The 144,179-nt window shown below is 36.8% G+C and overlaps 7 protein-coding genes and 1 long non-coding RNA gene across 13 annotated transcripts; 5 read left to right on the top strand and 3 right to left on the bottom strand.

The window, feature by feature from the left end:
* Nucleotides 1–18,639: 18,639 nt before the first annotated feature.
* LOC117324303 lies at nt 18,640–20,907 on the bottom strand. Its single transcript, XM_033880090.1, has 2 exons — nt 20,655–20,907; nt 18,640–20,079 (listed from the first exon to the last, which is right to left on the bottom strand). The coding sequence occupies exon 2, from the start codon at nt 19,969–19,971 to the stop codon at nt 18,859–18,861; it is 1,113 nt and encodes a 370-aa protein (XP_033735981.1). The 5' UTR covers nt 19,972–20,079; nt 20,655–20,907; the 3' UTR covers nt 18,640–18,858.
* A 4,413-nt stretch (nt 20,908–25,320) lies between these two features.
* Nucleotides 25,321–29,580, bottom strand: LOC117324302. Its single transcript, XM_033880089.1, has 2 exons — nt 29,496–29,580; nt 25,321–26,806 (listed from the first exon to the last, which is right to left on the bottom strand). Exon 2 carries the CDS (start codon nt 26,729–26,731, stop codon nt 25,592–25,594), a length of 1,140 nt encoding a protein of 379 aa, XP_033735980.1. The 5' UTR covers nt 26,732–26,806; nt 29,496–29,580; the 3' UTR covers nt 25,321–25,591.
* Nucleotides 29,581–41,664: 12,084 nt separating this feature from the next.
* On the top strand, nt 41,665–44,397 carry LOC117324301. Its single transcript, XM_033880088.1, has 3 exons — nt 41,665–41,895; nt 42,495–42,864; nt 43,662–44,397. Exons 1-3 carry the CDS (start codon nt 41,707–41,709, stop codon nt 44,225–44,227), a joined length of 1,125 nt encoding a protein of 374 aa, XP_033735979.1. The 5' UTR covers nt 41,665–41,706; the 3' UTR covers nt 44,228–44,397.
* A 10,137-nt stretch (nt 44,398–54,534) lies between these two features.
* On the bottom strand, nt 54,535–68,341 carry LOC117324300. The gene is made up of 2 exons (XR_004531956.1): nt 68,062–68,341; nt 54,535–55,086 (listed from the first exon to the last, which is right to left on the bottom strand). It is a non-coding gene; the product is annotated as an uncharacterized LOC117324300 (long non-coding RNA).
* On the top strand, nt 57,732–67,456 carry LOC117324296 (interferon alpha-inducible protein 27-like protein 2). 2 transcript variants are annotated; one of them, XM_033880080.1, is made up of 4 exons: nt 57,767–57,850; nt 63,755–63,794; nt 65,080–65,443; nt 67,132–67,456. In XM_033880080.1, the coding sequence occupies exons 3-4, from the start codon at nt 65,119–65,121 to the stop codon at nt 67,329–67,331; spliced, it is 525 nt and encodes a 174-aa protein (XP_033735971.1). In that variant the 5' UTR covers nt 57,767–57,850; nt 63,755–63,794; nt 65,080–65,118; the 3' UTR covers nt 67,332–67,456. The 2 variants fall into 2 exon arrangements, with proteins under 2 accessions (XP_033735970.1, XP_033735971.1); XM_033880079.1 differs by lacking the exon at nt 63,755–63,794 and having other exon boundaries at nt 57,732–57,850.
* On the top strand, nt 68,335–132,467 carry LOC117324298 (interferon alpha-inducible protein 27-like protein 2A). 4 transcript variants are annotated; one of them, XM_033880085.1, is made up of 3 exons: nt 68,335–68,352; nt 130,196–130,495; nt 131,214–132,467. In XM_033880085.1, the coding sequence occupies exons 2-3, from the start codon at nt 130,240–130,242 to the stop codon at nt 131,411–131,413; spliced, it is 456 nt and encodes a 151-aa protein (XP_033735976.1). In that variant the 5' UTR covers nt 68,335–68,352; nt 130,196–130,239; the 3' UTR covers nt 131,414–132,467. The 4 variants fall into 4 exon arrangements, with proteins under 4 accessions (XP_033735976.1, XP_033735974.1, XP_033735973.1 ...); XM_033880083.1 differs by lacking the exon at nt 68,335–68,352 and adding an exon at nt 125,608–126,036; XM_033880082.1 differs by lacking the exon at nt 68,335–68,352 and adding an exon at nt 127,504–127,933.
* LOC117324299 (interferon alpha-inducible protein 27-like protein 2) lies at nt 95,640–100,831 on the top strand. 2 transcript variants are annotated; one of them, XM_033880087.1, is made up of 3 exons: nt 95,640–95,929; nt 100,199–100,431; nt 100,489–100,831. In XM_033880087.1, exons 1-2 carry the CDS (start codon nt 95,797–95,799, stop codon nt 100,390–100,392), a joined length of 327 nt encoding a protein of 108 aa, XP_033735978.1. In that variant the 5' UTR covers nt 95,640–95,796; the 3' UTR covers nt 100,393–100,431; nt 100,489–100,831. The 2 variants fall into 2 exon arrangements, with proteins under 2 accessions (XP_033735978.1, XP_033735977.1); XM_033880086.1 differs by having other exon boundaries at nt 100,199–100,831.
* A 1,332-nt stretch (nt 132,468–133,799) lies between the features above and the next one.
* On the top strand, nt 133,800–135,588 carry LOC117324295 (cholecystokinin receptor type A-like). The gene has a single exon (XM_033880078.1). It carries the CDS (start codon nt 134,259–134,261, stop codon nt 135,342–135,344), a length of 1,086 nt encoding a protein of 361 aa, XP_033735969.1. The 5' UTR covers nt 133,800–134,258; the 3' UTR covers nt 135,345–135,588.
* Nucleotides 135,589–144,179: the final 8,591 nt, after the last annotated feature.

Below are 144,179 nucleotides of genomic sequence, written 5' to 3'. Positions count from 1 at the left end.
TACCTCTACTTGTGATAGAAATCATTATACGTACATGGACCTCTACGTGTGATAGATATCATTATACATCAATATACCTCTAGTTGTGATAGATATCATTATACGTACATGGACCTCTACTTGTGATAGATATCATTATACGTAAATGGACCTCTACTTGTGATAGATATCATTATACGTAAATGGACCTCTACTTGTGATAGATATCATTATACGTAAATGAACCTCTACTTGTGATAGATATCATTATACGTAAATGAACCTCTACTTGTGATAGATATCATTATACGTAAATAGACATCTACGTGTGATCTATATCATTATACGTAAATAGACATCTACGTGTGATCTATATCATTATACGTAAATGAACCTCTACTTGTGATCGATATCATTATACGTAATTATACCTCTACGTGTGATCTATATCATTATACGTAAATAGACCTCTACTGGTGATATATATCATTATACGTACATGGACCTCTACTTGTGATATATATCATTATACGTAAATGTATATACCTCTACTTGTGATAGATATCATTATACGTAAATAGACCTCTACTTGTGATATATATCATTATACGTAAATGAACCTCTACTTGTGATAGATATCATTATACGTAAATGGACCTCTACTTGTGATAGATATCATTCTACGTAAATGGACCTCTACTTGTGATAGATATCATTATACGTAAATGGACCTCTACTTGTGATAGATATCATTATACGTAAATGGACCTCTACTTGTGATAAATATCATTATACGTAAATATACCTCTACTTGTGATAGAAATCATTATACGTACATGGACCTCTACTTGTGATAGATATCATTATACGTAAATGAACCTCTACTTGTGATAGATATCATTATACGTAAATGGACCTCTACTTGTGATAGATATCATTATACCTAAATATACCTCTACTTGTGATAGATATCATTATACCTAAATATACCTCTACTTGTGATAGATATCATTATACCTAAATATACCTCTACTTGTGATAGATATCATTATACGTACATGGACCTCTACTTGTGATATATATCATTATACGTAAATAGACCTCTTCTTGTGATAGATATCATTATACGTAAATGGACCTCTACTTGTGATAGATATCATTATACGTAAATATACCTCTACTTGTGATAGATATCATTATACGTAAATAGACCTCTACTTGTGATAGATATCATTATACGTAAATATACCTCTACTTGTGATAGATATCATTATACGTAAATAGACCTCTACTTGTGATAGATATCATTATACGTAAATATACCTCTACTTGTGATAGATATCATTATACGTAAATGGACCTCTACTTGTGATATATATCATTATACGTACATGGACCTCTACTTGCTGTGATAATTATCAGATTGTCAACATAATTTACGTCGATTTGACTACACCAGGGTATCACCTAAACATATGAATATTTAAATGTGTTAACGCGTTATTTTCACGATATAACGTGTTAACGTAATAATGCATTAGTTTCGCTTATTATTTTCTCTTTCGAAAATGACCCAACCGACTTTGGTTTAAACAGTATGTATTTGTTAAAAAAGATGTTAAGACAATACATAAACAGAGAATAACAGAAAATTCGGAAAGAAGTACTTACGTACTGATATTAATTCGTCTTCTCTTTTTGTGACGGTACAAAATAAAAGACAGTACAGAATAAAAGACAAGTACATTTGTTGCAGACTGTCAACTCTAAATTTCAATGTTCTAAAAGTGTCAAAGCGTAAATAATAATGTCAATATGTTTCCAATCAGCGTTGTTAGAGATAATAACACCTAGGTGTTGGTGAGAATTAACTTCAGAAATGGGGATGTTATTTAGAAGGAGAACCGGATGAGAAGGTTTGTTAACTTTTTTACCTACTACGAGACTCTCCATTTCATTAGGGTTAAAATCTAACAACCATTTAGAAGACCACTCTTGTACCAACAACAGATCGTTTTGTAAAATGTGAGAAGTATTAAAAGGTGTATCTACAATAATATATAAAGTAGTGTCGTTAACAAATAACTTCATTGTTGCTTGAATATTTTCAACAATATCATTTATATGAATAAGGAAAAGAAGAGGCCCAATAATGGATACTTGAGAAACCCCTGCATTTAAATTAAGCCAACTAGAAGAACTTCCATTTAAGACCACTCTCTGTTTCCAATTTGAAAGATAGTTTTCAAACCAAACTAATAGATTTCCACGAATTCCCACAGAAAAAAGTTTACATACAAGACCACGATGCCACACAATGTCGGATGCCTTGCTTACATCACAAAAAACTGCTCTTACTTCTTTACCGTTGTCAATGGCTTTACCGATGTCATGAGATATACCTAACAACTGATTTACAGTAGAGTCACCTGCTACAAAACCAGATTGGTGATTGTAATGATATTATGAATATATAAGAAAATGATAATCATGTTTATAAACATATATTTCCATCATTTTTCCAATTATACTTAATAATGATATAGGGCGGTAATTCTTGATACTACTATGATCGGATTTTCTGTGAATAAGACTAACATTCGCTTTTTTTCCACACATCCGGAAAAGAGTTAGTAGACAAAGATTTGTTAAATAAGATTGACAGGGGGATAACAAAGGATATGTGAAGCTTCTTTGTGTAGGCGCGGACACATGAGAACAGGGCCAACTACCTTGGAGATGTCCTAACAAGATATCGCATCTTTGATACCGTCTTCAGATATAGTAGGATTATTTAAAGTGATGTCGGGTAGATTGTGGAGGACTGGAGTAGGAATTCCTGAGTCGATCACATATAGACTGAGAAGAAAAAAAGCACTGAAGGCCTCAGCCTTGTTGGCATCGTTGAGATACTGACGCCCTTCATGATTAATACTAGGAATAGAGGACTTGGTGGAATTAGCGTCCAAAAGAGATTGGGCTATTGCAACCAATCCCTTTTGATCGTGAGCATTATAAAGTTAATTAGAAAGCTTGTTGTAAAACCTCGACTTTACTTGACGCACACACTTGACACATTTATTACGGATATTCTTAAAATTGTTCCAAGCCTAATAGTTACATATCTGTTTGGAATGCATTCCCGGACAATAATGAATATAACGTTATTACATGCATCAACTGGTTCATCTAAGTTTGGCTTGTTTAGAGTTACCACCCAATGACATTTCTTAATTTATCGCGAAATTTATTATAATCACCACGGTCGAAGAGCCATATATGACGTTTGAATGAAGGAGGGTGTGATTTGGGAGATTACAAGACACAATAAGTAGGGCAGTGGTATCTGAGAGGTTGGTCTAGGACATTTGCACCTATTATAACCTCTTTTATAATATCTACATTATTAACTAGAACCAGATATATTAATGAATTAGATGTATTGGTAAAGTGAGTGGATTCTGTGATCTTCTGCACAAGGTTATAATTTGTTATGATATTGGCCAAGTAGCGAGTATGGGAATTTTGTTCAGTGTAGTCGCAAGTGATAATGATATTATTACAGGTCGTGTTAAAAGCAAGATCTATCAAGTGTTCAGTGTTTTGCCAGAGCGATATTGGAGAGTCAGGACGTCTGTAATAGGCTCCAAGTAACAAAATCGTACCAGAGACATGCGATTCGACCCATACTGATTCAACGGAAGCGATCTCGAGATCTTGTCTTCGTTTAACATGAACGTCGTCCCTTACATAGAGAGAGACTTTACATCTAAGTCTATCTGGTCTACATTGGTGAAGTGGAGTGTGAAAGCCTGGAAAGCCAAGCTCTTGCGTAAGATCAGTGTTCTTTAGCTAAGTTTCGGCAAAGACAAGAACAGAGTGATGAAGTAATTCAAACTGAAGAGTCAATTTGTGGTAAGAGACTTTGGATCTTAAAGTTGACGAAGGAAAAGTATGGCTTAGCAAGCAAGGAAATGTCGTCAGTGGAGTAAGCAGATGAGAGGATGCTGGAGTCGTTAGAGGACAGAGATGACAACGACACTCGACCGGGATTAGGCTCTATTTCACCTGATAATAATATCAAATATAGTGTAACGGCATATAAAACACAAAGACTGACGGTATTGGTAGTAGCTATACTGCAAAGTACAATTGGTAAAAATACGAATATGCTATAATATGACGGTTTGAAACGCACAATGTAATACGATTCATTTGACTGTTTGGAAATAGTGGCGTCAAGCAACCGATAGCACGTTTGCACTTTTAAAACATGTAGCAACACAATAAAAAATATGGCTGCGCGACCGAACCAGAAAAGGAGATTTACAGCTAGATAAATTCTCGTTGCATCAAAATCATCAAGTTCAGACACAATGTATATTTGAAGTAATAATCTCTGAACATTATAGCGGAGCAATGTCGAATAATACCTGTTTTCTAAAGACTTGTTAGTACAATAGGATGCTATAAAATCAGAGTCACACACTGATGGACCAGGATTCATTTTATCATATCCACAGAGATACAACAAGTATACGAACCACAACATAATTATGTAAATATATTATTGAACAAGTGAAGAAAAACAAAATAAGATATAATATAATGGTTGTTAACTTCATGAACCAGAACAGGAAGAATAATGTAATTTTGTTTTTGTTTTGTTTTGTTTTTGTTTTTGATTTTGTTTCTTGTTTGTTTTTCGGCATAGCCGTCTAATTTTGTTTTGGCCCCGGATGTGACGCGACAGGTGGCGTTCTGGTCAAGATGAAGTATGTGATTGGTCAATGTAGCGGTCAATGCAAAATGCAGATATACAGTTAAAAACGAAACAAAGTTAAAGGGACCTCACGGTAAACCGATATTTATTTTGTATTTTTTATCATATTATTGGGTATATCTTTTAAAAAAATAACCTTCTGAACAATAACCATTCGAACTCGATGATGTAGGCCTATGTACATAAAAACATCAATTATCAATCATTAAAAGGTTATCAAACAATCTGAATATGCAAAAATTTTGTGACATATGCGATAAACGCATGCGCACAACAAACTAAAACGCATGGAAACAAAAATGGCTTCCAATATGAATCGACTGCGGTTGAAAACGATAACAGCTTCCGCAATGAAGAGAATAATAGGAAAATGGGTCAAACACAATCCTAGAATTAAACTTGGGAAGCAGTACAATAGACTGTAACAGTTCAAACATGAAAACAGCAGTAATACGGACGCCGCTCGTATTCTGCTTGATTGTTTGATAGTAGGTCATGACAATCTCGGTAATATTTACACAAAAGTGATATACTGCAGAAAGAACTATGTACAAACCTTGTTTTGTGGAAATAACCAACAGCGATATAGCATAATACTCCAAGTATTTACATACATACACATGACAAATTGACACATTTATGCATAAACATGGCATAGCATGAGTATGCGCACTAGTAAAGTAAAAAACAAAAACAAACAACCAAACAAACAAACTATGTAGATTAATATAATCGTTCATGGGTCTGTTCCGTGAACAGGTATATCTCAACCCGAGTGCAAGAGTTTGGCCAGTCAGCACGAGACTTGCCGAGTGCTGGCCAGCCAAACTCTTACACGAGGGTTGAGATATCATTGTTCGCGGAACAGACCCATGATTGATTATGTAAGTTTTTATTAAAGTTTTTTATCGCGCCGTCTTCAATGCTCCTTAGAATGTGCGTCAAAATTGATGACGTCATCATTTACGACTTGAGCAGCGTCATATCCTAGCGCGTGCCGTCTGTCTTTACCAACCCTGTGTAAGATCGATTTATCTTTTCCCTAGCAACCACCGGATAACCCTGTGAAGTATGTGAGAATATATTAACCATGACATAGTATGAGTGTACTATGAGTGTACTATGGGTTTACATACTACATAATACAGTAATGTACTCCGTTATGATATGGACTGCTAAACACGCCAGAGACTGGAAAACTTACTAGAGACCGGTAAACTTACTAGTGGTAAGGTGGTGATATGAGATTTGATGACTATATTAACATGAACCCCTATCCTTCTTACAGTCCTTTGGCTAACTTCGACAGACCGTCTTGTGCCGAATAGCATAAACAATCGAGGTTATCATAACCTGTTTCTTTCTAGCATAAAGTATGAAGTACGTTTCCACCTAATCTAAAAATATATATCAGAACATCACCTGACAAAATGACCTTGGCAGCAATATTACAGAAATACACACCTTCCCGTGTAAACAGTGTATACAAAATAAAATAATCTCGACAAGTAGAAATTATTTTTACACATTTCTTGGCTCGGCTTTTAACGAAAACAAACATGGCAGACTAGCCTGATTTCAATGTGTAATACTGTATCACTCAGCACCACAGGTGATTTACCTTAACTTGCATCCCCCCTCAGGATTTGTATATTATTTTCAAGCTTTATGATTTGCTTTAAGTATCAAGACACGAAGGGACCGATTACATCAGTCTGACCAACCAAGCAAATATGATATCAGAAATGAAAAGTATAGTGTTTACCACTATTTTCTTTTTTATTATGTTATTGGCAGTATATGGAGAAGAAATTTCCGAATTCATTGTGGAAAAGAAACAGATGTCAGATGAACTTGCAGGCTACGCAGCGTCGATCACTGACCTGACAGATGATCGCGTCGACACCCCGGGGTATGTCATTAGTACCCAGGTCATACTAGGTACTCTTAATGCCCTGGACACGTTAGTTGAAGGAGAATTGTCATATTATCAAAGCCTTTTGGAGAACTTGACCACCGCATCAATTTACGATTTGAATCTCCGCCACTCAACATTACAACAGATTGATGAAGTAGCAGACGTGTCCCTAGAGGAAGGTCGAGGTCCGCAACATAGCACGTCATGCGTTTCTCAACAGTCATTTGGAAGAAATGAAGTTACGAATTATACACAATGGCAGGAACCTGAAATCGTCGGAGGCAAAAGACAAGGTAGGATATGTGTTGTAAAATTCAAAAACAGTTCACGAGAAAGTAAATCAGGAGACGATGTTACAGTGGAAAAGAAGTGTTCAAAGCTTGGTATATATTTTACAAACATTAAAGCGAAATCACTTGCAAAGTTAAGGTAAAACAATGTAAGAAAGACAAATATTGCCCTGTACCCTGAACACAGCAACGCCCTATTATAAACATGATTTTTTCGTTTTGAAGTATAGTTCGTTATAGTTTCATTGGTATCTGTATATGTAAATATATAAATTAAAAGAATAAACTTAACGAAAACCGAGAGAAATTAAAAAAACAGAAAATGGTCCAAACGAAGAAGGATAACATTACCGCTTCTTTTAATACCAAAAGTCCAGTGTATATTATTTACAATATCTTAGATGTAATGCGTATATAATGTGTAAAATGGATATGTTCTTCCTCTTTGTTATACAAAAAGCACATCATGGTGACAAAAGCGTGAAGATATATCAATCTCAATCTTATCTCTTACAAAGTCATAAATGAATAAAAGATACTATTTGTCAAATGCTTGTTTTCGATAAATCATTTCAGATTCCTGGGCACAAGGTGTATACAGATACAATTATTTCAATCCATGTCCAAACCTTTCCCATTGCTTCCTCATACAAATGGTAGTTCTTCCAGACGGCTCTATTGCAGTTTCCGATCCAGAGAACTATGAAATACGTCTGTTTAGTATGCAGGGTGTTTTACTGAGGAAGATCAGTACTTTACCATTGAAACCAAGATACATGGCCCACTATCAGGGATTTAAAATACTCGTACGCATGAAAAATCTTGATGGAAATTATATCATTGCGGAAGTGGACTTATGGCAAATGACAATGAAGACGGTTATAGAATTTTTTGAAAACTTTAATTATTGGGATTTCGCGTGCTGCAGCCCCTTCACAGTTGTGAACAATGTAATATTTGTCGGTTGTACGCCCTATTTGTTCATGTATGACGTAAACGGCACACGTCTTAGTAACTTTTCAACGTATGAGCTAGAGCGAATTGTTGTGTTCCATTCAGAGGAAGGTTCGGAAAGAATTCTCCTGGACACTCCAGCAATGACGGGTATGATTCCAAATCGAACGACGGTAATAGATTTTTGGAATGGACCTCACTGCTCACCACACAATTTCTCCAGACCAACAACAGGAGCAATGAGCGCTAATAACACGTTTTATGCTGTTAGTGAAAACGAGAGGTTTCGAGTAAACAAGTATGGACCGAATTGTGAACTCGAAGGTACCGTTATAGAAATTAACAACAGGCATCGTTTCGTCACGTTAGCAGTATTTGGGGACCTTCTCGTTGCTCAAGTTCAGAGAAGGTGGTTGTCGCGCTTTAAAGAAAAACCCTATAGGATTCAAGTGTATAAAATGGGAGGGTGACCATCTGCACAGGATAGGAAAGTGAACGTGTATATATTAACGCAATTGTTTATTAAAAGACCGTGAAAACGACTGTTGAAAAAAAAAAACGTTTTTTCTGTCCTCTACCTACATAACTGCACACTTGGATTCCACGATGCTGGATAAATGCTTTCGCGTTCGTACGCGAAATAACAAGGTACTTGGTAAAAAGCTAGAAAAGGATGAAATCAAATTTTCCTTAGCTTCTGTGTATTCCTTATCTGCTTCAAATCGATTATTTACATTATATTCCTCAATCACGTAAATGATATGCCCCGAAGTGTTTTTCACTGCCTGTGACATTCAGAGAAGGATTGTGACGTTATAATATGGACAATAAGGTTATCTCATCAATTGTTAATAGCGAAACAAAATGTCTGCTTCCGTGTGATTTTGGCCTCCACATTTTGACTTTAAAACCTATAAAAATGTAAGTTTTCTGAGATGTATATGTATGGTAGAAATTAACATATATTTGTTTTCGTTTCAAATGAGATTTTATAAAAAAAATTATGAAAGAAAGATTATTTAAGATGCTATATTTGTAATGGAACGTGCATAAATAATTATTTACAGAATGTAATTAAGAGTAGAACGAATTGTATTTGATCATTATCGACCTTTTTATTCGCAAATACGCCAACTTTATCGAATATGAATCTGTATGCTGATACAAATTCTATGCAATATCATAACTCATGTTTTAATAGTTTAAAATATAATAAGATATATTTGGTTTGTACAGGAAACTGAGCTAATTGGCTGCTACCGAAAAACTTCAATTTACGACAGTTGCTCGTGTTTTTTTTCTTTCTTATTTGTATTCGATATATTTTTCTATTGCAACTAACTTTTAAACCATATGACAATAGAACATACGCATTTGTTGTTGAGCGTTTATTTCATATATTGAATACAAGGGGAGACAGCAGTGTGTAAATTTGACTTTAATTGAAAAACGCCTCGTACATATGTCATTACACAATAATGATAATAATAAAGAACAGTTAGAACAGTACAACAGTTAAAGCTGAATACATTCATGTTTACTAAATGCATGCATATACTGTGTTCATTGATCTTTATCTTATATCACGTTTTTTTTAAAACATATATGTGATTTGAATATTGTTATTATGCCATGCTCTTCATTTTTGGGGAAATAAAGGCAATAATAATCAACTTTAGTGAGTGTCTCTTCACCAAAGATGGTCAAATACAAAACATTTGCCGATACCCCAGAGCATGGGAGTGCCACAGTCCCATACAGTCTATTTGGATTTCTCTAAACATAGCATTTTCTGATCTTACCTTAAAAAAACCCTCTATTCATCACTAAAAATCACCTGTAACTAGTTACCCTAAACATTCTATGTCAGCTTTGCTCTATACCACTAGATTTTCCCCGATTCATTTTAGAAATGGTATTGGTTACTGAACATTTCCTATCCGATAATCGCCGTCTAACTGACCTCCTTGACAATTGCTGAGGAATCATTAAATGAATCAGAAGAATCCACCAAAGACTGCCGTGTGTTCTTCCTCACAAGCCGGCAAAGTACTCGGTCACTTTGACCTTTCGTTGAGATTCAACTTCGAGGTTATTTTTCCACTGAACTTCTGTCACGATAACGTTTAAGTATATTTTGCACAGTATTTTGAGCTTATTCCAACAATTGTTTCAATGTCCCTTGATGAAAATTAATTTTCTCTTTTATCGATGTTCGTCTGCTTCTGTTCGGCTATCAAATCACTTCCTCGAGGCGTCTTCTGTGATGGTGTCAGATTAAGGTTTAAATAGTAACACTGAAACCCCCAACTCGTCTGAACTTCAACTGGTACATGAGCAAACCATGCATAACATTTTATTGGATGTGGTAAACACGTTTTAGAGAAATACATTTTATATTGAAGAGTTGTGTTTATTTCATTTTTTACAAAGAGTATTTTGCGTACTGTAATACGGCCAGGAACTGAAGCTCTCCATTTCGAAACCAAAGCGACGGTATCGGCATACCGTATTGCTCGAAAAAAATACTGATTTTTTTTATTTCATTCTTTTACGAAATTTTTAATTGCGTTAACTGCATGTATCCCAAGACATCGGGATGCGTTTTTACGTGTGTAAACAGAGGAAGCGTCAATATTCCGGGAAATTCGCTTACGCATATGAAAAGTTATAATTGTTTTTGCTTTTCTAATGGCAACAATCGATTGACAAGTGTTGGCCTCGATTATAAACACCTTAACTCAGCAATGTCTTCATGTGTTAGTATGGAAAATTATCATACATATCAGATTACTTTAATTATCTATTTTTCTAAGATCCATTGTGAATCAGTTTAAACTGAAGGTTATTGTTATTAAAATACATTTATTGTTGACCCTGAAGGTTTTAATATTTACATGTATAATAAAGGCCTATAGTTTCCACCTAGTAATATCTATAGTAGAGTCTGATAACAGAATATGTAGCTGTAATGGATTAAGGTAAACTTGCCTTAGAGCTCCCTCGTCAATCGCTACTTCTTGCTTATAGGCAAACATGTCTTCGCTGAATGTACAAAAAATGAAAAAAATTCTTGGAGATCATTTGGCTTTAAAAATAGTATCTTCCTTTTTGATAAGATTTAACAATCAATACCATTGATTTCGTTATCCTTAACTTCAGTTCATACATGTATGCTAATAAAGTCCGCCCAATCTCGGATATTAAAGACTGGTTCGACAACATTTCCATCTGATGTGAAACTATCTCAATACCACCTGCAGAATGACCTTGATACAAATATTATAGAAACTACATGTCTATTAATATGAGGATAGTACATATAAACACACCGTAGTAATTATGTCAAGTAGAAATTAGTTGTCGACTGTATTTACATATGCCTTGCCTTTGTTTATAGCAAAAACAAACAATCGGCTATGCGAATTCCTGCGTGTAACACTGTTTCGTCATGACAGCTGATTTACCTTAACCTTCACTTAACTCTCTATTCGTGTATATTTTTCCAATGTTTATATATATATGTTTTTGTTATAAAGAGGCTATAGAGAGAACATCACCGATTATATCAGTCATATACAACAGGCGAATAGGATGTCCAAAATGAAATACATATTGATAAGTATGATTTTATGTAATTTTGGTATGTTAGTGGAAATATATGCACAGGATAGTTCAGAATTTGTTCTGGCAAAGAAACATATGTTAGATGAACTTGCAGACTGTACAGTGTCGATCACTGACCTGGCTGACGGTCGTGTCGATGCAACAGGGCCTGTCATCAGTATGCAAGACATACTAGGTACTTTGAATACCCTGGACGAGTTAGTTGGAGATGAATTAACATATTACCAACGGATTTTGGAGAATTTGACCGCCGCATCAACTTATGATATGAATCTCCGTGATACAACGTTACAACAGATTGATGAACTAGCAGACGACACTCTGCGGGAAGGTCAAAATTCGGAAGATACCTCGTCATGTGTCTCACAACAGCTAATCGGAGAGCATGTAACTGCCAATTATACACAATGGCGGGAACCGGAAATGGTCGGAGGTTACAGAAGAGGTAATTATTCATTTATCTTGGTAGTTCCGTAGTTGAATATTTTATACACTTAAAACACACAGAAACTTTGAGAATACATGTAATCGTATTAACCCGTGCTGGATTCTTCTTTTCGCTAGAATAAAATCAGACATTAGTGAAAATCACGTACAGCAGGTATATCGTTAATTTGTTATGCCGTTCTTAGTTAAAGCTGTATTTAAAGGAATTATTCTACTAAGTATTATTATATCAACTGTATCATCTCATGAGCAACGACAGTTGGTTTTCCTTGGAACATGTATATAAAGGTCTTAATTAATGATTATCCCGCTGTTAATGAACAGTCTTTATATATTAAAGCTTACGTCGTATATGTTAATGCATGAGCACACCATACTACATTACTTCTAAACAAAAGTATCTTCATTGTTAATGGGCAACGACTGAAAATGTTACAGCGTCAGACATAAAGCGAAGGGTGGCCAAACGAACTAAAAAAATCCACAGAATTTCTCTAAGGAAACAATAAGGCTATTAACGGTAATTGTTCAATTAAAACTGTTGCAGCAATAATGACGGTGCACATTTACTAAGCTTCACTGATCCGCGACGACATGGATCAGGATTTCGAGTTATGTGTATCCTGTTTTGTTTATTTGTCACTTTTATTTGATTAAGTTAACAAAAATATCTTCTACACACACAACAAAATCTAACATTTGCTTACTGTACTACAACTGTCCATGTGAGTTGTCTTTGCCACAGTGTTCGTATTAACAAAAGAAATGTATTGTTGTTTTGATGGCAAAAATGTCATATTGACGTACATGAGGTAAGCTAAGTGATATATTTAATTAGAAAAAGCAAAATGTTCACAACATTTAAAATGTATTCAACATTATCAACGTGAATTAGTACAGTACTGTATAGTTAAAATTGTAACCATGGTCTATATTTTATTTTATCTTTTTTTAACTTTCCATATATATAATTTCTATAGAATCAATTCGAAGAAAAATTTAAAACATATAAATTACTTTGTTAGCATGTAAATTATCATGAAGGATTTATTATTAGTTATTTTTTTTAAATACCGATATTTTTTTTCATTATCATTTATTACAAAACAGCTGCATTAACATATACATGAGTTTACGTAATATACAGCAGTAATAACTCACAATATGCATTCTGCAGAACGATATATCCTCTCATGAAATAATTAGGTTGAAATGATGTTCATATACACGTACATATATATTGCTAAGTTATATATCTATCTATATATTTCTATTAATGTATTGCCTTGAAGGGAATCAAGTTACTACTCGCTATTTATGATTTGTATTGAATGATGATATATCGTCATATTTCTGATATTGTCAGTTTTGCATATTGATTAGAGGTAATTCACTACAGGTAATATCCTTACGCTCGTACTGATACTTTAATAGATCTGTATACTGTGGTAGAATAGGTCACATGACGTAGTGGTTGATGTAAATGGTATAACTTTCATTCTCGTTAGTTAGCTATTCCTTCAAAGGTTAAATAACTATCACTCGTTGTACGACCTCTAATATAATCTAAAACGAAATATGACCAAAACGTCTTACAATAAACTTATTCTACAAACTTATGAATCATCAATCAAAAGGACGGATTTGTGTACAGCAATATGAACTTCCCCAGCGTATTTTTAGAAATATTAACATCATTATATCTGTACATGGATTACATTTAGTGGTAAAACTATTTTCATCAACGTAAACACAGCATTCCTTTCCCTAACAGTAACACACCAAAGTGTTCTTCCGAATGTATTTTTAAAACTGAATTACTGTGAATTGAATTTAAATGTATGAGGATGTTCTAGAAAAAAAATCAACAGCTATTTTCTATGAAAAAAACAGAAAATAAAAAAAAAATAAATAAATTAAGCATTCGATCTCAGAAAATGGCGTTGTTAATGATAATGTCACAGTCCAGAAACTGGAGTCTCGTCCAGGACAAGCTTTCACATTTTTACCTGAACCAATCATGTTATATACTGGTGTAACGTCGCCTCACTTTCGTCGCACTCTCAAATATAGCCTAAACACGGGGCTATTTATAGCGATCAACCAACAAGTTGTTTTCCATAGACTTTAGTGTTAATGTTTTAGAGTATATAATTAAGATTATTGAATTCAATCTAGCAATTGTGATTTGTAACAAAAGTTTAGGGTCTCATATAACATTTAATAAAAAAGAAGTTGTGTCTTTCAGTTAAGAATGTTTGCAAGGTAGCCAGGCTATTTTGAAATCGGAAGAATTTTGCAGTAAAAATTCTAAGAATTCTGACATTTTCACCTATTAAATATTATAACACGAACTTTTGAGAAAAAAAACTCAATTTGACTTACCTTATGACTATCAACATTAACTATAAATAGTTACCTATCAGGCTACATAATTATTTTTCTAACTTCATACCACACTAGTCAATCAGTGACTACCAAACTTTCTATCCCTTTCTCAACTCTGTATACACAGGCTGAACGTTTCCTAAGTCTATTTTCAATGGGTTAGTTGTTCCCTTATAGGAAGTATTGCCCTGGTCAAGCTGGATACCAGACTATCCATTTAAGTCAATGAACGATGGAATAAACATATAGACGTAATTATATTTTGGTATGAAAAAAAAACCCCAGTTTTCACGATATTTGTTGTTCTGTGTGTAAAATTTTTAATTAAGGAATCTCTTGTCAATTAAAGAAATTCTATGAAGCTGGGTCAGATTGGTCACCAATACATTGTAGAATGATTTATTCATTCTAACGTCCAAGTTTAGTTCCCTATCCTGAATTACTATAATGTAATATTCATGTAACGCTAATTTAAATTGTGAAAACAAATACCTTTCCGATTTGGAGTTGATTTCGGCCAAATGAAGCGATCTTTGTATCGTCGAAACATTCCTTTTTACTAACAATATCGATACAGTGAATATTCTAGATTAGATCCACTCTTGGTATGAGTTTGCATGTTTACATGATGTTTGCTTCATTGTGTTTACTGGTTTGAATATCAATATCATTAATGGAATAGTTCGAATCAATTCATGATGTATATGCTACATTATCTTACATTCCGTGCATACATTGCGATAATTGGAGAAGATAATGAAGACAAAGGGGCGAGGGCATCATATCCGTTTAGGAGAGCAGATGCTATTCAATTAACTGATCAATTTTGATAGAATGTCTCAACTATTTCGTTAATAAATGCTTTTCTTCTGATACCAATATAATCATTTCAGATTCCTGGGCACGTGGTGTATACAGATACAGTAAATTCAACGCATGCCCCGACGACTTCCGGTGCTCACTCGTACACATGGTAGTTCTCCCAGACGGCTCCATCGCAGTTTCAGACGCAGAGAACTATGAAATTCGAGTGTTTAGTATGCAAGGTTTTTTACTGAGGAAATTCGATGTTTTACCGTTAGATCCAAGATATATGGCGCACTACCAGGGATTTAAGATATTCGTACGTATGAAAAATCTTGATCGGGAATTATATCATTGCGGAAGTGGACTTATGGAAAATGACAATTAAGACGGTTATAGAATTTTTTGAAGACTTTACATGGGAATTCGCGTGCGCTAGTCCCTTTACAGTCGTTAATAATGTAATATTCGTTGGCTGCACACCATATCTATTTATGTATGATGTGAATGGGACACAACTACACAACTTCACTACTTCAGATCGACAGCGGATCTTTGTGTTCCACTCGGAAGAAGGCTCAGAACGGATTTTTCTTGACGCTCCACCCATACCTGATATGATTTCGAATCGACCCACGGTAATAAATTTTGCGTCCCCGACGGAACCTTTCTGCTCCCTACAGCATGTCACCTGGGCGCTGGCAGGAGCTGTGGGTGCTAGTAATACGGTTTACGCTGTCGAGGAACGCGAGCGATACAGAGTAAAGAAATACGGACCAAATTGTGAACCTGAAGGTACAGTAGTAGAAATCAACAGAAGTCATGAATTCGTCACGTTGGTGGTATTTGGGGACTTACTCGTGGCACAAGTTGAGGGGAAATGGAGAAGGCGCAGTAACAATATGATACAGGTGTTCAAATTGGGGGGTTAGCCACATGCAATGGATATAATTCAGCATTACCTTCTGTTTAAAATCATGTTAAAAATGACCGCATTGCATTGTAGTTTTTTTAACATTGATATGGTGATGTTCGATTAAAATTTGATTTGCTGATTTTTAGCTCAAAATTCCATGGTTTTTTTGCTCGTGCACCAAAATGTAGGGAAAACGCTGTTTATCTTTTTTGTTTATGTTTAATCAACCTGCTATTTTTGACAGTATAATCAAATAGAAAATAATTTTGTAATGGTAAAGCTGAGGAAAATCATTGTAACTATCGAGTTTTTGTGTAATAAATTAGAACTTTTGATCTGAATGGTTTATGTAATATGTAATAGACAAGCTGCCAAAAACTTCAAATATATGGTATGTTTGAGATTTTGTCATGCTTTTGCTAAGTCCGCAACTAGATTATTAGAATTACTGATGGTCAATTATACCTACATGACTAAAGCTAATAAGATACTACAGGACTACATTGAACTTTTTTTTTATTAAAAAACAATTTTAAATATCTACTAAAAAAAGGAAAAAGGGAATTTAATGGCGACGGCTGCAAATGTTAGACGCTCCGACGAGTGAACAGCGGAAATTGAAGATTTCGGCTGTTTCTAATGATGCTACCTGCATATACTTATGCACTCACCTGGAAAGGGCAATTATTGACAATTTATAAAGAAATTCGAGATCGTTATAGGAAAGGGATTCCTTCAGGCATAATGCCTAGCAATGAGAGGGTTCCGGTCGCCAGAGGTCAAACTAAAGCAAATGCCAGTGAAGGATTAAGATCATTATCAACAACACGATCACCCGAGAAGCGTTTTAATACTCTATTGGTCGACGTGACCTGGACATATTAAGTATGTTCAGAGATTTATGTTAGCCCAGTGTCAGAGATGCAGAGGGTGTTTTCTATAGCGTGTCTTGGAAGACATGAATAGGAGTAGGAAATATTAACCAAATCAGACTCAATATGGTTATGTGCTCCCTGTCAAGTATCAGTGGAAACAAATTGTCTGAAAGAAATCAAAATAGAAGAGAAATTTAAAGAAATAATGACGGAATATGAGGACAGATATCAAATTCTGGAAAAATCAATGGCCAAGAAATGTGAAGAGGGAGGGAAATATTAAAGGAGGAGCTAGTACGATACTCATTAATATCAGGGGAATCAATAAGTCAGGACGACCACACATAAAAACCTAGCACGGAAACTCAGGATGTCATTACTGAGTTAAGCGAAAGTAAAATGAGAGAGAACAACTTAATAGTATATGCATTAAAAGAAAAGCAAAGCGGCCGATGAAAAGTTTCATACAAAAAAATTTAACTTAAATTAACTTGAAAACTCCAAGCAAAGGAGAGCACAATCAGTAAAGTTATCCGCCTGGGAAAGTTCCAAAAGAACAAAACAGATGATGCAGCAAAATCTCGAAGGCCACCTTTTAGTTTCGTTTGGATCACCTGAACTAAAAAAGGCCTTTCGGGATTATTAAAGAACTCAGGAAGGAGGTGTATATAATGCTGTAAGGAAAAGCAATGATCTGACGACAGCCGAACAGGAAAATGAAAAACCAATGAAGAATCGGAGGAATTTGTCCACCCAGGACTTCCGTGGAGCAGACAGATCATCCGAGATTACCAGTTAACCATATACCAATACAGATAGTCTACCAAACAAGTTGGTTGAACTAAAATCTCAAATAAGTTACTCAGAGAAAGATATACAGGTGATAAGTGTAACTAAAATATACATGAAAACAGCTGGTATCTACCGATTAGAACTTATTATACAACCATTGTATATGTTTATAGATGTCAATTCTGATTCGCTCCATAGAGGAGTTGCACTATAAGTCATCGAGGAGTTCAAATCTGTAGACGTAAATATGAATTCATCATTCAAGGAAAGGACAAAATTTAATATAAACGTTAAATATTGCATATTGATAGGGTGCATATATGAACTTAACACGCAGAAAAAAATGTTGAAGAACTATATCAGTTTTTTAATCTAATATCAAAATTCAACAATGAATATTTCCATGTAAGGATAATGAGAGATTTTAATTTCATCAACACAAGCACACAAAATGTATCAATCAAGAAGAATTCGTAAAATTGATTGTTTTATTTTTAAAGAAATGTACATACAATAAAAATAAAAAGGAAACAATAAAAAAAGGTTATCACGCGAGTAATACTGAGACATAGGTTTCAACACGAAAATGTGTTCAAGGTTCTTAAGGCACGAAAATACACAAACACGTAGTAAAACATTAAGTTGGTAGCGCGTATGATCTCCGAATGAAAATAAAAAAGCATAGGTCCTTTCGCCAGAGCACATGTTTATTTCTGGTGGCTCAGGTTTTCATCTAACAATAAAACTGCATTTGAACTTCACTCCAATTAAATATAATGCGTATCTCTAAACACTTCCTAATACCCCCCCCCCCCCCCCCCCTCCCCCTCCCGACACACACCCCAACCAAACACACAAACTGCCACATAATCCTATTACATCCAGGTATTGTTTCTATATAACACCTGTTATATCCCCCAGCACTTACCACCCCCAGCCCCCATCCCCAATTATATATGCATAAAAAACCTTGTCATCTATCCATACGCTAATAAAATGTTCCTTGGTGTCTAGATGTATATCGTACCGATAGCCACTACTGTTTATTTAAGAAAATAACAGTCTCGAACTATACCAATATCGGTTCAGCATGCACATGACAGGGGAATGGCCAGTCGTTTTGTAATTTCTATATCACCACACAAATTTTCATATGAGTACCATTCCGGGCACGTTATGAACCCCTTAACGTAATCACGCGGAGCCCGTGATGAGATTAATAGTGCATCGTTATAGTTTGCGGATTTGTGCGCATGCCCATTCTTGTTTCCTTTATCAGTAGTTTGGTGAATGGCTAGAATTGTGTTAGTCGTATCAACAACTTTAATATGATTACATCGCGCATGCGCAACAATCCAGTTGTCGTAGGCTGGTCTTCCTATAATTAAATCAGGAATGCTGTGCCATGCAAAATGTTTTGTTGTAATGAAGTAATCTTCTGATGAAATAACGAATAATTCACCTCTGTCTTTTGCCACCTTTTCCATATATTTATAAGAAACCAGTTCTTTATTTGTCAGATGCGGAACGTTGATCCTTCTTCCAGTTAGCATAACGTTCTCGTCATGGTTGAAATATTTTCGAGTGACTGACAAACTCTCTAACAATGTGTCCGTGAACAGTATATCGCCATTAGCAAATCCGTAGTACGGGGTGCTGAATTCCCTTATCACTTGCTGAAACATAGTCTTGAGCACTGGTATTCCGTCAATTCCAGCGTGGGTCACCGGAAATACTGTCCATCCGTGATCACGTGATTGTTTCGTAATTTGGCCATCATTTGTAAACATAACAAGGTTTATGTAAGGCATAAATGATGCCCAGTTTTGTAGCGTACGTAAAGTGACTTCAGCATGTGTAGGATCTACGGATGTAAACAGGGTCAGTATTGGTTCACGAATCGTTTTTCTGATATCGCTTTTAATGCTATTGCATGACTGTATCATATTACTCAAAGAATGTCGGAATTTCTTTACCTCTTCTGGATTTAGTTTATCCTGTAGACATCTTTCGGAAAGTTCCTCTTCAATTTTTGTAACACCTCTATGCGATATATATGACGTCATTATTTTAAGATAGTCGTCCATGTTACAGATACTGATGACTTCTCGATTCTGTTTCATTGCAATTATACTGATAATTGCGATGATTATTGTACAAAAAGTGAGAATTGCAAATACGGATAGGAATTTATCCATGGCGGCACGAAACTGGAGATATTTTTATATCACGTGTGATGACGTCATCAGGCTAGGCGTGAAATTCATTGGGATAACTGTGGAATTCAGATATGTGCTCCGTCCAACCTGAAGTAGTAATCAGAAAGATACAATGGCTTTCGCAGTTATACGTATATCACATATGGTACACATAAGGGATACTGGACAATGATGGACGGACGGACAAACGGACGGTTTGATAGTTACATATACATGATATATATACGTAGACAAGAGAGGCACAGACTCGGAGACACCTTACAGAGGCAGAGGGGCAATCATGAATGAGACTGAGAACAATTATTAAAACATCTCAATTTAGAGCTAATGCAAAATAAAATTGTTCAATGGATACACGAATCATGAAAGAGGAATTAATTATCTAACTTACGAAATCATTTATCCTTAATGCAGGTGTTGAATATATATGTATGTCCGGTGTTATAGTTAACACTGCATCCTACACAACCGGGACATATAACAAACATCATATTTAGGATTAAATGTGTATAATAAATATTATCAAAATAGCTATGAATATAAAATATTATGTGTATAATTAACATTACAAAGCTAGTTATAAACATTTTGTATTATGTGTGTATAATAAATATTATCAAAATAGTTAAGAAATAATGTGTACATGCCTTTGTATACTGTACCTGTTTCTAACCGGAAGTAGGTAATGCCTTCCAGGTATTTTATACACAGCCACGTTCACCGTAACAGCCAAACACATTGTAGTATTCCTTGTTATAACATTGTGTATACTACAACGACTGTCCCTGTGTTCTGTCGCCTTTCATCGTTTATAATAAAAGAGGAAGGCACTGTTTAAAACAGAAATACAAATCGATTCAGAGTCAGGGGAGCCGGTCCTGTAATCAGCTTACGTGTCTTAGATTGCCCGATGTCGTTTTTATCTGAAGGGCGGACGGAGCAGCTCGTCAATCATCGGGAATTTCTGACGTCTTTCTTCTCCGAATTAGGGGGCGTCTGTAAAACCGTTTTACGGCCAATACGGTCAGTATCAACACCTTGTAAGTGTAGCAGGGTAATATTTTCTCCAGGATCAATGACTATCCCGTTCCTAAATAATCTATATAATACATAATATTAATATGTAATGCCTATAAAATGACTTTTAGAGCAATGTATCTTATATATTTTATCCAATAGTATATGATCTAATTTAAACAGCATGTAACTTATTCATTGTATGTGAATCCTGATACAACAAGTCAGTTATATGATAACAATATGTTTATTAGATGGTAAAATATGCCACTGTCATTGTGATGTTATTTGATGTTGTTTGATAGAATACGGAAATAAAACCTCCAAACCAACCATTACGATAGCTTCCATGGGTATAAAGTATGTTCTCCATGTTTATTGATTGTCTGAATTAGTATGATTGTGGACTTAAATTCCGTATATCACAAACCAGTTTTGGATGACATTTCAATAAAGGTCTGATGAAGGTGACAGTGTAGTCATCGAAACGTCACCCTTAAATCATACACTGGTTGTGATATACCAAAGCCAATTACTGGTTATTTGTCTGATGAAGGTGACAGTGTAGTCATCGAAACGCCACCCTTAAATCATACACTGGCTGTGATATACCAAAGTCGAATAAAAAATGTTAAAATTTTTTGCAATAAGTAAGTGGCTTGACATGTTTAACGTTCCCACTACATTTATAATTATATGACAACGGTGATGTGGGAAGAAACAGACACAAGAAAGGAAAGCAAGAGAATTAAAGGTAAAAGTAAAAGATTCTTAGTGTTGCAACTAGGAAATTGGTTTTAGAATTGACTAAAAAGTACATTATACATTGTACAGGGAAAATTTACTACCCTATACCACTGCACCTTCACATAAGTCGCCTTCTACGATTCTTGGATTCTCAAATGTCACTTAAACAGGAAAAAGCGCAGGACCTGCATGTTACCCAAAAATGAGTACACATGTACTGAGATGTTTGATCACCACAAAACAAAATGATTATGGACATAAAATGCTAGCTCCCAATATATGATTTTATATATGACATAAAACACACATTGTTTTATTATCTTAATTATAAATGAGACTATATTTTAATTACATTGGGAATAAATGTTAATTCAAAGGGTTACGTTACGGTGTCCTCATTTTCTGAGCGATATGATTACTAAAATTGTATACAAACTAATTGGAAATCCATAGCAAGGAAAGTAATATGGTCCTGGTTGTTACTCTTTTAGGAGAAATAGAAGACCGACTTTATCAAGTTCAGAAGGAATGCTTAAACACCTATAGTTGGACTTCAATACCCGTGTACTTGTTTCTTAACTGAACTTTTTATGTCGCCCAAAGTGACTAAGTGTTAATCAATGATATTCGTTTTATAAATTAGACATTAACTATTTTCTGTCTGCTCTCTAAAAGGGACCCAGTATTAAATTACTACCTAATCTGTATTTTGTTGTTGTTGTTGTTTTTGGTTGTTTTTGTTTTTGTTTTGTGTTTGTTTGGTTTTACTCAGAATGGGCTCTTTATCATCGTCGGTACCATATACATTGTATATATGATTTGAAAACGAAACTGTCCGAAATATGCACTAGGTATCACTAACAGGTGATGTTAGGTGTATATGGCATGGATAAAGTTTTTGATTATATGAAATGGTACATAGTAGTATGGTATTTTAGCACCAAGAGATATTTCATTCTCTTACATTTCGGATCACTTCTATTGATTCTTTTTATGTCAATTTCTATACTTGTCATTTACCAAACTCAACTAGCATACGCTGGTGTTCTCTTTCATACCAAATTTATTACGACAAGCAAGTAATGTCTTTCTATCTGGACTTCTTCATGTATTAACTTTCACATTCACTCAGTTAAATTCTAGGTGTGTTATTAACGTCAGACATGCTGTTAATGAATATTTTGGCAACAATCAGAAGGACCATGTCCTGCTGGGTCATTAAAAAATACATATGGAGTAGCATGGTGTTGCGAATGAATTATTTAGTATCTTAAAAAAACATTTGCAAAAAAATAAATAATTAAATAAAAAATTATGTTAAAGAGCGCAAAGTGAAGTATTTTCTTTCCTTCTTTCTCTAATGCTCTATTCTAGCATGTACTTTGTTATATTGACAAGTCCAGATAACGGTGTTTCTATAGTTTCGGGATTTACCAATATCTTGATATTCACAAAACACAAATATATTTTGATGTTTCAAAAGTTAACTAATATCACTTAAATAACATTTTGTATTCGTGTTTATTCCCGATGAAATCAAACCTCTCAATGTAGCTCAAATGTAAGCTTCCGGAAGCATTTATAGTATCTCTTTTGAAATGGAAATTCGATCATCATTTAAGATATACTCTAAATCTGAACTAAAATGAAACTCATTAATGTAATGTGTGGGAGATTTGGCCCTGCACTGATTGCTTTTCTTTGTCTTTGATGGAAAGGAAAACATCACCTATCATCTGTCAGACTTATCTGGAGACTGAAGTAGAATTAACCTAGGTACTGAACAAAATGAAATCTCCTGTAGTATTTATTGCACGTTCTATATGAGATTTATAGCCCCATGTTCCCCTGGTCAATGTATCGGGATCATATATCACACTGTTCAAAGGTCGTTACAGTAAAATTGGGATAGTTTGGTGTTGTAGGAGTTTAAGAATGAAATAGAAAATATCAAAGACGTAGTTTATAATTTGAATTCTTAACTCATTCTTTGTATCTTAGCTATATTTACATCATCCGCTCTGTTGTGACAATAAGGTTACTTGGCAGTGTGATTGAAGTATTCATTTGTTACGGTATGAAAATGAAATAGACACGTAGCTCCCCTATCTGTACTAGCAATATCGGTATTTAGTCTTATCTGGCTAATATTGATATTAGATTAACATGTCTGCAACCTTGAGGTCACTAAATATATGCATCGCAGACAGATCCTAACTCCATGTCTAGTTTATGTTTATTGTCGTTGCCTGATAAACGATAAACGATGGCCGCCGACGCCATCTCTAAATGCACCGATTCGAGAATATATAATGTAAGCAAGTGTGTTGGCATCATTACTGTTTTTTATGATGTAAAACGTTGTTACCTAAAGGGAATTGGCTAGATTATCTGTCATTATGTTACCCATGGTATGTTATATATTTAACAACGATTTATTTCGTTTTCTTGACTGTAAGGTTTTGATGAAAGGATTTTGTTAAATTATTGTTAAGCTAGAGATAAGATTTAGCGATAATTCGTACTTGTTGGTTGGAGGTCTTTAACACTTTGTTATCGTGACGTCATGTGCTAACGGTTATTAACAACATACCTTTTAGGTTTTTTGCTATACTGAAAGTCTCCATATGACTCCATACAATAATTGGCTGTACGACATATGTCAATAGGAACCCATTCCCTCCTTTCTTCAGGTTAGTATAGTCCTACTGAGAATAAATTAGCGTATACGCAGTGAAAAAATTCTCAGCGGATTAAGTGTAGAAATCGGTACCATAATTAATGACGTCGTCTATTTATGACGTAATCGGAACGTCAACTAGACTGCGCCATTTTGCAAGGACTGAGCAACGCCTTTTAGCGTTTTCTCATGTAACCCGATGGTATCTGCACAAAAAGCTAACGTCAAGAGAATATTTTTAACGTTAAGAGAATATTTTGTCAAAAACTAAACTGAATATTGAGGAAATGGATGCATATTTAACTTCTCAACGAAGTATGCTAACAAGAAATGGCTGAAGCGTCCACTTCCAACATTTGACCACGTCACTACTAAATCTGTGTCAATTTCCGCTGTGCTTGACAACCATAGTTAATCTGAGACGGACATTGTGGATTATGGATATATCGATTAATTAAAAACGTAAAATGTATTGAACAAAACCACGGCTGCCGTTGTTACCAACGCCGCAAAACACATTGAATGTTATTTTCTTCGTAACATAGGAAATGTTCGTTATGAGTAAATGTTACTCATAACTGATAAGTTATTTCGTGAGATTTACTGGTAGAGGACAGTTAACTGTCATAGTGATGACAATTGAACAAATTCACTAGAAACTGCCATGTTACACGTATCAACGAGAACAGATGAAAGTTTACTAATGTATCATTTTTCTTAAACTTCAGCTTTTTCTAGTTTGTAATGACAATAAGCATTGCCTACTAGTTTTAACGTTTCACTAATCTGCTCAGATTTTTTCTTTCGTTCTTTCTTTTTTTTAGATACTCTTTTCTTTATATGAAAGCATTTGGCATTATGAAGAGAATCTCTTGACTAAGAGCAACAAAAGTAATAATGTATGTTTATATTATCAGATCACACTTCGATGGGATACAGTTCAAACATGGCACAATAAAGCATTGTCATAGACTAAATAATACAAAAGTATACACGTACTTCCAATTTAAAAGATGAAACAACGTAAAAATATAAGCTTGTTTTAGCATTGTATGCAACTAAAAACATGTGGATATTCTGATAAGTGAAAGCACAATAGCTATCAGTCTAGAATGAACCGATAAATTCTTATAAAGAGAAAACATATAAAGTTAACTACTGAACACAATATTTTGGCAATGATTGTCTATGAATAATGTCTATATCACCGCAAAGGGACTCATACAATTTCCACTCTGCACATGTTACGAATCCGCTTTCGTATTTTGGAGTAATACCAAGTCTGACAAGATAGTGATCGTTGTAATCTGCATCCGGACGTGTTATACCTTCCTGGTTGCCTTTTGCTGTCGTCTGGTGAATGGCAGGAATTGTTTCCGTCGCATCAATGACGGTAGCTTTAATTTTTCGCGCATGAGATATTATGTAGTTATCATAAGCGCGTCGACCAATCACAAGTGGGGGGATATCGGCCCATGGAAACCATTTTGTTGTAAGAAAGTAGTCAGCAGAATGGATTTCGAAAAGTTTGCCACGTACCGTGGCTGCTGCGGCTATATTTGGAAATGACGCAGCTTCTTTTAGGGATACATTCATTACATTTGTCCTGATACCGGATATAAACACAGATGTCGGAGATTTGAATTTCTCTGCAATCAAATAAAGGGAATCCGATAATGCATCTGTAAATAAGATATCGCTATTGGCATAGCCATAAAATGTTGAGTTTATGTTAGATATGACAGTCTGAAACATGGTCTTTAAGACCGGGGCGCCACCAGCGGCGTGATGCATGATAGGATACGTTGTCCACCCATAATCCTTTGCTTGAGCCGACACAACACTATCATTTGTAAACATAACCAGGTTAAACTTTGGTAAAAATCTGCTCCAGTTCGCTAATGTTTTTTTATGAACTTCTTGCACATGTTTTTCGTCTTTCCATGACGTAAATAATGTGAGAATTGGCTGGTTTGAGATTTCCCGATGTGGCGATAACAATAGCCTCCTTGAATTGCATTCGTGAATCAAATCTCTGATGGCTTTACGGAAGTTGTTGATAGAAGATTCCTCCTGGTCTAGAAATGAGCGAGAACAGGAATCTGGTAGATGTTCAGCTACAGAGCGTCGACCATTACTAGAGATGAAATTCGCAGACATTTGTAGAAAACTAGTAAATGAACATTGAGGTTTTGTGTTTAGTCTTTTCCATGATACAAGGAATACAAACAGATTAATCGCTCCAAGTACCGCTACGACCGCCAAAACCTTCCGTATCAATCCTTCTTTTGACATGGCACTTCAACCAGTCTCACCTGCTTTTTCCTGCTAGGGTTCTTCTTTATAAAACACCATTGTCTTACATTTTTCCTGAAAAAAAAAACATCAAATGAAAAATTGGATTATGTTATATATCGACAGCTATTACGTCTCAAAAATGATACAAACTCGTACCACTAACTTAAAACCGTATAACGTGTTTATTACATAGTCAGTTTTGTTCTAGTACTGTATGCACATAAATTACAAATGCCTCTTCCTTTTATGTAGCATAGGCTATAGATATCAGATTTAACTATGTTTATAAGAATCCAATGTACATTGTACATGTACAACTACTAGAGTGTCCACAAAACGTAATACCGTAAAACATATAATTTGATGTTTTGCTTTATTTCTGGTGTTTTTACTGAACTGTCTGCATCTATATAAGCGCAACAGCGTCTTGTGTATTTTTTTTTTTTTTTTTTTATGCGGGTGTTACAAATCATGACTACTTCTACCCACTCAAAACCTGAAAATGCAGCAAAGAAAACGATTTGATTATGGTATTTTCGATAAAATGATTTAAGGTAAATCATTACTGTTAAAACAAAATATTTCAAAATGAAATTACAAAAAAAATTAATGAATTCGCTGAAGTTGCATTGATACTAAACAACAAACGCCCAGTATGCAGCAAAAGAAAATAAATTCGAATCAATGTTGACTGAAGCAGATTGAAAAGTTGTATGAGATTGATACCAGTTGTTTGTGCGTTTTATGACTTTTAACCAATAAATATTCATACATTCAGCGATCAGTGCAGTAATATTGCGTCTCACACGTTGGCCATTCAGCTTTAATGCATGGTTTTACTGTTACACGTAAACGCAGTTGTCGTGAGAAAGGTATTAGGATTCCTATGCTTTCATTAAGAGAGAGCAAAAGCTTAGATCTCTTCGTTTTACAAGGGAAAAGTGTACACCGAGCGATCTATGCTATCGTCGAGTTAAACCACAATAAACAAAATCTTATTATACTATTGCCAACAAAGGTTTTATATTTCCTTTTGAGTATCAGGAATCCATTATAAAACCTTTACGTATTGGTACTTTAGAATCAACCGCCGCGAATAAATTATTTTGATGCAACCTTAATGACTGTATTAATTATCTTTAGAATAACTGTCTGTGTGAATGCAAGATCAAAATGAAAGTCTTAACCAGATGATGCATTTACAAGACTATTTTAGCTTGGGAAAGTGCGAAATTCTTTTCAAAATAATTTTGTAATAAAAAGATGTCGGGGAATAATTTTATTAAAACCACAGTAGATACGATGTAGCTTTAAGGAGCTTTAAAAAGGTCTATTGGAAATTCTGTTAAGATGTCTCTTTTCAGAAATGATTATTTCAAATTTCGTTTTATATTCAATAATGACTTAAAACTCTCCTATATGTATTTTAATTGAAAATATTCAACATTTTGATATGATCATGCTCCATGTATACAGTTCAGTTCATAACAAATGAATGGATTTTCTCCACACCCCTGATGAAGAGAAAAAAATATTTTTCATTAATATTATATTTTTGATGAAATATGACCGTATAAATAGCATGGGGGCAGCCGTTTTGGATTAGTTTTGCTGGTGACTTGCATACATCAGAACATGCCACAGTAGATATTAACTTCGAGTAACATCTCTTTAATCGGGATTTATTCTTGAGAATGCCAGTTTCCATGGAAGAGACGGTTTTAATAAAGAGTATGCATGTTGTTTTTTTTTCTCTAAATTTAGACAAGATTTTGAAACAGATCGTTAATAATCTATCACCCTTCCCCTTAAAACTTAGTTAGATTTTGTGGCCATTCTCAAATGACACGGAATTTTCATAGGAACGAAATTTTATAGAGTTTAGGGAGGCTTACGTCACGTCAACTATTTCAAAAAATGGAATTTGTGGATGTCAATATAACCGAGGGGTTCTTTCTCATTTTATCATGGTTTAGTCCGGTTGTGTTTGACCGAATACATTTCAATGTGACCAGATATGACATAAAGAATATTGAAAAAAGAAATATTAGGTGATATATATACTGGATTAAAGGTATATTGAATTGTTCCTTTTACTTAGAATTTCGTTGAAAGCTAACATCAGATACATGCGAATTCCCAACCTATTTCAAACTGGGTTATATTTATGGTTCCAATAAAACATACACAATTTTACAACATTATTTGTTATAAAGCTTAAGTGTGTTGTCTAACATGCGCCTTCTTTATACATTCTGAAATAAAAACAATGTAACTATAAATCATTTGCTGCAGACTTTATCAATGTTTTACTTCATATCTGAAAGTTAAATGAATATTTCACATGCTCAGATCCCACAAACACCGGGAAATTATATTCATTAAATCAATGGACTCAGGGCGTAAACGATGATTTACATTTCATTTGCAATTTTAGCAGATAGCAGTAAAATTAATTTGCTTCAATTTAATAACAGTTTTGCAATTGTATTATATAAATTTGGATGTGCTAAGGTAAGTTTGTGCATTGTCTTTATATATATCACATACACAGACAGGTCATTTCATACACACACAGTGACTAGAGAATAATATTCGCCTGAGGGCATGCCTGCATCAATTCTACTACATCAGTTAATCCCGACATGTGGTGTTAAACGCTAACAAAGAAAAACACATAGAAAAATGTCATTTAAGATAACATTACATTCACAGACACATTTAAAATCATTTCTTCTAATAACACCAACAGATGACTTACCTGTATAATTGCAAGTAAACAAGTGTCCGCTAAATCTCCCGGTCTGTTGAAGGTCTTAACTCGTATGGGCCTTTCCCATGCAAACTCTTGTCATCAATCAATGTATTCATGGGGGCTGTCTCGAAAGTCATTTCTGTATCACCTGCGTGCTCTAGCTTGCGTTTTTCTCCTTGTGAGATATACATACACCCTAAAAGGAGAGGTTATGCAGCACAGGAGCACTGGGAGACAAATATCCATCGATAATATTTGATTAAATAATCTTTTCAAGAATGCATGTCAGAGTTTTTTTCGAACCGATTTGTCGGGACGAAAATGAAGTAAACTTGGAATTTGTTTAGCATATGAAATCGTCTCTGACTCTTAAGTAGGAATCAATTCTTTTGTCGCTCTGATTCGCTCAGGGTTGAGGCAAGCTACATGTGCCCCTTTTTGAACACCTTTTAAGATCGAAGACTTGACCACCTTACTCGTCTTGTTATTCAGTTACCCGTCGTACCATTGAATATCTGCTTACGTCATATCTACTTTGACATAATTATAGGCATGTCTTTTGAAATTGAAAGACAACATATCTCAACTTTATGGAAAATATTATAATAAATACAGTTTATGAGTAACTATGATGATAAGCTGTATATTTTGATATATTCAGAACTTACATAATTCATCCTTTAACCATAATCCAAAAGATTTCAGATACTTTTTTAATGATTAATGAGAATACATAATGTACTGGATAAATGGTATCGTATTTCACCTCTTTATCTGGTTAATTGATAAATAACGGGCTTGCTGTCTAATACTACCTTGATGTTTAAAAGTAATGAACAAATAAAAAAGGCTCCTTTTTCTTCCAATCTGAGAAAAAGCCAAAAATACTATTTCGTAGAATAGCAGACTACCGTTACTTTTGTTGTGTTATGTAACCCTTAAGAATTCTTACCTCTCAAACTTAATTATGTTTGTTGATAAATACGCTGTTTATGTTTAATTAGCTATTTATGTAAATTGTTTACATCAATTCTCAACAAAAGAGTATTAGGTGTCTGTACCAGACATGACATTTTAACGGACGCTCAATTCGGATTCAGACCTGGTGTTAGTACAATTGATGCTATATTCGCTTTGCAAACTATAATTTTGAAAGCTTTGTCTAAGAAAAAACGTCTCTATTGTTGTTTCGTATATTTTCGTAAAGCGTTTGACTATGTAGATAGAGTAAGTCTCTGGTACAAGCTGTCCAAAATAGGTATTCGGGGGAAATTTCTGGCAACGGTCAAATCTCTTTATACTTCAGTTAATCTTGTGTTTTAGTTAATGGAAATTGTTCAATTTTTTTCCTCTAATAACGTCGGATTGATGCAAGGGGAAATTTTGTCTCCTTTACCTTTTTCTTTGTTTATAAACGATTTTGATAATAGTTTTATTGAAAATGGTGCTCCTAGTTATGATTTTGGAGAATTGAGTATATTCCTTCTCTGTACCCTGATCCTGATGATCTGGTATTGTTTTCTGAATCAGTTGAAGGGTTGCAAGGGCTTTTAAACAGTTTAAATACCTATGCAGATAACTGGAAGTTAACAGTTAATACAGAAAAAAAATAAGATTGTTATTTTTCGTAATGGTGGCATAGTTAAAGTAAACGAAACTTGGACTTTCAATGTGGAATTGCTTTCAGTAGTTGATCAGTTTTGTTATTTAGGCACCCTCTTCCGATTCAACAATAAATTTAGTTTTATGTCTAAACATGTAGCTGAACAAGGACGAAAAGCTCTTTTTACTCTTCGCTCCAAATGTAATAATATGAGTTTGAATATCAAAACTATGTTGCACCTTTTTGATACATATGTCGGAAGTATTCTTTTTTATGCCTGTGAAATATGGGGAATTAATAAAGCGCTTGAAGTAGAAAAAAATTCATTTGGAATTTTGCAAAAATTTACTTGGTGTAAAGAAATCTACATGTAACGCTATGGTATATATTGAACTTAGGTCGCCAATCGCTAGCTAATACACAATTGTTAAGGATGTTAAAATATTGGTTTAAATTATTAAATTCGGATAATTGTATCTTAACTGAGGCGTATGACTTTCTTTACAGGGAAACGGAGAAGGAACGTCCTAAGAAAAATTGGTTAGTTTTTCTGAAACGAAAACTATTTGAGCTAGGTTTTGGTTATGTCTGGGCGAGACAGACACCCACCGACATTTATCTCTTGCCTATAATTAAACAGAGAATTGAAGATCAGGCCAATCAAAATTTATTTATTTAATACAAGCCTCGAGTAAATGTGAACTCTATAGGCATATGGTTGATAAGGTGGCCTTACAATTCTATCTGAGTAAATCATTACCAAAACAACGAAGAATTATGATTACTAAATTTCATCTATCTGCCCATAATTTAGCTATAGAATCCGGAAGATACAGGAATATAGAAAGGTGTTACAGATATTGTCCATATTGTAATTCATTAGATGTTGAAGATGAATATCATTTTCTACTTGTCTGTCATTGTTATACTGATATTAGGAAGAAATATATAAAGAAATATTTTTGGCATAAGCCATCAGTTCTCAAAGTTATCGAATTATTAAACTCAAGAAGTCAGAAAGAATTGAATTTGTTGGGGAGATTTATTTCAGAAGCCTATAAACTTAGAATTGTGTAACTACATTATTACTGCAATGTATTTTTCAAAGTGCTGCTCTCTGTCCGATATTTGTATGTTCTTCAATCTGTCCGTTCGTCCGTCTGTTCCATTATTTTGATATCTGTACAGGTGTAAGAATTAACCGTTCAATTTCGATATACCTTAGTAAATATAACTACATATTAATTCAAAGTATTATCTAATGATTATATGTATGAAATTTCATATCATTACTCTAGGTGGAAAATGTGTACCGCTTTAGTATTATGTAACATGTACACTGTAGAGTGTGAGATTTTGTGTAAATGTATCATGTATATGTATATATGTCTGTTAAAAACCGATGGGCCGAAAGGCCTAAGGTAATAAAAGAATTGAATTGAATTGAATATCTTGATAATCATGATATGTTTTCTAAGTAAAACCATTTTGAAAGATACATGTAATTTGTTTTCGAATTATCGTTTCATGTAAAATGTAAAATGAATTTACGAAATTACATATCATTGCACCATAATATGATATTGGTCACTCTCCTTTTTACATGTATAATTTATTAATTGATATGTTATCACATGTTGTCATTTTCACCTATGGGCCGAAAGGCCTACGGAATAAAATGAACTGATGTTTAATATCATTTTGCCACTCAACACCAAACGATGTTTATATAAAATATGAAATTTTCATTTATCATTTGAAATAAACATTTAGTACGCGAAGCATTAGACTTAATTATCTAATGTAACATTGAAAACTCACACTTTTTGTGCATTCAACACCTTACAGTCGAGTTCCTGAATAGATAAGAATATATATTTACGACAAAGTTGGAATTACACAGACATAAAAAAAATCTATATATTTTGAAGTTTTTTGTTTTGTTTTTGTTTTGTTTTTTTTCTTTCATATTTATCATGCCTTATAAGTATCAAGCAGAACGTTAATATGAAAAGTACTAATGAAGGTTTTTAACCCGTTCCAAAGGAAGCGTATTAAGGTCACATAAGAATATAAGTTTCGTGATAACAAAAGTATGTTATCTGGCGGCCACCACTTGAATATCTAATTTTATCTGCCAGCCACTAGTCGTATAGTGACATTACAATTTCCAATGCATGATTGTGGTGATCGAATATAAACAATTATAATAGTAAACATCCAAGTGTTGAATTTATTTTGCATTATACAAAATATTGTATCTAGGTTTACACGATCTGTTCATATTTCAATGTGATTATAATACCGTTCTGACAGGTTTATTGCATTCCCTTCCTTTAGTCCCTTCGTCCGTTTTCCGTCTATGAGCAACTATAAATTTGACAATATACGCAATCAGCAGATTATCAAAGCAGATTAAACATTTTAACCACCAGATATTTAAGCGGCGGCCACCAGTTACTTTAGCTACAGCCGCCAGATAAAATATTTTTAGCAAATTCCTGTGTAACCTAATACACTTCCGTACATTTCAGTTCTAAATTTAATATATTTTTTAACACTTCTTTATATCTGATTTTGTCAACACTCAGCGAAAGTGAAATACAACTTTTAAGTATAAGACTGAGTATTTTGAATTTCAAATATAAAACAGTATCACCAGAACACCTTTTACGACAGATAAGCACATATGATGGAAACATTTCCAGCGGCTAAGGGATTATCACATGGAAATTTATCGTCGCGGAGGTGATACAAGGCAAAGACACAGGGACATATGCCTCGAATGTCCGTAAGACTTGTATGAGATATAGCATAACTTTCACCTGTAGCCTAAATACAATTTAATGCAAGCACTATGCAACATATTGTATACTCATTTATCTTCCTTACATCTATCTGGTTGATATAACAGACAGGTGTTGCGCTTCAAACTATGGACAAACCGACTACGAGCCCTTCAGGCATTAAGTAATCGTTTTTTGAGAACAAGTGGTGATTTTACGTGGATGTCGTCGACCACGCATGAATAATCGGGTCATTGTGAGGAAATTTGTTTACGGTTGTGGGTCACACACAGCAGCGGCGGATCAAGACAGGACGTGTGAAGTCAATGCAGGTGGATATATGACTAAGCACATAATGAGTGTCACGAGAAAATCCTGTCTATGTCTACCCTAGACAGTTAGATCTACCGAATAGTCAGGTCATAACTTTGAAGTAGGTACTTCAGAGCCATCAATGCGTTAAAACCCTTATTTACAACTACATGTATTTGTCCGGATATTGTCGGGGAGTTATGGGACTTTTTGAATTGTTGTTGTTGCTGCTGTTGTTGTTGTCTTTACAGAAGTTACTCATTAATAAATGCTATGCGTACCGCAAAATACAAAAGTAAATAAATGGAATGAAATGAAAAGGCATTGTAGATTAAAATAGCAATAGCTGATGCAAACATATATAGAAAATACATGTGTACTCATCAAACATTACATTGTGCAATATCTTCAAATAAAAATGACTCATAAATACATTGAATGAGAAATATATTTCATGATCGGTACATGAATTATCTGAAAGAAATGCGATGTTTTAAAGGCACGTACTCCCAAAGAAAATATATAACTTGTTTACATTGTGACCACTTTACAGATTACAGACTTAGTATATACCGAACAAATTATCGCGAATGAAAGACTAGAGGAAAGTGTGTATTTATAAAAAGTATAGGGGAAATTACCATAAATAATAACCGGGTCCGACGGACCAAGTTTCTATCCAAATTAGTCACATAATGCAACAGACGGGTTATCAGTCAACAACAACAATGACGGAAAGCCGAAAGCATCTGCAAAAAGAAACTGGGCTGAAAGGGGCTGGAATCGGCAAAACCTCAGGATTTCCTTAGGAGAAGAATTAATTCGCTGGGACTAAGCAAGAGAAGGAAATGAAACAGACTCTTATTCCGATTTTGCAAGACGTCTATTGGATTGCTGGTTAGCTTTTTCCGTATTCCTCGTACATTGTGAATTTTACCGATCTGATTTGTATCGTTGTTTTGTTATTTTGATATTGCTATATTCTAAAATAAGTTTTTAGTTGTATGTTTGTTTATATTTATTATTCATTATGATAATATTTTGCTAATTTGTTCAAATGAAGCATTTATAGGCAAGTTCAAGCATACTCGATATATAAACAACGGCCATGTGTGTAGTTTATGTGTAGTGTACGTTGGTGTAGCCTCGTTTTTGGTTCCGTGACAAATCTCCCGAAAAAATAAATGCGGCCAGTGATTTGTATTCACTGCTGTCGCAGGGATCCCCCCTTTCAATAGGCCTGTCGTATGGTCATTTTAATGTTAGGAGAGCGTGAATGAACATCTGGGATTGCCATTAATACATGTGTAAAACTAGAATGTTTTGTTATTTGGGAGTATGCGGATTTAAAACGTAAATGCAGGCTATTATTGTCAGTTGTTGGTGTCGTTACTTACATTGGTGAGTGATAATTCTCGGTATCCCCAGTAACACCTACGCTCGGTATTGGTGAGTGATAATTCTCGGTATCCCTGGTAACACCTACGCTCGGTATTGGTGAATGAAAATTTTCGGTATCCCTGGTAACACCTACGCTCGGTCTTGGTGAGTGATAATTCTCGATATCCCCGGTAACACCAACCCTCGGTATTGGTGAGTGATAATTCTCGGTATCCCTGGTAACACCTACCCTCGGTATTGGTGAGTGATAATTCTCGGTATCCCCGGTAACACCAACCCTCGGTATTGGTGAGTGACAATTCTCGGTACCCCTGGTAACACCTACCCTCGGTATTGGTGAGTGATATTTCTCGGTACCCCTGGTAACACCTACGCTCGGTATTGGTGAGTGATAATTCTCGGTATCCCTGGTAACACCTACGCTCGGTACTGTGATATACTGTTTCCATACCTCTGTCTCGACTACAGGAATTTATTACTCAAGTGTAATAGACCAATATTATCACGAAGAATTTTGATTGCTGAATTTATCTGGATTTCTTTCACTGTTTGTAAAAAAATACACAGCGTTATTCCGATAGATTCGACAAACAATATGCATTGCTAATGTTGTGTAATTTCAATGACATATTTTTTGTGAATTATTTATTAACTTTAAACAACGGTAATGGCTGTAAAACTTGTATACATTTTAATTATGTAGTTCATTGTTATTTACTTATTAATAAGATACAATTTTTAAACCTTACAAAAACGAATGATTACAATATGAATATATAAAAAAATAATTAAAGGATAAGTATAAAGGCCTGAGAATTATCTTATGTGAAGTTGAACTAAAAGCATATTACCTGCTCCTTGCTTACAGGCCGAATTGTAAAACAGATTATGATGACGCCCAAAATATCAATCAAGTACGGCTGAAGCAAAAAATGAGGTGACTTATAATGGTGTTTATATGTATGTATATATATTAAATCTGGTACTGTGGTAAATATTTAATTGGTCTTGATGTTTTGACACAAGTTAAAGAGAGTAAGTGTGGTTTTGACAGCCTTTTGGCTCAAAAACCGCCGGGATAACCTATATGAAATCAATTAATGAGGACGAAATCCAAACAAAAATATAGATTTGAAACGTGCAAAGGGAATAAATGGTAAGTCTTCTTCTGATTTTTAGACGACGTTCGCCATGCAAATCTAGGTCACAACCGAGGAAAGACACATTCTCCTGATGAGAAAAGGGCTAAGGGTGGTGAGTATTATAGTTGAATGTTGGGGATGTCTTGATAGTTGTGTTAGCAAATATTAGCTATACTTAAAAATGACGTATACCAACTCTTTTCACAAGTCGGTCATAGCCGAAATGTTCTATAATTTCGATGCTAGGAGACACTTGCACGATATTGATTAAGACCTAGTAAGTTTTTCACTACCCTATAGATGCACTGTACACGAACAAGCACTACAAACTAGACAATATATAAATTAAGGCTTACCAGTGTCATATGATTGTTATTATCAGTGTTATACATTTGTAAGTGACACTTTTATTGTATTTGGTCTAACTGTATCAGGCAATAAATGCAGCTTTTCGCCTTGTCTGGCGCCTTTGCTGTTGGGTCATAATACTCATTTCTGAAGTGATATAGCCATATTTAACACAGTTCACATCTGTTCGTTTTCTATCCTGAAAATCACGCGATACCGAGATCGCTATATGTATTTTTAACGCTTTAAAAAAACTATCGTTTTGATATCAAACATTGTCCTTTAGGCTATGGATCACGTCCCGTTAACACACAAACTACATATGAGAACGCCAGGGGAAGCACTGACTTGTGTTACGTGACTAATATAAAATATATCGCGAACGCCCTCTAGTGACCAAGAATTTGTCATTGACCCTGCGGTCATTGTTATTTCATTGAAAGGATATGTAATGTTTCTCGTTTCTACACAAATTGTCCGTGCTCTGCATCTGTAATGAGACTGTGACGTGTGTGATCGATTACTCTATCAGGACATCGCCGTATTGAGTCATATGCATAGTACAGACTAAAAGAGTGTCAACCGTGTCTGCTGTCCTTCTGTTACTCATTACCCGTTACTCATTTATTATTTCATTGGAAAACATATCAAAATTATTTCAAACGAAAATATTACGAAATTTCTTTTACAGTATCGTATCAAAGTAGTGAGGATTTCATTGACAAAAGAGTTATATGTTGGTGAGCAGGATGTGTAACAATGACACTGTCCCTTTTACAAACAGTCTGTACGGTCACTGATGACACCAGCTTACGAGGTCATTGTCGCTAAATACAATCATAGGCCTTTGTTGTGGTAAAACTGCCTACCGTATAATAATTATGTGTACAATAAAACAAATACATAAATTGGTTGTTAATTTGATGTATTTTAAAATGATTTGAATTTTTAACTTCATTATTGTAGATTTTCATTTTTTAGACAGTCACGTCACCGATTCTTTGGGTTTTCAATACCCCAGCTGATTTGATATTCACAGGCTTGTCCCAAGTTCGTCAATACCCCAGCTGATTTGATATTCACAGGCTTGTCCCAAGTTCGTCAATACCCCAGCTGATTTGATATTCACAGGCTTGTCCCAAGTTCGTCAATACCCCAGCGGATTTGATATTCACAGGCTTGTCCCAAGTTCGTCAATACCCCAGCTGATTTGATATTCACAGGCTTGTCCCAAGTTCGTCAATACCCCAGCTGATTTGATATTCACAGGCTTGTCCCAAGTTCGTCAATACCCCAGCTGATTTGATATTCACAGGCTTGTCCCAAGTTCGTCAATACCCCAGCTGATTTGATATTCACAGGCTTGTCCCAAGTTCGTCAATACCCCAGCTGATTTGATATTCACAGGCTTGTCCCAAGTTCGTCAATTTCCCCGATAGTTGTCAGAAATTTAAACATTCAAAGAGATTAAAAATAATTAAAATCACCGATTCTTTCATTGTTGACAATATAATCCTTTTTAAAATGTTCTTTTTCCTATAATGACATGAAGTCGGACGTGTTCTGGTATATCTGGTGGTTCGTTTCTGGTATGCTTGATGGTTCCGTTTCTGGAATACCCGGTGGTTCCGTTAGTGGTATACCTGATAGTCCTGTTTCTGGAATACCTAATGGTTCCGCTTTTAGTATGCTTGGTGGTTCTGTTTCTGGAATACCTGGTGGTTCCGTTTCTGGTATACCTGGTAGCTCCGTTACTGGTTTAGCTGATGGTTCCGTTTCTGATATACCTGATGGTACCTTTTCTGGTATACATGATGGTTCCGTTTCTGGTGTATCTGTTGGTTCCGTTTCTGGTATTTTGTAGTGGTTCCGTTTCCGGTATTCCTAGTGGTTCCATTTCTGATGTATCTGGTGGTTCCGTTTCTGGTGTTCCTAGTGGTTCCGTTTCTGGTATTCCTAGTAGTTCCGTTTCTGGTATACCTGGTAGTTCCGTTTCTGGTTTGCTTGATGGTTTCGCTTCAGATATGCCTGCTGTCTCCGTTTTTATAATGCCTTATGGTTCCGTTTCTGGTATGTTTGGTGCTTCCGTCTGTGATATGCCTGGTGGACCGTCTTTCTTATGCTTGGTGCTTCCGTTGCCATTACCTTGACTCTCATTTTCATTTTGTAAATCCGACATTGCCTGGAGTATAACTTTAAACGGCAGGAGTCGGTTATAAAGTAAAAGACGCTTACCCTTCCGGAATATCTGAGCTCCCTCTACTTTCTGTAGTTTTTCTTTTGTTCATATTTTACTCTTTTGTTTTGTTATTGATTTTAGCAAACAATTTCAGATTTTGTTTAAACACCTCGTGTTCTATTACACAGGAAGAGCAGTAACAGTCGAGCAATGGACAGTCTGTCCCAGCTCAAATAAAGATGACTAAGGCTTATGACATCAAAGGCTCTGTAGAGGATTGAATCATTTCAAATTTCAGTAAAACACCGATAAGTCGAAGTCGACGAGACCAAGTAAAATATTCCACTTATTCGATAGTTCGACTTAACCGCGTTTCTTTGTAGATATATGGGCAATGACAGAAATGACCCGAATTCCTGGGTTGTCTACCGTATATATTTCCGATAACATGATGAGACAAAGCAATGAATAAATACAGACATTTTATATTCTATAAAATAACAACTATTCAATATTTCAATAAGATGAAAGAGAATATATATGCACAGAATACAGTGTTATAAACACGTATCATGCAACACATGTGAAGACCCATTAAATAAGATGAGGAAGAGAGAAAATCGGGACCGAGCAAAACATTCGAATCATCTGATGTATTCTCGGTCCAATCGTGAGAATTTTACTGTATATTCATTTCCAGTACAGTATTTTTAACTCCTCTACACCGAACTAGACCATGAACGCAATGCAAAATTACATCAGGGACATCAATCGAATTTCAAATTATCCTTCAGGTCTTGAGTTTACTGGTGCTTTCACGTTAACAACTGTTCATGAGAGCGTTCTATATTTGGCCGACTCACAACGATCTATGATTGCTATCTAGTTTAGAATGATGTCAGAATAGTGTGGCTATTACAAAATCTCCCCTTATTATCCCCGAGAAAGCAGCTTAGTTATCGCAGCCATTGATTATCAACCTCTACCATGTCGTTCCGTAATGCATTGCATTGTATGTATTTATTTAAGCATTGAACTGCTTTTATTTGGAAGTTATGGGCTGATGAATGCCAACTGGACAAAGGCAAATTTAATGAAGCGCGCTAGCGCTTCATGTTGAATTTGCCTTTGTCCAGTTGGCATTCGCAGTTCATAAAATTTGTCTCAAGACCTATTGAGGTTTATACCCCCATACACCTCAACCTAACATTATTCAATCCTTATATTTCTATTTTTTTTTTTATATTTTGTACGATATTTTGTCTTTGACAAATATGGACTTGTGCAAGTCTACCACGGAACTTACCGAAATGTACGTCATCACTCTTCGTCTACATATGGTAAATACTTTCAGGATTTCTTTCGTGAACAAACTTAATAGCGAATTAAAACAAATATTAGTTTTAAAGGAATTAATTTCATATAAATATATTTATATTTCCACTCCATTCAGACTCAATGAACCTACCACAGTTAACTCGAGTCATTTTTCAATGAACTTTATCAAGTCCGGCGTAGGAATACATTTGTCGAGCTTGGACTATATTTTTTAATTCCTTTTCAAAAGTGATCATATTTATATGAAATGAATTCTTTTAAAACTAATATTTGTTTTAATTTCAATAGGTCTTGAGACAAATTTATTATGATCTTCTTCGTTTATACCCCCATACACCTCAACATAACATTATTCAATCCTTAAATGATCACTTTTGAAAAGGAATTTAAAAAATATAGTCCAAGCTCGACAAATGTATTCCTACGTCGGACTTGATATAGTTCATTGAAAAATGGCTCGAGTTAACTGTGGTAGGTTCATTGAGTCTGAATTGAGTGGAAATATAAATATATAAAAGTGTACCGAGAACGTCAGATGGATATGTGACCAATCAGAAAATGAGAACTATGCATTTATCATATGCGGTATATGGACTAACTCGTTGAATTCGGAAAGGCGTTTCCTTTGTTAACTTACGACAAAGCTTTTTTGTGACAGTTCACGAATCTAGCACATACCTTCAAGGAAAATAGATGTACATTTTTATATAGACAAAGTGTCCTTTGCATACTTCATATAATATTTGTGTCACAGCTTAGGGATAAATCAACATTTCTGATATTCGAAGTAGAGGGGAACAGACTTAGCAAAACATCTGAATTGCAAGTATAAGTTGTTAAAATGCAATTTCTTTATAAATAAAACACAAGTGAGCAACACTCCCGTGAGAATGTATGTGGTACATCACAGGTAGGATTACTCAGTAATGAATTCCCGCCATCGTCAGGTCTGCTGACCTGTTACAAATGGGACCTCTTGAAACCCCATAACTCCTCCGCCACCTATCGCCAGAGGCTGGACGGACACCTCGTACACCTGAGCTATAAGATGACGTGCTCGGACACAAGTGTGAGATGATGATATGACAGAGCCGTACACACCATCAACATGGCCGCTGGAGCATATTCGGTAGTTTGTGAGGTTCTTTCGGCCACGCTTGTAATTTCGCTATACCTCGTTGAGGTTCAGGCGCATGGAAGCATGGTCAGCCCCACTCAAAGATCTGCTATGTGGGCGTACGGTTTTAACACCCCTAAAAACTTCAACTACAACGGTCTGAACTGTGGCGGATTTACGGTAAGAACTTGGTTTGCTGATGTATCTATTTCCGTAATTCGGGGTGTTATTGACCTCTGTAAATCAGTGTCACCTTAAACGTAAATACTACTAGTAACGCTGCAATTGAAAATATCTTATTTGAAGATAATTACTTCGCAATAACTGAAAGCACAGCACTTGGAGTGATTTCATGGAAGTAACTGACCGTGAACGTATTTTTCTTGCTTTTCATGCTAAATGCATTCCAAATATCAGGAGGTCGTTTTACTTTAATGATTTGATACTTTTTTAGGCATTTTAATAAAAAAAATCAATAAGATAGACTGTGTCTATAACTTATGTTATATGAAAAAAGCTATTCGTCCTAACATTTGTAGAATGTTTTATTATTGCCGGCCTTAGCATCACTGCCGAGTCCTGGAAGGGTGACACAAAGCTTTTATGATGTTATTTTAACCCTGTTTTGACATACATGTTTAATGTGCCCAATACTAAAATATTATTCTTTTGTGTGATTTGTAGAGTTCTAAACATGACTGAAGGATATAAAACTAACAGCCTCAATAATTGACTCAATGTTTAATGCATTTATATATATATTTTTTTTATTTTTCCAGACCCAATGGTTTTATAATAGCGGGAAATGTGGGTTGTGTGGAGACAGTTACAGTGGTGAACGCGTAAACGAAGATGGCGGCCTCTTTGCTACAGGTATCATCTCAAAATCATATCTCGAAGGAACTACCATCGAGATCAAAGTAGATCTGTCGGCAAACCATGGCGGGTGGTTTGAATTTAGGTTATGCGCACGCAACAGTAAATACGATCATCTCACGCAGGAATGTCTCGATCGTCATCTTCTTCATTCACCGGAAGGTAAAACAAGATATTACCCAGGATTTTCAATGAGTAGTCACTTGGTTTCGCTTCAACTTCCGGTTGGAGTGTCATGTGATCAGTGTGTGATACAATGGAAATACAATGCAGGTACGTGTCTTTCAAATGACAATAGATATAAATATCATTATTTGTGCAAGGTTTTATTTGCTTTGCCTAATCAATTAAGTTTATGTAATTATCAACACTAAAAAGTCACTGTTTTCTATTTACTCGTTTAATGCTACTCAAAACAAGGCCCTATCAATAAAAAAAAAAATGTTTGACTATATTAGTAAACAACTTCTCAACTACGGCGATCCATTTCTGCTTGAAAAATACATTTCCAAAATTTTGCCGCTATATTTATCAAAAAGCTTCAACAAAGTCCGACCCCATAAATATGACCAAACACGGTTCGGGATATGGATTACACAATATTTAACACTATTATGGTGGTCAAGTAGTTCATAAAAAATACTCCAAAACTTTAATACAGGTGGGAGGTCGCAGGGGCAGTTGGAGGGGAACTGTATTAGCCCCCTGTTTCTTTATAAATTACAAACCTTGTGTTTGAAAATGTGTTGTGTTTTTGTGTTCAATATTTTATTATTCATATTCAGTGATATTTTACGTTCAATATACAAAGTTCGTTATCTCGAATCTTGATGATTCAAAGACTGCTTACCTGGAAGTAAACATTCACCTAATACAGTTAAACAGTATTGTGATTTATAATGCCAAACAAAGTTTTCAATATGAATCACGCGTTATACAGTGAAATAGAAAAATTATACTCTGAAACGATTACACAACACAACATACGCCATCTGAAGTGTCGAATCAGAACACCGATAATATTTTTGCCGTGTCAACTTTGTCAACTTCAAAATTAATTAACGTTTCAGGAAACAGTTGGGGATGTGATCAGTCTTTCCGATGTTGCATGGGATGTGGCGAACAAGAACAGTTTTATAACTGCGCAGACGTAGAAATAACACCTACTCCCATAACAACGACTATTGTGCACGGTTCGAATGAACTGGCAATATCACATCATCATTCTGGCGAGACGACAACAGCAGAAAAAGAACACGAGAAAACCACACAGCCGGTAGTGAAATCTGAAGATACGACGACTCTAGGATGGATCATACCAAAATATACAACATTGAAGAAGAAAGTTTATACCGACCAAAATGTTAATCTTCTTACCAAAATGGGAATGACCGAAATCACTGATATGGCAAATAATGCTATACAAATCGGACCAGCGGAACAATTTCATGACCTAAATACTTTCCATACAAGAAAAACGACAGTTAAACCTACGTACAAACACCAGAAACTCCGGTGTGTGGGAAGAGGCGTGTGGAAAGTCGTAGAGGGAATGGACAAGTGGTGTGAACAAAACTGTTCCCCAGGGACCTCTTCTCCATCCAGTGGCTGTAGATCGCACTGCATGTGCAAATGAGAAAGTGTTCTAGAGCATATCGTAGTTTGATAGACATTTTGGTAACACTGACCGGTGGACTGTAACTATTTATAGAAAGTAGATCTTTCTAGGTACTGGTTAAAAATTCAAATGACTTGATGAAGATTACTGTTCATATTTAAAATAGATTAAATGCCACAAATATCATATTTAAGGGTTAACTTTCAATTGTGTTCATGCTACGTTGAAGGTAGCTATAGATATATTGGCGAACTAAAAGCATCAAGACATTACGACAGCGACATTGGAAGATAAACCCGCTTATGCATTAATTTAGGTATATGTCAGATGGTCATTGCTTCTCGCTATATAAAGATATTAGCGATTTGCCTCCACGCTGACGCTGTTAAATGCGACGTGTACTTACAAGGCAAATACATAATCATTATTTCTATATGGATATTTCCAAAATAAACAAGAATTTGAGGAATTGAAGTTATAAATACAAATGGGCATACATATACATTGTATTTGAAGTCATATCAGGTTTGTTTTCTCGATGGTTTAACACCCTTGCTCTATGAATATAATTTCTCCTAGTAATGCTCTTAAGGGGCATCTAAACAGCAAATCCAGTCAAAACATTGATATTTTGCAGGCCTATAAATCCCTATTATGCTGCAATGTCACAGAAGTAACATGATGAACGTTTAGTATGTATCATGGCAAACCGTGGGACTTGCTATTGACATGTAATTTGTTAAGCTGTTTGTAAATTTCAACAAAACGTAAGAAAAATGCATGTTTCAGGGGGACATAATTAACTCATTTGTATCCCATATATTACACAAACTTGCCATGTCGTTTTGCTCACAAGTGTCCAAAGCACAAAATAGGAGCATTGGTTTGACCAGCCTTGACGTTATTATATGTATAAACGCTGTTTTTATTTTGACCTTGATTTGCAAATGGCGGCCGTGAATGATATCACACAAATATGGCATATTAGGAGGTATTTAAAACATCAAAAATGCTCTTATTAGACAATATAAAGTATTCTTGATGTGGCAAGAAGACTGCTTTTATGAAAAAATGTTCAACCGTTGAGTTTGGGGTAAAATAAGCCTATTTCTGAAAAAGGCTCCAAACTCACCAGTTTAACAAATTGACTTCAAAATGTTCATGTTACTATGATAAGATGTCTTACAAGTACGATATAGGAGTATTGTTATTAACTGAAATGCCTCCTCTAAGCCATATTTATGTAATATTATTCTCAGCCGCCATTTGCATTTCAAGGTCAAAACAAAATAAGTGTTTATACGTACATACAGTAAAATCCGGTCAAACAAAGGCTCCTACCCTGTGCTATAGACACTTGTGAACATAACAGCATGGCTATTTTTCAGGTTTGATAATTTCTGTGACTTAGAATTATTCCATGCTACATCTTACCACAAAGTTACTCTATAGAAGAAACTGGTAGCATCTATAGCATATTATTGGTGATTGTAAGAAGCTACATGTCCAAACAAACATTTTGGTATATTACATCACATTTTTTGTGCAAATCTTTAGGTATTTATTCGTATTTGAAATTCAACACTATTCTGCTATATAGATGACCCTTAAAGGAATGTGGTTATCTAGGTCTAATGGACTACATCCCCCATATAAATCTAGGTCTAATCGGCTACATCCCCCATATAAATCTATTCTAATCGGCTACATCCCCATATAAATCTAGGTCTAATCGGCTACATCTTCATATAAATCTAGGTCTAATGGACTACATCCCCCATATAAACCTAGGTCTAATAGACAACATCCCCTATATAAATCTAGGTCTAATAGACTACATCCCCATATAAATCTAGGTCTAATAGACTACATCCCCCATATAAATCTAGGTCTAATAGACTACATCCCCCATATAAATCTAGGTCTAATAGACTACATCCCCATATAAATCTAGGTCTAATAGACTACATCCCCATATAAATCTAGGTCTAATAGACTACATTCCCCATATATATCTAGGTCTAATAGACTACATCCCCCATATAAATCTGGGTCTAATAGACTACATCCCCATATAAATCTAGGTCTAATAGACTACATCCCCCATATAAATCTAGGTCTTATCGACTACATCCCCCATATAAATCTAGGTCTAATAGACTACATCCCCCATATTAATCTAGGTCTAATAGACTACATCCCCCAAATAAATCTGCGTCTAATAGACTACATCCCCATATAAATCTGGGTCTAATAGACTACATCCCCCATATAAACCTAGGTCTAATAGACTACATCCCCCATATTAATCTAGGTCTAATAGACTACATCCCCCATATAAATCTTGGTCTAATAGACTACATCCCCCATATTAATCTAGGTCTAATAGACTACATCCCCCATATAAATCTTGGTCTAATAGACTACATCCCCCATATTAATCTAGGTGTAATCAACTACATCCGCCATATAAATCTAGGTCTTATCGACTACATCCCCCATATAAATCTTGGTCTAATAGACTACATCCCCCATATTAATCTAGGTCTAATCGGCTACATCCCCCATATAAATCTAGGTCTTATCGGCTACATCCCCCATATAAATCTAGGTCTAATAGACTACATTCCCCATATATATCTAGGTCTAATAGACTACATCCCCCATATAAATCTGGGTCTAATAGACTACATCCCCATAAAAATCTAGGTCTAATAGACTACATCCCCCATATAAATCTAGGTCTTATCGACTACATCCCCATATAAATCTAGGTCTAATAGACTACATCTCCATATATATCGAGGTCTAATAGACTACATCCCCATATAAATCTAGGTCTAATAGACTACATCCCCATATAAATCTAGGTCTTATGGACTACATCCCCATATAAATCTAGGTCTAATAGACTATACCCCTCCCCATATAAATCTAGGTCTAATAGACTACATCCCCCATATAAATCTGGGTCTAATAGATTACATCCCCCATATAAATCTGGGTCTAATAGACTACATCCCCCATATATATCTAGGTCTAATAGACTACATCCCCCCATTAAATCTTGGTCTAATAGACTACTGTACATCCCCCATATAAATCTAAGTCTAATGGACTACATCCTCCATATAAATCTGGGTCTAATAGACTATACCCCTCCCCATATAAATCTAGGTCTAATAGACTACATCCCCCATATATATCTTGGTCTAATAGACTACATCCTGCATATAAATCTAGGTCTAATAGACTATATCCGCCATATAAATCTTGGTCTAATAGACTACATCCCCCATATAAATCTAGGTCTAATAGACTACATCCCCCATATAAATCTAGGTCTAATAGACTACATCCCCATATAAATCTGGGTCTTATAGACTACATCCCCCATATAAATCTAGGTCTAATCGACTACATCCCTCATATAAATCTGGGTCTAATAGACTACACCCCTCCCCATATACATCTAGGTCTAATAGACTACATCCCCCATATATATCTTGGTCTAATAGACTACATCCTGCATATAAATCTAGGTCTAATAGACTGCATCCCCCATATAAATCTAGGTCTAATCACTATAACTATAATCACTATTGCACCTTGAAATTTCAGTGTGTGTCACCAAATATAGTAAATTCCTGAGGAAGTACAGTATGATGGTCCCACGAGAGGAAAGTACTGACTATCGGACAACGCGATTACTATATAGGCACATACTTATGACATATGAGGTGCCCGTATAATATATTGTAGGGCACATTAAGGATTATTTCCATATATTGAATAGTAGTGTAAGAAGAAGCCATTAACCCACAAGATAACATATTACGATAATCAATACATGTGAACATAGAATAATTAAATATGCCAAACATTATTTATTTAATCAACTTTTGAGTTGTCATGATTACTTGGTTAGTTTAACGCGCGCATCACCTAGGAATGCAGAACTAGCTGTGAAAATGAAAATTGTTTTCATCTATCACAAACACAAATCCAGAAAAGTGCGATGGCATCTTATTCGTTGTGGAGATGTCAATGCTGAAATATATACGGTTTATTTTCCTTGATTTGTTTAATGACATAAAACTTATGTATTTCCAAGTGTGGTACCTTTGCCATAAACCTGAAAATACTAACTGTAACATTTTTTTCTATAATATAGATTGCATAACTATTGCTACAGGGAAAAGATGCTCAAAATATCTGAATATGAAACAGAGACAGGAATTTGTATTATTTTCAAATTTGCACAAGGGTTTGGCCAGTGGCCAGATGACGATATACGGGTTCACAATTGTGAATAAAATTAACGGAAGTAGTGCTACAGGGAAATAGTATTACAATGTATGTAATATGTATTGCTTACTTATAAAATAAAATTAACGGAAGTAGTGCTACAGGGAAATAGTATTACAATGTATGTAATATGTATTGCTTACTTAAGTTTAAATTCCGCGGCAGTGTATAGGATTCAAGATTCAAGATTTGTATTACTCTCTGACACACTTGAGAGTGTGTAACAAGAGGTCAAACAAGTGTACAGCAATGTTATAATGACAATGTGAGCAGATCATATGTATCAATGTTACAATTATAACATGACAATGTGAGCAGATCATATGTATCAATGTTACAATTATAACATGACAATGTGAGCAGATCATATGTATCAATGTTACAATTATAACATGACAATGTGAGCAGATCATATGTATCAATGTTACAATTATAACATGACAATGTGAGCAGATCCTATGTATGGACATAATTGTTTGTTTCTTACTTTTCCATATAATGAATTGTGAAAATCTGGAAACTATATAGGCATTTAATGGTTAAATTGTATCGGTGGCTTTAGTTGTATATGATGCCTCTGTTGACAGGTATTCCTGTAAAAAATGGTCACAGCGTACCTCAACTACTAATGTGGGTAAAATGACCACCACACTAACCTGAAAATTGTTTCATAGGATGACAATTAGCATTTTAAAGTAATTGTGCATTCCTTGATGGTTACATATCTAGATGATGATCATGGTTATTTTCAGGAATTTAGTGGATTTTAAAAAGCCATGTGTTGCGCATCCTCCTAACGGTGCATATAAATGGTAAATGAATAACTTAATCAGGGTATACAAAAGGGGAATAATTTACTTAGTCAAGGTATATAAAAGGTGAATAATCTACTTAATAAAACAACCATGGAAACACACTTGATTGAATATGATTCGTTTTTCATACTCTATCCCATCTATGTTTTAATATTGTAATGCTATCCATCTATGTCTATCCATCTATGTTTTCTAGAATCACTACTATTCAATGTCAAGGCTTAAGGGCCCAGGAAATGTAAACAGTGTTGGACAAACTAAATTTGTACGATTGGCACCTCAAATGTCAATCGTAGTGATTGGCCATATTGTTTTCCGATCAATTACAAAATAGTACTAAACGATAAATAACCAATGAGAACTTATATATGAATATTGAGAAAGATTCATCACGAAATTTCTGACAAATAGTGATAACAATCTTACAACTGCCAAAATTCAAAATGGCCATCTGTCGGCCTTTCTGTTTATTGATCAGTCTCAAATTCTTAAAATAGTATACACAACTGCGGACCAAGGGGAACCTTCATAGGAAATTGAGAAAGATTCATCAAGCAAGACTTTTCTGAGAAAGAGAGATAAAAACTTCTACTGCCAAAATTCAAAATGGTCGTCTGTGAGCCATCTTGTTTTCCGATCTGTCTCAAAATAAATAAACAAAGCCAGGGACCAAGGAACTACATATGAAATTTGAGAAAGATATATGACGAGCTTTCTGAGAGATAGCGATAGCGATGATTGTTTACGGACGGAGAACGGACTACGGACGAAGGGTGAATTGGACAGCATAGTGGGCATTAAATATAATTTTGATTAAAGACTCCTGAAAACGTACCAGGTGAATAAGACCGACCCTCAGGAAGAGTAATTGTAAAATCAATAACAAATTTTGTAAGATGTGCACAAGAATTTTTGTATATGTAGGTTTACGGTATACACTGTATAATACTCTCCGTAAGATTGCCCGCACAAGCCAAAAAAATAGTTTAATAATCTAAAGTCTGTGGATAGCCCGCTCCAGTGTATTACGGGCATATTGTCTACTACGTAATAGAATACATATTTCCCCATCATGTAGCCTGAGCACGTGCGTTGATAAACGTATTTGGAGATCTGCGTGCAGTTCTTTCTTCGGCATAACCGTATAATTTTCTTTTTGCCCCGGATATGACGCGACAGGTGGCGTTACTGGTCAAGATGAAGTATGTGATTGGTCAATGTAGCGGTAAATGCAAAATGTAGATAAGCAGTTAAAAACGAAACAAAGATAAGATTGTATGCGGTAAATGCAAAATAAAGATATACAATTAAAAACGAAACAAAGATAAGATTGAATGCATGCTGAATAAATATATTTTCTTTTTAAATGACACATTAATGAAATCATATTCATGATTCAAATGCAATCTTATTATTACCAAAAATGATTCAAACTGATATGATTTTGTTATTCGTGCTAAAACGCTTTAGCTCGTTAATCTATTTCACCATCAGTTTTACATTATAACCACCAGCATTAAAACTATGCCGTTTATCTTTTTTAAAGATATTTCTTGTTTTCCCTTGATATGTGCACGCACCAGTCATATTTTGGACGTGAACAGCAATGACGGAACCTGATTGTAAACATGGAAATAGCCTTACTTCGACCTTATTTCGATCAATAAGAGACATCCGGCTGACCATTCAGATGACCGACCAAAATAAATCAATAACTAATGATAAACAAATAAAATAACTCTGGTGCACCGCTGGTAATGCACGAACATTCCGCATTCCGCGCTACGGTTTTTGGGGAAAGTGTCGAAAACCTGCCGGCGGAAGAAAGTGGATGTAATAAGAATAGGACAGTATGTCCATAAACTTCGTTTGAGCAACAAAATTATCGATTTTTACTACTTGCTATATAATTTGAGTTTGTACTTGTAGCTGTGAGTTGCGAAGCGGTAGATTTTGAAAACGGCGGCAGCAGGGCTGGAAGTTGAGAAGGTAAATTCTACAATTACTTTACATATTTGCAGCAATGCATGATGACATGTAGTCAACTAGAGTACTAACAATCATCGTTTATGTTTCATCTTAATACTGTATATATTTAGAACAGACGACATATCAACACTTTTTTGAAAGCAAAAGCAGTTATGCTCACTGGTAAAGTCAATGTCAGCTATCGAAATTCTTCAATTATGTTAAAACTATCGCATCAATTGGAAGTTTGGATATATATATATATATATTTGCTGTTACATGTATTAGTAGACATATTCTAGGATATTCTAGGTTCTTTAAAAAGCTCACCTATTATATTATTGGAAATTGTGTAACTTTCTTTCCCCATGGGTTCATTTGGAAACTGTACGTTCAGCTGTCCGGTTTATGTGTACGTGGGAATATGTTTTGTAAATTGTGTACAACCAGCTTTGAGCAGCAGTAAGCTTAAACATTTTCATTTTCATTTCTTGTAGAAGGTGTAGACGAAAGTTTCTATGAGGACACGGTGGAATCAGGGTCACGTTCCAAGTACTGTAACTACACAAGAAAGCGAAAGTACAACTTAAACCGGCATGAGCGTACTCACACCAGTACATCTGCTTAGGCTGAGCCTCCTAAACCGTCTACTGCTTCAAAGGACCATCTTTGGTCTGAATGTGGAAAGCAATTTAAGAAGAGTGAAGGTCTCCGACAACATTTCAATAGAGACCACAAAGAGAAGTTTCGCTTTACATGTGGGATATGCCAAAAAGGCTATAATCGTCTTAAGTAAGATATCAAAGAGGGATCCTAGCGCCCAACATTGAACGATATTCATTTGTTAGACTATGATATTTTCTCTACTTTATGTGAAATCTAAGACACATCTCAAAGAATTCCCTTAGAATTAGAAATAGCAATGCTAACTTCCAACTGTCAGTAATTTTGTTTTCTTGATCGGACTCGAAATCAAACTAGGGACCAAGGGAAGCCTACATATCTTGAGCTTGGGACACGAGGAACGAGGAAATAAAGAGATATCTCAGATTTTATTTTGTGAATTAGAAATCTTAGAAGAAAAATAACTGTCATACATTTATTTTTAATATCAAACTCAAATTAAAGCTAAAACAATGAGAGGTCATGACAGTTCATGCCCAATCACGAGGCCAAAGAACAAACTATACATCATTCGCATCTGTCTCCATATCATTTAGACCAGCAGAAATGGAAATACCTGTATACACTCTTTTGTTTGATTTGATTTGTTTCATTTTAATCCTAAATACGTCTCCCACTAAGAACAGGGTCATATTCGGAGATCAACTTTGTCCTTGACCTACTCAGCCTAACATCTTTGACCATTGACCCCGTAACCTTGACCTTTGGGCAGGTGATTCCTTGTTTAATTCAGACCAACGTTGTTTCATAATGTCATTGTGCAAATGTTCATCAGTGAAAAGATTGAAAATTGGACCTTAACATTTAACCCAGCGACTTTGACATTTGGCAGGTAGAATCATTGCTTAAATAACAATCACCTTCGATGTATAATCTCATATCAAAATGCTGAACAGTGAAAACATATATAATGTTACCTTGGCATCTACACCATTCCCTTTGAATTTGGTCAGTTGACTCCTTGTTTAATTCTGAGCAACTTCGATTCATCATATTAAGACAACATTGGCCTCTGACCGAGTAACCTTGACCTTTCACCAGCTGATTCCTTGTTTAATTCTGAACAATTTGGCTTAATGATCTTATAACCAAACCATTTATTATTGAAAAGATACAATTATGACCTTGGTTTTTTTACCTAGTGACCTTGACCTTTGTTCAGTTAAATCCTTGTTTAATTTCGACTATTTTCCCCTCATCGTGGCATTACAAAATGTTCATGAGTAAAAAGATACAAAATTTGACTTTGCCTTCTGACTTAGTGACCTTGACATTTGGTCAGATGACTCCTTTTTCATTCTGACCAAATTCGCCTCATAGTGTCATAGCAAAAAGCTCATCAGTAAAAAGCTACAAAAGGCACCATGGAAACCCTTCATGTGAAGCCTGAGAAATATCCCTCGTGTTCTTTTCAAGAAATAGCAATAAACAATTTAAATTGTCAAAATCAAAAATAGCCGTTTGTCGGCCATTTGGTTTCCTGACGAGACTCACAATGGGTACTACTAGGGACTAAAGGGAACCAACCTGTTAAGTTTCTCACAAGAAATGGCAATAACAAACTACAACTGTCGAAATCAAAGACGGCCATCTGTCAGCTATGTTGTTTTCTGGATCTGACACTCAAAATAAAATGGGCACAGGCACAACTACTAACAAAGGGAATTGGACAAATGACCATCTTTGATAAGTACTGGAAGAACAAAAGGATTGTTTATAGACAGATAAATGACGGACGTACCGCCATCTGATGAGAGTAAGCCAACAAATATAAAATGTTAATTGGTGGGCACTTTGTATTTAGTGGATTTAGAATTACTTGTACACAAACAAAGGGTTTCAGTATAGGTAGGGTTTATATTGGTCATTTATTTATCTATTTGTACAAGGTTACCTCAACAAATAAAGCTTTTTTTTAAGTTGGACACTATGTATTTTGTGTATCTAAAGGTTCTCAGGGTTGACTTTGATAAATGATAGCTTGTTTTTTTTTTTTTTTTTTTTGTTAAGGTCCAATTAACAGCCGGGGTCATTTAAGGACGTGCCAAGTTTGGAGGCGGAGGAAAGCCTGAGTACCCGGAAAAAAACCAACGGCCTACGGTCAGTACTTGGCAACTGCCTCACTTAGGTTTCAAACTTGCAACCCAGAGGTGGAGGGCTAGTGATAAAGTGTCGGGATACCTTTACCACAACACAACAGCACCGCTTTATCACAAAGACTCACATTTTTTTAAAATATGACTAAATATATCAACCTTCGACAGTTCACAAAATAAAAGATTTGACATCCTTAAATCTTTGTTGATCATTGTTACCATTATAGAACCTTTTTAGGAGAACTAGACAACCCTCCTGTTCAAAGGTCTTTCCTACTCTGCGAGCTGCTATACCGACTGGCTGTTTGCTCCAGGCAATCATAAAAAATATGACTTTCTTTCTTTTGCCAGGCCATCCTTCCTACTATCCATTGTATTGTTCTCAAGGCCACAAATGTCCAAAATTACATTTTCTGGAATAAAATATAAATGATAACGTTGGACATTATAGATGTACTCTTGTTCAAAAGATTTAATATTGTCATCCCAGTTTAGGTACTTGGTACTTGTATAAAAGTCGAAAATTGCCCACACAAGTATTTACAATATTTTTAATTCTATTTCTATCTTCACTGAATGGCATCCGGATTTCATTTGTGTAGGACAGAGAAGCTATTTCAGTAAAAAGTTCCATGTCTGAGAATTTTTCAGAAAGAAGCATCAGGGAGGAGTGGACAGCACTTTGAAGGTTGACTTTTAGGGCATCTTGGACCGCCAAGTCACCAGTGTCTTTCAATATGAAAGGTTCCTCTAAACACTGACAATGGCACATACATGTACATCAAATTAGCATCACCACTTTTAAACAGGATCTTGGAATACCATAAATATTTTGAAAACGCCCCTTTTATTTATCTATTGTTCATGGAGATTTGGCCTAGCTGTAGGCCCTTGTTTGTGCTTGGAACGCCTGAGAACCTCCTGATACACAGACTTCAACCTGAAGCTTACTGTGACCTCACACGGAACAGTACCAATGGCTATCAGGATCTGCAGGCAACAGAATCTGAAAAAAATATTGAAGCATTACAGTATAATTTGTCACAACCGGCCCCTGTCTAATCCAGACCCGTGTCTATTTAGGCATCATTGTTTGGTCCCGGCATTTTCCTTCTTAAACTATAGTAGTTAAAACCTGTATAATCCGGAACCTGTCTTTTCTTAATACCGACACTGCTCAACTGACCATTGTATATGTTTACTTGTAAAATCGACCTCATCAAACCGGCTATCATGATTTCTCAACAAGCAACAACCTATTATTACAAGACACCATGCCAGTTAAGTATCAGAAACTATCCCTGATTAGGGCTAATATTTTGATATTTTTCATGAGTGCATTGCATAAGTGAAAAACATCAAAATATTTTTGACACTAGTGAATTATATTTGGCATTACTGAAGATACTGTTAAATATTGTTTATAACTTTTCATAGCAAAATCTACCAGGGCAACTTTCAAGTTCTCCCATCGTCGTTTGTAAGCAGTGTTTGTCATTTGTAAGCAGTGCTTTGATTGGTCAAATAAAAAAGTGATATTTTTAATTATAGAAAAATATCAGAAAAAGTGATACAGTATTTTCCACCAGTGAAAAATATCACTTTTATAGAATGAATAATGTTTGATATTTCACTGGTAAAAATGTAATAAAAAGTGATGTCATAACTATTGATGATAAACTTTTCTTATATTTCTATTCACTGTATTGGTTAATTTATACTCCCAATCCACCCTGATGTAAAAACATTTATGAATTTATGATTCGGGGATAAAACAGTACAATTACAGTGGTTTCATTGATGTTCAGGAATATTTTCAATTACAACATACATGTTACAAAATTATTCGTGATCGATAAATCACCCATTTTAACCCCAATTTAAAAAATAAATGCTTACAATTGTTCCCTATGTGCAATATTTATCTTATATCATGGAAGCTCATCTGCTGTTTTTCCTGATACAGAAAACGCGTCCTTTTTTTAAAATTCTTAGGCTTTGTTACTATGATATAACAAATTGTATAAACTATTCCTGTACATGTAAAGAATAAACACAGTTTTCATGGTATATAGTTATATACTAGTTGAAGCCTGAGTTTTTCCTGTCCCTGACACAAGACATGGCGTCGTGGGCCAAAGGAATTAAGGTTATACCATTGTATGTATCAATCAGCTGTTATGAGCAATATGGTATTACATCTAAATACCTATCACAAATAATCAGTTCTATTGCTCTGTTTTTAAGAACCATATATTTTTTCTAGACCAAGCAATAAAGCTTCAAGTTTTCTTCTATTTCTTTTTTACAAGAAATTGTGTCGTTGTTAAAATTTAACACTCTGTGAAAATTATGTCATTTATACAGTACATACATACATACATACAGTACATACATACATACATACATACATATACATACAGTACATACATACATATACATACAGTACATACATACATATACATACAGTACATACATACATATACATACAGTACATACATAAATACGTAACACTTTCGTGTTGTTGTTCATCAGTGTGTGGGTTAACCCAGTAAAAAAGACCAGATCAGGCAAACATTAGCCCGAGCTTCATCTGGGCCCCGACCCCTAGGGCACCTACATCAGACATGGTGTCAGGGACAGAGGAAACTCGGGCTAAGGCAAACATGTGAACAAACTTTGGAGCCAAACCAAAAACCGGACATGTCCTTGTGCTTTGATTTTGTTTAAGTTCGTTAAAATGGCAAATCCAGTGATATTTTACAAGTCTGTTAATTGACACGTGCACAATTCATCTTAATTTCACTGTACTACCTGACTATCAGACTAATTAGTATGTTTGTGTGTGAATGTCATGGTGATATATCAATTATGTATTGTTTAGTTGTCACCACATCGTTTGCGATAATTGTCAACCTGCCAGCTCGCACAGCCTACTTTCGGTTTATAACCCACGGGAGATAACTCTAATGCATTTAAGGTGTCTAATTATAAAACAAGGACAGAGTACGGTTGTTTCTAGTTCCGGAAAGGGTGAAATACCACCATGTAGCGCGGATTTGGGGTTCGTGTAGAATTGGCCAATCAGAAAAGGGAATAAATCACATCCATATGATAAAAACATTATCATTCTAAACAAAATTTGAATATTTAAGGGGTACATTCCGGTTTCACCATATACCATTATGTTTTCTGTGGAACGGCAGAGGCAGACGTTCAAAACCTTTTTTTTACAGAACTGTACCTGCAACATTTAATTCTCACTCATATTAGCATTTTCAAACCTTCAAATATCTCACGAGTACAAACAAAAGTATCGGAGAAATTAGAACATCAAAGAATTTCAATTATAGGTCTATTGGTAACATAACATTTATAACTTCTAAGCTTTATAATGTACAGTGCTTTTTGGGTCTACTCGGTAAGTGTTTTTTTTTTTTTTTTTTTTTTTTTTTGTGTTCTTGAATCTGCCATTATGGTTAAACAGCAGTTCTAGAAAAGAATAAAAAAAATCCCGTTTGTCCAACACTTCACCAAAAAGAGTAAAAACGAATATTTTCTCGGCAATTCATGTTACCTTAACGCGACCTGAAATAAGAAGATGGCAGAAATATGCCAAATTCTGAAAAATTTCCGAGGATTGTCGGAAATCTCCGCGAGATCGGTTCGCCACGTGCGCAGCAGACGTGCCTGCACAAAGGACCCTGGGATAGACAAGGGACTTACGCGTTTACGCTAACCACGCAGCTACGTATACAGGCCACTGTCGGGTGAGTTTTTAGTGCCAGTACAGTTTATACACATAATCTGATATATTTCTTGGTTTAGTTTATTAGCTCACCTGCCCGAAGGGCAAGTGAGCTTATGCCGTGGCGCGGCGTCCGTCGTCCGTCCGTCGTCCGTCCGGCCGTCCGGCCGTCCGTCCGGCGTCAACTTTCCATTCAAGCAACTTCTTCTCAATAACCAAAAGGCCTAGAGACCTAATATTGGGCCTGTAGCATGCTGGGGTGAAGGGCTACCAAGTTTGTTCAAATGAATGTCCTTGACCTTCATTCAAGGTCACAGGAGTCAAAAAGGCTAAAATCTTCAAACGACTTCTTCTCAACAACCAACAGTCCCAGGGAGTTGATATTGGGTCTGTAGCATGCTGGGGTAAAGGGCTACCAAGTTTGTTCAAATGAATGACCTTGACTTTCATTCAAGGTCACAGGAGTCAAAAAGGCTAAAAAAAAATTAGACGACTTCTTCTAAATAGCCAAAAGACCCAGGGACTTGATATTAGGTCTGTAGCATGCTGGGGTGAAGGGCTACCAAGTTTGTTCAAATGAATGACCTTGACCTTCATTCAAGGTCACAGGAGTCAAAAAGGCTAAAATCTTTAAACGACTTCTTCTCAATAACCGAGAGTCCCAGGGACTTGATATTGGGTCTGTAGCATGCTGGGGTGAAGGGCTACCAAGTTTGTTCAAATGAATGACCTTGACTTTCATTCAAGGTCACAGGAGTCAAAAAGGCTAAAATCTTTAAACGACTTCTTCTCAATAACCAAGAGTCCCAGGGAGTTGATATTGGGTCTGTAGCATGCTCGGGTGAAGGGCTACCAAGTTTGTTCAAATGAATGACCTTGACTTTCATTCAAGGTCACAGGAGTCAAAAAGGCTAAAATCTTTAAACGACTTCTTCTCAATAACCAAGAGTCCCAGGGAGTTGATATTGGGTCTGTAGCATGCTGGGGTGAAGGGCTACCAAGTTTGTTCAAATGAATGACCTTGACCGTCATTCAAGGTCACAGGAGTCAAAAAGGCTAAAATCTTTAAACGACTTCTTCTCAATAACCAAGAGTCCCAGAGGCCTAATATTTGGCCTGTAGCATGCTGGGGTGAAGGGCTCCCAAGTTTGTTCAAATGAATGACCTTGACCTTCATTCAAGGTCACAGGGGTCAAAAAGGCTAAAATCTTCAAACGACTTCTTCTCAATAACCAACAGTCCCAGGGAGTTGATATTGGGTCTGTAGCATGCTGGGGTGAAGGGCTACCAAGTTTGTTCAAATGAATGACCTTAACTTTCATTCAAGGTCACAGGAGTCAAAAAGGCTAAAATCTTTAAACGACTTCTTCTCAATAACCAAGAGTCCCAGGGAGTTGATATTGGGTCTGTAGCATGCTGGGGTGAAGGGCTACCAAGTTTGTTCAAATGAATGACCTTGACTTTCATTCAAGGTCACAGGAGTCAAAAAGGCTAAAATCTTTAAACGACTTCTTCTCAATATCCAAGAGTCCCAGGGAGTTGATATTGGGTCTGTAGCATGCTGGGGTGAAGGGCTACCAAGTTTGTTCAAATGAATGACCTTGACCGTCATTCAAGGTCACAGGAGTCAAAAAGGCTAAAATCTTTAAACGACTTCTTCTCAATAACCAAGAGTCCCAGAGGCCTAATATTTGGCCTGTAGCATACTGGGGTGAAGGGCTCCCAAGTTTGTTCAAATGAATGACCTTGACTTTCATTCAAGGTCACAGGAGTCAAAAAGGCTAAAATCTTTAAACGACTTCTTCTCAATAACCAAGAGTCCCAGAGACCTAATATTTGGCCTGTAGCATGCTGGGGTGAAGGGCTCCCAAGTTTGTTCAAATGAATGACCTTGACTTTCATTCAAGGTCACAGGAGTCAAAAAGGCTAAAATCTTTTAAACGACTTCTTCTCAATAACCAAGAGTCTCAGGGAGTTGATATTGGGTCTGTAGCATGCTGGGGTAAAGGGCTACCAAGTTTGTTCAAATGAATGACCTTGACCTTCATTCAAGGTCACAGGGGTCAAAAAGGCTAAAATCTTTAAACAACTTCTTCTCAATAACCAAGAGTCCCAGGGAGTTGATATTGGGTCTGTAGCATGCTGGGGTGAAGGGCTACCAAGTTTGTTCAAATGAATGACCTTGACTTTCATTCAAGGTCACAGGAGTCAAAAAGGCTAAAATCTTTAAACGACTTCTTCTCAATAACCAAGAGTCCCAGAGACCTAATATTTGGCCTGTAGCATGCTGGGGTGAAGGGCTCCCAAGTTTGTTCAAATGAATGACCTTGACTTTCATTCAAGGTCACAGGAGTCAAAAAGGCTAAAATCTTTTAAACGACTTCTTCTCAATAACCAAGAGTCTCAGGGAGTTGATATTGGGTCTGTAGCATGCTGGGGTAAAGGGCTACCAAGTTTGTTCAAATGAATGACCTTGACCTTCATTCAAGGTCACAGGGGTCAAAAAGGCTAAAATCTTTAAACAACTTCTTCTCAATAACCAAGAGTCCCAGGGAGTTGATATTGGGTCTGTAGCATGCTGGGGTGAAGGGCTACCAAGTTTGTTCAAATGAATGACCTTGACTTTCATTCAAGGTCACAGGAGTCAAAAAGGCTAAAATCTTTAAACGACTTCTTCTCAATAACCAAGAGTCCCAGAGACCTAATATTTGGCCTGTAGCATGCTGGGGTGAAGGGCTACCAAGTTTGTTCAAATGAATGACCTTGACCTTCATTCAAGGTCACAGGGGTCAAAAAGGCTAAAATCTTCAAACGACTTCTTCTCAATAACCAACAGTCCCAGGGAGTTGATATTGGGTCTGTAGCATGCTGGGATGAAGGGCTACCTAGTTTGTTCAAATGAATGGCCTTGACCTTCATTCAAGGTCACAGGGGCCAAAAAGGCTAAAATCTTTAAACGACTTCTTCTCGATAACCAAGAGTCCCAGAGACCTAATATTTGGCCTGTAGCATGCTGGAGTAAAGGGCTCCCAAGTTTGTTCAAATGAATGACCTTGACTTTCATTCAAGGTCACAGGAGTCAAAAAGGCTAAAATCTTTAAACGACTTCTTCTCAATAACCAAGAGTCCCAGAGAGTTGATATTGGGTCTGTAGCATGCTGGGGTAAAGGGCTACCAAGTTTGTTCAAATGAATGACCTTGACCTTCATTCAAGGTCACAGGGGTCAAAAAGGCTAAAATCTTTAAACAACTTCTTCTCAATAACCAAGAGTCCCAGGGAGTTGATATTGGGTCTGTAGCATGCTGGGGTGAAGGGCTACCAAGTTTGTTCAAATGAATGACCTTGACCTTCATTCAAGGTCACGTCGATCAAGTATGCTTAAATCTTTAAATGACTTTTAGTGAAAAGCCAAAGTGCAGAGAGACATTATATTGGTCCTGTAGCATGCTTTCAAATAACTGCAGGATCCATATATGAAAAGATCACTGCATTGCAGGTGAGCGATTTGGGCCCATTGGGCCCTTGTTATAAATGAATTCAAGCGACAATTATACTTCAAAATCATCGCCATCTTCGTGATAAGCCTCCACGGAGCGCCGAAGCTGCCTAGTTTACCCGGTATGAAGTGGTTGTAATTGACGAGATGTTAGCGAGTTGTAACTGTGCAGTGCATTGTATGTTCACCTTTACTTCCCTATCACCTGAACAATTCTGTCATAAAAATGCCAAATCTTTAAACTAAAAGTTATGTTTTCGTATCGACCTACAGAGGTTTTCTGCTAACTGCATGCTTTCGATTTCTCGTTTTCTGAGAAATCACATCATCGTCGACGTCGCCGAAACGAGTGATCATTTCGGATGGACACCTTATTGTTTTCGTTATGGTTTTTTAGCTCACCTGCCCGAAGGGCAAGTGAGCTTATGCCGTGGCGCGGCGTCCGTCGTCCGTCCGGCCGTCCGGCCGGCGTCAACTTTCCATTCAAGCAACTTCTTCTCAATAACCAAAAGGCCTAGAGACCTAATATTGGGCCTGTAGCATGCTGGGGTGAAGGGCTACCAAGTTTGTTCAAATGAATGACCTTGACCTTCATTCAAGGTCACAGGAGTCAAAAAGGCTAAAATCTTCAAACGACTTCTTCTCAACAACCAACAGTCCCAGGGAGTTGATATTGGGTCTGTAGCATGCTGGGGTAAAGGGCTACCAAGTTTGTTCAAATGAATGACCTTGACTTTCATTCAAGGTCACAGGAGTCAAAAAGGCTAAAAAAAAATTAGACGACTTCTTCTAAATAGCCAAAAGACCCAGGGACTTGATATTGGGTCTGTAGCATGCTGGGGTGAAGGGCTACCAAGTTTGTTCAAATGAATGACCTTGACCTTCATTCAAGGTCACAGGAGTCAAAAAGGCTAAAATCTTCAAACGACTTCTTCTCAACAACCAACAGTCCCAGGGAGTTGATATTGGGTCTGTAGCATGCTGGGGTAAAGGGCTACCAAGTTTGTTCAAATGAATGACCTTGACTTTCATTCAAGGTCACAGGAGTCAAAAAGGCTAAAATCTTTAAACGACTTCTTCTCAATAACCAAGAGTCCCAGGGAGTTGATATTAGGTCTGTAGCATGCTCGGGTGAAGGGCTACCAAGTTTGTTCAAATGAATGACCTTGACTTTCATTCAAGGTCACAGGGGTCAAAAAGGCTAAAATCTTTAAACGACTTCTTCTCAATAACCAAGAGTCCCAGGGAGTTGATATTGGGTCTGTAGCATGCTGGGGTGAAGGGCTACCAAGTTTGTTCAAATGAATGACCTTGACCGTCATTCAAGGTCACAGGAGTCAAAAAGGCTAAAATCTTTAAACGACTTCTTCTCAATAACCAAGAGTCCCAGAGGCCTAATATTTGGCCTGTAGCATGCTGGATTGAAGGGCTCCCAAGTTTGTTCAAATGAATGACCTTGACTTTCATTCAAGGTCACAGGAGTCAAAAAGGCTAAAATCTTTAAACGACTTCTTCTCAATAACCAAGAGTCCCAGAGGCCTAATATTTGGCCTGTAGCATGCTGGGGTGAAGGGCTCCCAAGTTTGTTCAAATGAATGACCTTGACTTTCATTCAAGGTCACAGGAGTCAAAAAGGCTAAAATCTTTAAACGACTTCTTCTCAATAACCAAGAGTCCCAGAGGCCTAATATTTGGCCTGTAGCATGCTGGGGTGAAGGGCTCCCAAGTTTGTTCAAATGAATGACCTTGACTTTCATTCAAGGTCACAGGAGTCAAAAAGGCTAAAATCTTTAAACGACTTCTTCTCAATAACCAACAGTCCCAGGGAGTTGATATTGGGTCTGTAGCATGCTGGGGTGAAGGGCTACCAAGTTTGTTCAAATGAATGACCTTGACTTTCATTCAAGGTCACAGGAGTCAAAAAGGCTAAAATCTTTAAACGACTTCTTCTCAATAACCAAGAGTCCCAGAGAGTTGATATTGGGTCTGTAGCATGCTGGGGTAAAGGGCTACCAAGTTTGTTCAAATGAATGACCTTGACCTTCATTCAAGGTCACAGGGGTCAAAAAGGCTAAAATCTTTAAACAACTTCTTCTCAATAACCAAGAGTCCCAGGGAGTTGATATTGGGTCTGTAGCATGCTGGGGTGAAGGGCTACCAAGTTTGTTCAAATGAATGACCTTGACCTTCATTCAAGGTCACGTCGATCAAGTATGCTTAAATCTTTAAATGACTTTTAGTGAAAAGCCAAAGTGCAGAGAGACATTATATTGGTCCTGTAGCATGCTTTCAAATAACTGCAGGATCCATATATGAAAAGATCACTGCATTGCAGGTGAGCGATTTGGGCCCATTGGGCCCTTGTCTTAATATTATCATTATCATTGTTATTATCATTATCGCTTCATGTAAACACTTTATCCTAACATATAAATACAGGGGAAGGGAAGCGAAGAACGAAGCGAAAATGTAGGTACTAATTTTAAAGCAAGCGACAGAACGATAACATGTCTACGATAATAACTAATAATTCACAGAATGGAAAATCTGTGTTTTGATAAGATTTAGTCAAACATGCTTTAATAACTTGTAAATTTAACTTTTCTTTCTTTGTTTGAAATTGTGATTTTAAAGGAATGCTTGCGCCAGTGTTGATATCTGTGTGACATGGAGTCTTTTTGGTCGTTTTCGTCATCATAAACATTGTAACTTTTAGTTTAAAGATTTTTTCGTTTTTGAGTGTATTTTTTTTATACATAAGGCCTGTTTTTTTTTATACTCAAACATGTTTAAGGTTTAAAACACTTTAATGGTTAAGCGTTTTTTCATGTCTTGTTTTAAACCACTCGGTTTAATGGTTAAAGAATTCCTCAACCGCGATTAAAAGCATGTTTAAGATCGATTCAAGATGGTGGAGCAAGGCTGCTGCAAGCCGTAGAGCTTACTGGCAAAGGGGGAGACTTTCAAATGTTGGTTTGTGTAAACGAAAGTGAGACTGAAAGTCAGACAAAGACCAAAGATTGTTGATTTCTTCATAATAACCATTTGGCCTGATAGGACCTTCATGTTCTCCAGGTTTGTTTGCAACGATGACAGTAACAGTTCTAGAGCATTTAAATTAAGTTGATATGGAGTATCAATTCGGCATGATTTCATTATATTAAAACATTTCTGAAAAAATGCTGTTGTTCCCTTCGCACATCTCATTTTTAGACAGCATATGTTGAAGTATACAGTAATGTGGCAAAAATATTCGGTCAGGTCATGTTTTTATTATATATTTCATGCATTTTGAAAAAAATGATTTTTTATGATTTCGTTTTTCAGTGTATTTTTTTGAAATTGCATAAACTATTAGACAATTGTTATCTCATTTACCTGATATTTTTTCCATAGTTTTCCACTGCTTAAGTTTCCAAAAATGGATAAATATAAGCATGTTGCCTGAAATGTGAAGTCACTTTGCTCTTTATTCCTACTTAATGATTTCATTGCTAATTTTTTGAAATCTTACACATGCAATATCTCTTGATATTAGCTACAGAAATTTATGCAAATATATAGCTAGTTCTTGTTGTTTCAACACCATTTTTTTCAACCAACGCGTTTTTCAAAACCCTTAAACATGTTAATGTTTTAATAATAGCTTAAACATGTTTCAGGTTATTTCAAGCCATAAACACATGTTCGAGTATAAAAACAGGCCTATAAATTTTCTCTAAAACACAAAGTCAGTATACTTTTAACTTAACAGAACAATTCCCAAGGGATAAAAACGGGCATATTATCAAGCATGAATGATGACGAGAAAAGAAAGCTCGGATGGAAAAGTAAAGAAAAGACTTACAAGTTGTCAGAACTGAAACGAGCACAAGTAGACCTGCAAGGACGGCCAACTGACTCCGACAGCTCGGACTCGGAGGAGGAAGAACAATATGCAGTGAATTCTCCTTCACAACCGGTACCCAGAAAACCTACTCGCTCTCGGAAACCTTCCAAGAAATCCGGGTCCCTCTTGGCAAAGATCGGACTGTCGGTGCTCGGTGGTGTGGTAGCAGTTGCGGCCACACCGGTTTTGTTGGGCGCCGTGGGATTCTCCGCCGGTGGGATTGTAGCAGGTATACGTGTCCACTCTCCTTGTGTTCCTTTATTGGGTCCGTACAAGTTGTACCGGTACGAATCTGCTGAACTCATAATGGAACGCGCTAACCGGTTCTCTTGGATCGTTTATTTCAAACATACCACGTGGCTACAAGATGGCGGACCTGTGGTTATTCATTTGTCATGTAAAAGTTCTTTTTGTTAAAAACGAGACGTGGCTAGATTGCATAAGTCTATGAAAGAACCATAACCATTTCCAATAAAAAAAATAACAGCAAAGAAAGAAAATACTACATGAATGTATGTTTAAATCGAACGACAGCCGCCATATTATATTTCGTTCAAGTACAGAATGGTACAACTGGTATGAACCCGATAAAGGATCACATGGTTAGCTCAGTACAATTCAATTCTATTAAGTTTTTTCGTTAAGTTTGAAAACTCACTGGACACCTAAAATTAAAACTTACAAAGGATACAAATGATATATACATATATACTGTAGATGTGTATTTATTCATCAATCATTATCACTCCCACATTAGTATGGTGGATTCATCAATCATTATCACTCCCACATTAGTATGGTGGATTCAACAATCATTATCACTCCCACATTAGTATGGTGGATTCATCAATCATCAATATCGTCGTCGTCGTTGTCATCGCCATCATCTACATTAACCTGAAGATTACATTATCCGTTATGATTTCAACACACATGCTCTTAATGCCAATACTACATGGTGAACATTTACATAAATTATATTGGTATAAAAATATATGTTTTACGTCACTCGTGCCTGATTAGCCTCAAATATATTTATCTAGCAAGTATACGAAAATATCTGATATTATCAACAATTACCATACTAACTGTACAAGTTTACACATGGAATTATTTCGCCATTAATATGGTTTTACGTATTCTATTCCCAGGATATCAGCATCTCTATATAAAATGGTATTCGTCTTCTATATCTAAATTGCACCTAATGCAAGTTTTTGTTCTCTCGTTGTATAACTTTACTTGTATCTACCAGCCTCACTAACTGCTCAGAAAGGCAAAGCTTCGAAAAACAGATTAGCTTCGAAAAACAGATTAGCTACATATGCCTGTCGTAGACTAGGAATATACATTGTACCTTGTCAGTCTATATTGGAGAGTACGGCGGTTTTTAAGTGATTACACAGTAGATGAGGCCTACTACAATCACGCACATCATATGCATGAAATAACGTTGTACAATTTAGGCACAAGTTAGAACACCTTGGCATATGAAATTGCGTAGTGTCACCTTGCATAGTAATGTTGTTTTTGATATAAACATATCTCTATGTTATATCACATATGCTGCCATTTGTAAATATCATTGTATACATGTTTATGGAAAAGGACACTTTTAAGTTGTACAACTTGTGTCCAATTCCTTTTGAATATTTTCAAATGTAATATGTTAAACTAAGTTAACTGATTTTGTATGTGGTTGGATATATTATTGGTTTTAAGTTTTACTCCTCAATGTTGCTGAAGGCATCTACGACCTCCATATCGGAATACAATGGCGGTATTCTCTCTCTTTACTGATAATTTCTATTTAGTAAAACAATCCGTTTTCAGGTATTTGCCAGACAGACATACTTTGGAATTTTTATCAGTCAATACAGTTAAGAAAGATCGACATATTTTGTTATTAATTTCCAGGGTCTTTGGCAGCGAAGGCTATGTCTGTTGCCGCTATTGCTAATGGAGGCGGTGTAGCTGCGGGATCGGTTGTGGCAGTCTGCCAGTCTGTTGGGGCAGCGGGTCTCGGACTCACTGGAGCTGCCACCGTGGGGACAACGGCGGTCGGGGTCACTTATGGAGGGATCACTGTGGCGGAGAAACTTACTAAACAAGACTAGTGAGGCGTAACTCCTTAATTATCAATCAAATCGCTTCAACAATATGTAAACTAAAAATTAGTTGTCATGTTAATTATTAACTGGATATAAATCTTGAAGTAAATACAATTATATTGTAAACTGCATTTTGTGTTGTGTTATATGTTGAAATAATTCTAAAATGAAAAATAAGCGATATCCTTTTAATTTTTTTTACAGCGATTTGAAAGAAACGTAATGATCTTCGTATAATCACATGCACTATACCCTGCAGTATAACACTACCAGGCGTTGTGTCTCTTTGATCCCACTTCATGTCGAAATCGACAAAACGAAAAAGTGATTTACGCAAGATATAAAGATTAACACGGAGACGATTAAAAAGGTTAAAAAATAATGACCATGAGATCCAGAAGTATTTAAAAATATATAGAGTATGTCTGACTGTACGTAGATGAAATTGTATTGTGAAAAAGTGAGAAATATGTATAAATTTATGAAATTGAATTTTATCTATTTAGTCCATGATATACCATACAATGTTGATGTTTTGGAAAAGTATGAATAATATATTGGTGTCTTTTGGTAGTTTGATTGTCACGGAGAGATATGCTGACCCTCCGGAGGTTTTCTCTCTCCCAGAATGCCTCATTCAAGATGGCTGCAAATGTTGCAATGAGGCATTCTGGGAGAGAAAAAACCTCCATAGGAGTCATCTGTATCTTGGTTTTCAAATACAGAAGTGACATACCTTTCTTTAGTTGTATTTTCTTGAGATTTTATCTTTTCGGGTTCTTTTGGACATCTTCTTCTTTCAATATCTGTTGTTGATGATTCATGGCTAGCCGGGCTGGTTTTCATGACGTTATTGACTTTCGGCATGCTAGTATAGCATGTAAATGGCTAGCCGGGTTGGATTTCACGACGTTATTGACTTTCGGCATGCTAGTATAATATGCTATAGTATGCTAACGCCTCGGTTGGGATTATGTTACAGAATCTTAGCCCTCGACTGAGATAACCCGATCTCGATCACTTACAGGTAATAGATTTTTTTTCTCGCACCTCTTACATATATCTAGTTGTATAATAACAACCCATCTATATATGCGTTTAGAGTGTAAGAGTATCCCGTCTGGGGCCTCCCGGTTCAAAGCCGATTAACCAATTCATCTGCGCTTCGAATTCAGTCCTTTCGCGTAAAAATATAGTTCGGTTATATCAAAGTAGAAAAACAATGATCAATCGGTACATACTATTTAAATAATAAACAACAACCAACCAAACAATGCATAGTACATACTGCATTGCGGTTTGTGCACTTGTTCACCGATTCGAGAGTATTACGTGACTTGCGCGGATGAATACATGAATGGATTAAAATTCCGCCAAAATTCACGTAAAGGTACCAGACAGATTGGACGAGATAGAAAAATCTAGCACTGGTTATCACGTGAGATTTCCCTGTCCGAGGTGCGAGAATAGCATGTAAATGGCTAGCCGGATTGGTTTTCATGGCGTTATTGGCTTTCGGCATGCCAGTATAGTATGTAAATGGCTAGCCGGGTTGGTTTTCATGGCGTTAATATTTACATTTTCACTTCGCTTCGCCTCAATGAACATAGTAAACTCAGATCACTTCATTTCCCGTTGAAGATTTTGGGTCGCGTGCTTCTGTTCTGAGACGAATCACTTTCTTGCCGGCGTGTGAATACATTCACTGAGTTTACAATGGCGATCGAGTTCTGTACCGCCTCAGACTTGAATACACTTTCACTTTTGAATGGTGTAACATTGTTATAAACATATATGAACACAAGTGGAATAGCCGCTTTATGTGCTAATAAAAATGCCAGTATAATGCAGACAGTTTAGAAAACAGGATCTGACAGAACACTGACACTCTCGATAGCACCGAGCTCATGACCTACGTAGCGCAGTAGGTCTAACGTTAGCTGTATCTCGAATGTCATGCTTAATAAACACTATTTAACAACACAAAACAGACTGGCAGCAGAAGTATGCTATATCGAGAACAGGGACACATTATTGTCGTAATTTGACTCAATCTAAACATATGGAGGACACAAGTTTCCGGCCGTCGACTACCGCCAATTTTCAAATCAACGTTTCTTTACTTACTATAATCAGAATTTACATCCCAAAACTCCAGTGCGACAATGAAATCCAATATTTCAAGAACACCTTGTACATCACCAGCTAACCTGCGACTAAAATCCACATTGTTACACTTTTTCTCGAGCTCTGAATATCCCGGCTATTAGACTGCATCACATCATTTTTTAACCGAGTCCCTGTGTCTCGAGTGACCAAATCACACACATACTATACTGTCAACACTGCACTTTAAATTCGTATTTATATAGGTATTACTAAGTTTTTATTATACAATATCATAAATATTTATTATAAATGAATATTTCACCTTGAAAATATCGTATCTATGTGTATCAACATCGTAATAATCAAAACGTGTATGTCACTACATTTTGCGTTGCCTTGGCGACTAGAATAGTTGACTGTCTGCTGTTCCACTACTATGCACACATGTACGATAAGTATAACAATGTTACAAAGTGACGCACTTACGTCACACTGTTCCGACCGAATTTTGCAATCTGGTGGCGAAGTTTTAAATTTGGTTAACGTAAATATAAGGATTGATTGTCAATTTTGTTGCTTGCATGGACTGATGAAGGGAAGTGAACCTCGTGCAAATGGTACATGAACTGCTTCGCAGTTCACTTCATTTGCACGAGGTTCACTTCCCTTCATCAGTCCATGCTTCGCAGTTCACTTCATTTGCACGAGGTTCACTTCCCTTCATCAGTCCATGCAAGCAACAAAATTGACAATCAATCCTTAATTGGCTTTCGGCATGCCAGTGTAGTCTGTAAATGGCTAGCCGGGTTGGTTTTCATGACGTTATTGACTTTCGGCATGCTAGTGTAGTATGTAAATGGCTAGCCGGGTTGGTTTCCATGGCGTTATTGGCTTTCGGCATGCCAGTATAGTATGTAAATGGCTAGCCGGGTTGGTTTTCATGGCGTTATTGGCTTTCGGCATGCCAGTATAGTATGTAAATGGCTAGCCGGGTTGGTTTTCATGGCGTTATTGGCTTTCGGCATGCCAGTGTAGTCTGTAAATGGCTAGCCGGGTTGGTTTTCATGACGTTATTGACTTTCGGCATGCTAGTGTAGTATGTAAATGGCTAGCCGGGTTGGTTTTCATGACGTTATTTGTCATGTTTTGTCCTGATTTTGTCATTTTTGTCCTAATTTTGTCCTGATTTTGTCATTTTTGTCCTAATTTTGTCATGTTTTGTCCTGATTTTGTCATGATTTTGTAATGATTTTGTCATTATTTGTCATGTTTTGTCCTGATTTTGTCATTTTTGTCCTAATTTTGTCCTAATTTCGTCATTTTTGTCCTGATTTTGTCATTTTTGTCCTAATTTTGTCATGATTTTGTCATTTTTGTCATGTTTTGTCATGATTTTGTCATTTTTGTCATGATTTTTTCATGTTTGTCATGATTTTGTCCTGATTTTGTCATTTTTGTCATGATTTTGTAATTATTTTGTCATTATTTGTCATTTTTTGTCATGATTTTGTCATGTTTTGTCATGATTTTGTCATTTTTGTCATGATTTTTTCATGTTTGTCATGATTTTTTAACGTGTTGATTTGGTGTTTTAGCATGCTAACGTGCTGTTTTAACGTGTTGATTTTGTGTTTTAGCATGCTAACGTGCTGTTTTAACGTGTTGATTTTGTGTTTTAGCATGCTAACGTGCTATTTTAACGTGTTGATTTGGTGTTTTAGCATTTAACATGTTAGTTTGACACTTTTTAGCTTAATTTTTATGTGTAAAAAGTTTGAAAATAGGCAAAAAAATGACTAAAATATGCAAAAAATTACAAAAAAATAGTAAGAATATATAGTGAAACTTGCAAATTTTGTGTTAAAAAATAAACAAAAAAAATGCAAAATTTGATTAAAAATTCGGCAAAAACTGGTTAAGAAATCTGCAAAATCTGGTTAAGAATTCTGCAAAAAATGACTAAAATATGCAAATATGCAAAAACAAAAAAGTATAAACAGAATTTTTTTAAATTTCATCACTACCTCTTCACCATTAGTTTGTCAATATATAAATATAAAACACCTGACTATACCATAGGTACCAATTTATCCCCAATACATACATTCTATTTACAGGTTTTCTGGGATTTGGATTTACTTTACCTCCTCTGTCATACTCACATGCCTAAATATCATTATTGACTTTTTTCTTCTTTTTGTGGCATCTGAACATGAATCTGATGAATTATCTGTCACACGAGTATTATAAATATGTGGATTATCTTCTTAAATTATGCACCAACGATGTTTAACATTTAAAACAGTTTATTGGACATAAAAACAGACACACACGGAGACAGTGACCTGAAATAAAAAGAACAATACCTAAAATACATACGGACACGTGTGAACGATGCCGACAATTACATTATTTAATACTTAACGCATTAAATATTCATTTAGGTATATTATATATGTTTATATTATATTCTATTTTATTCCATAGTTAGACTTTAACAATTAACAATTATAATACATTATTTTTACAATAGCTTTGACCCTATGGAGCCCGACCACGTGTATGTCATATGTTAAATATTTTAACATATTAAGGGCAAGATATTTAAAATGCAAATATATTAGTTCAATGTATTTTATATATCAAATAGCTAAAATACATTAAATATGTATTTATATTATTATTTTAAATTAAATAAACTTACCTAGAAGCACTGTGGCCGTAAAGCACACAGGCTTATACAGGACATGTATGTGGGTGCAGGGTCTATAGCCGTTGTGGCTGCACTCACCTGGGCAAGGCCCAGGTAAGGTTTTCCACGTGCACGGGTATAGGGTCATGCAGGGTCAAAGTGACACACTCAACCAATCCTTGCGCTCACCTCTCATACGTCACCATAACAACTATATACACAGGTACATAGGACATTATATGACACAGGGACTTGTACAAACATTATACACGATACACAGCGCAAGTATCTATACACACTTTACATGTACAGGGTTGGTCAGACTATTAAAGTTTGACCACCGTGACATTCTCCCCTGCAAAGGAAAATGACTCCTGGCATTTAAACTAATATATCAACCACAATGGTTGAATCTACTAATAATATAAAAGAATGAGCAGCTAATTATCTAATATCCAAGTGATTGGGGCAATCCCTACCTACGAGGAATACAAGATAACTGCTCATATAACACTATAGAATGAAAAATCTAAAATTAACATCTGTATAAAATGAAATTATCACCTTGGCCAGTGTCCCAAGGTAATATAATTATATATTCCATAACTACTTAGAGATTTTCTCCTCTGCCATGTGGAACAAAGCTTTCCTGATGTGAATATTAATCTTTTACTTTATAATTGAATGTAAATTACAATTATGCTGCAGTTTCTACTTATTTAATGGTAAACCATAAGGTAATACACACAAGTAGCTGTAGAGATTAAATATTAATTTCACAATTTGAAGTAAACTTTGTCCACCACGACATTCTCCCACTGCTCTGAGTATCTAGACGTAGACCTCAGCTCCAGAATTGGACGGTACCAAGGTTCCCATGAGCCATTCCCCATACAAGTTAGGAGATTTACAGACTCGCCTGGGCCTTGCAGCTGGTATAGAGTCTTGTGTCTGACTTTCACTGCCTGCAGTGTTGGAATTTCGACACACACCCTTATTACCCTGTTTCGGAGAATCCCCTGAACCAACAGTATGTGGTTGCACTGGCTGTCGCGACTCAGCAACAGTGCGTCTGGGTCTCCTAGCAGGAATAACATATCTGGGTGTTTGACTCCCATCCTCATCTGAGCTATCAGAGTCAGTAGTTGAGGAGGAACTCTCAACTAACTCTATTCCGGCATTCTGATGATTTCGGGTTGTCTCCCTTGGTTCCTGGGCACCCGCTGTTCTGGGTAACCACATGAAAGGGAGGAGCAGGTTCCTATGTACAGTTTTTATAGGTCCCTTTCCCGACTCTTTCTGGATCTTGTATACGGGCATATCAACATTTGGCACACTAAGGATAATGTAGGGTTCCTTAGCCCATTTATCTGCCAACTTTTGCTTGCCACATATACCAACGTTCCTCATCAGAACCCGGTCTCCTACTTCTAAGGTAGCTTTCTCTAACCCCCCTATCATACCTATCTTTGTACCGCTTACCCTTCCTTTCACTTTCAGCCGAGGCAGCTTTGTAGGCAAAGTCTAACCGACGCTTAAGTTTCTGGGCATAATTCTGACGACTCCCTACAGTCTCAGAACTGGTATCGATGCCAAGAAATGCATCTACACCAAGTCTCGGGTGCCAACCAAACATTAAGTAATGAGGAGAATATCCTGTGGTCTCATGTTTTGTTGCATTGTATGCATGAACAAGAGGAGCCACATAGGATTTCCACCTGGATTTTTGTTCTTCCTCCATAGTACCTAACATTTTCAACAGTGTTTGGTTGAACCGTTCGACCATGCCATTGCCCATAGGATGGTAAGGGGTAGTTCTGGTTTTCTCCACTCCAGCTATCTTGCAAAGTTCTTTGATAACTTTGCTTTCAAAATTCCTGCCCTGGTCACTATGAATACGGGCAGGAAAGCTGTAGTGGACCATAAATTGTTCGTACAACACCCTGGCGGTGGTACTCGCTAATTGGTTCCTGGTTGGAATTGCTTGGGCATAGCGGGTGAAATGGTCAGTGATAACAAGCACGTTTTCGTAGCCCCCCTTTGACCTTTCTAAGGTCAAAGAGTCAATGCAGAGAAGCTCCATTGGACGGGAACTTTGGATATTGACTAACTCTGCACTTGGGACAGTAGGGGTTTTTCTACGAACACACCTACCACAGCTTTCAACCCAACTATTCACCTCAGCATCAAGGCCTGGCCAGAAAAACCTTCGCCTTGCCAACCAGTTTGTACGGTCACGTCCCTGATGACCGACATCTTCATGCACTCCCCTGAGGACTTTCTCCCTATATGCCTTGGGAATGACTAACTGTTGAACAGGGTCACCATCTACTGTGGTGTTTCTATACAGAACACCCTTAAGTAGCCTCAACAGCCGCCACTCCCGCATATATTGACACACCTCCTCAGGTTCGTGTTTCAATATCTTTTTATCAGGTCGAATCCCCTCCCTGACAAAATCTATCACCCTCCTAAGATGTTTATCTAAGGACTATAGTTTTTCCCAATCCACACCAGAGAGTTTTACATTCCCTATATTTAGGGTGTTGTTCTCCGGTTCTAGGGATGATGTATTTGAGAGTACCACAGTTTCTGCTAAAGGCAACTCCTCTCTAGTGGACAAAGAAGCACAGGTAACTGCTCTCACTACATCTGGGAAAACTTCCTCTTGCTGATACGGTCGTCTTGACAACCCGTCAGCATCCCCATTGAGACGGCCCGCTCTATAAACTAATTTAAAGTTATAGTTTGAGAGTGAGGCTAACCACCTATGACCTGCTGCGTCCAGCTTCGCTGTGGTCGTCACATAGGTTAGAGGGTTGTTATCTGTACGTACCTCAAAAGTGTTGCCATACAGGTAATCATGGAACTTGTCAGTGAGTGCCCATTTGAGACAAAGAAATTCCAACTTATGAGCTGGGTAGTTTCTTTCACTCGGACGTAAACCTCGACTGGCAAACGCAATCACCCTTTCATGGCCCCCTTGATTCTGGTACAGCACAGCACCTAAACCTTCTACAGAGGCATCTGTGTTAACAATGAAAGGCTTAGTGAAGTCTGCATATGCTAACACAGGTGGAGAAGCTAGAAGACTGACTATGGTATCGAAAGCCTTCTGCTGACTATCCCCCCATACCCTAGGGAATCTTTTTCTTTGGCCCCTTAACATTTTTGTGGGTACAGTGTCCAACAAGAAGATCATTTAAAGGTTTTATGATTTTTGCATAATCCTTAATGAACCTCCTGTAGTACCCTGTGAAACCTAGAAATGAGCGTAGCGTCTTGACATTGACAGGTTCTGGCCATGTCTTCAACGCCGCAAGTTTATCTGGGTCAGTTTGAATTCCTTCCTCAGAAACAATGTGCCCCAGATAGCACACTTGAGACTTAAAGAATTCACATTTGGAGGGCTTTAGCTTTAAGCCGTGTTTTTCAAGCCGTTCAAACACACCCTCCAGTCTTTTGAGGTGTTCCTCAAAGGTGTCTGAAAATATGAGAATGTCATCCAGGAAAATTAAACATTCCTTAAGATGGCTTTCACCCATACAAGCTTGCATCAATCTTTGAAAAGTTGCTGGCGCATTAGTTAGACCAAATGCCATGCGGTTACATTCAAAGAAACCTAGTGGTCCGACAGAAAAAGCTGTCTTTGCCTTGTCCTCCTCCTTGATCTTGACTTGCCAGTATCCAGACCTCAGGTCCAGCTTACTGAAGTATCTTGATCCAATTAAGGAGTCCAAGGTTTCGGAGACCCTAGGTAGGGTGTAGGCATCCTTAATGGTTTTCCCATTGAGTTTACGCAAATCAATGCAAAATCTTAGGGACCCATCTTTCTTTCGAACGAGGACCACATTCGAACAGTAGGGACTGTGAGACTCTCTGATAGCGTCAGACTCCAACATCTCCTTAAGATGTTGTCTCACTTCCTCATACATCCCTGGTGGAATACGACGATATGGTTCCTTAAATGGAACATCGTCCGAGAGTTTTATCTCGTGTTGCACCAAGTCTGTCTTTCCCAAATCCTTTGAGGATGTGGAGAAAATATGCTGCCACTTGCCCAGTATCTGGTATGCTCTCTCCAACTGTTCAGGAGAGAGATTGTCCTTGTTTACTGAGACCCCCAGTTTGTCCCACCATTCCCCCTCCACCTGATCCTTAGAGGATTCAGTATCATCTTTGTCAGAGGGTTCTGGGGACCACCTGTCCATTACCTTTACATCTGTTAGAGTACACAAAGGTGATTTTGGAGAGATAGTAATCGACTCTGTAGACAGATTACAGATCCGGACTGGTATACGTTTGAGTCTACCAGGTGCGCATTCCAGCGACACTACCCTTGGACATACCACCAGGTTCCCAGATTGCAGTGAGCTGTCCTGTTCTGTCACAGCTGTACTAAAGTTCCCCACCTTGCGTACCAACCCATGGACAGTCTTTACCTGGTTTGGACCTATGGACACTGGGTATGTATTGGCACATTTCACCACCATGGGATTATTGACACACAAACTGTCAACAGCAGACTGCCAAGCATCTGGAAAAGTAGAATCAGAGCTAGCCTGTTGTATATCCCTACACATACGTATAATATTTGTGCCAACAATAACAGGAACTTGTCTGTTATAGTTGGTCATCGGTGTTACCAATATAGGTACACACATCACGCAATCAGACAGAAATGGAATACTGACATCTGCCTCAATATATCCCAAGTATGGTAACTTGGACCCACCTGCTCCGAATACCTGAAGATCAAAATCTTTGATATCCATCAGAACAGGCCTGGGGTTCAGAGATTTATAACAATTCTCCGAAATGCAAGTGATCATAGAGCCACTATCAATGAGAGCAGAATGTGTCTTCCCCCCTATTATGATCTGGTCAATATTTGAGCTACCAACCATTCGTTCATACAGGGTACTGTCTGTAGCGGTATTGTTACTTGGGCCATTCCTACCTTCACCATCCCCCATTTGCCCTACAACAGGGGAGGTTACTCTTTTGGCTCAGACTTACCTGTTGAGGACTTCTGGGTATTACCATTTTTTTGTTTCTGGTAAGTATTGCCGCGTCCAGCATTACCTTTATTTTGGTATGCCCCAGACTTACCAGTACCCTCAAGTTTCTTTTCGAGAGACTTGATTTTGCTCATCAAGGCACTTACCTGCTCACTGAGCTTGTCAAGCTTTTTATCACTCTCCGAAACTTGTATAGGGCTGTGTTGGGCTTTAGCCTTTGTAGGCTTATTGGTCGCTTTCTGTGCTGGGTTGAGCTCTAGGTCTACCGCTCTAACCTCCCTCAACAGCAAGTCGTATGACTTAATAGAGTCATACTTGTGACGCGACTGGCCTTTCAATCTGTCGCAGCGCAAGCCAGTCCAAAATTTGGATCGGATCATGTCATCCCTGGCTGAAGGGCTTACATGTCCACTGTTTATGGCAAGCTGCAACAGTGCCTCTAGTCTGCACCCGAATGCGGTGACAGATTCACCTTCTTTCTGTGTAGCAGAATAGAACTGCTGTAATACAACTTCATTAGAAGCTACATTAACAAAGAAGGTGTCCAACTTTTTCAGAACTTCATCCAAAGTTGCCATAGGACCTAAAGGTATAAGAGTCTGACGAGCGATACCCCTGAGTGATTTTCTTATAGCCTGAAGAACAAGCTCTTCAGACAGGGTGCTGTCAGATGCTAGACACCTGACCTCGTATCGCCATCCCTCATATGTGGTTTCACCACGTTGAGGTGACTCATCTCCTGAAAATGAGATTTTCGGAACCTGGGGTAAAAGGTGTGTATTCCTATTCAGCGATGGAGTTAGAGGAACCCCATATCCTCCCCCCAGACCCGAAAATGGAGAATCATTAGATATAGGAGGTAAAGGAGTACTGGTATTCCCCCCATCCCCAAGTCCAGCGAAATCAAATTTTAATGAACCTTGGGCCCCTACCATACCTTTGTCACTGCGCGCAGATTTAACATTAACAGGAGCTTGTGACACAGCAGGAGTTTTGATAGAGCCAGGATCTCTTACACTCAGCATGCTATCATACTCCATCTTGGTAAATAGGACATAGTCACTATTCTGGCGCAGAAGGCTAGCCATGAGGTCATAGTCTGCCTGCTCCAAGTTGGAGGTTCCTGCTGGTGGCTTTGAGTCTGCCATCTCAGACTAAATACAAATATAAAAACTACAAATTAATATATGTAAACAATGAACTAAGCAGTGAATATATCAAGTATCCAAGTGATTGGGACAATCCCTACCTACGAGGAATACAAGACAACTGCATACAAGTATATCACCAGTAAACTCAAGTATGTAGAATTGTATGTATGATATTTACACACAATAAGTACAAATTGAAACAACAAGTCTTTTCATCCAACACCTAGCTAGTAGAGGACTAGGATGGATCCCATCCTTGTACAGACTAAAATTCAATGAGATCCGGGACTTATCCTGGTTTCTCGACTTCCTGTACCTAACTAAGTCTAACCTAAGATGAGGTGAACAGACTTGAGATCTAGTATTGACCTCTGTCAGGAAGCTGTTCAATTCCAACACTCTCTCATTTAGAATGAGATCTTGAGTTTGGAATGAATCAGGGTTTGGATGCCCCTTGGATTTATTCCACTCTTGTATAGAGTATGAGGGGATTTCCAAAAATAATAACTGTACAGTAGGAAATTGGGACACTATGGAAATAAACTTGTTAATTTCAAACTGCAAATCCGAACTAACAGATATAGAAGTCTGATGTCGTAAACTAATGAATTTCCCTTGCTTTACTGTGAGGTCACATGTACCTAACCACACATATAAAACAATATTTGGATATGAACTAACCCTAATTGGAAGTTCAGTTTCCAACCAGCGAAGGAAATGTATAAAGCGACCACCTGGTTGGCAATGGAACTCAAGACTACAGTCTAAGTGCTGTAGCAAATCCAAATGCCTTTTCAGGTAAAATCCCTTACTACTAGTATAGGTTTCTTCCTTATAGTAACATTAGGAACAGCTTTATCAATAAATTTCTGGAGCTTACTACAACTCATAACCTATTGACAGTTTCAGAGTATAAGAATACAAAATGATACTAAACCTGTAACTGTAACTACAACATACAAAAATAGTATGAGTAGGGACAATATCTAAGTTCTAAGAATATAAAATACACTGCGCTGACATAAAACACAAAGGACAGATACACCATTTACAAACCCATCTCTGGCATCTTCCTCCCCCTCTCAGCCTTCTTAGTATTCCCCTTCCGCTACAGTGCAGTGCAATGTGTGCAAGGTTAGTGGTTCAGCATTGTTAGCTGGGAAGCAAGCATGCAAGATATAAATATCTTATAGTTTTGTAAATAAGTATCACAGTTAAGTTTAAACTTAAATTGCAAAGAAATATATGTTTAAATATTGTAAATGTTTAAATTCCTTAATAAATAAACCGATTTACGCGATATATTTAAATATATTGGAATATCGGCGTTATTTTTACATTTACATTTAATAATATATTTTACCCTAAATGTTTAAAATTCACTGATTTGATTTATGTCTACAATTATAGACTGACAAGATATAAACACCTGAAAATAAACATCATACATGAAACAAATGAATAATAAATGAATAATCAATAGTATCACAGTGTTACAAATGTTCAAATGACAAGATATCTAGCAATTAAATTTAAAGTCAGTTCATATAAAACGCGAACGAAAAATGTCAACAATCACTGGAAACGGATCCGAACTGGACAACACAGAAAATGTTACAATTAATCCATCGGCGACAGCAGGAAACGATCCATGGACGACGAAGAAACGATGACAGGACGATGATAATTAATAAATCACACAGTCATGACGAAGTAACGAGACGAAAACAGTTGACGAACAGCAAACACCATCACCGGAAGCACATGTTGTCGTTGCTCCAGAGTGATCTCCCCTGATCGTGTCTATACAGCGCAAGTATCTATACACACTTTACATGTACAGGGTTGGTCAGACTATTAAAGTTTGACCACCGTGACATATCACAATACTCTCCTAGAATGCCAATCGTATCACCAGCATCACCCACCATGCCAACTTCACCACCATCCAGAATATATATAATAGGGCTGTATGTGATTATAAGTATATAAGTATTTCTTCGTGTTATTACATGTAGATAGCTTTATTTAAACTTTGTTCCCGACGGATTGTATATATAGTATGCTAGATAATGAATTCAGATATGACTAATTACTTGCGATTCTGCACTGTACCACACAGCATTATTTCATTCATTCGGCTAACCTCGGCCGATTCCGGTACCCTTCATAGAGGGAGTTACGGAATCGGCCGAGATGTGACGAGTGTATTTTCATTTAGACCCGAAACGAAAGTAGATGACGTCATCAGAAGTTGTGTAGCTGAAGTGACGGGCGCGACAGAGTGACGGAGATTTAGCCTCTCCCATCGACATTTATGCATCAGGACCTGTCAGCATACATCCGCGTCTGTACAGGTCTCTGTCTGTACAGGAAGTCCCCAACTGTACTGCGGCGCGTTCGTTGTTGTTGTAATGCTTGTAAAGATACTGTAGGGTTCAAACTGTCTATCATCAAGAACACTTTGAATATCAAGATTTCAATAAAGAAATGGTTACGGAAGTTTCAAAATAACCATTGACAATTGCTAATCATGATTGACTTGTGTAATCAAGCAGTATAATTGTACAAATAATGAATGATAACAAACTTGTTATGATATCGATCGTTGTATAATGTCCACTACGAAAAACATAACCGGTACGGTCAGGGATGTAAATAAAAGTTGTATTATATCATCAATACAAGTACTGATGTTGAACTTTACAGTCAGGGATGTAAATTAAAGTTGTAGTATATCATAAATACAGGTACTAATATTGACCGGTACGGTCGGGGATGTAAATTAAAGCTGTAAAATATCTTTAATACATGTACTAATGTTGACCGGTACGGTCAGGGATGTAAATTTAAGCTGTATGATATTATTATAACAGGTACTTACATTTGTATGTTGACAAGTATGGTCAGGGATGTAAATCAAAGTTATAGTATATCATAAATACAGGTACTTATGTTGACCGGTAGAGTCAGGGATGTACATTAAAGTTGTAGTATATCATAAATACAGGTACTAATATTGACCGGTACAGTCGGGGATGTAAATTAAAGTTGTATATTATCATTAATACAGGTACTAATGTTGACCGGTAAAGTCAGGGATGTAGATTAAAGTAGTATTTTATCATGAATACAGGTACTTATGTTGACATGTACGGTCAGGGATGTAAATTAAAGCTGTAATATATCTTTAATACGGGTACTGATGTTGACCGGTACAGTTAGGGATGTAAATTAAAGTTGTATATTATTATTAATACAGGTACTAATGCTGACCGATACAGTCAGGGATGTAAATTAAAGTTATATTATATCATAAATACAGTTACTTATGTCGACCGGTACGGTCAGGGATGTAAATTAAAGTTGCATATTATCATTAATACAGGTACTGATGTTGACCGGTACAGTCAGGGATGTAAATTAAAGTTGTATATTATCATTAATACAGGTACTTATGTTGACCGGTAAAGTCAGGGATGTAGATTAAAGTAGTATTTTATCATGAATACAGGTACTTATGTTGACATGTACGGTCAGGGATGTAAATTAAAGCTGTAATATATCTTTAATACGGGTACTGATGTTGACCGGTACAGTTAGGGATGTAAATTAAAGTTGCATATTATCATTAATACAGGTACTGATGTTGACCGGTACAGTCAGGGATGTAAATTAAAGTTGTATATTATCATAAATACAGGTACTAATGTTGACCGGTACAGTCAGGGATGTAAATTAAAGTTGTATATTATCATTAATACAGGTACTTATGTTGACCGGTACAGTCAGGGATGCAAATTAAAGCTGTATATTATCATAAATGCAGGTACGAATGTTGACCGATACAGTCAGGGATGTAAATTAAAGTTATATTATATCATAAATACAGGTACTAATGTTGACCGGTACAGTCTGGGATGTAAATTAAAGTTGTATATTATCATAAATACATGTACCAATGTTGACCGGTACAGTCAGGGATGTAAATCAAAGTTGTATCATATCATGAATACAGGTACTAATGTTGACCGGTACAGTCAGGGATGTAAATCAAAGTTGTATCATATCATGAATACAGGTACTAATGTTGACCGGTACAGTCAGGGATGTAAATTAAAGTTGTATTATATCATAAATACAGTTACTTATGTCGACCGGTACGGTCAGGGATGTAAATTAAAGTTGTATATTATCATAAATACAGGTACTAATGTTGACCAGTACAGTCAGGAATGTAAATTAAAGTTGTAGTATATCATAAATACAGGTACTAATGGTGACAGGTACGGTCGGGGATGTAAATTAAAGTTGTATATTATCATAAATACAGTTACTTATGTCGACCGGTACGGTCAGGGATGTAAATTCAAGCTGTAATATATCTTTAATACATGTACTAATGCTGACCGGTACGGTCAGGGATGTATATTAAAGTTGTATATGATCATAAATACAGGTACTAATGTTGACCGGTACAGTCAGGGATGTAAATTAAAGTTGTATATTATCATAAATACAGGTACTAATGTTGACCGGTACAGTCAGGGATGTAAATTAAAGCTGTATATTATCATAAATGCAGGTACCAATGTTGACCGATACAGTCAGGGATGTAAATCAAAGTTGTATCATATCATGAATACAGGTACTAATGTTGACCGGTACAGTCAGGGATGTAAATTAAAGTTGTATATTATCATAAATACAGTTACTTATGTCGACCGGTACGGTCAGGGATGTAAATTAAAGTTGTATATTATCATTAATACAGGTACTGATGTTGACCGGTACAGTCAGGGATGTAAATTAAAGTTGTATATTATCCTAAATACAGGTACTAATGTTGAACGGTTACTTCAGGGATAGGATGTAAATTAAAGTTGTATATATCATTAATACAGGTACTCATGTTGACTGTACAGTCAGGGATGTAATTAAAGTTGTATTTTATCATGAATACAAGGTACGAATGTTGACCGGTACATCAGATGTAGAATTAAAGTTGTATTTATAATGAATACAGGTACTTATGGATTGACATGTACAGTCCGGGATGTAATTAAAGCTTGTATCATATCATTAACTACAGGTACTACTGTTGACCGGTACAGTCAGGGATTGTAAATTAAAGTTCGTATTATTATCATGAATACGAGTTACTGATGTTCGACCGGTTACAGGTCAGGGATGTACATTAAAGTTGTATATTATCATAAATACAGGTACTAATGTTGACCGGTAAGTCAGGGATGTACATTAAAGTTGTATATATCATTAATACAGGTTACTAATGTTGAACCGGTACAGTCAGGGATGTAAATTAAAGTTGTATATTATCATTAATACAGGTACTTATGTTGACCTGGTACGGTCAGGGATGTAGATTAAAGTTGTAATATTATCATTAATACAGGTACTAATGTTGACCGGTACAGTCAGGGATGTAAATTAAAGTCGTATTATATCATGAATACAGTTACTTATTTCGACCGGTACCGGTCAGGGATGTTAATTAAAGTTGTATATTATCATTAATACAGGTACTAATGTTGGACCGGTACAGTCAGGGATTGTAGATTAAAGTTGTATATTATCATTAATACAGGTTACTATGTTGACCGGTACAGTCAGGGATGTAGATTAAAGTTGTATATTATCATAAATACAGGTACTAATGTTGACCGGTACAGTCAGGGATGTAAATTAAAGTTGTTATTATCATAAATACATGTACCAATGTTGACCGGTCAGTCAGGGATGTAAATCAAAGTTGTATCATATCATAATACTGGTACTTATTTTGACCGGTACAGTCAGGGATGTATATTAAAGTTGTATATTATCATAAATACAGGTACTAATGTTGACCGGTACAGTCAGGGATGTAAATTAAAGTTGTATATTATCATTAATATAGGTACTTATGTTGACCGGTACAGTCAGAGATGTAAATTAAAGTTGTATATTATCATAAATACAGGTACTAATGTTGACCGGTACAGTCAGGGATGTAAATTAAAGTTGTATATTATCATAAATACAGGTACTAATATTGACCGGTACGGTCGGGGATGTAAATTAAAGCTGTAATATATCTTTAATACATGTACTAATGTTGACCGGTACGGTCAGGGATGTAAATTTAAGCTGTATGATATTATTATAACAGGTACTTACATTTGTATGTTGACAAGTATGGTCAGGGATGTAAATCAAAGTTATAGTATATCATAAATACAGGTACTTATGTTGACCGGTAGAGTCAGGGATGTACATTAAAGTTGTAGTATATCATAAATACAGGTACTAATATTGACCGGTACAGTCGGGGATGTAAATTAAAGTTGTATATTATCATTAATACAGGTACTAATGTTGACCGGTACAGTCAGGGATGTAGATTAAAGTTGTATTTTATCATGAATACAGGTACTTACGTTGACATGTACGGTCAGGGATGTAAATTAAAGCTGTAATATATCTTTAATACAGGTACTAATGTTGACCGGTACAGTCAGGGATGTAAATTGAAGTCGTATTATATCATGAATACAGTTACTTATTTCGACCGGTACGGTCAGGGATGTTAATTAAAGTTGTATAGTATCATTAATACAGGTACTAATGTTGACCGGTACAGTCAGGGATGTAGATTTAAGTTGTATATTATCATTAATACAGGTACTTATGTTGACCGGTACAGTCAGGGATGTAGATTAAAGTTGTATATTATCATAAATACAGGTACTAATGTTGACCGGTACAGTCAGGGATGTAAATTAAAGTTGTATATTATCATAAATACATGTACCAATATTGACCGGTACAGTCAGGGATGTAAATCAAAGTTGTATCATATCATTAATACTGGTACTTATTTTGACCGGTACAGTCAGGGATGTATATTAAAGTTGTATATTATCATAAATACAGGTACTAATGTTGACCGGTACAGTCAGGGATGTAAATTAAAGTTGTATATTATCATTAATATAGGTACTTATGTTGACCGGTACAGTCAGAGATGTAAATTAAAGTTGTATATTATCATAAATACAGGTACTAATGTTGACCGGTACAGTCAGGGATGTAAATTAAAGTTGTATATTATCATAAATACAGGTACTAATGTTGACCGGTACAGTCAGGGATGTAAATCAAAGTTGTATCATATCATGAATACAGGTACTAATGTTGACCGGTACAGTCAGGGATGTAAATTAAAGCTGTATATCATCATAAATGCAGGTACCAATGTTGACCGATACAGTCAGGGATGTAAATTAAAGTTGTATATTATCATTAATACAGGTACTGATGTTGACCGGTACGGTCAGGGATGTAAATTAAAGCTGTAATATATCTTTAATACAGGTACTAATGTTGACCGATACAGTCAGGGATGTAAATTAAAGATGTATATTATCATTAACACAGGTACTGATGTTGACCGGTACAGTCAGGGATGTAAATTAAAGTTGTATATTATCATTAATACAGGTACTGATGTTGACCGGTACGGTCAGGGATGTAAATTAAAGCTGTAATATATCTTTAATACAGGTACTAATGTTGACCGATACAGTCAGGGATGTAAATTAAAGATGTATATTATCATTAACACAGGTACTGATGTTGACCGGTACGGTCAGGGATGTAAATTAAAGCTGTAATATATCATTAATACTGGTACTTATTTTGACCGGTACAGTCAGGGATGTATATTAAAGTTGTATATTATCATAAATACAGGTACTAATGTTGACCGGTACAGTCAGGGATGTAAATTAAAGTTGTATATTATCATTAATATAGGTACTTATGTTGACCGGTACAGTCAGAGATGTAAATTAAAGTTGTATATTATCATAAATACAGGTACTAATGTTGACCGGTACAGTCAGGGATGTAAATTAAAGTTGTATATTATCATAAATACAGGTACTAATGTTGACCGGTACAGTCAGGGATGTAAATCAAAGTTGTATCATATCATGAATACAGGTACTAATGTTGACCGGTACAGTCAGGGATGTAAATTAAAGCTGTATATCATCATAAATGCAGGTACCAATGTTGACCGATACAGTCAGGGATGTAAATTAAAGTTGTATATTATCATTAATACAGGTACTGATGTTGACCGGTACGGTCAGGGATGTAAATTAAAGCTGTAATATATCTTTAATACAGGTACTAATGTTGACCGATACAGTCAGGGATGTAAATTAAAGATGTATATTATCATTAACACAGGTACTGATGTTGACCGGTACAGTCAGGGATGTAAATTAAAGTTGTATATTATCATTAATACAGGTACTGATGTTGACCGGTACGGTCAGGGATGTAAATTAAAGCTGTAATATATCTTTAATACAGGTACTAATGTTGACCGATACAGTCAGGGATGTAAATTAAAGATGTATATTATCATTAACACAGGTACTGATGTTGACCGGTACGGCCAGGGATGTAAATCAATATTTGCATCTGTCTTGTTTCTGAGGAGAGTGCAACTTTTTGTCAGTTTCCCGTGGTGCAAGTTTCACAAAGTATCTAAAAGTTTGGTTACCTCAATCTGTTGCCATACTCTAGCCGTTCGCCTTTTAATGTACCATATTGTAGAACTGCGGGGAAATCTCAGCACTATATGGAAAACCTGTACACCTATCGGCTGCGATTTGTAGTTATATCGGAGAAAATAAGTTTCATCTTTAAACGGGTACATGGAGTGGATATCAGTGTCGAAAGTTTGAATTGGTATACGTAGTCATACATAATATTTTACATAAAGTGGTTAAAGATAGAAAAATTACATCACTGTATACGCAAGTAATAATGGCAGTATCTTACATACTTACTATTAATATTCAATGGTTTTCTGTTAATCCTATGATTGATAATACAAACATACTAACTACAGAACGTGTTTATTTCAGTTGCTGACAAAAGTCTGTGGGAAAGCATATGAATCAATACGTATTCGATTCCTTAAGAACTCTGCAGTCAAAATTGTCCACATGTAATGACTGCTGTAGCGGAGATTATTTATCCATCCACTGCCCTCTATGTCCAGTTTCAAAATATAAACCCAGAGCAGCATCAAAATTACGTGCACATTTGGAAGTGCATTGAAAAACACGCATATAAGGTAGAAATGGTAAGTAGCGAAGTCCATTCCTTAAGTAAAGAGTTATAATGATATAAGCAGGGTCGGTTTTTAGATAATTGGTCACTACTTACTAATGGGGTAATGCTCTTTTCCGCGTCAGCGTCTACACACCTTAAAGTTATGCAGGTAAGTATTTAAAAAGATATTGTGTCCACAAGTATGCATCCTAGACACCTCTAATTTGGCATATACAACCATTAGATATTTAAGATTGATGTCACGTCAATTTACTGTTGATTTATTGGGTAATTTTTGGACGTAACATTCGTCCTGTTAATTGTGAAAGACTTTTAAGTTTACGAATATGTATCCCATATTAGTTAATAAATAATTGTGTAACAAATACTGTTGACAATTTGATCTTATGACGTATGTATTGATGATCAATCTCAAACGACAATGCCGAAAACCCTGTAATGATATAACTTTTAAGATTCGCCGATTTTAGTGTCAGGACCCGAACGAAGTGAAGGTTGAAGTAGTTGGTTTCCCATCAAAATCTTTTGCGTGTCCATATTGGGTTCTCTGTAATATTTGATATATTACAATTTGTGTTAGCGATTATTACCAGCTAACATCATACAATGGTAAATTACTACGTGAAGTGGCCAATTCAAAAAGGTGTCGTATTGTTTCTCCTTTAAAAGTGCAAGCAAAATAATGGTAATATCTGTTTCACTCGTATGACTCTTGCTTCGCACTCGAGAAAAAAATGTACTTTGTTTCTGTATTAGTAATACTGATATACTGATAAAGCATATAGATCTCTTTGTGTATGAGGGAAACATTTCCTCTGGACCAAATCATTTCTTTTTCATGCTTTATAGCTAACGTCCATAATGCACCAACTACATGTGCAAGTAAAGCTAGTATTTTCTCAAAGTAGAATGTGATATTCAAAATCCCCCGCCGAATATCCAGATGACACTTTATGAAATATTTTTGCATGCCAATTAAAATCATTTGTTATGCGAAGTACTAGAATGTGAAAAATAACTTCAATGGCAATAACACACAAATCACAAAGAATGCAGCTATCAAACTGTAATCACATCTTCACATAGTGGTGTACCACACTTCAAAACGTAGATCTAATCCTCAGGGCACAGTAAATTTGTTCCCGAATCCCTTGACCATTACTGTCTATCATAGATTACTGTTCACAATTCTATTCCCGAAGCAAATGTATACAAACGCGGGATCAGTTTGTGGAAACAGCTGGTCGACTCAAGGCGATAATACTCATTTATCAAACAATTAATTATAGTCATTGACACTATGGCTGTCCTGCCGTCAAGATAACACTCTTTAGTTAAAACAAGTTTTATTTCCAGATAAATGCAAAAGGACTGGACACAAGTTACCCTAGAAAGTTATCTCTGCATTCATGTATAGATGTATATATAAAATTGTAAAGTTGCTGAAAAGATTATCTGCATATTTATCGCATCATCGAATGTGCGTGTGTCTTTTTTGGTCGTTAGTAAATATTAGTTGTTCGATATGTTAAGTGCTAAGAGTAAACTAATGACCCGAAATTCGAGTGGAAATTTAATTCAGTTATCTTTCAATTCTAAACTGTCTTATTAGCCAGTGCAGGGAGATTGTTTTACCTGTCAGGACACCTGGCTTGCAAACCTTTAGTATATGTCCGATAAGGTTAAGTCATCACCTCTCCGGATTAAGGGGGACACAACTTATTTCAAGCCTATTTGCGTGTGTCATTTTTCATGTGAAGGTATGATGAAAGTATCGTGCATGTTACTAATCAGTTTCATCGTAAACATCTTAGCTAGGCGCACGTCAACGCTTACCTCCAAGTCTAACACAAAACAGTCTCAGAAGATTGAGTTTATTGTACCCCGGGGGTATACTGGAATCGGCCTGTCGGTCTGTCTGTCGTCCCATAATCGTGTCCGGACAACTCATCCTAAACCGATGGGCCGATTCCAATGAAACTTCACACGCATATAAAGGATCGAATGTAGATTTGCATGCAGCTGTTAAAATTACAAAATTTCGGTTGGCAAGGTGGCCGGTCATTTTCAACAGGTTTTCCTTGTCCGGACAGCTTCTTAACTGGTGATCCGATTCCAATGAAACTTCACACAAATATAAAGGGTCGTGTGTAGAATTATGGTTACTATGGTAATAGGTCATTATAAAGAGCTATACCCCTCAGTCGTTTGGTCGATTTCATATTTATCCAAAATGGAATATGAATTTGTAAGAATTCAAAATACTACAAAACTGTACTTTGCAAATAGCATGGAGAGGGAGCGGGGTATATAAGTCAGCCATCGGCTTACAGTTATAAAAGGTCATAATTTTTTTTTAAAGATGTTTTATCTCCCAATACAGGTAAATATGAATGATTAGAAAACAAGAAGAGACTGTTTCATGTTTTTATGCAACGCTTTAAATATCTTGAACACCTGTACTTAACGCTAAACTTTATCTTTATATCTTTTAAATTTAAGATGCGAATAGATAATTGATTGCATTCAGATGAAATTCCGTCGCGCAGAGTCTCCACAATTTACCCGAAATTCTGTAAGACAAATGTATATGCGATTATTTTTTTACGCTGATATTTATTTATTCAGTTATTCCATTTTCTGCTATTGATAACATATATTTCTTTACCGTACGGCACTGAGATACATTTGATGCATTTTTGTGACCAGTAGTGAATACGTTGTCAGCGGTGTTACATTTGAATTATCATACTTGTTGTAATACTATTGATATATTAGTTTGTTTCTTGAAATTGATATATTGATGTTAAAAGATTATTTGAATACAAACTTCAAATATATGTCCGTGATAGAACATATTGGATGTTTCGTGTTCATAATATCGTAAGTGAAAACAATGAAATCATTAAAAAATGTTTTATGCACATTTAATATACGCACTATAATCCCATAGATCGTCGCCCGATTCTCAGCGATCCTCGTTGTTTCTCAAACTTTTCTTTATAGAGACCAACCAACCAATTGTTTTCCCATAGACTTTAGTGTTAACGTTTTGGAGTATTTCATTCAAATTCTTGAATTCAATATGACAATATGGTTTATAACAAAAGTTTAGGGTCTGATATAACACCTAATCAAAAAAAAAAAGTTGGGTCCTTCAGCTCAAGGTATTTCATGTTATCTAAAGTTTGTTATATCTTGTATGATATATCTTATAATACGGAATAGCATTACCGGCCTTAACTATATGCACTTATATCTGAAAAAACTACAGTTATGATATCTGTTCTTAAATACATATAAACAGACACCATCGGATAAGTAAGTGTATTTATGCATTTATAAGTACGTTAACTACGTATGTACTTTTGATAGATATTGAATAGTATATATGTCATCTTCAGTAATAAGTGAATGAAAGCGACCGAGGTGTTTAAAATATTACCCTTTGCTTATATTTACTGTGTACACAGAAAATTGCTACATAATGATAGTCGGTTTCGACGGGAAATCGGATATGCATTTGACAAAAATGGAGCTTTGTCAACAACGAAACTGCTAAATATACACACCAGCTATCTGGTCGGTTCGAGATAACATGAATGCCAGCGAAGTTTCATTCGACTTTTTATCGTACAGATCGTAATCAACCGATGTTTAACAGAAAAAAGCACATCTTTCGCAAAATATTCGAAGTTAACTTCAGTTCAATGCAATTTTTGCATTACATATTATTGATACCAATTAGTAATACCAATTTCAGGATACTTTTGTGGAGAATCTATACGTTGGCCTTGATTAGACCGACACGCGAAGGCGTATTTATTTTGAGTATTGAATCAAAGATATTTAGATACGTGGTATTAATGTGATGCTTCCTAACTTTTGAAATCTAAAAAATTATACACATTACCACGCACCTCTCTGCTTATTTCTCCGTATTTTTTCTTCTTTTTTACTTTTATTTTCTATGCTTTCTTTTCCCTATCCTTCTGATTTTTCAAAGACATCGTAGTTTTTAGAAGTGAAGAGTTAACATGGACTACACTTTTTTCAGGTAGATTTTCACCGTTAATTAAGGGAATTCGAGATATAAAAGACAGAAAATTACAAGAATCCAACATATTTGCATCTACATGTGAAGTAGGTGAATGAACACACATATGGAAACGACAGGTGTTTCTAAGAATAGATACCTAGTCTATTATACTTTTGTAAGAGATAAAGACGACTAATACTTTGGTACGGACATCTTTTGATGACGCAAAAGGTACTGCTAGACACACTGTTTTGTCCTTCCGCCTTCGGCCATCATGCTTTTGAAGGGATGTTTAATATTTACCAAATGTTGATATAACCATTATTCATCTTAAACCATGTAGTAACCTGATACACAGACCAAGAAGGTTCATATTCATACCGATTAAAATTAATTCTCTGGTCCTTTTGCTAAGTCACAATGCACATCTTTTGCTTATTTACATTTGTGCTCGCTATAAGCAGACCAGTGTCCTGTATGACAAGCCAAGTTGTCATTTATTCACGGAGCAACATTGATCCAGACTTTTACCAAATTATATCTGATCAACTTTATAAGACATCTTATATAATAAATGAGATTTCTTATATACTTTTCTTTATAAGATATCTTATATAAGATATATCATAAACTATATGATATCTTATAAAGAAAAATATCAGATATCTTATATAATTCGATAATATGATATCTTATAAAGAACGATATTTGAATTTGAGAAAATGAACTCTCCTCCACTCGATGAAGCTGAATTTACATACAATGGTTTGAAATAGATTTATAATTGCCATATATTCAAGTTTGCTCGAACACGACTTCTGCTCCATGCCAAGCCGATCGTGGTCACGACAGACGGTTGGTTGTGTATGTTGCGCGTGCCTTCCAACAAAACGGAAGTTACCTTACAGAGGGAACAGTCAATCTCGAAATTTTAGGTTTTGTCGGTCTCACGAGAGTCTCGTTCTTTATAAGTTATCTTATAAACTTTTCTTTATAATTTGTTTGGTTTGTTTATTTGTTTAACGTCCTATTAACAGCCAGGGTCATTTAAGGACGTGCCAGGTTTAGGAGGTGGACGAAAGCCGGAGTACCCGGAGAAAAACCACCGCCCTATAGTCAGTACCTGGCAACTGCCCCACGTAGGTTTCGAACTCGCAACCCAGAGGTGGAGGGCTAGTGTTAAAGTGTCGGGACACCTTAACCACTCGGCCACCGCGGCCCCTCCTTTATAATATATCTTATATATTATATAAGATATCTGATATCTTTTATAATATATCTTATATATCATATAAGATGTCATATATTTTATGAGATATCTCATATTAGTACTTAATAAGATATCTCATAAACAAAATCCTATAAAAATATGAGATATCTTACATACTTAAAAAGATATCTCATAAAGAAAAGTTTTTAATATATCTTATAAAATATATAAGAAATCTTATATACTATATAAGATATCTTATATGAAATCTTATATATTATATAATATAAGATATCTTATAAAATATATAAGATAGCTTATATCTTTTATAAGATATCATATACATGTATATTATATAAGATAACTTTTAAACTTTAAATAAGATATCTTATAAACATATAAGATATCTTACATAATATATTAGATATCTTATATAATTTGGTAAAATACTGGATCAACATTACTTTGGGAATAAATGACAACTTGGCTTGCCATAATCCTGATTTACTATCGCTATTATTGGTGAGTAAACAAACTGTTACTAATCCATTACTTTGTAATAATTGATCATCGAATTTGGAATTGTAATTTGGTAATAAATATTCGAGAAACTTCACCAATTTGTCATTATCAGTCAATATAATTATTGTAACATCTACAAAATATGCTTGTGTTCTTATATAAATTCACTATAACATTAAATTTGCTCATTCATTCTATTTCCTTTTAGGTTATTTTTCGGTCATTTGTCATCTCAGACACAACGACATTACCTCTTCTCATTTTCACTGCCCAACATGCGGGAAAATTATCAAGAAGAAATCTAATATGGTTACATATAGTTCTAGATGTGAAAACACACCAGAATTCGCTAAGAAGAGCCCACCACTAACCAGGAAGAACGAAGGATACCCCGTGAAGTAAACGCGCAGCGTGAAAATTTTGCAGATCATGATCATGTTTATAGCGGCAGTAGGACTGAAGGGCGGAAGGAATCACAACCTCTTCTTTCCAATGTTCTTACCAGAGTACCTAAAAGAAAGATTTGTTCAAAATATGGTAAATCAATCCATATCCGTTGGATAAAGAAACACATAAAAAATCACGAGAAAGGAAAGGTTCTTGACATTTCAGTTTACAGACACCATAACAGCGTGGTAATTGACGCCAAAGAAGGAATATTTTGTTCATCTGTAAATTTAAGCGGTCCTTACTTTCCTGTTCACGTAGTGAAAAAAACAAGTAGATCAAATCAAGAGAGCTTTTGTGAACACCAATCATGCATTGATTTAAAGGAGACCGCAAAGAACGGAGGAAATGTTTCCTTTGAATAAGTGCATATAAGGTCAGCATCCTATGCATGCCAAGGGAAAGAAATCAACATGAATACATCAAATCTCAAGGGGATGAATGCTGACCGTTTCCTCACAGATCAGCGATATCATGAAATGTTAGAATTCAAGGAAAACGTTCCAGGCGGTACTCCTTTACTTGTACAACTTCCACACGACGAGAGCAGCTTATGCAAGTACCAGACGGTATTGGTCTGTGATAGGTAGAACTGTCGTCACTTTTGACAAACTTGAAAACTCGTTTTCATGCAGATGTTCAAGGAAATAGTACCTGTATTTATGATATAATACAGCTTTAATTTACATCCCTGACCGTACCGGTCAGCATTAGTACCTGTATTAAAGATATATTACAGCTTTAATTTACATCCCCGGCCGTACCGGTCAATATTAGTACCTGTATTTATTATATACTACAACTTTAATTTACATCCCTGACCGTACAGGTCCACATAAGTACATGTAATCATGATATAATAAAGCTTTAATTTACATCCCCGACCGTACCGGTCAATATTAGTACCTGTATTTATGATATACTACAACTTTAATTTTAATCCCTGACCATAACGGTCACCACTAGTGCCTGTATTCATGATATAATAAAGCTTTAATAAACATCCCTGACCGTACCGGTCAACATTAGTACCTGTATTCATGATATAATACAACTTTAATTTACATCCCTGACTGTACCGGTCAACATCAGTACCTGTTTTCATGATATAATAAAGCTTTAATTTACATCCCTGACTGTACCGGTCACCATTAGTACCTGTATTCATGATATAATACAACTTTAATTTACATCCCTGACTGTACCGGTCAACATCAGTACCTGTTTTCATGATATAATAAAGCTTTAATTTACATCCCTGACTGTACCGGTCACCATTAGTACCTGTATTCATGATATAATACAACTTTAATTTACATCCCCGACCGTACCGGTCAACATCAGAACCCGTTTTAAAGATAAAATACAACTTTAATTTACATCCCCGACCGTACCGGTCAACATCAGTACCTGTATTTATGATATAATACAGCTTTAATTTACATCCCTGACCGTACCAGTCAACATTAGTACCTGTATTCATGATATAATAAAGCTTTAATTTACATCCCTGACCGTACCGGTCACCATCAGTACCTGTATTCATGATATAATAAAGCTTTAATTTACATCCCTGACCGTACCGGTCACCATCAGTACCTGTATTCATGATATAATAAAGCTTTAACTTACATCCCTGACCGTACCGGTCACCATCAGTACCTGTATTCATGATATAATAAAGCTTTAACTTACATCCCTGACCGTACCTGTCAATATTAGTACCTGTATTTATGATATACTACAACTTGAATTTACATCCCTGACTGTACCGGTCAACATTAGTACCTGTTTTCATGATATAATATAACTTTAATTTACATCTGATGTAATGTTGAGAGGAACGGTTGTGGTATTGCCATTCGTCTTTAAATTACAGTTAATGTGTAACAAAAACCTGTATAGACGTCACAGTGCATGTTGTATCGAATGCACCCCGGTACAGTTGGGTCCTTCCGGTACAGACAGAGACCTGTACAGGCGGGGATGTAGGCTGACAGACCCTACTCAATTAAAGAACAATTGTAAAATTTGTCAGATTTGCGACAAGCACAAGTGGATACACATTGGGAACCGACAGTTATCGATGATAGTGATTCGGACGAAGAGGAAACTGAATCAACTATGACACTATCTTCGAATTCTATGCCTCTCTACGTGAAGATCGGATTGTCCGTTATCGGCGGTGCAGCAGCGGTTGTGGCCACACCAGTTGTATTAGGCGCCGTGGGTTTTTCGACCGCAGGGATAGCGGCAGGTAAGTTAAAACATCAATAATGTTTATTGTTACCACGTTAAATTGTGAAACAGGTTGTCGTTATGTTGAGAGTTCAACCATTTATGCACTTACTCGATTCTTATTAATTATCGTAAGCGATATTGTATCTAAATTACAAAATTAATCCCTTTTTTATTATAGGACAGAAAAAGGGCATCACAGAAGTGAATAGATCACAAATTTTCGATAGAGCCATAAAACATTATAACTGAAAGAAAAGTCTGGGCATAGACCACAAAAATTACAAGACTTTGACGTAAATTATGGTAATAATGACTTCCCTGTTGTTGACGTGAGTTTTGGTAATAGTGCTTGATTGATGTTGATTTGGTAATAGTGCTTGACTGATAATGACATTGGTTTTGGTTTAGTGCTTGGCTTATAATGACGTTGGATTTGGTAATAATCCTTGACTGATAATGACGTTTGTTTTGTTAATAGTGCGTGAGAGATGTTGATGTGGGATTTGGTAATAGTGCTTGGCTGATGTTGACGTTGGTTTTGGTAACTGTTAATATGTATTCAATGGTTCATTTCAAGTACTCTTGTTCTTGTGCAAAGAAATAGTGTATGATGCTTAGGTCAAGTAATATAAGATGATAACCCGTATGTAGAACATGTGCTAAATAAATGGTTGGCTGTTGTAACCAGACTCCGAGTCTTTCGTCCTGAGAACTCGGAACATGGCGTCAGAAGTGTGTTAAATGTGGACGAGTGTGGCAAGACGACACCAGAAGATCCACAACCCAAGTTGTCTGTGAAGAATCCACTGTCATGGCAAAATTTTTGCCACTGGAGAACTTCAATTTCAGCGCTACAGTGGAATGGCCGGATTGGAAACAGCGTTTCGCGCGTTACCGGATGGCAACAAAACTCAATAAAGATGATGAGGTAGTGCAAGTTAGTGCTCTCATATATGCCATGGGTAAACAAGCAGAACATGTGTTTAAATCATTCACGTTTGCCACCGCCGGAGATGAGGCTAAATACGAAACTGTTCTCGAGAAATTTGACACATATTTTGTACCAAAACGCAAAGTGATTCACGAGAGGGCTAGATTTCATGTGAGAACTCTAAACTTTCTATTGAGGCATTTGTGCGTGCGCTGTACCAAATTACTAAGGGACAACAAATTCCTAACAAACCTAGAACAAAACAACAAAAGCCTACGCAGCAATATAAACAACAGTCACAACAGCAAACCGAAAGTGCATGTACGCGATGTAACATAATTCATGGCAGTAATGATATGTGCCCTGCAAATGGTAAGCGATGCAATGAGTGTAAAAGTACAATAAAAGTACAATAATTTTGCAGTATGTTGTCGGTCAAAGCGTAATCAGAAACAGGTCAGAGAAGTGGTGTATGAGACAGATAATGATCGACAACCATTCTTTCTAGGATCCATTACATGCAAAGATAACGGGGATCCATGGACAGTAACACTGCGTACTGTAAATCACTTATATTTCGCGAGTACTTAATTTCGCGAACTCGTCTAATTTGACTTATTCGCGAATACAGAATTCCGATCTCATAATGACTTTAAATTCGCGAATGACGTTAGATTGTCTAACACATCAGCGATTTTCCCATGTTGGTAGCCATTTTGTTGATGAGAGTCATGTGACAGTACAAGAAAAGTCATGTGATTCAATCATGTGATTTCGGTGTCTGGCCATACTGAATTGTATTTACCGTACCTGTATACATGCTAAATGGCTTACAAAGGTGGTGTCAGACATTGAACAAAACCCACGGCTCAGTAAAAATACCTGGATGATGACGGGACTACAATAGGTTGTGAGTTAACGTACATTGTAATTAACGTACGTGTGTATACAGTGATACTGATGAACAGTTCTCAGGACAGTCCATTGCAATGATTTATACTCCAGGCGATTATTTGCTCGGAATGTTTGAATTAAATAAATAATTTGTTTGATTTCAACTTTGTTATGGTAAATATCTTTTCGAGAATCAAGCGATGTGAAGTGCTATGTATACATGTAACCTTACATAACTTGCAACAGCATGGGTAATAAAGTACGACATATTTCGGGTGACCATTCAGGGATCCTCGGGACCGTACCTATTAAACTTAAATTAACTACATGTAAAACGTAGTCTAGAAGTTAATTAAGTCCGTAGTTCCACCACATTATCGGTGTTCAGTGGGTTTTTTTGTGTGTGAAATTTTGGTGTTTTGTAATATAAAAACACACTCTGATATAAGTATATTATCTATCATTCTCTCATTATTTCAACGGCGATGTTTGCTTACCAACTAAAGATTACGGTAGATTCAGAATGGACGCCACTTAGTATTCTTGTCATTCTTATACAAATATTCGTGAGGGATTTTAATTCGCATTTGACTCTCCTCGTGAATTAACGCGAAAAAAAATCCCACGCGAAATATAAGTGATTTACAGTATATCACAATCTCCAGTCACCATGAAGATTGACACAGGAGCAGATATCGGTGTTATCTCTAAGATTACATACAACCATCTACAGGAAATGCCAAAACTGATTGAAGTCAGTTCAACACTACAGAGTCCTGGGGGTAAACTGTCAACTATTGGAAAGTTCAAGGCCACTACAAAGTACAAGGGCATTCAGTGCAAGTTTGATGTGTATGTTGTCCGCAGTACAGAGGTGACCAACCTGTTAGGCAGGGATGTGGCAGTTCAAATGGGCCTTGTTATGAGACTTGACGAAATAACTATTGACAGTGAAGTGTTCGGTACTACAGGTCTTGTGAAATGTGATCCAGTAACAATCAAAATGAAACCTGACCTCACACCATATTGTGACACAACAGCTCGTCGAGTACCATCTCGTCTTGGAAAATGTGGAAAAGGAATTAGCCAGAATGGAAAAGGATGGTATTATCGAAAAAGTTACTGAGCCTACTGACTGGTGTGCCCCCATGGTACCAGTTGTAAAGAAAAATGGAAATGTGAGGATATGTGTAGACCTGAAAAAGTTAAATGAAGGCATCAAACGCATGTCATTGGGAAATTAAAGAACATCTTTGCTCACTGGGGGCATGCGTCTGTGCGAATTTGTGTCTGATAATTGACCACAGTTTGCTTCAAAGGAATTCAGTGAATTTGCAGCCTCTTATAACTTCCAACAGACATTTTCTAGCTCACATTAACTACAATCCAATGGGGAAGCAGAAAGTGCTGTGAAAATAGCGAAACGAATCTTGAAGCAGGAGCTTTGATGGCTTACAGGTCAACATCTGTTGCATCAACTGGAGTCAGTCCTTGCCAGTTGATTATGGGACGACAAATCAGGACCACACTGCATGTGGTGGAGAAAATCCTAAATCCAAGATGGCCGAATTTGGACAAAGTCAGAGGTCATGACAAGTCATACAAAGAGCGATATGCGTTCAGCTGCAACCAGCATCATGCTGTAAAGGAGCTACCTGAAATAAGCCCTGGAGAGGAAGTTCGAATCAAGCTGGACAATCAGAAATCATGGAGCACAATGGGTCACGTGGAACATGCAAACCCAGAACGGCGATCATACATTGTCGCGACACCAAATGGACGGTACCGGAGGAATCAGAGACATTTACAAATAGTGAAACGCGATACAAAAGGATACGCGCATAGTACTGCGATTGACTACCCATTCATCGACATTCGTGATGTTGAAGTTCAAAGTGTTCCTGTTGACGCATCGAGGAAAAGCGACTGTACATGTGATATCCACGACAATGCGGGACTGTTCCAAACAGTCCTCGTGATCGTGCATCTAGTAATAAGGAGATTTTGCTGGAATCTCCTGATAAGTTCGCTAAACAAACCCCACCTGGACATCCCATTACAATTCGCTATGGACGCGTGGTGAAGAGAAAAATGCTGGATGATTATTCATATGAATGACATTTTTGACACGTTTTGGTAACCGTGCTTGACTTACATTTACGTGGGTTTTGGTAATAGTGCTTGAGTGATAATGACGTTGGTTTTGGTAACAGTGCTTGACTGATATTGACGTACGTTTTGGTAATAGTGATTGGCTGATGTTGACGTTGGTTTTGGTGACCGTGCTTGACTGATAATGACGTTGGTTTTGGTGACGTTGGTTTTGGTAACCGTGCTTGACTGATAATGCCGTTGGTTTTGGTAATAGTGTTTGACTGATGTTGACGCTGGCTTTGATAATAGTGCTTGACTGATGTTGACATTGGTTTCGGTAATAACGATAAATTGTTTTATTTCCAGGATCTTTGGCAGCGAAGGCTATGTCTGTTGCCGCTGTTGCTAATGGAGGCAGCGTAGCTGCGGGATCGGTTGTGGCAGTCTGCCAGTCGGTTGGGGCAGCGGGTATCGGACTCACTGGAGCTGCCACCGTGGGGACAACTGTGGCCGGGGTCGCTTATGGAGGGGTCACTGTGGCGGAGAAACTTACTAAATAAGACTAGTGATGTTTAACAGCCAATGCCGAATTCGGTTGCTTGAAGCGGTAAAGGACGTAGCAAAGTTTTTTTTGCCAATTATGAAAAACTAAGGTATTGATTCTTAAATTATATCATCATTTGGGGATATATTTGATCAATTAACATACTTTTTGTTGTTCTAATGTTGTCATAATTTATACATTTAACATATTGAGGCTTTGAAAGTGTACTTGTGATCTAGCCCTCGCATATAAGAAAAGGAGATGTGTATAATCACACTAATTTGACATGACAGTGAGATATTTGAATGATATTTTCTACAACACTAAGTGTCGAGCACTTCAATATTATTTTATTGTGGTTTAGTATTTAAACATCCGGGATCAATAATCAAACTATTGTAATTTATTGTCAGAATCCTTTAATTTATATTAAATATTGTTTTGTGGTTCCTGGTTTACACATTTTTGTATTATTTATAAATGTCTGTCTTTTGGTCACAGAGACAATTGATGTGGGTTTGGCCCAACCAGAAATCGGTATGAAAGCGTCCTGGACTGGCCCACCATCCATGAACAATGTTACATATATGATCCTGATGTTGCGTAAAATGATTCCTTCTAAGAATCTGATATATTCTTACTCTTGCTATTATTACTGTATATCTGGCGATATATTTCAGTATAATAATATCCGCAGTTATTTACGGAAGCCGAATTGGACAAAAAAAGAAAATATCATTAATTAGGGCGGTACAATATATTTCTTTCTTAATGACATATTCTAATTTCACAATAATGACTTTTTAGGTCACCTGAGACGAAGTCTCAAGTGACCTATTCTAATTGCCTTTTGTCCGTCGTCGTGCGTCATGCATCCGTAAACTATTTACATTTTCGACTTCTTCTCCAAAACCACTTAACCAAATTCAATGAAATTTGGCAGAAAGTTTCTAATGGCTGAAGGTCAACCAAAATTGTGAATTATATGGTCCCCATCCTCCAGGGGACTGAGGGGCGGGGCCAAAATGGGTCTAATTGACTAAAACTTCAAAAATCTTCTTCTCTACTCTCAGATATGGTGGAGTCAAACACTCTTCATAGATGGAAGGGTCTTGTGGTGCTTTACCAAAATTGTGAATTGCATGACCCTGGGTCTCACATTTGCCCCTGGGGAGGGGGTAAACTTTACTATAGTTTATATAGGGAAATCACATTTTTGACTATTATTTGTTGGATTTGTATTGGAACTCATTCTAACCTGGTCAACATTATCAGCATGGGATAACAGTTTGATGGTATGCATATGTTGGCCCTGACTGACCCCCAGGGGCTGATGGGCGGGGCTAAAAAGGGTCAAATTGACTGAAATTTCAAAAATCTTCTTCGAGATCTACTCTCATATTTGGTAGAATCAAAAACTCTCCATAGATGGAAGGGTCTGATGGTGCTTTACCAAAATTGTGAATTTCATGACCCTGGGGTCTCACGTTTGTCCCTGGGGAGGGGGTAAACTTTACAATAGTTTATATAGGGAAATCACATTTTTGACCATTATTTGTTGGATTTGTATTGGAACTCATTCTAACCTGGTCAACATTATCAGCATGGGATAACAGTTTGATGAAATGCAGATGTTGGCCCTGATTGACCCCAGGGGCTGAGGGGCGGGGCTAAAAAAGGGTCAAATTGACTGAAATTTCAAAAATCTTCTTCTCAATACCTATATAACATAGAATCAAATACTTTTCATAGAAGGAAGGGTTTCATGGTGTTTTACTTAAATTGTGAATTTCATGACCCTTGGGGTCTCACGTTTGCCCCTGGGGAGGGGGTAAACTTTACTATAGTTTATATAGGGAAATCACATTTTTGACTATTATTTGTTGGATTTGTATTGGAACTCATTCTAACCTGGTCAACATTATCAGCATGGGATAACAGTTTGATGGTATGTATATGGTGGCCCTGACTGACCCCCAGGGGCTGAGGGGCGGGGCTAAAAAGGGTCATATTGACTGAAATTTCAAAAATCTTCTTCTCAATACCTATATCAGATAGAATCAAATACTTTTCATAGAAGGAAGGGTTTCATGGTGTTTTACTTAAATTGTGAATTTCATGAACCTTGGGGTCTCACGTTTGCCCCTGGGGAGGGGGTAAACTTTACTATAGTTTATATAGGGAAATCACATTTTTGACTATTATTTGTTGGATTTGTATTGGAACTCATTCTAACCTGATCAACATTATCAGCATGGGATAACAGTTTGATGGTATGCATATGGTGGCCCTGACTGACCCCCAGGGGCTGATGGGCGGGGCTAAAAAGGGTCAAATTGACTGAAATTTCAAAAATCTTATTCTCTACTCTCATATTTGGTAGAATCAAAAACTCTCCATAGATGGAAGGGTCTTATGGTGCTTTACCAAAATTGTGAATTTCATGACCCTGGGGTTTCACGTTTGTCCCTGGGGAGGGGGTAAACTTTACAATAGTTTATATAGGGAAATCACATTTTTGACTATTATTTGTTGGATTTGTATTAGAACTCATTCTAACCTGGTCAACATTATCAGCATGGGAAAACAGTTTGATGGTATGCATATATTTGCCCTGACTGACCCCCAGGGGCTGATGGGCGGGGCTAAAAAGGGTCAAATTGACTGAAATTTCAAAAATCTTCTCTACTCTCATATTTGGTAGAATCAAAAACTCTCCATAGATGGAAGGGTCTTATGGTGCTTTACCAAAATTGTGAATTTCATGACCGAGGGGGTAAACTTTACAATAGTTTATATAGGGAAATCACATTTTTGACTATTATTTGTTGGATTTGTATTATAACTCATTCTAACCTGGTCAACATTATCAGCATGGGAAAACAGTTTGATGGTATGCATATATTGGCCCTGACTGACCCCCAGGGGCTGATGGGCGGGGCTTAAAAGGGTCAAATTGACTGAAATTTCAAAAATCTTCTCTACTCTCATATTTGGTAGAATAAAAAAATCTCCATAGACGGAAGGGTCTTTTGGTGCTTAACCAAAATTGTGAATTTCATGACCCTGGGGGCTCACGTTTGCCCCTGGGGAGGGGGTAAACTTTACAATAGTTTATATAGGGAAATCACATTTTTGACCATTATTTGTTGTATTTGTATTGGAACTCATTCTAACCTGGTCAACATTATCAGCATGGGATAACAGTTTGATGGTATGTATATGGTGGCCCTGACTGACCCCCAGGGGCTGAGGGGCGGGGCTAAAATGGGTCAAATTGACTGAAATTTCAAAAATCTTCTTCTCAATACCTATATCAGATAGAATCAAATACTTTTCATAGAAGGAAGGGTTTCATGGTGTTTTACTTAAATTGTGAATTTCACGACCCTTGGGGTCTCACGTTTGCCCCTGGGGAGGGGGTAAACTTTACTATAGTTTATATAGGGAAATCACATTTTTGACTATTATTTGTTGGATTTGTATCAGAACTCATTCTAACCTGGTCAACATTATCAGCATGGGAAAACAGTTTGATGGTATGCATATATTGGCCCTGACTGACCCCCAGGGGCTGATGGGCGGGGCTTAAAAGGGTCAAATTGACTGAAATTTCAAAAATCTTCTCTACTCTCATATTTGGTAGAATAAAAAAATCTCCATAGACGGAAGGGTCTTTTGGTGCTTAACCAAAATTGTGAATTTCATGACCCTGGGGGCTCACGTTTGCCCCTGGGGAGGGGGTAAACTTTACAATAGTTTATATAGGGAAATCACATTTTTGACCATTATTTGTTGTATTTGTATTGGAACTCATTCTAACCTGGTCAACATTATCAGCATGGGATAACAGTTTGATGGTATGTATATGGTGGCCCTGACTGACCCCCAGGGGCTGAGGGGCGGGGCTAAAAAGGGTCAAATTGACTGAAATTTCAAAAATCTTCTTCTCAATACCTATATCAGATAGAATCAAATACTTTTCATAGAAGGAAGGGTTTCATGGTGTTTTACTTAAATTGTGAATTTCATGACCCTTGGGGTCTCACGTTTGTCCCTGGGGAGGGGGTAAACTTTACTATAGTTTATATAGGGAAATCACATTTTTGACTATTATTTGTTGGATTTGTATTGGAACTCATTCTAACCTGATCAACATTATCAGCATGGGATAACAGTTTGATGGTATGCATATGGTGGCCCTGACTGACCCCCAGGGGCTGATGGGCGGGGCTAAAAAGGGTCAAATTGACTGAAATTTCAAAAATCTTCTTCTCTACTCTCATATTTGGTAGAATCAAAAACTCTCCATAGATGGAAGGGTCTTATGGTGCTTTACCAAAATTGTGAATTTCATGACCGAGGGGGTAAACTTTACAATAGTTTATATAGGGAAATCACATTTTTGACTATTATTTGTTGGATTTGTATTATAACTCATTCTAACCTGGTCAACATTATCAGCATGGGAAAACAGTTTGATGGTATGCATATATTTGCCCTGACTGACCCCCAGGGGCTGATGGGCGGGGCTTAAAAGGGTCAAATTGACTGAAATTTCAAAAATCTTCTCTACTCTCATATTTGGTAGAATAAAAAAATCTCCATAGACGGAAGGGTCTTTTGGTGCTTAACCAAAATTGTGAATTTCATGACCCTGGGGGCTCACGTTTGCCCCTGGGGAGGGGGTAAACTTTACAATAGTTTATATAGGGAAATCACATTTTTGACCATTATTTGTTGTATTTGTATTGGAACTCATTCTAACCTGGTCAACATTATCAGCATGGGATAACAGTTTGATGGTATGTATATGGTGGCCCTGACTGACCCCCAGGGGCTGAGGGGCGGGGCTAAAATGGGTCAAATTGACTAAAATTTCAAAAATCTTCTTCTCAATACCTATATCAGATAGAATCAAATACTTTTCATAGAAGGAAGGGTTTCATGGTGTTTTACTTAAATTGTGAATTTCACGACCCTTGGGGTCTCACGTTTGCCCCTGGGGAGGGGGTAAACTTTACTATAGTTTATATAGGGAAATCACATTTTTGACTATTATTTGTTGGATTTGTATTAGAACTCATTCTAACCTGGTCAACATTATCAGCATGGGAAAACAGTTTGATGGTATGCATATATTGGCCCTGACTGACCCCCAGGGGCTGATGGGCGGGGCTTAAAAGGGTCAAATTGACTGAAATTTCAAAAATCTTCTCTACTCTCATATTTGGTAGAATAAAAAAATCTCCATAGACGGAAGGGTCTTTTGGTGCTTAACCAAAATTGTGAATTTCATGACCCTGGGGGCTCACGTTTGCCCCTGGGGAGGGGGTAAACTTTACAATAGTTTATATAGGGAAATCACATTTTTGACCATTATTTGTTGTATTTGTATTGGAACTCATTCTAACCTGGTCAACATTATCAGCATGGGATAACAGTTTGATGGTATGTATATGGTGGCCCTGACTGACCCCCAGGGGCTGAGGGGCGGGGCTAAAAAGGGTCAAATTGACTGAAATTTCAAAAATCTTCTTCTCAATACCTATATCAGATAGAATCAAATACTTTTCATAGAAGGAAGGGTTTCATGGTGTTTTACTTAAATTGTGAATTTCATGACCCTTGGGGTCTCACGTTTGTCCCTGGGGAGGGGGTAAACTTTACTATAGTTTATATAGGGAAATCACATTTTTGACTATTATTTGTTGGATTTGTATTGGAACTCATTCTAACCTGATCAACATTATCAGCATGGGATAACAGTTTGATGGTATGCATATGGTGGCCCTGACTGACCCCCAGGGGCTGATGGGCGGGGCTAAAAAGGGTCAAATTGACTGAAATTTCAAAAATCTTCTTCTCTACTCTCATATTTGGTAGAATCAAAAACTCTCCATAGATGGAAGGGTCTTATGGTGCTTAACCAAAATTGTGAATTTCATGACCCTGGGGGCTCACGTTTGCCCCTGGGGAGGGGGTAAACTTTACAATAGTTTATATAGGGAAATCACATTTTTGACCATTATTTGTTGTATTTGTATTGGAACTCATTCTAACCTGGTCAACATTATCAGCATGGGATAACAGTTTGATGGTATGTATATGGTGGCCCTGACTGACCCCCAGGGGCTGAGGGGCGGGGCTAAAATGGGTCAAATTGACTGAAATTTCAAAAATCTTCTTCTCAATACCTATATCAGATAGAATCAAATACTTTTCATAGAAGGAAGGGTTTCATGGTGTTTTACTTAAATTGTGAATTTCACGACCCTTGGGGTCTCACGTTTGCCCCTGGGGAGGGGGTAAACTTTACTATAGTTTATATAGGGAAATCACATTTTTGACTATTATTTGTTGGATTTGTATTAGAACTCATTCTAACCTGGTCAACATTATCAGCATGGGAAAACAGTTTGATGGTATGCATATATTGGCCCTGACTGACCCCCAGGGGCTGATGGGCGGGGCTTAAAAGGGTCAAATTGACTGAAATTTCAAAAATCTTCTCTACTCTCATATTTGGTAGAATAAAAAAATCTCCATAGACGGAAGGGTCTTTTGGTGCTTAACCAAAATTGTGAATTTCATGACCCTGGGGGCTCACGTTTGCCCCTGGGGAGGGGGTAAACTTTACAATAGTTTATATAGGGAAATCACATTTTTGACCATTATTTGTTGTATTTGTATTGGAACTCATTCTAACCTGGTCAACATTATCAGCATGGGATAACAGTTTGATGGTATGTATATGGTGGCCCTGACTGACCCCCAGGGGCTGAGGGGCGGGGCTAAAAAGGGTCAAATTGACTGAAATTTCAAAAATCTTCTTCTCAATACCTATATCAGATAGAATCAAATACTTTTCATAGAAGGAAGGGTTTCATGGTGTTTTACTTAAATTGTGAATTTCATGACCCTTGGGGTCTCACGTTTGTCCCTGGGGAGGGGGTAAACTTTACTATAGTTTATATAGGGAAATCACATTTTTGACTATTATTTGTTGGATTTGTATTGGAACTCATTCTAACCTGATCAACATTATCAGCATGGGATAACAGTTTGATGGTATGCATATGGTGGCCCTGACTGACCCCCAGGGGCTGATGGGCGGGGCTAAAAAGGGTCAAATTGACTGAAATTTCAAAAATCTTCTTCTCTACTCTCATATTTGGTAGAATCAAAAACTCTCCATAGATGGAAGGGTCTTATGGTGCTTTACCAAAATTGTGAATTTCATGACCGAGGGGGTAAACTTTACAATAGTTTATATAGGGAAATCATATTTTTGACTGTTATTTGTTGGATTTGTATTATAACTCATTCTAACCTGGTCAACATTATCAGCATGGGAAAACAGTTTGATGGTATGCATATATTTGCCCTGACTGACCCCCAGGGGCTGATGGGCGGGGCTTAAAAGGGTCAAATTGACTGAAATTTCAAAAATCTTCTCTACTCTCATATTTGGTAGAATAAAAAAATCTCCATAGACGGAAGGGTCTTTTGGTGCTTAACCAAAATTGTGAATTTCATGACCCTGGGGGCTCACGTTTGCCCCTGGGGAGGGGGTAAACTTTACAATAATTTATATAGGGAAATCACATTTTTGACCATTATTAGCTCACCTGCCCGAAGGGCAAGTGAGCTTATGCCGTGGCGCGGCGTCCGTCGTCCGTCCGGCCGTCCGGCCGTCCGTCCGGCGTCAACTTTTCCATTCAAGCAACTTCTTCTCAATAACCAAAAGTTCCAGAGACCTAATATTGGGCCTGTAGCATGCTGGGGTGAAGGGCTACCAAGTTTGTTCAAATGAATAACGTTGACCTTCATTCAAGGTCACAGGGGTCAAAAAGGCTAAAATCTTTAAACAACTTCTTCTCAATAACCAAGAGTCCCAGGGAGTTGATATTAGGTCTGTAGCATGCTGGGGTGAAGGGCTACCAAGTTTGTTCAAATGAATGACCTTAACTTTCATTCAAGGTCACAGGGGTCAAATATGCTAAAAAAAAATTAAACGACTACTTCTAAATAGCCAAAAGACCCAGGGACTTGATATTGGGTCTGTAGCATGCTGGGGTGAAGGGCTACCAAGTTTGTTCAAATGAATGACCTTGACCTTCATTCAAGGTCACAGGAGTCAAAAAGGCTAAAATCTTTAAACGACTTCTTCTCAATAACCAACAGATCCAGAGACCTAATATTTGGCCTGCAGCATGCTAGGGTGAAGGGCTCCCAAGTTTGTTCAAATGAATGACCTTGACCTTCATTCAAGGTCACAGGAGTCAAAAAGGCTAAAATCTTTGAACGACTTCTTCTCAATAACCAAGAGGCCCAGGGAGTTGATATTTGGCCTGTAGCATGCTGGGGTGAAGGGCTACCAAGTTTGTTCAAATGAATGACCTTGACCTTCATTCAAGGTCACAGGAGTCAAAAAGGCTAAAATCTTTAAACAACTTCTTCTCAATAACCAACAGATCCAGAGACCTAATATTTGGCCTGCAGCATGCTAGGGTCAAGGGCTCCCAAGTTTGTTCAAATGAATGGCCTTGACCTTCATTCAAGGTCACAGGAGTCAAAAAGGCTAAAATCTTTAAATGACTTCTTCTCAATAACCAAGAGGCCCAGGGAGTTGATATTGGGTCTGTAGCATGCTGGGGTAAAGGGCTACCAAGTTTGTTGAAATGAATGACCTTGACCTTCATTCAAGGTCACAGGAGTCAAAAAGGCTAAAATCTTTAAACAACTTCTTCTCAATAACAAGAGTCCCAGAGACCTAATATTTGGCCTGTAGCATGCTGGGGTGAAGGGCTCCCAAGTTTGTTCAAATGAATGACCTTGATCTTCATTCAAGGTCACAGGAGTCAAAAAGGCTGAAATCTTTAAACGACTTCTTCTCAATAACCAACAGTCCCAGGGAGTTGATATTGGGTCTGTAGCATGCTGGGGTAAAGGGCTACCAAGTTTGTTCAAATGAATGACCTTGATCTTTATTCAAGGTCACAGGAGTCAAAAAGGCTAAAATCTTTAAACGACTTCTTCTCAATAACCAACAGTCCCAGGGAGTTGATATTGGGTCTATAGCATGCTGGGGTGAAGGGCTACCTAGTTTGTTCAAATGAATGACTTTGACCTTCATTCAATGTCACAGGGACCAAACAGGCTAAAATCTTTAAACGACTTCTTCTCAATAACCAAGAGTCCCAGGGAGTTGATATTGGGTTTGTAGCATGCTGCGGTAAAGGGCTACCAAATTTGTTCAAATGAATGACCTTGACCTTCATTCAAGGTCACAGGAGTCAAAAAGGCTAAAATCTTTAAACGACTTCTTCTCAATAACCAACAGTCCCAGAGACCTAATATTTGGCCTGTAGCATGCTGGGGTAAAGGGCTACCAAGTTTGTTCAAATGAATGACCTTGATCTTCATTCAAGGTCACAGGAGTCAAAAAGGCTAAAATCTTTAAACGACTTCTTCTCAATAACCAAGAGTCCCAGGGAGTTGATATTAAGTCTGTAGCATGCTGGGGTAAAGGGCTACCAAGTTTGTTGAAATGAATGACCTTGACCTTCATTCAAGGTCACAGGAGTCAAAAAGGCTAAAATCTTGAAGCATGCTTTCAAATAACTGCAGGATCCATATATGAAAAGATCACTGCATTGCAGGTGAGCGATTTGGGCCCATTGGGCCCTTGTTTGTTGTATTTGTATTGGAACTCATTCTAACCTGGTCAACATTATCAGCATGGGATAACAGTTTGATGGTATGTATATGGTGGCCCTGACTGTCCCCCAGGGGCTGAGGGGCGGGGCTAAAATGGGTCAAATTGACTGAAATTTCAAAAATCTTCTTCTCAATACCTATATCAGATAGAATCAAATACTTTTCATAGAAGGAAGGGTTTCATGGTGTTTTACTTAAATTGTGAATTTCACGACCCTTGGGGTCTCACGTTTGCCCCTGGGGAGGGGGTAAACTTTACTATAGTTTATATAGGGAAATCACATTTTTGACTATTATTTGTTGGATTTGTATTAGAACTCATTCTAACCTGGTCAACATTATCAGCATGGGAAAACAGTTTGATGGTATGCATATATTGGCCCTGACTGACCCCCAGGGGCTGATGGGCGGGGCTTAAAAGGGTCAAATTGACTGAAATTTCAAAAATCTTCTCTACTCTCATATTTGGTAGAATAAAAAAATCTCCATAGACGGAAGGGTCTTTTGGTGCTTAACCAAAATTGTGAATTTCATGACCCTGGGGGCTCACGTTTGCCCCTGGGGAGGGGGTAAACTTTACAATAGTTTATATAGGGAAATCACATTTTTGACCATTATTTGTTGTATTTGTATTGGAACTCATTCTAACCTGGTCAACATTATCAGCATGGGATAACAGTTTGATGGTATGTATATGGTGGCCCTGACTGACCCCCAGGGGCTGAGGGGCGGGGCTAAAAAGGGTCAAATTGACTGAAATTTCAAAAATCTTCTTCTCAATACCTATATCAGATAGAATCAAATACTTTTCATAGAAGGAAGGGTTTCATGGTGTTTTACTTAAATTGTGAATTTCATGACCCTTGGGGTCTCACGTTTGTCCCTGGGGAGGGGGTAAACTTTACTATAGTTTATATAGGGAAATCACATTTTTGACTATTATTTGTTGGATTTGTATTGGAACTCATTCTAACCTGATCAACATTATCAGCATGGGATAACAGTTTGATGGTATGCATATGGTGGCCCTGACTGACCCCCAGGGGCTGATGGGCGGGGCTAAAAAGGGTCAAATTGACTGAAATTTCAAAAATCTTCTTCTCTACTCTCATATTTGGTAGAATCAAAAACTCTCCATAGATGGAAGGGTCTTATGGTGCTTTACCAAAATTGTGAATTTCATGACCGAGGGGGTAAACTTTACAATAGTTTATATAGGGAAATCATATTTTTGACTGTTATTTGTTGGATTTGTATTATAACTCATTCTAACCTGGTCAACATTATCAGCATGGGAAAACAGTTTGATGGTATGCATATATTTGCCCTGACTGACCCCCAGGGGCTGATGGGCGGGGCTTAAAAGGGTCAAATTGACTGAAATTTCAAAAATCTTCTCTACTCTCATATTTGGTAGAATAAAAAAATCTCCATAGACGGAAGGGTCTTTTGGTGCTTAACCAAAATTGTGAATTTCATGACCCTGGGGGCTCACGTTTGCCCCTGGGGAGGGGGTAAACTTTACAATAGTTTATATAGGGAAATCACATTTTTGACCATTATTTGTTGTATTTGTATTGGAACTCATTCTAACCTGGTCAACATTATCAGCATGGGATAACAGTTTGATGGTATGTATATGGTGGCCCTGACTGTCCCCCAGGGGCTGAGGGGCGGGGCTAAAATGGGTCAAATTGACTGAAATTTCAAAAATCTTCTTCTCAATACCTATATCAGATAGAATCAAATACTTTTCATAGAAGGAAGGGTTTCATGGTGTTTTACTTAAATTGTGAATTTCACGACCCTTGGGGTCTCACGTTTGCCCCTGGGGAGGGGGTAAACTTACTATAGTTTATATAGGGAAATCACATTTTTGACTATTATTTGTTGGATTTGTATTAGAACTCATTCTAACCTGGTCAACATTATCAGCATGGGAAAACAGTTTGATGGTATGCATATATTGGCCCTGACTGACCCCCAGGGGCTGAGGGGCGGAGCTAAAAAGGGTCAAATTGACTGAAATTTCAAAAATCTTCTCTACTCTCATATTTGGTAGAATAAAAAAATCTCCATAGACGGAAGGGTCTTTTGGTGCTTAACCAAAATTGTGAATTTCATGACCCTGGGGGCTCACGTTTGCCCCTGGGGAGGGGGTAAACTTTACAATAGTTTATATAGGGAAATCACATTTTTGACCATTATTTGTTGTATTTGTATTGGAACTCATTCTAACCTGGTCAACATTATCAGCATGGGATAACAGTTTGATGGTATGTATATGGTGGCCCTGACTGACCCCCAGGGGCTGAGGGGCGGGGCTAAAAAGGGTCAAATTGACTGAAATTTCAAAAATCTTCTTCTCAATACCTATATAAGATAGAATCAAATACTTTTCATAGAAGGAAGGGTTTCATGGTGTTTTACTTAAATTGTGAATTTCATGACCCTTGGGGTCTCACGTTTGCCCCTGGGGAGGGGGTAAACTTTACTATAGTTTATATAGGGAAATCACATTTTTGACTATTATTTGTTGGATTTGTATTGGAACTCATTCTAACCTGATCAACATTATCAGCATGGGATAACAGTTTGATGGTATGCATATGGTGGCCCTGACTGACCCCCAGGGGCTGATGGGCGGGGCTAAAAAGGGTCAAATTGACTGAAATTTCAAAAATCTTCTTCTCTACTCTCATATTTGGTAGAATCAAAAACTCTCCATAGATGGAAGGGTCTTATGGTGCTTTACCAAAATTGTGAATTTCATGACCGAGGGGGTAAACTTTACAATAGTTTATATAGGGAAATCACATTTTTGACTATTATTTGTTGGATTTGTATTATAACTCATTCTAACCTGGTCAACATTATCAGCATGGGAAAACAGTTTGATGGTATGCATATATTTGCCCTGACTGACCCCCAGGGGCTGATGGGCGGGGCTAAAAAGGGTCAAATTGACTGAAATTTCAAAAATCTTCTCTACTCTCATATTTGGTAGAATCAAAAACTCTCCATAGATGGAAGGGTCTTATGGTGCTTTACCAAAATTGTGAATTTCATGACCGAGGGGGTAAACTTTACAATAGTTTATATAGGGAAATCACATTTTTGACTATTATTTGTTGGATTTGTATTATAACTCATTCTAACCTGGTCAACATTATCAGCATGGGAAAACAGTTTGATGGTATGCATATATTGGCCCTGACTGACCCCCAGGGGCTGATGGGCGGGGCTTAAAAGGGTCAAATTGACTGAAATTTCAAAAATCTTCTCTACTCTCATATTTGGTAGAATAAAAAAATCTCCATAGACGGAAGGGTCTTTTGGTGCTTAATCATTCAAGGTCACATGGGTCAAATAGGCTATAATCTTCAAACGACTTCTTCTCAATAACCAAGAGGCCCAGGGACTTGATATTGGGCCTGTAACATGCTGGGGTGAAGGGCTACACAGTTTGTTCAAATAAATGACCTTGACCTTCATTCAAGGTCACAAGGGTCAAATAGGCTGTAATCTTCGAACGACTTCTTTTCAATAACCAAGAGGCCCAGGGACTTGATATTGGGCCTGTAGCATGCTGGGGTGAAGGGCTACAAAGTTTGTTCAAATAAATGACCTTGACCTTCATTCAAGGTCACATGGGTCAAATAGGCTATAATCTTCAAACGACTTCTTCTCTATAACCAAGAGGCCCAGGGACTTGATATTGGGCCTGTAACATGCTGGGGTGAAGGGCTACAAAGTTTGTTCAAATAAATGACCTTGACCTACATTCAAGGTCACATGGGTCAAATAGGCTATAATCTTCAAACGACTTCTTCTCAATAACCAAGAGGCCCAGGGACTTGATATTAGGCCTGTAGCATGCTGGGGTGAAGGGCTACAAAGTTTGTTCAAATAAATGACCTTGACCTTCATTCAAGGTCACATGGGTCAAATAGGCTATAATCTTCAAACGACTTCTTCTCTATAACCAAGAGGCCCAGGGACTTGATATTGGGCCTGTAACATGCTGGGGTGAAGGGCTACAAATTATGTTCAAATAAATGACCTTGACCTTCATTCAAGGTCGCATGGGTCAAATAGGCTATAATCTTCAAACGACTTCTTCTCAATAACCAAGAGGCCCAGGGACTTGATATTGAGCCTGTAGCATGCTGGGGTGAAGGGCTACAAAGTTTGTTCAAATAAATGACCTTGACCTACATTCAAGGTCACATGGGTCAAATAGGCTATAATCTTCAAACGACTTCTTCTCAATAACCAAGAGGCCCAGGGACTTGATATTGGGCCTGTAGCATGCTGGGGTGAAGGGCTACAAAGTTTGTTCAAATAAATGACCTTGACCTTCATTCAAGGTCGCATGGGTCAAATAGGCTATAATCTTCAAAAGACTTATTCTCAAACACCAAGAGGCTCAGGTTGGGCCTGTCTGTAGCATGCTTGGGTGTAGGGCTACCAAGTTTGTTCAACTGAATGACATTGGCCTACATTCAAGGTCACAGGGGTGAAATATTTTTAAATCTTGCCATAGCCAAGAGTCACCAAGACCTGATATTAGGCCAATAGTATGCTGGAATGAAGGACTAGAATATTTATTGACATGAATAAACCAAGCTTACTCTGATATTTGAATAAATTGGTTATCAGCATCTGTAGAAATGACCTCAATCAACTGCAAATTTGCTGTAGAGCCAGGTGAGCGATACAGGCCCATTGGGCCTCTTGTTTGATTTGTATTGGAACTCATTCTAACCTGGTCAACATTATCAGCAATGGGATAACAGTTTGATGAAATGCACATATTGGCCCTGATTGACCCCCAGGGGCTGAGGGGCGGGGCTAAAAAGGGTCAAATTGACTGAAATTTCAAAAATCTTCTCTACTCTCATATTTGGTAGAATCAAAAAATCTCCATAGACGGAAGGGTCTTTTGGTGCTTAACCAAAATTGTGAATTTCATGACCCTGGGGTCTCGCGTTTGCCCCTGGGGAGGGGGTAAACTTTACAATAGTTTATATAGGGAAATCACATTTTTGATCATTATTTGTTGTTTTTGCATTGGAACTCATTCTAACCTGGTAAACATTATCAGCATGGGATAACAGTTTGATAAAATGCACATGTTGGCCCTGATTGACCCCCAGGGGCTGAGGGGCGGGGCTAAAAAGGGTCAAATTGACTGAAATTTTAAAAATCTTCTCTACTCTCATATTTGGTAGAATCAAAAACTCTCCATAGATGGAAGGGTCTTATGGTGCTTTACCAAAATTGTGAATTTCATGACCCTGGGGTCTCACGTTTGTCCCTGGGGAGGGGGTAAACTTTACAATAGTTTATATAGCGAAATCACATTTTTAGCTCACCTGCCCGAAGGGCAAGTGAGCTTATGCCATGGCGCGGCGTCCGTCGTCCGTCCGTCGTCCGTCCGGCCGTCCGGCCGTCCGTCCGGCGTCAACTTTCCATTCAAGCAACTTCTTCTCAATAACCAAAAGGCCTAGAGACCTAATATTGGGCCTGTAGCATGCTGGGGTGAAGGGCTACCAAGTTTGTTCAAATGAATGACCTTGACCTTCATTCAAGGTCACAGGAGTCAAAAAGGCTAAAATCTTCAAACGACTTCTTCTCAACAACCAACAGTCCCAGGGAGTTGATATTGGGTCTGTAGCATGCTGGGGTAAAGGGCTACCAAGTTTGTTCAAATGAATGACCTTGACTTTCATTCAAGGTCACAGGAGTCAAAAAGGCTAAAAAAAAATTAGACGACTTCTTCTGAATAGCCAAAAGACCCAGGGACTTGATATTGGGTCTGTAGCATGCTGGGGTGAAGGGCTACCAAGTTTGTTCAAATGAATGACCTTGACCTTCATTCAAGGTCACAGGAGTCAAAAAGGCTTAAATCTTTAAACGACTTCTTCTCAATAACCAAGAGTCCCAGGGACTTGATATTGGGTCTGTAGCATGCTGGGGTGAAGGGCTACCAAGTTTGTTCAAATGAATGACCTTGACTTTCATTCAAGGTCACAGGAGTCAAAAAGGCTAAAATCTTTAAACGACTTCTTCTCAATAACCAAGAGTCCCAGGGAGTTGATATTGGGTCTGTAGCATGCTCTGGTGAAGGGCTACCAAGTTTGTTCAAATGAATGACCTTGACTTTCATTCAAGGTCACAGGGGTCAAAAAGGCTAAAATCTTTAAACGACTTCTTCTCAATAACCAAGAGTCCCAGGGAGTTGATATTGGGTCTGTAGCATGCTGGGGTGAAGGGCTACCAAGTTTGTTCAAATGAATGACCTTGACCGTCATTCAAGGTCACAGGAGTCAAAAAGGCTAAAATCTTTAAACGACTTCTTCTCAATAACCAAGAGTCCCAGAGGCCTAATATTTGGCCTGTAGCGACTTTCATTCAAGGTCACAGGGGCCAAAAAGGCTAAAATCTTTAAACGACTTCTTCTCGATAACCAACAGTCCCAGAGACCTAATATTTGGCCTGTAGCATGCTGGGGTAAAGAGCTACCAAGTTTGTTCAAATGAATGACCTTGACTTTCATTCAAGGTCACAGGAGTCAAAAAGGCTAAAATCTTTAAACGACTTCTTCTCAATAACCAAGAGTCCCAGAGACCTAATATTTGGCCTGTAGCATGCTGGCGTGAAGGGCTACCAAGTTTGTTCAAATGAATGACCTTGACTTTCATTCAAGGTCACAGGAGTCAAAAAGGCTAAAATCTTTAAACGACTTCTTCTCAATAACCAAGAGTCCCAGAGAGTTGATATTGGGTCTGTAGCATGCTGGGGTAAAGGGCTACCAAGTTTGTTCAAATGAATGACCTTGACCTTCATTCAAGGTCACAGGAGTCAAAAAGGCTAAAATCTTTAAACAACTTCTTCTCAATAACCAAGAGTCCCAGGGAGTTGATATTGGGTCTGTAGCATGCTGGGGTGAAGGGCTACCAAGTTTGTTCAAATGAATGACCTTGACCTTCATTCAAGGTCACGTCGATCAAGTATGCTTAAATCTTTAAATGACTTTTAGTGAAAAGCCAAAGTGCAGAGAGACATTATATTGGTCCTGTAGCATGCTTTCAAATAACTGCAGGATCCATATATGAAAAGATCACTGCATTGCAGGTGAGCGATTTGGGCCCATTGGGCCCTTGTTGACTATTATTTGTCGGATTTGTATTATAACTCATTCTAACCTGGTCAACATTATCAGCATTGGAAAACAGTTTGATGGTATGCATATATTGGCCCTGACTGACCCCCAGGGGCTGATGGGCGGGGCTTAAAAGGGTCAAATTGACTGAAATTTCAAAAATCTTCTCTACTCTCATATTTCGTAGAATAAAAAAATCTCCATAGATGGAATGGTCTTTTGGTGCTTAACCAAAATTGTGAATTTCATGACCCTGGGGTCTCACGTTTGCCCCTGGGGAGGGGGTAAACTTTACAATAGTTTATATAGGGAAATCACATTTTTGACCATTATTTGTTGTATTTGTATTGGAACTCATTCTAACCTGGTCAACATTATCAGCATGGGATAACAGTTTGATGAAATGCACATGTTGGCCCTGATTGACCCCAGGGGCTGAGGGGCGGGGCTAAAAAAGGGTCAAATTGACTGAAATTTCAAAAATCTTCTTCTCAATACCTATATAACATAGAATCAAATACTTTTCATAGAAGGAAGGGTTTCATGGTGTTTTACTTAAATTGTGAATTTCATGACCCTTGGGGTCTCACGTTTGCCCCTGGGGAGGGGGTAAACTTTACTATAGTTTATATAGGGAAATCACATTTTTGACTATTATTTGTTGGATTTGTATTGGAACTCATTCTAACCTGGTCAACATTATCAGCATCGGATAACAGTTTGATGGTATGCATATGGTGGCCCTGACTGACACCCAGGGGCTGATGGGCGAGGCTAAAAAGGGTCAAATTGACTGAAATTTCAAAAATCTTCTTTTCTACTCTCATATTTGGTAGAATCAAAAACTCTCCATAGATGGAAGGGTCTTATGGTGCTTTACCAAAACACTGAATTTAATGACCCTTGGGTCTCATGTTTGCCCCTTGGGAGTGAGTAAACTTTGCTATAGTTTATATAGGGAATTCATATTTTTGACAATCATTTGTTTTATTTCTATTGGAATTCATTCTAACTTTCTCAAAATTATCAGCATGGGATGACAGCTTAATGATATGCACATGTTGGCCCTGACTGACCCCAAGGACTGATGGGTGGGGCCAAAGAGGGTCAATTACATTAACTGAAATATTTAAAATCTCAGGTGACCGTTAAGGCCCGTTGGGCCTCTTGTAATCTCATAATAACGACTTTTTAGCATCCTTAACAAATTTATATCGTGTATGCTATATATGACAGTTGTTGACGAGCTTTATAGGTAAAGAGGACAACGATTCACGATTGTATATCACGGAAGTACTGAATACAATATAGGTATATAAACCAGTCATTTGATAGCTTGAGAATAGTTTCATTGTTTATGTAATGGATTTAAAGGTAAACGAAATTCTAAACCCAAAATATGAATACCGATTGTGTCGAAATATCAGGAAATTTTCCTTACATACGAATATGTGCTATTTTAGAAAAGTTATTTTGGTTCGGCAAGTTCATTGTTATTTTTTTAACGTTCACTAGACGACAATAAAAAAAATCGTGAATTGTTAATTGATTTATCTCCCTTGACTGTGACATCATTTGTGACAAGTTTCTGCGTCACCCAAAAAGATATAAACATACGTCTTTCAAAACGGTATAGCGTGCTGTCAGCTGCCACTAACTGCAACAACAGCAGTAACCGCGGACAGAAGATAAATTTGTTTGCCCCTTTTCTACATCAATTAAGGAATATTGCTGAGTGCAATGGCGGACACCATTAGGTGGAAACAGGTTACTTAATAAACATGCATAGACATTTTTTCACACATGGACAGTTGTTTACCGACATTAATAGAGAATGAAAAATAGGGTAATGTTGGTAAAAATAAAATTTGTCGTTTTCACTAAAAGTTATTAATACTTTGTCGATGTTCACGAGGCTGCATTGTTTTCGATTCATGAAAGATTTCTTATTTACACGTGTGTTATCCTATACCTATGTATTATGTCAACCTATCGACTTGTTTGGAGAAAGCTGAAGAGAAATATCACAAAACCACATTCATTTCTTTATCTACAATATTCAAAACAGTAGCTGAGGTGACAAGGCTTTTTTGCATGCATTAAGTTGTTACTGCCTATCAATAGGTAGCTTCTGAGCTATTTGAAGGCGCGCTCATGCTTGCGCGCACGTGCTACAGGCATTGCATTTATACACAAAAAGCCTTGTCACCTCAGCTACTGTTTTGGATATTGTAGATATGGATATGAATGTGGTTTTTTAATGTTTCTTGCCCAATAGGGAAAACTGAGGTAAATCATTTAAATCGCTATGGCGTTGGAACAGATTAACTCTCAAAACCACTATCAAAACCAGGCTTGATTTTAGAGCGTGGACCTTTTTAACTTGACGTTGTTGTTGTATATGTAAATGTAAACATTACTTATTATACAACAAGTGCGAAACAAGTTATATCAACTTATATCAACACGCTTGTTTGCCCGGATGGAAGCGCGCGAGATGTTTTATTGTGGGAGGAAATCGGAGTATCGGGGAAAACCCACGTGGGCGGGCAGGTGACCCCATACGCATCATTTTCTCAATAACAACAACACGAACAACAACAGAGGAAAATAATGTAAAAATAAATAAAATAAAACTAATTATTTTTACTTTTAAAAAAAAAAGTAACCAATTTTAAAGTTTTTATTTGGTTTTTATTTAATTTTCGTTACTTTCTAGAATTTATTAAAAGGGAATAAAAAATGAATATTAACAATGGAATATATCGGAAAAAAAATTTCCCTTTTGGGGGGAAAAGGGGTGGGGGGGGGGGGGGGTTTTCAGGGGGGGGGGGGGGGGGGGGGGGGGGGGGGGGGGGGGGGGGGGGGGGGCCCCCCCCTTTTTTTTTTCCCCCCCCCCCCCCAAAAAAAAAAAAAAACGGGAAAATTTTTTCCCCCCCCCAAATTTTTTTAACCAAATTTTGGGGGGGAAAAAACCCAAAAAAAAAATTTTAATTTAACCCTAAAATTTTTTTGAAAAGGTAAAAAAATTTTCCCAACCAATTTGTTTTTTAATCTTTTAAAATTGGGGTTTTTTCCCCCGGAAAAAAAAAAAAATGTTTTTTTTTTTTTCTTAAAAAAACCCCAAAAGGAAATTAAAAAAACCCCCCCCGGGGGGAAAAAAAATAAAACCCCCCCCCCTTTTTTCTTTATTTATCCCCCCCGGGGGGGGGCCCCCGAGTTTTAAAAAAAAAACCTCGGCCCCGGGGCCCTACCCTTTTCCCCCCCCCCTTTCGACTTTCCCCTGGGGGCCCCCCCCCCCCAATTTGGGGGAAAAATTTTTGGGGGGGTTTTTTTTTCTTTTTAAAACCCTTTTATCAGGGGTGGGCCCTTTTTGGGGGCCCTTTTTTTTTTTTGGGGGGTTTTGGGGTTTTACCCCCCCCAAAAAAAAAAGGGGCCTATCCAATTAAAAAATACCCCCCCCCCCCCCCTTTCCCCAAAACCTCCCCTTAAAAATTTTTCAAAAAAATTTTAAGATTTTTTTTAAAAAAATATTTTTTCCAAAATTAAAAAAAATCAAAAAAAATTTTTGCATTTCGAACAAAATTTTTTTTAAAAAAATTTTTAAAAAAATAAAACCCCCCCCCCCCCCCCCCCCCCCCAATTTTTAAAAAAATTTTTCCAACAAAAATTAAACAAGACAACCCCAAAAAAAATTTCCGGAATTCCAAAACCAAAAAAAAAACCCCCAAAAACAAGATTTTTTTTTTTTTTTACAAAACCCTAAAAAATTTGGAAGGAAACCCCCAAAATTTTAATAAAAAAACCAACAGATTTAAAATAAAAAATTTAAAAAAAACCATAAAAAAAAAAAAAAAAAAACCCCAAAACCCAATACATTTTTTTACTTTTAAAAAAATTAAAAAATTTTTTAAATTTTTTTTTTTTAAAAAATTTTTAAAATTTTTTTTTAAAAAAACTTTAAAAAACCCCCCCCCCCCTTTTTTTTTTCCCCATTTAAAAAAAATAACCAACCCAAAAAAAAATTAAAAGAAAAAAAAAAGAAAAAAAAAAACAAAAAAAAAAAAAAAAACCAAAAAAAAAAAAAAAAAACCCCCCAACAACCCTTTTAAACCCCTTTATCATGAACCCCAAAAAACCCCCCAAACAAAATTTAAAAAAAAAAAAATTAAAATCCAAAAAAACAAACTAATTAAAAAAATTTTGCCAACAAAACCAACCACCGGGGGTTTTAAAAAAAACTGGGGGGGGAAAAAAATTTTTTTTTTAACAAAAAAAAACAAAACAATAAAAAAAGGAAGAGATTTAAAAAAAAAAAAAAAAACAAAAAAGTAAAAACCCGGGGAAAAAAAAAAAAAAAAAAAAAGAAAAAAAAAAAAAAAAAAGGAAAAAAGGAAAAAAAAAAAAAAAAAAAAAAAACAGAAAAACAAAAAAACCCCCCAAAAAAAAAAAAAAAGTTTTTTTCCAAAAGGGAAAAAAACAAAAAACCACAAACCCATACCCCAACAAAAACCCCCCACCCTTTTTTTGGGGGAAATTTTTAAAAAAATTTAAAAAAACTGGGGAATATTTAAAAACCTTTTTCGAGGGGGTCCGGGGAAACCCCTGGGCTTTTTTTAGGTTTTTTCATGGTTTAAAGGGGGGGACTTTTTTTTGGCCCTAAGACCCCCCCAAAGGATTTTATGATTGGTTGGGGGGCCCCGCTTTTCGATGAGTTTTAATTTCCACAGTGGTTTTTTTTTTTGGCCCTTTTTTCCCGGGTTTTGTTATTGGTTGGATAGTTTACCAAGGTTTATTTTTTATTGAGTTTTTTAAACGATTTTTTTTTGGCATTAAATTTCCCCCTTTTTCTTTTTAAATTTCAATAACCAAAAAGGGGGTTCTTTTTTTTTTGGGAAGGGACCAAAAAAAAAAAAATTAGTGACCACTTTCATTATATAAAGGGAAAATCAAATCTCTTCAAGATTCGAACTTCATTCGATTACACTCTTACCTGTACTCACTGACGTAACCACTGACCCCGCTCATATTATTCATTAATGTTAAAACGATCTCGTGCATTATTTTAAGATACTGCATACATGTCTATGCATACCTATTTCCCCCTCATGAACATCGACTCGTCTGCCAAACAAATGCCAACATATGTCACTCCGGTGGGATTATAATAGTTTGATACTGGGTGGACAGTTTTATACATTTTTTTATGTTGTAGCTTACCAGTCGAAATATTGGAGTCAAACTGCAGCAATATACCGGTAAACTGTTCTGCAGGTCACTTTTGCAATACAAATATATATATAACTATTGTAATTTACAAGCCCTTGGTCGTTTATGTTACAATTAAAGTGTTGAGAACATACAACGCATATAATAATTATCTGTTTCTGTTTTTTCACCGTGACGTGCACATTTAATGGTTTCAAATGCAATGAACCATTCTCGCCAAAATGTTTACACAGAAATATTTCAAATAACCCACTATAACTGTCAGACTATTTGAATTGTTATTTTCAAGGTGAATGGTAATTCAATACAGACGCGAACAAGATATCTGATACCGTCAACATTATCATAGGTGGTTGAAGTACAGTGTACAATAAATCACCCTACCATTCTTTACCGATATTATTGAAACTTGCTCATCAGTTACATAATCATAACAACTGCAGTGCAGTGAGTATTACCAGCACGCTGTGTATCTGTTATTGAGTTGGTCAGTGAATGTTACCAGCACGCTGTGTATCTGTTATTGAGTTGGTCAGTGAGTGTTACCAGCACGCTGTGTATCTGTTATTGAGTTGGTCAGTGAATGTTACCAGCACGCTGCGTATCTGTTATTGAGTTGGTCAGTGAGTGTTACCAGCACGCTGTGTATCTGTTATTGAGTTGGTCAGTGAATGTTACCAGCACGCTGTGTATCTGTTATTGAGTTGGTCAGTGAGTGTTACCAGCACGCTGTGTATCTGTTATTGAGTTGGTCAGTGAGTGTTACCAGCACGCTGTGTATCTGTTATTGAGTTGGTCAGTGAGTGTTACCAGCACGCTGTGTATCTGTTATTGAGTTGGTCAGTGAATGTTACCAGCACGCTGTGTATCTGTTATTGAGTTGGTCAGTGAGTATTACCAGCACGCTGTGTATCTGTTATTGAGTTGGTCAGTGAATGTTACCAGCACGCTGTGTATCTGTTATTGAGTTGGTCAGTGAATGTTACCAGAACGCTGTGTATCTGTTATTGAGTTGGTCAGTGAATGTTACCAGCACGCTGTGTATCTGTTATTGAGTTGGTCAGTGAATGTTACCAGCACGCTGTGTATCTGTTATTGAGTTGGTCAGTGAGTATTACCAGCACGCTGTGTATCTGTTATTGAGTTGGTCAGTGAATGTTACCAGAACGCTGTGTATCTGTTATTGAGTTGGTCAGTGAATGTTACCAGCACGCTGTGTATCTGTTATTGAGTTGGTCAGTGAATGTTACCAGCACGCTGTGTATCTGTTATTGAGTTGGTCAGTGAGTGTTACCAGCACGCTGTGTATCTGTTATTGAGTTGGTCAGTGAGTGTTACCAGCACGCTGTGTATCTGTTATCGAGTTGGTCAGTGAATGTTACCAGCACGCTGTGTATCTGTTATCGAGTTGGTCAGTGAATGTTACCAGCACGCTGTGTATCTGTTATCGAGTTGGTCAGTGAATGTTACCAGCACGCTGTGTATCTGTTATCGAGTTGGTCAGTGAATGTTACCAGCACGCTGTGTATCTGTTATTGAGTTGGTCAGTGAATGTTACCAGAACGCTGTGTATCTGTTATTGAGTTGGTCAGTGAATGTTACCAGCACGCTGTGTATCTGTTATTGAGTTGGTCAGTGAGTATTACCAGCACGCTGTGTATCTGTTATTGAGTTGGTCAGTGAGTGTTACCAGCACGCTGTGTATCTGTTATTGAGTTGGTCAGTGAATGTTACCAGCACGCTGTGTATCTGTTATTGAGTTGGTCAGTGAATGTTACCAGCACGCTGTGTATCTGTTATTGAGTTGGTCAGTGAATGTTACCAGCACGCTGTGTATCTGTTATTGAGTTGGTCAGTGAATGTTACCAGCACGCTGTGTATCTGTTATTGAGTTGGTCAGTGAGTATTACCAGCACGCTGTGTATCTGTTATTGAGTTGGTCAGTGAATGTTACCAGCACGCTGCGTATCTGTTATTGAGTTGGTCAGTGAATGTTACCAGCACGCTGCGTATCTGTTATTGAGTTGGTCAGTGAATGTTACCAGCACGCTGCGTATCTGTTATTGAGTTGGTCAGTGAGTGTTACCAGCACGCTGCGTATCTGTTATTGAGTTGGTCAGTGAATGTTACCAGCACGCTGTGTATCTGTTATTGAGTTGGTCAGTGAATGTTACCAGCACGCTGTGTATCTGTTATTGAGTTGGTCAGTGAGTGTTACCAGCACGCTGTGTATCTGTTATTGAGTTGGTCAGTGAATGTTACCAGCACGCTGGGTATCTGTTATTGAGTTGGTCAGTGAGTGTTACCAGCACGCTGGGTATCTGTTATTGAGTTGGTCAGTGAGTGTTACCAGCACGCTGTGTATCTGTTATTGAGTTGGTCAGTGAGTGTTACCAGCACGCTGTGTATCTGTTATTGAGTTGGTCAGTGAGTGTTACCAGCACGCTGTGTATCTGTTATTGAGTTGGTCAGTGAGTGTTACCAGCACGCTGTGTATCTGTTATTGAGTTGGTCAGTGAGTGTTACCAGCACGCTGTGTATCTGTTATTGAGTTGGTCAGTGAGTGTTACCAGCACGCTGTGTATCTGTTATTGAGTTGGTCAGTGAGTGTTACCAGCACGCTGTGTATCTGTTATTGAGTTGGTCAGTGAATGTTACCAGCACGCTGCGTATCTGTTATTGAGTTGGTCAGTGAGTGTTACCAGCACGCTGCGTATCTGTTATTGAGTTGGTCAGTGAGTGTTACCAGCACGCTGCGTATCTGTTATTGAGTTGGTCAGTGAGTGTTACCAGCACGCTGCGTATCTGTTATTGAGTTGGTCAGTGAGTGTTACCAGCACGCTGCGTATCTGTTATTGAGTTGGTCAGTGAATGTTACCAGCACGCTGCGTATCTGTTATTGAGTTGGTCAGTGAATGTTACCAGCACGCTGCGTATCTGTTATTGAGTTGGTCAGTGAATGTTACCAGCACGCTGCGTATCTGTTATTGAGTTGGTCAGTGAATGTTACCAGCACACTGCGTATCTGTTATTGAGTTGGTCAGTGAATGTTACCAGCACGCTGCGTATCTGTTATTGAGTTGGTCAGTGAAAAACAAGAGACATGCCGTATATCTTTCCGGAACTAAAAACAACCCTGGTTTATTATTAGATAAGTTAAAGTCATTAGAGTTACCTCCCATGAAATATAAGGTCTCGCACAACTTATTATTTTACAATATGTTATTACCAATGAAATATGATGTTATTTAGGTTAAATGGCATAAAAGAGAGCACAATAGTATTTGAAAGACAGTATCCCTGATACGTACAGTGGACATGGAAATCCCACCCCTCTTTGGGATTTCCCGTCTTTTACTTTACCTTGAATCCTACAGTGTATACGTCATTCTATTTTTAGAAAGTACGTATATACCCATTTCTTGTTATTATTTACTCAGAAATGCAGCTACAAGCCTTTAAGAAACACATTTTCTTCAGAGTTCAAGTGAAACAGCAGCTGAATTAGTTGTGCGTGACCTTTAAACCGAAAGTACGCCGGTAAGTTGATGTTGTCATGTATATACATGTTGGTCAGTGAGTGTTACCAGCACGCTGCGTATCTGTTATTGAGTTGGTCAGTGAGTGTTACCAGCACGCTGTGTATCTGTTATCGAGTTGGTCAGTGAATGTTACCAGCACGCTGTGTATCTGTTATCGAGTTGGTCAGTGAATGTTACCAGCACGCTGTGTATCTGTTATTGAGTTGGTCAGTGAGTATTACCAGCACGCTGTGTATCTGTTATTGAGTTGGTCAGTGAATGTTACCAGAACGCTGTGTATCTGTTATTGAGTTGGTCAGTGAATGTTACCAGCACGCTGTGTATCTGTTATTGAGTTGGTCAGTGAGTATTACCAGCACGCTGTGTATCTGTTATTGAGTTGGTCAGTGAGTGTTACCAGCACGCTGTGTATCTGTTATTGAGTTGGTCAGTGAATGTTACCAGCACGCTGTGTATCTGTTATTGAGTTGGTCAGTGAATGTTACCAGCACGCTGTGTATCTGTTATTGAGTTGGTCAGTGAATGTTACCAGCACGCTGTGTATCTGTTATTGAGTTGGTCAGTGAATGTTACCAGCACGCTGTGTATCTGTTATTGAGTTGGTCAGTGAGTATTACCAGCACGCTGTGTATCTGTTATTGAGTTGGTCAGTGAATGTTACCAGCACGCTGCGTATCTGTTATTGAGTTGGTCAGTGAATGTTACCAGCACGCTGCGTATCTGTTATTGAGTTGGTCAGTGAATGTTACCAGCACGCTGCGTATCTGTTATTGAGTTGGTCAGTGAGTGTTACCAGCACGCTGCGTATCTGTTATTGAGTTGGTCAGTGAATGTTACCAGCACGCTGTGTATCTGTTATTGAGTTGGTCAGTGAATGTTACCAGCACGCTGTGTATCTGTTATTGAGTTGGTCAGTGAATGTTACCAGCACGCTGGGTATCTGTTATTGAGTTGGTCAGTGAGTGTTACCAGCACGCTGGGTATCTGTTATTGAGTTGGTCAGTGAATGTTACCAGCACGCTGTGTATCTGTTATTGAGTTGGTCAGTGAGTGTTACCAGCACGCTGTGTATCTGTTATTGAGTTGGTCAGTGAATGTTACCAGCACGCTGTGTATCTGTTATTGAGTTGGTCAGTGAGTGTTACCAGCACGCTGTGTATCTGTTATTGAGTTGGTCAGTGAGTGTTACCAGCACGCTGTGTATCTGTTATTGAGTTGGTCAGTGAGTGTTACCAGCACGCTGCGTATCTGTTATTGAGTTGGTCAGTGAATGTTACCAGCACGCTGCGTATCTGTTATTGAGTTGGTCAGTGAATGTTACCAGCACGCTGTGTATCTGTTATTGAGTTGGTCAGTGAATGTTACCAGCACGCTGTGTATCTGTTATTGAGTTGGTCAGTGAATGTTACCAGCACGCTGCGTATCTGTTATTGAGTTGGTCAGTGAAAAACAAGAGACATGCCGTATATCTTTCCGGAACTAAAAACAACCCTGGTTTATTATTAGATAAGTTAAAGTCATTAGAGTTACCTCCCATGAAATATAAGGTCTCGCACAACTTATTATTTTACAATATGTTATTACCAATGAAATATGATGTTATTTAGGTTAAATGGCATAAAAGAGAGCACAATAGTATTTGAAAGACAGTATCCCTGATACGTACAGTGGACATGGAAATCCCACCCCTCTTTGGGATTTCCCGTCTTTTACTTTACCTTGAATCCTACAGTGTATACGTCATTCTATTTTTAGAAAGTACGTATATACCCATTTCTTGTTATTATTTACTCAGAAATGCAGCTACAAGCCTTTAAGAAACACATTTTCTTCAGAGTTCAAGTGAAACAGCAGCTGAATTAGTTGTGCGTGACCTTTAAACCGAAAGTACGCCGGTAAGTTGATGTTGTCATGTATATACATGTTGGTCAGTGAGTGTTACCAGCACGCTGCGTATCTGTTATTGAGTTGGTCAGTGAGTGTTACCAGCACGCTGCGTATCTGTTATTGAGTTGGTCAGTGAGTGTTACCAGCACGCTGCGTATCTGTTATTGAGTTGGTCAGTGAATGTTACCAGCACGCTGCGTATCTGTTATTGAGTTGGTCAGTGAATGTTACCAGCACGCTGTGTATCTGTTATTGAGTTGGTCAGTGAATGTTACCAGCACGCTGCGTATCTGTTATTGAGTTGGTCAGTGAATGTTCCCCCTAGCCGGAAGCTAGAAGGCGACCATACAACTATTTACAATTAAAACCCGGCCTGCTACACTTGTATCACAAACCGTTTGGTGATTACTTAACACTACATAATTTGTGTCACTATTGTAACGTCCGCTCTCCATAAACGCGGGACGTGAAATTTCTTTTGGGATGGTTGTGGTGCGGTAAACATAATTCAACACAGGATATAACGTTTCCTGATATTTATTAATCCACATGAAATTCCCCAATTTACAATTTAATCCTATGACGTTTCATCCATCTTCCACACTATCGCCGGCGCATTCAAACTTAACAGTTCACACACATTTAAACAAATCTAAGGCTACATATTTACATCCGAACGGCACTCAGGTCCGTTTAGTCTGAAAACTACTGGAGAACTGCGTACGCAAAACGCCCAAGTCTGTTTATATCCCCTTAAGGTTAATTAATATGTATAAATTGAAGATGTTGTCAATTGACCAATCCTGACCTTTACCCCGAAATATGGGCGTCTCTAAACCCTTATAACGTCATTTCTAATTACAGCCCTAGGCACTGATCCATGACCACTGGTCCCACGGACAGTGTGCTACCTAATAACGAGCTACCGTTTGGTTTTGACATAGACTTCGAGAGAGGGTGTAAACATGAAAACGGGTTAATTAACTACTAATCTAAGGGAAGCAAATCGAATAGATTTGGCTGACTATAGCGTGTACATGTACACAGGCTTTCTATACTATAGGTAACTTTGAACACACCAAACATATTTACTTAGCTAATATCCCTAATGACAACTTTTACAACCAATCTATTTCCTAATTCAGTACACCATGACACTCGCAACATATGCGAGATATTAGTGTACATTAGCAACAAAGATGTACGCTTGTATAGAATGTATCGGTGTATAGTTCGATTATAACTGCTACAGTATATATACTGACTATAATTTGCTGCGATAAGGCTGTATCTGAGTACAAAACAACAACAACAAAATATTGATGTTTTTAGTACAATAAAATCTGATAGATAGTGCTGGAATGATTCACACCGGGGTGTGTTGCTACACTAGAACATGTGCCCAATTAACACCCGACCGAGTTGTTAACTAAAGGCCGGGTATCGCACGTAAACTACAGTACATGTATACCTAAAAGTGTTTATATGTAACGCACCTATCCTGGTTTACCAGGATAGTTTAGCACAGTGACAATGACATGTCTACTCTTGTATGATACGTATAACCTAGTCCTATAAGACTTCGAATATTATCGGATATTTATTTATTTATTAAATGATCATGATATGAGCCTTCGAAGTCTATAGGACTAACGTATAACCCACATCATGTAAGACTTGACATTACACTTATATACAGGGGTTTCTTGGCCTGACCTGCTCTTATATTGGTTATGTCCCGAATTTTGCTCCATTTGTCTGGTGGTCTGTCTCATTGATCTCGAACAAAGGACTATACTATCACCTTAGAAAATATCCTACACTCGAGATCTACCAGTCTCGACTTTTGTTCTGGTTTAATTTACTTAAGTATCCTGCTACAATTAATCCTCAACCTGATGAACTTCATAGCAAAAGTTCCAATTTCTTATTTTTTACGACCACTTGGCATTAAAAACAATTTTACATTATACTGTCCATATTATTTTATACATTTTTCTTCTAAAAGTATTTAGATGTCCACCAACCAATCAATTTATAAATGTTGTGAATATTACATTTTTACATTTGGTAAATGCTTGCTATTTTGTACCTTGTATATTTTGTTGTTGCAATACTTGTGAGCAACAAGCTAAAGCTTACAGTTAATAAACATTATATCCTTTATGCATGCTGTCTCGAGTACAGTACATAACTACTATGGTTTATCACCAATAATACAATTATATTCTTGTTTATCATAGAAAATACAATTACTCTTTCTTCAACAGAAAATCAACCCTTATTCGAGGACAGACATCGAGGAAGCTGAAAAATGAGTACCAGGAATTATGGTGAAGAACAATTGTACAATTTGTCAGATTTGCGACAAGCACAAGTGGATACACATTGGGAACCGACAGTTATCGATGATAGTGATTCGGACGAAGAGGAAACTGAATCAACTATGACACAATCTACGAATTCTATGCCTCTCTACGTGAAGATCGGATTGTCCGTTATCGGCGGTGCAGCAGCAGTTGTGGCCACACCAGTTGTATTAGGTTTTTCAACCGCAGGGATAGTGACAGGTAAGTTAAAACATCAATAATGTTTATTGTTACCACGTTAAATTATGAAATAGGTAGCCGTTATGTTGGGAGTTCAACAATTTATACGCTTACTCGATTCGTATGAATTATTTTAATTATCGTAAGTGATATTGTATCTTAATTACAAAATAAATCCTGTTTTTTTAAATAGAGGACAGAAAAAGGGGCATAACAGAAGTGAACCGATCACAAATTTTCGGTAAAGCCATAAAACATTATAACTGAAAGAAAAGTCTGAGCATAGGCCACAAAAATTACAAGACTTTGACGTAGATTATGGTAATAATGACTCGCTGTTGTTGACGTGAGTTTTGGTAATAGTGCTTGATTGATGTTGACATAGAATTTGGTAAAAGTGCTTGACTGATAATGACGTTGGCTCTTGTAATGGTGCTTGACTGATGTCCACGTTGGTTCTTGTAATAGTGCTTGACTGATGTTGACGTTGGATCTCGTAATAGTGCTTGACTGATGTTGACGTTGGATCTTGTAATAGTGCATGCATGACTGATGTTGACGTTGGTTCTTGTAATAGTGCTTGACTGATGTTGACATTGGTTCTGGTAATAGTGCTTGACTGATGTTGACGTTGGTTCTTGTAATGGTGCTTGACTGATGTTGACATTGGTTCTTGTAATGGTGCTTGACTGATGTTGACATTGGTTTCGGTAATAACGATAAATTGTTTTATTTCCAGGATCTTTGGCAGCGATGGCTATGTCTGTTGCCGCTGTTGCTAATGGAGGCGGTGTAGCTGCGGGGTCGGTTGTGGCAGTCTGCCAGTCTGTTGGGGCAGCGGGTCTCGGACTCACTGGAGTTGCCACCGTGGGGACAACTGCGGCTGGGGTCACTTATGGAGGGGTCACTGCGGTGGAGAAACTTACCAAACAAGACTAGTCATGCTTAACAGCCAATGCCGAATTCGGTTGCTTGAAGCGGTAAAAGGACGTAGCAAATTTTTTTGTGCCAATTATGAAAAACTAAGGTATTGATTCTTAAATTATATTATCATATGGGCATATATTCGATCAATTAACATATTTTTTGTTGTTCTATTGTCATAATTTATACGTTTAACATATTGAGGCTTTGAAAGTGTACTTGTGATCTAGCCTTCGCATATAAGAAAAAGAGACGTGTATAATCACATTACTTTGACATGACATTGAGATATTTGAATGGTGCATATTCGGAACTATATCAGTTTGGTATGCATCTTTCTACAACACTAAGTGTTGAGCACTTCAATATTGTTTTATTGTGGTTTAGTATTAAAACATTCGGTATCAAAAGTCAAACTATTGTAATTTATTGTCAGAATCCTTTAATTTATATTAAATATTGTTTTGTTGATCCAGGAATACACATTTTTGTGTTATTTATAAATGGTCACAGAGACAATTGATGTGGGTTTGACCCAACCAGAAATCGGTATGAAAGCGTCCTGGACTGGCCCACCATCAATGAACAATGTTCCATATGTGATCCTGATGTTGCGTAAAATGATTCCTTCTAAGAATCTGATATATTCTTACTCTTGCTATTATTACTGTATATCTGGCGATATATTTCGGTATATTAATATCCGCAGTTGTTTATGTAATGGATTTAAAGGTAAACGAAATTCAAAACCCAAAATATGAATACCGATTGTGTCGAAATATCATGAAATTTTCCTTACATACGAATATGTTCTATTTTAGAAAAGTTATTTTGGTTAGGCAAGTTCATTGTTATTTTTTTAACGTTCACTAGACGACAATAAAAAAAATCGCGAATTGTTAAACGATTTATCTCCCTTGACTGTGACGTCATTTGTGACACGTTTCTGCGTCACCCAAAAAAATATAAACATACGTCTTTCAAAACGGTATAGCGTGCTGTCAGCTGCCACTAACTGCAACAACAGCAGTAACCGCGGACAGAAGATAAATTTGTTTGCCCCCCCCCCCCCCCCCCCCAGGAATTTATGGTAACGTAACTTAGAAAGCCATCTTTTCCGTAAGTGATCATAACATATTGTGCGAGAGAAATTACTCAGTTACTCAGTTTTACTTACAATGTACATGTATGATCGTATACCTTATGTATGCCTTATAGAAACGATGATGTCTCGAGATAAATAATTTCTACATCAATTAAGGGATATTGCTGAGTGCAATGGCGGACACCATCAGGTGAAAACAGGTTACTTAATAAACATGCATAGAAATGTTTTCACGCAAGGACAGTTGTTTACCGACATTAATAGAGAATGAAAAATAGGGTAATGTTGGTAAAAATAAAATTTGTCGTTTTCACTAAAAGTTATTAATACTTTGTTGATGTTCACGAGGCTGCATTGTTTTCGATTCATGAAAGATTTCTTATTTACACGTGTGTTATCCTATACCTATGTATTATGTCAACCTATCGACTTGATTGGAGAAAGCTGACGAGAAATATCACAAAACCACATTCATTTCTGTATCTACAATATTCAAAACAGTAGCTGAGGTGACCAGGCTTTTTTGCATGCATTAAGTTGTTACTGCCTATCAATAGGTAGCTTCTGAGCTATTTGAAGGCGCGCTCATGCTTGCGCGCACGTGCTACAGGCATTGCATTTATACACAAAAAGCCTTGTGACCTCAGCTTCTGTTTTGGATATTGTAGACATGGAGATGAAGGTGTGTTTTTTTAATGTTTCTAGCCCAATAGGGAAAACTGAGGTAAATCATTTAAATCGCTATGGCGTTGGAACAGATTAACTCTCAAAACCACTATCAAAATCAGGCTTGATTCTAGAGCGTGGACCTTTTTAACTTGACGTTGTTGTTGTATATGTAAATGTAAACATTACTTATTATACAACAATTGCGAAACAAGTTATATCAACTTATATCAACACGCTTGTTTGTCCGGATGGAAGCGCGCGAGATGTTTTATTGTGGGAGGAAATCGGAGTATCGGGGAAAACTCACGTGGGCGGGCAGGTGACCCCATACCTTTTCACGTCCGATTGGGGAATGAAACCCCGGACGCCTAGGTGAAAGGCAAGTGTGTTACCACTGCCTACCGACCACCCTAACCCGTTGTTTTTATCTCACTCTATGGCCAAATGCATGCGTTCACTGGGTATTGAGACATTATATCTAAAATGAATGATATGACCTTTAAGACCTAATCATATGAGTCAATATTTGTAAAGAATGTATTGCGCAATTTCCAAAGAAGAGATAAATGATTTTTTATCATGATAGCAATAATTTATTTATTTTTTTTCTATTTAAATTGTGTTATAAGTTAAAATGCAAGGAATAAATGAATACCAAATGGAAGCAAATTATATTACTTTTTATTGGTAAAAGAGTAATACAAATGTATGAAATAGCGGCCATTAACATAGAGGTTAAGTTAATATTTATATTGATAAAACCTAAATTTCCATAGCTATTCTTATTTATCTACATCAACCATACTTAATATGCTAGAAAACACAACAAATGTACACCGCTTAATCCTAACCAACCAGATCGTTCAGTTTCTATTCTTTAAGTGGGTCACGGGGAAACCCTCACTTCATATACGGTCACAAGATTAATAAGTTTATCTGCATTTAAGTGGGAGGTGAAGCATCTTAAAAACAACTGCGATGTCATATCGTTTGTGTCCCTCGTCTCATCGGTCACATTAAAGGGTTGTTAGTTATATAGAAGACACCGCCAACTGTTTGGAGCGACCCTCTCCATCGGATTTTGTTATGGATACCCCGACGATATCTAAACCGGAGGATATACTCGACCAATGGAACAACCGGGTGGCCAGAGTGTTGCTTCCAAACACCATCATGCTCTTTTTGTATATTGTGTTTGGTCTTCTTGGCAATACAGCGGTCATTTACATCTATAAGTTCAGATTTCGAAAGCCATCCGGTGATAGATTCTTCATTCCCTATCTGGCATTTATAGACTCCATGGCTTGTGTTATTTGTTCTTCCGCTAATCTTATCATTAATTTTAACCCGGTTAGCTACACAGATGCGTTACTGTGTAAAGCTTTCTTCATGTTGAGCCAGTTCGCTGGATCTTCCTCGGCACTAATGCTGACAATTATTGCCGTACAACGATTTCAAAGAATCTGTCAACCTTTTAAACCTAAAATGACTTTGAGAACTAAAAGATTAAGTGTATTGTTTACACTGATATCTGTGCTTCTGGCGTCAACTCCAAGTGTGTTCACAACTGGGATAGCACCAATAACGGACCCACGTTTAAATGTAACTGGATATGTGTGTGCCTCTGTAGAAGTAATGGGATCCCGTTTGTTCCCGTTTGTGTACAATCTGTTGGTCCTGACGGTCTGTGTTGGTAATCTTTTAGTATTGTGTACTCTGTACGTCATGATTGGTAAGACCATATATGGGCGTGTCAAATACAGGAAAGGAGTGAAAGCGACAGCAGTGTGTGAATCGTCTTCCTCCGACGTTATTAGTGAGGGTTATACCAGAAAATCATCAACCGTTTCAGAGACGCCTAACTCAGTCACACCAAGTGTGTCTCGCCGAAAGTCTTCTAGGAAGATGAAGATGGCAGGCAACAGACTATCGCTCATGTTTCTCGTTATAACTATGGTGTATGTTGTGTGCTTTGTCCCTACATTAACAGCGATAGTCTGGGACTCTCTGGATAGAAACGTCTGGCTGACCAAATCTAACTCGGAGGTCGTCGGCTTCCGTAGTGCGTACTCCTTATATATTATAAACAACATTGTGAACCCCATAATATATGGATTCTTTGACAAAACATTTCGTAAGGAAATGTTCGCATGGATGTCTGAAATTTGTTAAAATCATTGCTGTATTGAAAAATAGTTCAGAAAAAACTTTAAAAGAGTAACATAACTTGTTTACATGCTTATTTTCTGCCGTTTATTTTTTTTCAACGTGCTTGCTGTTATTGTTAATGCTGTGATGATATTGTTATCATGAGAAATTGCTGGACCAATTTTATTGGAGTTCTACGTTTCCATACCGGGAGACATTTCACAAGAGCCACTAGTTAAGTTTAATAGTAAACTATTATATTTATTTGTTTCACGGAGTTAAACACGGTGACTTATTATTGTAATGATACGTTTTAGGGACCAACCAACCAATTGTTTTTCCATAGACTTTAGTGTTAACGTTTTGGAGTATTTCATTCAAATTCTTTAATTCAATATGACAATTATGGTTTATAACAAAAGTTTAGGGCCTCATATAACACATAATAAAAAAAGTTGGGTCCTTTAGCTCAAATTTTCTCCAGGGTAGCCATTTTGACAATGGGTGAATTTCGCAGTAAAAATTCTCAAAAATCTGAAATGTTTACCTGTTAATTATTATTACCTGAACTTTTGGAAAAAAATTCAATCAGACTTACGAAATATTTATCAACATTTCTTATGGATAGTTACCTATCAGGCTACATATCTATTTTCTTACTTCATAACATACTAGCAAATCAGTGGCTGCCAGACAATTTATCCTTGGCTCAACTTTCTATACACAGGGGATGTTTCAAAAATCTATTATTTGAATTGGTTGGTTGTTCCCTATATACCTTGAGTTTCTATGTTAGTGAATGAAATAAAGGCATTCTAGACTACAAACATCTCAAGCTGTTAAAGTAGAGTTTTCCACTATTTTTCGTGTGTATTGAAGTTTTCCAAATTAATTTATCTTAAAATTGATGCTGTTTCATTGTCCGGGTAGTTTTTACGCTCTTTTATTGTTGATATATAATGTACATAATAGATACTTCGTATACATCTACAAAAATGCGTCAAAGTCAATGGAATAAAGTGTCTTGTAATACATACCATTATTAAGTACAGCCTAAATCAACAGACATATCTATAAAAACAAAAATATACAATGACCTAGTGAAAGAAAAATCAGCGACATTATATGAAATTATAAGACAAAACATGATGCCGGATTATTTTTACTTTAGTTTTTAGATGGGACAATGTAATACCTTACCGTATGGACCTTTACAATATACATGTATGGGCTTTGTTTCGGTGGTTTCCCTGATAGGAGAAAGAACTGATACTATATCATATAATGCAAGTTGAGGGCGTATTATTATTAGGAGAAAGTATCATGGGTTGCAGAAATTTTATTATTAGGAAATATCATTAAAATTGTATGAATACATTAATGTGTAATGTAGCGTTATGATAACATTACGATTAGGAAATGTCATTTACAAATTGTATGATTACGTTCGTGTTTAAGATAGCGTTATACTTACAACATTATGATTAGGACATACCATTATAATCAGGAACATTACGAATCCACATTATAAATATAATATAATGAAAGGGAGATTTTATGATAACTCCATTATTAATAGGAGATGCATTATGAGTAGGAGGTACCATTATGAGGGGTTCACAAAGGAATCACAGCTTAGGAGGTGACAGAGAAATTTTGAGCATGTTGAAAGGGAGAAATCTATGGAAGGGTAACAACAGTATGATTAATCGAATCTTACATTGGCTGAGTACTAGCCAGTCAAACTCTTACACGAGGGTTGAGATATCCCTGATCACAATACAGGCCCATATTTGATTATTTTCCTCGCATACTTTAAATAGGTGTAATGTGTTATGAAACCTTTTCATCGTTCTGTCATAAATGTCCTTGAAATGTGTGTCATTATTGATGGTGTTATCAATTTGCGACGTAGTTACACTACATGAAATGATGACGTTGAGCTTTCGTGAGTAGCGTCATAACGCTATCTATCGTTTCCCTACCACGGTAAAAGACGGAGTTATCTTTTCCCTTCCAAAAACTGAGATTCACCTGTGACGTATGGGGATACATTTTTCTTTGCAACGATATACAAGCTATCAATAACATTTTGCGGGGTGTATTATTTCACGACGAACGCATTAGAGTTATAGAGTATTGGCCATAACGACAATAAAAATATTGCATTGTCGGAGTAAAATAATACATACATATTTATCATGCAACTGGCACCGCATTGTCGGAATACACCCACCATATGTATTTTGCTGTATTCGGCAGTGAAGGAAAAAACTGTATTTTAGAATCTAAGCACGTGCATCAATTCGATTAGCCTACTTCAAAATGAAACAACCTTTAAAAGGCGAACATATATGGATTATTATTGATACCGTTTCACTTCAAAATAATTATTTTTGATGACTGTTGCAGGATAAATAGAATACATGGTCAGTGTCTTAAGATATAAGCTGTATTTTTTGCTGGGGACAAAAAGACAAAAGTGGTTAGCCAAGGTTCTCCACTTTTGTCTTTCTTTACCCTAGCCAAAATACAGGTTATATTTTAAGACACTGACCATGCATTCTCTCTCTATATATAAAATATATTCTGTCATGTATTTTGTCATGCAAGTGATATGTAAATAGACTGTAACGCAATAAATATACTGTTTCTTGGGAACGTTTTGTATATCATTTACACGAAAAAGAATAAACACCATTACCTTAATTCAACATAGATATTTATATAGATGATGTCGTCGCTGAAGCAGGGACCACCTACCCTTTTGGGATGCCTGATCTCCTGATATCTGTCGAAGTGTCTTAATCTCCTTGTGTCCATCTCTATTTGTTAATATCCACGTTTTATCGATTTAAAAATATATTTACGATTCGTTGTTTTCGGGAAAAAACTATGAAATCGCTTTAATAATAAAAATAACATAATGATACATGTATAAGGAACACATAAAGCGCCTATGTATTTAATGGTATCAATCTTGGGCTCGTACTAACATGCATATAGTTAAAATAAACAGTCATTATGATAATATAATTGATATAATTATGTCAATTAACGTTGAAATAATTCAGTATATCACTTATTCATGATGTGATTTCATTAATTCATGATGTGATATTACTTATTCATTATGTGATATTACTTATTCATTTTGTGATATGACCAATTCATTATGTGATATGACTAAATCATTATGTGATATCAATTCATTATGTGATATTACCAATGCACTATGTGATATAATATAATTATTTGTTTCTATCACTATAATGATTAGGTGATCTAACTTCATGGTGGTGATGTCTCCTATACATACGTAAATAATAGATTTTTTTTTCATTTTGTCATTGATGAAAAGCTTAAGTATACATGCTTTTGATACCCTTGTGAACTTACATGACTTGTAATTTTTAACAACATGATATAATTATAAAATTAACAAGGAGGTACCAAGTACCAAGTGTTCAGGAAAACATAATTTCCCTTATATCGTATTTCACGAAAAATCCACTTTAATGCACTCTAGTATGTCCATCGGTATGATTGTACACACTTGTGCATATTTCTTGCAAACTTTATACACTCACCTATTTAAGTACATACCACTGATCTTTTCCGGTTTGTACAATTTGTGTATAACACGTGACAGGGACGACTTGGAACTTTATATTACGCATATGACATATCGCCGTGATAACCGACGGAAGATTGTGTAGCCTACACGGATCCTCATATCTTTAATTTAAAGTGATTCTGTCGTCATCCATTGAAAATCATACACACTTTTGATTTGTTGAAATATCATTAGTGCATCACAACGTTTAACTTTACAATTTCTTGAAGATTATTAATTTGTCGGCGACAAATGACTAACCACGATGAAGTTTAAGGGAGGGTTAAATGAGGGACCTATATCCATATTTTGGGCTTTAGTATCGCTGACGGGTCCTGAATGATACTGGTCACTTCTGTTTTTTCCGTTGACTTCAATTCATTTTATTACTTTTGGCTTGACAGCCAATCAGTGGTGTACAAAACATATTACATAATATTACATATTGTACAGAATACAAAGGATAACATATGAAGATGAACATTAACGTTATGATATACATATTACATAAGGTACATTATAATATTTACGATTAATCTATATATACATTTATCAATACATTTGCAACATAATTAAACACATATTACATCATTCTCTGTTTATTTGCGTGTATAATGAATTTACCTAATCTGTGTAGTTCCTTTATTTTATTTGAGTTCAGTAAATTTAAAACTTTAAAGACAGAAAGTTTGTACCAGTAATATTTTTTGATAAATTTCTTCCTTATCTCTGAATATTTAGGACATATAAGTAAAAAGTGAAATTCATCCTCAACCTCGTTTTGAGTACAGTTTATACAAAGTCTATTTTTCCACGACTTGCTATATAATTGTATGTCAATTTCGTATTGGTATTTCTCAGTATATCTAACCATACAATGGTACACAGTTTCACGTTTCATTATCAAAACTAAAAAGTTCCTTTCATGAATATTTTAATCACGACTGCGGGCCATTTTTAGTTCTTTGGATACTGATGACGTTTTTAAGAATGTGTCCTTTCCATTTGATTAATACTTTACTGTTAAGCATAACCGTTTCCAGTAAGCTTTAACCCATGTCTTGTTATGTAAGGACGGTGGTTTGTCGTCATCAACGTACACTATAAAACGTGGATATATTGACGGAAATTATCCGATATCAGTCTTATGAATACTACTTTCTAAAATAATTTTGATACAAACAACTATTCCATTAAGATTGTCTGGATCAAAGTCAAAAGTCAAAACAAAAATAGACACACTTTTTTAATATTAAAAATATTACATCAAACCGAAGCGCTTGCAAATTAGAATGAATTTTAATTTTATTAAACAATTTTTGTGAAGGCTTAAACTAAATAATAAACTAAAAGACATTGGTAGTTTCCCTTTCTCCACGAACTGACGCGTCAGCATTGAATACAGAAAACCGATTATAGCATTTAGTTTTGTTTAAGATTTATTCCATTCCATTGTATATCTGTTTTGAAACAAATTTGATTAAAAAAATCTTTATCTTAAAATGTCCGAAACGACCAGAAGTTTTGCAAAACAGAAAGTTGATATTTCTGGGAACACTTCTCTATACCAAAAAGCGTATTTTAAGTTGTGCAATACCGAAAGTAGATATTTCTGGGAACATTTTAATACTGTTTTACAGAAAACAAAAAGAAAAACAAAACAAAATGTAACAAAATTCGAGGAAATGTAAATGGCCAATGAATGAGAATTAAATCAACTGAGAACTAGTATCTCGGTATTGTCATATGAAGTTTAGTAGGCGTATTTACGGTAGAGTCAGCGTGAGACATACTTATTTCTCAACTTCCCTTAACATATATTCCATCATATTACGTATACGTATTAATGATAGAAATATTCATTCCAAGCCGTTTTCAAACAGAAACAAAAAGAAAACGAATATGTGTGCCAGAGAAAGGTAAGTCAATGTTGTGTCATCGACGAATCTGCCATGGATATACGTTGGGCAGGTGCAGGCAAGTAAGTATTGTGGCTGATTACAGCGAAATCGCCAAAGCGACAAGACGTAAACACGAGATAGCCATATTAGGTACATCAAGATTAGAAGTGAGTAAAACCACATCGAACACACACACTCTACCAAGCATTCTACCATCTTTGCTTTGCAACGGCAGTTTTGATTGGTTTAAAACCATGTATTATTTTCCAATAATACACGCTCGTGCCAATAATACACGCTCGTGAGTCACGGCTGTTACAACTTTATATATCTAATATTCACTTATTTCTTATAAGGTTACAATAGCCGAGTGGGCTAATGGGTTAGCCTTTCATTAAATTTTTATCACGACGCGAGTTCGAATCCTACGGAGGCCCCCCTTTTTTTTCTTTTCTTTATCCCTTTTTTAAATTATCATATTCAACGCCATATTATATATGCTCTTGATCGTAGTACTGTAGTGCCTGTAAAGAAATGTATATTTCATCAACAAATAATGCAATACTCAAGAAATAAATTACAAGGTTTTACCGGGGTTCCTTTGCTGTTTTTCTATTGGAAGGGGTCGAGAACTAAACAGTACATGGTAGAATAGAAATAATCAACTTTGACTCGTGTGTTGTTGCAGGATAAACAACTCGGACTCGGATATTTTGCAATTTTAATTAATAACTCAGGCCTGCGGCCTTCGTTATTAATTTAATTGCAAAATATCCTCGTCCTCGTTGTATATCCTGCAACAATACACGAGTCATCGTTAAATATTTCTTAAATCAATTTGGTTATTAAAGTGTCATAAATCACAATTACATTGTACAAGTTGATAGTTACAAAGTAGAAATCATAGTTTAACATCGAGGACCTGTCATCTTAACCATAATAAAATACAAAATATTGATATCCAAAAAAGAACTGTTACAATAAGTATTTTTAGATAAATAAATCCAATCATAAATTCGAACTTAGAGAGCAGGCAATTTGGATGGCCTCTTCCTGCCAAAATCTCTGAAATTGTACTTACATATGCATAAATGATTAAAATACTTCTTTTACAATTATACTGCATTAAAACATTGTCTTTATAGAATGAAATGAATATTAGATTCTCAATATATCTCACCAGCCACCCATAGCAACTAAAGCGATAAATAATGAACGTTAAATGTTGATTAATAATTACGCTTAAGAATTTATATATATATATATTTATCTTTTTTGTGTGTGAAATATATACATTATTTCGCTCGGATATCATCATCATCATATAATATCAATTGGTCGTTATTTATTATGACGTGTTTCATTCTAAGATTATGTCTTATCTAATAAGAACTGATAATTTTAACTCAACTGTGTCTTGTAAATTAAAACTAAACAATTAAGGCCAATCGTCGTTACCTCAATCTTACAATAACGTGCATGTATTATGTCAGTTATGTGATATGTCAATTATGTGATATGTCTTTTATTTTATTCAGTCAAGTCTGGATCAAATCCAACATTAAAAAAAAATAAAAATAGCAGCAAGTCTTCGTTTAATACTAAGACAACATATGTATAGCTTATTAGCCAATTAAAACTTAAAACCTTCCCTCAATCTAAAAACAGACAAGTCAGCAGATACTATATACTACTTTTCTACAATTTTGTAGTAGATTATATGAAATTCTTTTATAATCACATTACATCTGCATGCCTTATTCTGAAAAAATACAACAAAAATACAAATTGGCTTGATAGCACGACTTTAAATCATCAGTACATAATTCTAAAAAATGTTGTTCCCGGGATATAATCATATATCGTTTATGATTTCCAGGGAAGATAATTACCATATATATAACTACGACAGGAAATTCAAATCTTTATCTTCGAATCACCAACACATTGTGTATATGATACATTGTGCTAATTAACACAACTGACGAAGGAAGACAACGTTATGACTCGTGCCTGAGCCGGACCTCGAACTCATGATCTACGGCACTCAATCACCTAGCCAGAAATAATTTACTCCCCGCGAAAATAACCTTAATCATCACAATTATTGAATGGAGGAAAAGAAAGGTCTCTGAAAGAGTATGGTTTGTGGAAATGTACAGAGTGAAACCGATAGTATCATACACATACTGACGGACATAGAACAAGTCAAACTTCACAAGGAAGTAGAACACATTCACAACACGATAACGAGTAAAAATCTTCCTCATAGCCTCACCGACATGGATCTCCCGAAACCCATTAATGTACAATTTCCCGCTATCAGTCGGCGTCCTTTACGTAAATAGTGACTGTTTCTGTTTATCTGAAGTTTGACATGTTGGATTTTGTCCCTGTCACAGTTTTCATTTTAAAAGAGAAACAAAGAACGTTACCTGACGGAAGTGTGATTCTAAATTGTGTCACAACAAGACACACAATGTTCTGACAGTTTTATGTGATGAAGTTGCATAAAGTTATAATAATTTTAATAATTCTTTCAAAAGATAACAAACGAAGGACCATAACTCTTGGAAATATTGTCAAACCCTTCAGGAAAACTGAACTTCATGTCATGCTGATCAAGCATACCAATTAAATATGAAAAAAATCGGTTGAAAATTGTAGATCTGCAGACAAACCACATACATTTGTCACATATCAATCCCTAATCCGCTGCTGTAGCGGGCTCGTTATTGGCAGGTATACGTATTTATTATTCCAATCCCCTATAACGAATCCCCAATCCGCTGCTGTAGCGGGCTCGTTATTGACAGGTATACGTATTTATTATTCCAATCCCCTATAACGAATCCCCAATCCGCTGCTGTAGCGGGCTCGTTATTGGCAGGTATACGTATTTATTATTCCAATCCCCTATAACGAATCCCCAATCCGCTGCTGTAGCGGGCTATCAATTAAACACAAAGAACTGAATCCCCAATCCGCTGCTGTAGCGGGCTCGTTATTGGCAGGTATACGTATTTATTATTCCAATCCCCTATAACGAATCACGAATCCGCTGCTAACTTCTGCCCACTCAAAACGACAGGAAATAGAACAGTTTTTTCCTTCTTTAAGTAATTTTGCATTCCTGGATGTTTTTACTGATGATGATCCTGTCATTTAAGGAATTGTATCGATATTAAAAAGGCTGTAGTTGTGTAAACGTTCTGCTGAAAGATGAAGCAATTACTTTTTAAGGCTCACTTGAATTGGCATACGATGATTAAGTTTAATTCTTAGATTGATTTAACTCGGTGTTTATAATGTCAAACATGTTGATTCCCCCAAGAGTTCCGA

This window comes from Pecten maximus, chromosome 3, assembly GCF_902652985.1.
Source record: "Pecten maximus chromosome 3, xPecMax1.1, whole genome shotgun sequence".
Taxonomy (NCBI): Eukaryota; Metazoa; Mollusca; class Bivalvia; order Pectinida; family Pectinidae; genus Pecten; species Pecten maximus.
Note: the sequence above shows the minus strand (reverse complement) of the source record. Positions and strands in the feature narration are given on the sequence as shown.

Coding starts and splice junctions, on each gene's coding strand:
- LOC117324303 (XM_033880090.1), bottom strand. CDS start 19,971: ATGGATAAATTCCTATCCGTATTTGCAATTCTCACTTTTTGTACAATA.
- LOC117324302 (XM_033880089.1), bottom strand. CDS start 26,731: ATGTCAAAAGAAGGATTGATACGGAAGGTTTTGGCGGTCGTAGCGGTA.
- LOC117324301 (XM_033880088.1), top strand. CDS start 41,707: ATGGCCGCTGGAGCATATTCGGTAGTTTGTGAGGTTCTTTCGGCCACG. Junction 41,896..42,494: donor TGAACTGTGGCGGATTTACG/GTAAGAACTTGG, acceptor TTATTTTTCCAG/ACCCAATGGTTTTATAATAG. Junction 42,865..43,661: donor ACAATGGAAATACAATGCAG/GTACGTGTCTTT, acceptor TTAACGTTTCAG/GAAACAGTTGGGGATGTGAT.
- LOC117324296 (XM_033880079.1), top strand. CDS start 65,119: ATGAATGATGACGAGAAAAGAAAGCTCGGATGGAAAAGTAAAGAAAAG. Junction 65,444..67,131: donor CGCCGGTGGGATTGTAGCAG/GTATACGTGTCC, acceptor ATTAATTTCCAG/GGTCTTTGGCAGCGAAGGCT.
- LOC117324299 (XM_033880087.1), top strand. CDS start 95,797: ATGACACTATCTTCGAATTCTATGCCTCTCTACGTGAAGATCGGATTG. Junction 95,930..100,198: donor GACCGCAGGGATAGCGGCAG/GTAAGTTAAAAC, acceptor TTTTATTTCCAG/GATCTTTGGCAGCGAAGGCT.
- LOC117324298 (XM_033880085.1), top strand. CDS start 130,240: ATGAGTACCAGGAATTATGGTGAAGAACAATTGTACAATTTGTCAGAT. Junction 130,496..131,213: donor AACCGCAGGGATAGTGACAG/GTAAGTTAAAAC, acceptor TTTTATTTCCAG/GATCTTTGGCAGCGATGGCT.
- LOC117324295 (XM_033880078.1), top strand. CDS start 134,259: ATGGATACCCCGACGATATCTAAACCGGAGGATATACTCGACCAATGG.